Genomic DNA, 144179 nt, shown 5'->3' on the forward strand with positions numbered 1-144179 from the left:
TGTGGCGGAATGGGTCCAACCTGCCTCCCTGAAGGCGTTACAGTGTTTCTTGGGGTTCGCTAATTATTACAGGAGATTTATTGCTAACTTCTCGGTCATCGCTAAGCCTCTTACGGACCTCACTCGCAAAGGTGCTGATCTCCTCCACTGGCCCCCTGAGGCTGTCCAGGCTTTTGAGGTCCTTAAGAAGTGCTTTATTTCGGCCACGGTGCTGGTTCAGCCCAACCAAATGGAGCCATTTATCGTGGAAGTTGACGCATCCGAGGTGGGAGTGGGGGCTGTCTTGTACCAGGTCCCTCACCCATCTCCGTCCCTGTGCCTACTTCTCCAGGAAGTTTTCGCACACTGAGAGTAACTATGATATTGGCAACCGCAAACTCTTAGCCATTAAATGGGCATTTGAAGAGTGGCGCCACTTCCTGGAGGGGGCTAGGCACCAGGTAACGTCCTTACCGACCACAAGAATCTGGTTTTCCTAGAATCTGCCCGGAGGCTAAACCCGAGACAAGCTCGATGGGCACTATTTTTTACCAGATTCAACTTTTTGGTTACCTATAGGGCTGGGTCTAAAAATATTAAGGCCGATGCACTGTCGCGTAGCTTCGTGGCCAGCCCTCCTTCGGAGGAAGATCCTGCTTGAATTTTGCCTCCTGGTATAATCATTTCTTCTATTGATTCTGATTTAGTCTCTGAAATTGCGGCTGATCAAGGTTCAGCTCCCGGGAACCTTCCTGAGGACAAGATGTTTGTTCCCCTGCAATACCGGCTAAGGGTACTTAGGGAAAATCATGACTCCGCACTATCTGGTCATCCAGGCGTCCTGGGTACCAAACACCTCATTGCCAGAAACTATTGGTGGCCTAAAGACGTTAAGGCCTACTTCGCCGCTTGTGAGGTTTGTGCTAGGTCCAAGACTCCCAGGTCTCGACCAGCGGGCTTACTACGTTCTTTGCCCATTCCCCAGAGACCTTGGACCCATATCTCCATGGATTTTATCACCGATTTGCCTCCATCTCAAGGCAAGTCGGTGGTGTGGGTGGTAGTAGACCGCTTCAGTAAGATGTGCCAATTTGTGCCCCTCAAGAAACTACCTAATGCCAAGACGTTAGCTACCTTGTTTGTCAAACACATCCTGCGTCTCCATGGGGTCCCTGTCAATATTGTTTCGGTCAGAGGGGTACAATTTGTTTCATTGTTTTGGAGAGCCTTCTGTAAAAAGTTGGAGATTGATCTGTCCTTCTCCTCTGCCTTCCATCCTGAAACTAATGGTAAAACTGAGAGGACTAATCAATCTCTAGAACAATATTTAAGGTGTTTTATCTCTGACTGTCAATATGATTGGGTCTCATTCATTCCCCTCGCCGAATTTTCCCTTAATAACCGGGTCAGTAACTCGTCAGGGGTCTCCCCCTTTTTCTGTAATTTTGGGTTTAATCCACGGTTCTCCTCCGTCTCACCTGGTAGTTCCAACAATCCCGAGGTAGAGGTCGTTCATCGGGAACTGTGCACAGTCTGGGCCCAGGTTCAGAAGAACCTAGAGGCGTCCCAGAGCGTACAAAAAACTCAGGCTGATAGAAGACGTTCTGCGAACCCCTTGTTTATGGTCGGGGATCTGGTGTGGTTATCGTCTAGGAACTTGCGCCTTAAGGTCCCGTCCAAGAAGTTTGCTCCCCGGTTTATTGGGCCGTATAAGGTCATTGAAGTCCTCAATCCTGTCTCCTTCCGACTGGAGTTGCCCTCATCTTTTCGAATACATGACGTGTTTCATGCCTCCCTCCTTAAACGCTGCTCCCCGTCCTTGGCTCCCTCGAGGAAACCTCCTGTTCCCATTCTCACCCCTGAGGGGGTGGAATTCGAGGTGGCCAAGATTGTGGACAGCAAGATAGTCCAAGGCTCCCTCCAGTACCTGGTCCATTGGAGAGGATACGGGCCTGAGGAGAGGACTTGGGTACCCGCCCGGGATGTTCACGCTGGGGTATTGGTCAGGAGGTTCCACCTTCGTTTCCCCAAAAAACCAGGTCCACTTAGAAAGGGTCCGGTGGCCCCTCATAAAAGGGGGGGTACTGTAAAGGATCTGCCAGGCACAACTTCTGTGTATACGCCCATAGGTAATCAGTCTGCACCTGAGTCTATGTCTCTGAGACTGACTCCAGCTTCCACCACTCAGGATGGCAGGCTTAGGAGTGGGAGAGCCTATCGCAGCCTGGCCAGACGGAGCTAGCTCCCGCCCTCTGTCTATTTATACCTGCCTTTCCTGTTCCTCCTTTGCTTGTGATTCTTCTCGTGTGGTTTCCTGGCCCAGCTACAGCTTCTGACTATTTGATCCTGCTCCATACTGACCCTGGCTTGCTGACTACTCTCCTGCTCTGCGTTTGGTACCTCGTGCACTCCTGGTTTGACTCGGCTCGTTCACCACTCTTTTTGCTCAAGGTGTTGCCGTGGGCAACTGCCCCATTTCCCTTTGCTTTGTGTTCCCTTGTCTGTTTGTCTCTTGCACTTACTGAGCATAGGGACCGCCGCCCAGTTGTACCCCGTCGCCTAGGGCGGGTCGTTGCAAGTAGGCAGGGACAGAGTGGCGGGTAGATTAGGGCTAACTTGTCCGTTTCCCTACCCCCGTCATTACATTTTCCTTACCCAAGACCACCAGGGAACCAAATACTGACCCTCTATGTAATACACGGATGTGCTGGTTCCACCAGAGAGACGCTCTTTATAGATGAGGGCAGTGGCGTAGCTATAGGGGTCGCAAATGCAACCGGGCCCCTAAGCCTGTCTGCGCCGAGTCACTCACAGCACAGTGCAGAGGAGAAGGATCCTCCACCCATCGTGGGAACGGGGATAGGTAAGTAATTATGTTATAAGTTTTCTATTAGGTACATACTTATTGGGGCATTATACTGGGTATTGGAGGGGGGGGCGTTATATGGCAGCTGCTGAGGGGGCATTATACTGAATGAGACAGCTATGGGGGCTTTATGCTGTAGGGGGGCATTATACTTTATGTGGCAGCTATGGGTGGCAATATACTGTGGGGGCAGCTATAGGGGCATTATACTGTTGGCGCAGCTCTGGGGGGCATTATAGTGTGAGGGGCAACAATGGGCGCATTATACTGTAGGGGTTCAACTATGGGGACATTATTCTGTGGTGGTCAGCTATAAGGGGCATTATACTGTGTGGGGGCTGCTATGGGGAGCATTATACTGTGTGGGGGCAGCTATGGGGGGCCACTATACTGTGTGGTGGCATTAAACTGTGGGGGCATTATAGTGTGGGGGCATTCATAGGGTCTGTCGGGCAAGCTAGCTGGGCATTGTATACCCTAGTCTGTCTTGCTAAAGGTCTCCCAGTGTTTTCTAGTTCCCAGTGTTACCCGTTCCTGCTGCCTATACCCTGCATCCCGTACTATCGTTACCTGCTGTGAAAGCCAAGTCGTGTTCTTGCCACTGTCTACTTTGCCTCAGCTACCCGTTCAGAACTATAGACATTGTTTTGTACCTTGTTGGCCAGCTGCTTTCCCGCTACGCGGTACGGCCCAGTGGGTCCACACCCTGTGCCGTGACACCCAACAAGTGAAAATCCACTTCCTGGTTGGTGCTTGTTTGGCCAAGTTTTCTCAACTCATTTACATAGACTTAACAAGTCTTGTGTGAAAAATGCAGTCCGCACGGAAGTGCTTCCGTGTGGCATTGACTTCAATGGGTGCGTGATGCGTGAAAAACGCCCAAAGAACGGACATGTAGTGACTTTTTCGCAACGGACTCACGCAGCGTAAAAATCACGCACATGTCTGCACGGTGGGGTAGGTCTGTGCGTGAAAATCACGCGCGTTGCACGGACGTATATCCCGTTCGTCTGAATAAGCCCTTAGCATAAATAAATGGGGGGTGGCATCACATCATCATGATCTACAGGGATTGGCCAGTGATCACATGGTAGGGGGGCTATAGAGCTCCCTATAAGATAGTAATGCCCTTCGTCCTCTTTGGACCCTGCAGCTTGGCGTCTTTCCCTCCCCCACTCCCTCTCTTGATTTGACTCCTTAATGACACGACCAATGTAGTTTTTTTTATTTTAGTTTATTACTATTTGTGGGGTGAAATTAGCAAAAAAAAAAAAAAAAGCAAATGCGCCATTTCTGGGGGATTTCGTTTTTACGGCGTCTATTGTGCAGTAATAACTACATGTTCACTTTATTCTACGGATTAATACGATTACGGTGATATCGACTTTATATTTTTTCATGTTTTACCACTTTGGAAAACTATTTGTTAAAAAAAATTAGTTTTGCGTCGCAAAAATCTGAGAGCCATAACTTTTTTATGTTTCCATTGATTGAGCGATGTGAGGGCTTATTTTTTGCGAGGCGAGCTTTTGTTGTTACCATTTTGGGGTGCGTCTTTTTGACTAGTTTTTATTCTATTTTTTGGGGAAACTAACGTGACCAAAAAACAGCAAATTGGGTGTTTTAAAACATTTTTTTTTGTTTTTTTTAAGCTGTTCAGCGAGTGGGTTAGATAACATTAGATTGTAAGGGTATGTTCATACGAGGTCATTAGGTCCGTAATTGACGGACGTATTTTGGCCGCAAGTACCGGACCGAACACAGTGCAGGGAGCCGGTCTCCTAGCATTATAGTTATGTATGACGCTAGGAGTCCCTGCCTCGCTGCCGGACAACTGTCTCGTACTGAAAACATGATTGCACTGTGTTCGGTCCGGTACTTGCGGCCGAAATACGTCCGTCAATTACGGACGTAATGACCTAATGACCTCGTGTGAACATACCCTCATAGTTCGGACTTTTGCAAACGCGGCGATATGAGTTGTTCTAACTTATATGTTGTTCAACATTACTTTAGAGAAAAAATGGGAAGAGGGGGAATTTTTGAGAAATTTAAATATTATTTTTTGGGATATTTGCAAAAAACTTTATTTAACTTTTTAAAATTCAGTTTAGAAGTCCCCCTAGTGGACTTGAACCAGCAATCATTGGATTGCTCACACGATCCACTGCAATACTAAAGTATTGCAGTATATCATGATTTTTACAGCCACCTATGAAGCCCTGCCGGAGAACAAAGATGGCAGACCCTTCATTAGGCCCCCGGGCTGCCATGATAACCATCGGCATCCCGCTAGAGCATCGTGGGGGCACAAGGGCACGTCAGAGGGGGTCGCCCCTCTCATTCTAATGCTTTAGATGCTGCGGTCGTGATTGACTGTGGCATCTAAGGGGTTAAACGGGAAGACAAAGTCATTTTTGATTCTGTCCGTTGCAGTGAGGTGTTGGCTATATTACACAGCGAATACCCGCTAAGTATGGAGCGAGCTCAGCCCGTGATCCCGCTCCATACTTTCCCTTAATGACTGTCACGTACATGTATGTGGCATCTTGTTAAGGAGTTAGGGTATGTTCACACGCAGTGGTTTCAGACGTAATTCGGGAGTTTTAAGCCTCGAATTCCGCCTGAAAAATCGCCCCTAATACGCCTACAAACATCTGCCCATTGCTTTCAATGGGAATTACGATGTTCTGTTCCCACGAGCCTTTATTTTACGCGTCGCTGTCAAAATACGGCGCGTAAAATGTCGGCTCGTCAAAAGAAGTGCAGGTCATTTCTTGGGGCGTTTGTGGAGGCGTTTTTCATTGACTCCATTGAAAAACAGCTCCAAAAATGTCCGTAAAGAACGCCGCGAAAAACGCGAGTTGTTAAAAAAAGTCTGAAAATCAGGAGTTATTTTCGCCTGAAAACAGCTCCGTATTTTCATACGTTTTTGAGTTTGCGTGTGAACATAGCCTTAAATGTCATTTTGTTGATAATTGTTTCAGAGTTTTTATGTTCATCCTGTTTTGATCATTTTGTTCTGTTCCAGATGTCACAGCGGCGGTTCTAGGAGGATCTTGTCTCTACCGCTCGTGAAATCACCCGGAAACAACTGGAGCATGTCCATCGCGCCTGCAATGTTCTGGCACCCAGGGTGACCTGTTTATCTTGCAATGTGTTTATCCAACCAGCGGACAACGTCCTCAAATTTATTGTTAATAATAAAAGCTGTGGCCGACCCCCACTTTACCCCACATCTTGGTCTGGGTCTCAGTTATTTCATATAAATGTTAGAGGTTGTGTTATATGGGGGTGATGCCATCATTGGTCCTGTCAGTCTTGTTTTACCAAATGTAATCCCCTGTGAAACAATGCCATCACCCAAAACAACATGGAAAAATCAATGGAGGGGGGTAAATACTTTTTATTAGCACAGTATAACAGATGACCTTACATTGACCTCTGTGAAAAAAGACGCTAAAATGTCACTACATCAATGACTTGTGTTTTGGGGTCTGCGAAGCCCATAGCAGATATAAGTTCATAGCAGATACTAAACCATAGCAGCTCCAGAGCAGAACTGACCTTACTGTGACATCATGATGACATCACGGAGCTATGATGTCTCAGAGAGCTGAGAAGTTGGGAATTCCCCTTGACAGCAGCAGAACTGACCTTACTGTGACATCATGATGACATCACGGAGCTATGATGTCACAGAGAGATAATGAGAGGTTATAAATATTCACGTGACAGCTGCGCGGTCTTACTTTCTGTGAATTGACACAGAGCGCGATTTTCTAATTGATTGGCGACTTTTCATTATTATGGAAATCAATGGACTGGGATTCTTCACCATCTTCTTGGCCTTTTGGTGTGTGGCCTGGCTCTCTGGTAGCTACACCCTGACTGTTATCAACAGCCATGCCCCCCCACTGATGTACATCAGGTAAGATGGAGAATTACACGACTTTTATAGTTTGGGAATGTATAAGGTAATTACTTAAATAAGGAGGAAATATCTAATTAACAAAATGGCTTCCATTACCCAGAGGAGCCGCAAGAGGACAGAGAAACGCATCTCCTCAGTCCTATAGATTATTATCTGACTGCTGATTATTAAGATGAAACAATTCTGACAATTTTTCTATATTATTTAACATTGAACGTTTTTCTTTTTCTTTTACAGTGAAACGGGAAATTTCTTTCCCGAAAATATCCTGTTTAGAATAGGATTCATAGGAATGGCCATTGCCTGTAAGTAAATATCACGGAAGTGATTATAATATGCTCTTACTTCTGGGGGATGGCGGGTTATTATAAAAAGTCTTATATCTGATTATATTACTCTGGGGTCAAACCTACATTTATTTTTTACAAAAATGTGATTACTACGTCAGTGAGAGATGCAGGCTGGTTGCTAGGGACTCATTGCTGTACAAGACTGTGGTTGTTAGGTAGTGTATCCCTAGCAACCAGACTGTCAGACATGACTCAGACTTGGCATCAGTCGCACCCTGGCCCCATCTCAGCCTGCAGCAGTAATCAGAATTTTCTAAAAAATAAAAATAAAGTTTTGTTAATTTCAACTGATAATAATTGTCCGGATTATGCGATGTAGATAAATGTTCCCGTCCATTATTGAAGGTTTCTTGTTGGTTTAGCGTTTGGTCCGTGCTTCATAGATGTTATTAGGTTGTTTTACACGTGGTACAGGATTAATTCGGCACATTTGCTCTTTTTCAGCTCTGGGCCTGACGTTTCTACACTATAAGTACATCATGCTCCATGCTGAAGCCTTTGGGGATCGTCAGGCCTTGGTTCAAAAGATCCTCCTGGCAATTGGATGGTCATCATGCGTCGGGACAGCCATGATGGCTACATTCTCGGTAAGTTAATAAATGTTTTACGTTGATAGGGTTGTCCCATCTTCACTAAATAGGGACCCGCTGGCAATTAGCTAATTACTGTAGGTCCGGCAGCTGAACCCCTGGTGATCATGATCAGCGGTTATCACCGGGTGGCCACACACTAAAGTGGTATTACATGGCTTATTAGAATGAATGGACGGCCATGTAATAGATGTGTGTCCTCAATCCCCCCAGAGCAGAAGCCATTTTTTGTTAGTGGCTTTCTGCTCTTTCTAATAGGGAAGCAGGAGACCCCCCTCTATAGATCCATTATATCTCTGGGGTTATTATATCAGAACACGTTATTTAGGATTTATTGGGAAGTTCTGAGGGTAAATTAGTGATTAGTTCCATAAGATTTGCTCTAACCTCTGTCTGCTTGTTTTCTAGACCTACTATTATCCAATAACTCACCGGATTAATGCTTGCATTGCATTCGGGTTTGGCAGCCTTTACAACCTTTGGCAGTCCATACTCCTCTACAAATTGTCCAAAAGCCGAAACTTCATCAGCCATTTCAGACTGGCGTCCTGCATAATGGCCGTGACCTTAGTGGTTTCATGTATCCTTTCTTAAATAATATTTGAATGGAATCCAACCGTCCTTGTCTTTAGGTTCACATGTAGAAAACTTCAGATCCTGAGGTGATCATTTCCCTTCATTTTCTGATCTCTGCCGTCAGATGGCGACATGCTGGTGTAACACAGCGTCATCTGGTAACATTGTTCAGCTTCTTGCAGGAAGATGCTGAATAGAAAGCAGCGGTACTGTCATTGCTATATATGTATTATGTTAACATTTATCTCACATAAATATGTAGTAAATCCTATAAGACACTTACTAAACATAAGAAACTTTATTTTCCTATATAATAAATTACCAGTCATTGGAAATAAGGTATCTGTATACACCCACCTGTGTGCTGGAGATCAGTGTGTAAAGGTATGTACAGTATATCTCATACATAATATCAAGTTATTGACATGCTGAGCTGCTGGTACAAACCAGTCGATGTAAAATTCCTTTAATCCGGTATTAATGAGATTATTCTGGATTATTGTATAGATTTTATTTGCACCCCTAGAAGCCGTTCTATAGGAAAGCAATTGGACCTATAATCTTTGGGCTCGTTCTCAGCACCATGGTGATCGTGACGTCCGCAATGTAATGGATATGGTGTCATATGACAATGGGTCAGGTCCATTTTGGCATCGCCGTCAGTCACATGACTCCATGTAATAAATATTAATGCGGCAAAACCTCGGCTGGGGCGGAAAGTTCTTGTTTTGCGCAATTTTTTCTATATTAATTTTGATATTTTTTCACAGATCAGTGAAATGACATCAAAGATCATGGAGTGGTCGATGTTGGTCCTCATTCTGGTGAATCTATTGAGCTACTATAAGAATATGCAGGTCAGTAGACGTCACCTCATTATCACCTCGTATACCAGACCTCGTAATAACATTATTATTCATCTCTACAATCATGGGGTTTATAATGTGGATATGTGTTTCTTTTCTTAGAGTTTATCTATAACAATTACCTGGAAAAGCTTCACCATCTCCAAGAGCGAGAAGAACCATTTATAAACAGTGGACACTACAGATGAGGTGGAATGGCACGTCACAGCCGAGCAGGAACTTCTCTGGGAACATCCTAAACTGCTTAACTCCAGAGATGGCGACCAATCCACCAGCTCCAACCTTTCTCCCAAATATCATCTTACAACAAGGAGAAAGAGCTACAAGAACCGTTTATACCAGCGGACTCTACAGCGAGGTGGAATGGCAAGTCACAGCCGAGCAGGAACATCTCAAACTGCAAAGGCTCTGGAAATGCCACGAAATCTACCAGCTCCAAGCTTTCTCCAAAAAACAACTTACATCAGGGAGAAAGATCTACAAGATCCGTTTATGACCAGCGGACTCTACAGCGAGGAGAAATGGCACGTCACAGCCGAGCAGGAATATCTCAAACTGCAGAAGCTCCGGTTATACAACCAAGTGCCGAGACATCCACCACCTCCAAACCTTCTCCCAAATATCATCTTACCACAAGGAGAGAGAAGCAGCGGACTGTTTACTATCCTCATGGTCCTTGTTTGTTGGCTTATAAAACGGTTTAGTAAAGTCATTTTCTACCACCTGAAACCTGTTTTTGTCTTCATTACTGTCAATAATAATAATAATAACACTGAGTCTTCCATAGATCTGTCCTCATGAACCTGGAGGAATAAGAACGTCTCAATGTTTTTGTAGCAAAATTCAGAATTATGAAAAATATTAATATATTTTTTACACTATAAGACGTACATTTTATCAATAAAAAAATCTTGCTACAAAATGTGTACACGTGATAGTCCGGACTCAGGGGAGCCTGGCGGCCCATTATTAAACCTAATGAGAGGCCCCCCCTTTAGAGCGAATAGCGTGGGGGACACATGGGATCACTTCGCACCCCCTTTTACCCTTTTTTCTTCTTTCTTTTCCATTATTCTGTTCCCTTGTTTTTCCTATATTCTGCTTTTCCCCCTATTTTGTCTTTTGGTGTCTTCCCACACCCCTTCTTTGGGGTGTGGCTTTACGGTATTTACCTTGTTCTAGAAGTTTCCTCAGGTTTGACCTTGTGACCAGGCAGATGTTGGCAACTGTCCAGGGATTGGTTTGAGGAGCTGAGCGGCGGGAAATGCTGGAGGATAAAAGGATGTCTGGTCGGATCAGCAGATTGTCTGAAGAAGCTGTTTGAAGTAGCCCGCCCACTCTCCCTTGTTCAAGGACAGAATTCCCGCTCACCCTCCCTTGTTCAAGGACGGAATTCCCGCCCACCCTACCTTGTTCAAGTACAGAATTCCCGCTCACTCTCCCTTGTTCAAGGACAGAATTCCCGCTCACCCTCCCTTGTTCAAGGACAGAATTCCCGCCCACCCTCCCTTGTTCAAGGACAGAATTCCCGCCCACCCTACCTTGTTCAAGTACAGAATTCCCGCTCACTCTCCCTTGTTCAAGGACAGAATTCCCGCTCACCCTCCCTTGTTCAAGGACAGAATTCCCGCCCACCCTCCCTTGTTCAAGGACAGAATTCCCGCCCACCCTACCTTGTTCAAGGACAGAATTCCCGCTCACCCTCCCTTGTTCAAGGACAGAATTCCCCCCCTCACCCTCCCTTGTTCAAGGACAGAATTCCCGCCCGCCCTCCCTTGTTCAAGGACAGAATCCCCGTCGCGGAGTTTGTTAGTGGTTTGTCTCTATGTCGTTATTGGACATTATTTATTTAATTATTTATTTATTAATTCATTCAAGTTGATTATAAAGATTTATTAATATTTTTATGTTACCCATAATAAACACCACAGCCTTTTACTTCCAACTATTTTGTATGCTTGACTTTTATTTAAGGTTTTTGAGGGGTTGCGAATGTTATTCCATGATCTGTATGATCGATGGTGTGTGGGGAGGGAATTCGATCACGATGTGAATATTGCATTCAGCTTCCCGTCAGCGGCCAGACACACCACTAGAGCCTGTGGAGGATGGTAAACTATTAGACCACCAAGGAGACAGCAATTTACCTTTTCCTTACCCAAGACCACCAGGGAACAAAATACTGACCCTCTATGTAATACACGGATGTGCTGGTTCCACCAGAGAGACGCTCTTTATAGATGAGGGCAGTGGTGTAGCTATAGGGGTCGCAAACGGCACCCCGGCCCCTAAGCCTGTCTGCGCCGAGTCACTCACAGCACAGTGCAGAGGAGAAGGATCCTCCACCCATCGTGGGAACGGGGATAGGTAAGTAATTATGTTAGAAGTTTTCTATTAGGTACATACTTATTGGGGCATTATACTGGGTATTGGAGGGGGGGGGGTTATATGGCAGCTGCTGCGGGTGCATTATACTGAATGAGACAGCTATGGGGGCTTTATACTGTAGGGGGGCATTATACTTGATGTGGCAGCTATGGGTGGCAATATACTGTGGGGGCAGCTATAGGGGCATTATACTGTTGACACAGCTCTGGAGGGCATTATAGTGCGAGGGGCAACAATGGGCGCATTATACTGTAGGGGTCCAACTATGGGGACATTATTCTGTGGTGGTCAGCTATAAGGGGCATTATACTGTGTGGGGGCTGCTATGGGGAGCATTATACTGTGTGGGGGCAGCTATGGGGGGCCACTATACTGTGTGGTGGCATTATACTGTGGGGGCATTATAGTGTGGGGGCATTCATAGGGTCTTTCGGGCAAGCTAGCTGGGCATTGGCGTGCACAGGGGTCTGGTGGTGTTGGGGAGGAGTAGGGGGGCCCAAGCTGAATTTTTGCACCAGGGCCCATGAGCCTTTAGCTACGCCCCTGGCTCAGGGTATTAATGGGTGAGGGTCCTGAATGAGGAACTCCCCTCTAATAAATCACAATGCCTTAAATGGGTTTTTTAATGATTGTGTTATATAAACTGGACGTCCCCCATAACTGTATCGTACAACCAGAGCCAGTGAATCACGTACAATCCCATCTATACCTTTCCACTCCACGCTGCTGACCTTTATACATTGCTGCCCCCAGTGGCTTTGGCTGGTTTATGCAGCTTTATCTATATCTCCACATTGTAGGTATAAGGACTTTACACTCTGCACTTTTCTTCGTCACCCAAGGTCAAGTGCGGGACCAACGCAGATTATCCATTCTTATCCTGCTTCCCCTCTTTTTATTTTATATTGGGGGCCAATCGTGAGCTTTTTGCATTGTTTTTATAAAAATGATGATTTACTTCATTCCTCATGTATTGGCCCTTTAACCCTTTCAAGACCGAGCTCATTTTGGCCTTCAGGACCAGCCCCATTTTTTCAAATCTGACATGTGTCACTTTATGTGGTAATAACTCTGGAATGCTTTTGCCTATCCAAGCGATTCTGAGATTGTTTTCTCGTGACATATTGTACTTTATATTAGTGGAAAAATGTGGTCAATAATTTCATTGCTTATTTGTGAAAAACACCAAAATTTTGAGAAAATTGGCAAAAATTATGATTTTTCTAATTTTAAATGTATCTACTTGTAAAAGAGATAGTAATACCACACAAAATAGTTAAAATTTCACATATTCCATATGTCTACTTTATATTTGCATCGTTTTTTGAACATTATTTTATTTTTCTATTACGTTACAAGGCTTAGAACTTTATCAGCAATTTCTCACATTTTCTAGAAAATTTCAAAAGGCGATTCTTACAAGGACCAGTTCAGTTCTAAAGCGGCTTTGAGGGCCTTATGTACTAGATAGACCCCATAAATCACCCCATATTAAAAACTGCACCCCTCAAAGTATTCAAAACAGCATTCAGAAAGTTTCTTAACTCTTTAGGCGTTTCACAAGAATTAAAGCAATGTAGAGGGGAAATTGACAAATTTTTTTTTTTTTTGCTGCAATTCATTGGTAAACCATTTTATTTGTAATACAGAAGGTTTTACTAGAGAAACGCAACACAATATTTATTGCCCAGATTCTGCAGTTTTTAGAAATATCCCACATGTGGCCCTAGTGTGATAATGGACTGAAGCACCGGCCTCAGAAGCAAAGGAGCACATAGTGGATTTTGTGGCCTCCTTTTTTTAGAATATATTTTAGGCACCATGTTGGGTTTGAAGAGGTCTTGTAGTGCCAAAACAGTGGAAATCCCCCAAAAGTGACACGGTTTTGGAAACTGCACCCCTCAAGGAATTTATCTAGGGGTATAGTTAGCATCTTGACCCCACAGGTCTTCTGCTATATTTATTGGAGTTTGCCTGTGAAAGTAAAAATCTACTTTTTTCTGAACAAAATATGAAAAAAAATTATATTTGCAAGGAATAAAGAATAAAAAGCACCCCAAAACTTATAAAGCTACTTCTCCCGATTACAGCAATACCCCATATGTGGTACTAAACTGCTGTTTGGACCCACGGCAGAGCTCAGAAGGGAAGGAGCGCCATTTGGATTTTGAAGCGCAGATTTTGCTGGATTGGTTTTCAGTGCCATGTCGCGTTTGCAACGCCCTGGAGGGAGTAAAACGGTGGAAACCCCCCAAAAGTGACCCCATTTTGTACACTACACCCCTCAAGGAATTTTTCTAGGGGTATAGTTAGCATTTTGACCCCACAGTTTTTTTGCTGAATTTAGTGGAATTAGGCCGTGAAAATGAAAACCTATTTTTTTTATGAAAAAACATAGAAATGTTTAATTTTTACAATGAATAAAGGAGAAAAATCTCCCCAAAATTTGTAAATAAATTTGTCCTGATTACAGCAATACGCCATATGTGGTAATAAACTGCTGTTTGGACCCACAGCAAGATTCAGAAGGGAAGGAACAATATTTGGCTTTTGGAGCTCAAATTTAGCTGGAACGGTTTTCCGGTGTCATGTCGCATTTGCAAAGCCCCTGAGGTACCAAAACAGTGGAAACCTCCCAAAAGTCCCTTTAGGGGACTGGAACGAGCGATCATTAGGTCGCTGGTACAATACACTGCAGTACTAATGTATTGCAGTATAATATCATTTTTACAGGCTCCTGTAACAGCTCGATCTCTGTTCCGGTCCATAGTCCCGGATGTCAGCTGTAATACACAGCGGACACCTGCAGAATATGGAGCGGGCGCAGCGCATGAGCCCGCTCCATATATAACCCCCTGCACGACGACATGCTATTAAGTCGTGGTGCGCAAAGGCGTTAATGCGCAGCGGATGGTTCAAAGTGAAAATTAAAATTTTCCACTGATATGCCATTTTAATGCACAATGTGTTGTGCCCAGTTTGTGCCACTGAAGACAAATACCTCATACAATGTTGAGCGGGTTCTCCCGGATATAAAATATCATATATGTGGACGTAAGCTGGTGTTTGGGCACGCTGTGGGGCTCAGAAGGGAGGGAGCGCCATTTGGCTTTTGGAGCGCAGAGTTTGCTTGGTAACTGTTCTGTTTGGGGTTTTGCTGGTATTTCAGTTTATAATGTGGGGCTACATGTAGGCTGGGCAGAGTACATCAGGACATAATAAGAGGGTATAATAATTTGGTAAATAAATAATAATCCGCAGATATGTGGCCAATGTCGCACTGATAAATGGCGCCCGATCTTATCAGCTTTTGGACACTGCACAATTTCTGTCGCTATATTCTGAGAGACAGAACTTTTTTTATTTTTTCTTCACCGGAGCCGTGCGAGGACTTATTTGTTGCGGGACAATCTGTAGTTTTCATTGGTACCATTTTAGGGTACATGTGATTTTTTTATCACTTTTTATTAGATTTTTTTGGCAAGCAAAGTGACAAAAAAAAAATTCTGACAATGTTTTTTGTCTTTTTTTTTTTACACTTTTCACCGTGCGCTATAAATGACATTTTTGTTTATTCTGCGGGTCGATACGATTATGGCGATACCAGATGTATATCGTTTTTTTTATGTTTTGTGGCATTTGCGCAATAAAATCACTTTTTGATTAAATTATTTCTTTTTTGTGTCACCATATTCTGAGAGCCATAACTTTTTTATTTTTCAGTCAAAAAAGCTTTGTAAGGGCTTGTTTTTTGCGGGACGGGCTGCAGTTTTTATTGGTACTATTTTAGGGTACATGCGGCTTTTTGATCACTTTTTATTCTATATTTTTGGAGGGTTGATGACCAAAAAAATTGTGATTCTGACATAGTTTTTCAATTATTTTTTTTGCGCTGTTCACCGTGCGGAAAAAATAATATTATAGTTTTATAGTTTGGGTCGTTGTGAACGCGGTCATACCAAATATATGTACTTTTTTTTAACATTTTCATTTTTTCCCTATAATAAAAGACTTATTATAGGAAAAAAAGCATTTTTTGTTTTTGTAACTTTTATAACTTGTTTTTACACTTTTATGAAACATTTTTATTACTTTATTTTTTACTTGTTTTACTTGAAGACCTGCGGCACTGATCGCTGCTATAATACATTACACTACCTAGGTAGTGTAACGTATTATAAACTGTCAGTGTGACGATGAGAGTCACACTGACAGGAAGCTTATGAGGACCGGCCTCCGGCTGGTTCTCATAGGCTGTCGGCTCTGCCGTGGGGACCGGAAGTCTAGACACACAGTCTTCCTTTATGACGACACGACTCTTCGTCATGTGACCGGCCCCAATGTACTCCATGCACTCGCTGTAGACAGCCGGGGGCCACATGCAAGAACAGTATATGGGCCCCTTGCTCTGCAATATCTCATCATCGATCACCAGACTTATGTCGCTCTACCAATCCATCAGTAATTGTTAGCCATAAAAGGAATTACCTCAGGCCCTTACATGCGATCTAATACACAGAAGTAAGCGGCTTTAACCCCAGCCTGTTTTGGCCTTAAAAACCAAACCGATATTTTCAAATCTGACATGTGTCCCTTTATGTGGAAATAACTTGGGAATGCTTTTACCTATCCCAGCGATTCTGAGATTGTTTTCTTGGGACATGTTGTACTTTATATTAGTGGAAAAGTTTGGTCGATAAATTCAATATTTATTTGTGAAAAACAAGAAAATTTACAAAAATTGTGATTTTTCTATAAAATGTAAATGTATTTGCTTGTAAGATAATTAGTAATACCACACAAAATAGTTACTAGTTCACATCCCCCATATGTCTAGTTTATGTGTGCCTCGTTTTTCTCGGATGTTACAAGGCTTAGAACTTTAGCAGCAATTTCTCACATTTTCAAGAAAATTTCAAAAGGCTATTTTTTCAGGGACCAGTTCAGTCTGAAGTGGCTATGAGGGGTCCATATATTAGAAACCCCCATAAAACACCTCATTTTCAAAACTGCACCCCTAAAAGTATTCAAAACAGCATTCACAACGTGTTTTAACCCTTTAGGCGTTTCACAGGAATAACAGGTGAAATTTACAATTTATTGTTTTTTTGGTCAAAATTAATTTGTAAAGCATTTGGCCCTAGTGTGCTAATGGGAGAGGCCTCTGGAGCAAAGGAGCACCCAGTGGATTTTGGGGCCTCCTTTTTTTTAAGAATATATTTTAGGCACCATGTCAGGTTTGCAGAGCTTTTGTGGTGCCAAAACAGTGGAAACCACCCCAAAAGTTACACCAATCTGGAAACTACACCCCTCAAGGAATTTTTCTAGAGGTTTTTTAGCTAAATTTATTTGAATTAGTCTGTGAAAATGAAAATCTACTTTTTTTCTAAGAAAAACGTTGAATTTTCTAATTTTTGGAAAGAATAAAGGAGAAAGAGCACCACAACATTTGTAAAGCAATTTCTCCTGATTACGGAAATATCCCATATGTGGTAATAAACTGCTGTTTGGACCCACAGCAGGGCTCAGAAGGGAAGGAGCGCCATTTGGATTTTTGGAGCACAGATTTTGTTGGGATGCTTTAAGGCCGCCATATTGCATTTGCAGAGCCCCTGAAGTATCAATACAGTGGAAACCCCAAAAAATGATGCCATTTTGGAATCTATACCCATAAAAGAAAGGAATTAATCTAGTGGCCTAGAAAACTTGTCCCCACAGTTGTTTGGTCCATGAAAAATGAAAAATCTAAATTTCTCCATTTTTGTTCCTAAGGTGTAATAGGAGAAATAGCACGGCAAAAGTTTGTACACAATTTCTACCAAGTACGGCAACACCCCATATGTGGATGTAAACTGGTGTTTAGGCACACGGTTCGGCTCAGGAAATAAGGAGCACTATGCAATATTTCAGGCCCACTATGGTGGTATTTATCATGTTGTGCCGTGATTACAGACGATTTGAGGTGTCAAAATATTATAAACCCCACAGAAGTAACCCAATTTTTGAAGCTACACCCCTCAAGAAATTTACCTAGGGGTATAGTGAGAATTGTGACTATGTGACGGACACATCTCATGGTATTCATCTAGGGGTATAGTAAGAATTATTAGTTGTGAAGTTGGCAGCCTGAAAATCCCGCACTGGAGGGAGGTGGAATGGCAGGTCCCACTGCTAACCCACCCACCATTCCATAAAATGCAGCCCAGAAAATACATTTATTAAAAAACATATGAAAATATTTTTTTTTGCTAAAGTTACACATCTACTCTGCATTTTATCCTCTCACCCAGCTTTATAACCCGGGTGAGAGGGTCACTCCCTCCATTACTATTACAGCTGCCTACAGGGCATAGTGTATTGGCTATAGGGAAAATATTTAGTTTATTTTGGGTTTTTACTAATATTACAATTAGCTATGACAGGTCTGATGACAGGCAATGACAGGTCTGATGACAGGTGATGATAGGCGATGACACATCTGATGACAGGCGATTGCAGGTCTGATGACAGGCGATGACAGGTCTGATGACAGGCGATGACAGGTCTGATGAGCGTTGGTTTTTTTACATTTCAACTGAACCATAGGAGCGGAGCGTCCACCATTGACCCTGCTGTATTTGAAAGTGTGGAAACCCTACCTACCTACCAAATTCTAAATGAGAAGTGTCGTTGCTACCTAACCAGGACCTCAGGCAGTGGGCAATCTAGGGGTATACAGCTGGGTACAGGTGATAAGAGGACTGAGGACAGGACTGAGGACAGGACTAAGGACTGGTTTGGTGACACTGATCACCAGATGATGGTGGTTGTAGTGTTTTATCAGCTGGTGAGGGGACTGATTGCCGGCTTTATGTTCATTTTCATTCCTATCTACACAGCATCTGGCTCTGTCAGTTTCCAGGACACAGTTGAGCCCTCACAGAGCAGGAGATGCTGGTAAAATAATACTTCTGCGTTGTGATTGGCCAGTCAATACAGACTGCCAAATCACAGCACTTGCCGGCACTGGACCATGATCAGGGGACTGTAGAGTGCGTACACTCCTACCGGGGGGAAGTGGCTTCACCTACTCACCTTCCCCATTAATGGCCATACCTTTTCCCAAACCCCCTGTCCCTCTAATAAGACTCAGACACTTGGGTTGGATAAATTTGGCCACAGCAGCCATTTTATTTACAAACAAACATCAAGAACAACAATTTACAAATAATAGTAACAATGGAAGGGGAGTCCTTGGAGCTACAAAAGTCTGTCACGAAACAGCCCAACTGCATAGTATTTTACTCCCAGCCGTCACCCTACTGGCTCAGGGGCACCGTTATACCTGCAGTTGGCTGACCTCAACCGCAACCACTCCCCGGGACTCCACCCAGCGGGATCCCAAATTGACCACTCCTCGGGACACCACCCAGCAGGAGCCCAAATTGACCAGACTACCAACCATAATAAATTGGGGAGGGACCATACCCCCTATGAATCCCCCCCCCCCACAGTAATTTACCACCAACTCCAAGGACCCCCAATCCGCCATACAACTGCTGCGACATTGCAAAACTGTTCCACAGCATCCTCTGGTACCTGCGGAAAAACAAAAACAACGAGCAACAAAGCGAAATACCAAAATAACCAACACAGACGAACACAACATTTTGGGAGGGAGGGTGGGACAAGCTTCCCTGTGCTGTTAACTAAAGATGGCGGCGTCCTTCCTCTCTCCTACCCTTAAGTAACCTGACCTCGCCCCACTCACATACGCCCCCTCCTAACCACACCCCTAACTCCTTAACTCCTTCCCTTCCTACATCCCTGATCATGGTGGCCTCCCCCTATGGCATTCTGCCGGGTCCAGCCTGTACTTGATCAGGGGACTGTAGAGTGCGTACACTCCTACCGGGGGGAAGTGGCTTCATCTACTCACCTTCCCCATTAATGGCCATACCTTTTCCCAAACCCCCTGTCCCTCTAATAAGACTCAGACACTTGGGTTGGATAAATTTGGCCACAGCAGCCATTTTATTTACAAACAAACATCAAGAACAACAATTTACAAATAATAATAACAATGGAAGGGGAGTCCTTGGAGCTACAAAAGTCTGTCACGAAACAGCCCACCTGCATAGTATTTTACTCCCAGCCATCACCCTACTAGCTCAGGGGCACCGTTATACCTGCAGTTGGCTGACCTCAACCGCAACCACTCCCCGGGACTCCACCCAGCGGGAGCCCAAATTGACCACTCCTCGGGACACCACCCAGCAGGAGCCCAAATTGACCAGACTACCAACCATAATAAATTGGGGAGGGACCATACCCCCTATGAATCCCCCCCCCACAGTAATTTACCACCAACTCCAAGGACCCCCAATCCGCCACACGAACATACTTAGACACCTTTAAGTATGCAAGCCCCCACCCAACAAGAGGGCCTTTTCGATACCTTCCTGCAGGCGCAGAGTCCACAGGTCAATCCCCACGGCCGTCAGGTGCACACCATCACCTAGCTAATAATTACCCTGGCCATCCTCGAAGTCATATGACGCACGAAGACCCCCCCGTTTCTCACCACGAAACCCGAAACTGCCCGATTAACCTTTACCCTGGCTTTATTTAACCGCGGCACCGATCATGCATGCCGCCAAAACTTCCGCGGGACAATCTCTGACCACACCACCTTAATACGCGGGAAAACGGACCATAACCTGAGTAGATCGTATTTTATATCCCTGATCAACTCACGAAAAGGACGACTACCCAAATCGTTACCCCCGACATGTAACACCAAGACATCCGGGGCCCTGTCCATCAGTGCAAACCGATGCACGTCCGGCAACACCCGACTCCACAGCATCCCCCTACTCCCAAGCCACCGCACGACTACATCCTCCCGCCGAAAACCCAACTGCCGCCCGTCCGGACGAACATCCGCCCGCTCCGCCCCCCAATGAACGTAGGAATGCCCGACGATCCACACCAATCGGCCCGCGGGTCCTGAAAAATAAAACCACTGATTAACAAAACGAGTAAGGATGCAAGCGAAACATGGAGGAGGAGAGAAAAAGCGACGAGGGGAGCAGGAGGGAGTGTAGAGAAGGAGGGATTACGACTGGACTATCATATAAACCAGGGGTCTCAAGCACGCGGCCCGCGGGCTGCATGCGGCCCCTGGGGCTGTCATCTGCGGCCCGCGGGACACAGAGCCGCTAGTATAGGCTCTGCTCCGAGACTCTGGAATTCCCTGACATCGCTGTTCACATATGAACAGCGATGTCTGGGGCTTCCCCAGAGCCGGAGTCCCGAGCAGAGCGCTGGTGTCGGCTCTGCTCCGGGACTCTGTGGAATTCCCTGACATCGCTGTCCACATATGAACAGCGATGTCTGGGGCTTCCCCAGAGCCAGAGTCCCGAGCAGAGCGCTGGTGTCGGCTCTGCTCCGGGACTCTGTGGAATTCCCTGACATCGCTGTCCACATATGAACAGCGATGTCTGGGGCTTCCCCAGAGCCGGAGTCCCGAGCAGAGCGCTGGTGTCGGCTCTGCTCCGGGACTCTGTGGTATTCCCTGACATCGCTGCCCATATATGGACAGTGTGTCAGGGTCTTGCCCAGAGCGGAGCAGAGCGCTGGTGTCGGCTCTGCTCCTGGACTCTGTGGAATTCCCTGACATCACTGTCCACATATGAACAGCGATGTCTGGGGCTTCCCCAGAGCCGGAGTCCCGAGCAGAGCGCTGGTGTCGGCTCTGCTCCGGGACTCTGTGGAATTCCCTGACATCGCTGTCCACATATGAACAGCGATGTCTGGGGCTTCCCCAGAGCCGGAGTCCCGAGAAGAGCGCTGGTGTCGGCTCTGCTCCGGGACTATGTGGAATTCCCTGACATCGCTGCCCATATATGGACAGTGTGTCAGGGTCTTGCCCAGAGCGGAGCAGAGCGCTGGTGTCGGCTCTGCTCCTGGACTCTGTGGAATTCCCTGACATTGCTGTCCACATATGAACAGCGATGTCTGGGGCTTCCCCAGAGCCTGAGTCCCGAGCAGAGCGCTGGTGTCGGCTCTGCTCCTGGACTCTGTGGAATTCCCTGACATCGCTGTCCACATATGAACAGCGATGTCTGGGGCTTCCCCAGAGCCGGAGTCCCGAGCAGAGCGCTGGTGTCAGCTCTGCTCCGGGACTCTGTGGAATTCCCTGACATCGCTGTCCACATATGAACAGCAATGTCTGGGGCTTCCCCAGAGCCGGAGTCCCGAGAAGTGCGCTGGTGTCGGCTCTGCTCCGGGACTCTGTGGAATTCCCTGACATCGCTGCCCATATATGGACAGTGTGTCAGGGTCTTGCCCAGAGCGGAGGAGAGCGCTGGTGTCGGCTCTGCTCCTGGACTCTGTGGAATTCCCTGACATCGCTGTCCACATATGAACAGCGATGTCTGGGGCTTCCCCAGAGCCGGAGTCCCGAGCAGAGCGCTGGTGTCGGCTCTGCTCCGGGACTCTGTGGAATTCCCTGACATCGCTGCCCATATATGGACAGTGTGTCAGGGTCTTGCCCAGAGCGGAGCAGAGCGCTGGTGTCGGCTCTGCTCCTGGACTCTGTGGAATTCCCTGACATCGCTGTCCACATATGAACAGCGATGTCTGGGGCTTCCCCAGAGCCTGAGTCCCGAGCAGAGCGCTGGTGTCGGCTCTGCTCCTGGACTCTGTGGAATTCCCTGACATCGCTGTCCACATATGAACAGCGATGTCTGGGGCTTCCCCAGAGCCGGAGTCCCGAGCAGAGCGCTGGTGTCAGCTCTGCTCCGGGACTCTGTGGAATTCCCTGACATCGCTGTCCACATATGAACAGCAATGTCTGGGGCTTCCCCAGAGCCGGAGTCCCGAGCAGAGCGCTGGTGTCGGCTCTGCTCCGGGACTCTGTGGAATTCCCTGACATCGCTGCCCATATATGGACAGTGTGTCAGGGTCTTCCCCAGAGCGGAGTCCCGAGCAGAGCGCTATTATCGGCTCTGCTCCGGGACTCTGGGGAAGCCTCTGGCATCGCTGTCCATACATCGACAATGATGTCAGGGGCTTCCCCAGAGCAGGAGTCCCAGTGATGTCAGGAGCACAGCTGGAGTCCCAGGAAGAGCCTACTAGCGCTTTGCCTGGGACTACAGCTCTGGGCAAGCCCCTGACATCACTGGGGCAGCCTCTACAGAGGGCCCTGGGGCAGCCTCTACAGAGGGCACTGGGGCAGCCTCTACAGAGGGAACTCAGGCAGCCTCTACAGAGGGCACTGGGGCAGCCTCTACAGAGGGCTCTGGGGCAGCCTCTACAGAGGGCTCTGTGGCAGCCTCTACACAGGGCACTGGGGCAGCCTCTACAGAGGGCACTGTGGCAGCCTCTACAGAGGGCACTGTGGCAGCCTCTACAGAGGGCACTGGGGCAGCCTCTACAGAGGGCACTGTGGCAGCCTCTACAGAGGGCACTGTGGCAGCCTCTACAGAGGGCACTGTGGCAGCCTCAACATAGGGCACCCTCTACAGAGGACACTGTGGCAGCCTCTACAGAGGGCACTGTGGCAGCCTCTAGGGAGGGCACTGTGGCGTTATCTACAAGTGGGTGTGTGACAGTATCTGAAGAGGACACTGGCATTATCTAGGGGTGTGTTGCATTATCTACAGAGGGCACTGTGGCCTTATCTACAGAGGGCACAGTGGCCTTATCTACAGAGGGCACTGTGGCCTTATCTACAGAGGGCACTGTGGCCTTATCTACAGAGGGCACTGTGGCCTTATCTACAGAGGGCACTGTGGCCTTATCTACAGAGGGCACTGTGGCTTTATCTACAGAGGGCACTGTGGCCTTATCTACAGAGGGCACTGTGTGTTGCATTATCCACAGAGGGTACTGCGGCAGCATCCACAGAGGGCACTGTGGCAGCATCCACAGAGGGCACTGCGGCACTATCTAAAAAGGGGCTGCCCAATCTTGACATGTGTGCTAACTGAGCCGCCGGACTGCATTTAGCGACACTTAAACTGGAAAGTTGGATTGTTGAAATAAGCACGTGGAGAAATATCTCAAATTTTAAACCTAGCGCTATTATTATAGTAATGTAGTATTATTATTCTAGTAATATAGTGTTATAGTAGTTCAAATAACTAATTGATTAACAATAATTTAGTATTGTATCAAATTTGAAAGTAATGCGGCCCGTCAACTTCCCATTTTTTCTATATGCGGCCCACTTACCCGGCCGAGTTTGAGACCCCTGATATAAACTGAGGGCGCACATACAGCTGGAAACGGCGGGAATCCCATCGACCTATCCGCTTTACCACTTCCTCACCCAATCCCCATGCCACCGCCTCTGTCGCTGCCCCAATCCGAAAAGAATGGGGGGAAAACTGCTAATTTTTCGACTCCACATCTTCCCAGAAGTAACCATAGCAACCAATTCAAAAGATGAGAGTTGGTAGGTAGATTGGAGGGTCTGATAAGTGACAACCATAGCCCACCATGCAGTAACAGCCAGATCCTCTAGAGGTAACAGCTACTGCCACCATTATAGTGACAGCTACTGACCCCAATAATAGTGACAACTACTGACCCCAATAATAGTGACAGCTACTGACTCCAATAATAGTGACAGCTACTGACCCCAATAACAGTGACTGCTACTGACCCCAATAACAGTGACAGCTACTGACCCCAATAATAGTGACAGCTACTGACCCCAATAATAGTGACAACTACTGACCCCAATAATAGTGACAGCTACTGACTCCAATAATAGTGACAGCTACTGACCCCAATAATAGTAACAGCTACTGACCCCAATAACAGTGACAGCTACTGACCCCAATAACAGTGACAGCTACTGACCCCAATAATAGTGACAGCTACTGACACCAATAATAGTGACAGCTACTGACCCCGATAATAGTGACAGCTGCAACCCCCAATAATAGTGACAGCTACTGACCCCAATAATAGTGACAGCTACTGACCCCAATAATAGTGACAGCTACTGACCCCAATAATAGTGACAGCTACTGACCCCAATAATAGTGACAGCTACTGACCCCAATAATAGTGACAGCTACTGACCCCAATAACAGTGACAGCTACTGACCCCAATAATAGTGACAGCTACTGACCCCAATAATAGTGACAGCTTTTGAACCCAATAATAGTGACAGCTACTGATCCCAATAATAGTGACAGCTACTGACCCCAATAATAGTGGCAGCTACTGACTCAATAATAGTGACAGCTACTGACCCCAATAATAGTGACAGCTACTGACCCCAATAATAGTGACAGCTACTGACCCCGATAATAGTGACAGCTACTGACCCCAATAATAGTGACAGCTACTGACCCCAATAATAGTGACAGCTACTGACCCCAATAATAGTGACAGCTACTGACCCCAATAATAGTGACAGCTACTGACCCCAATAATAGTGACAGCTACTGACCCCAATAATAGTGACAGCTACTGACCCCAATAATAGTGACAGCTACTGACCCCAATAATAGTGACAGCTACTGACCCCAATAATAGTGACAGCTACTGACCCCAATAATAGTGACAGCTACTGATCCCAATAATAGTGACAGCTACTGACCCCAATAACAGTGACAGCTACTGACCCCTATAACAGTGACAGCTACTGACCCCAATAATAGTGACAGCTACTGACTCCAATAATAGTGACAACTACTGACCCCAATAATAGTGACAGCTACTGACTCCAATAATAGTGACAGCTACTGACCCCAATAATAGTAACAGCTACTGACCCCAATAACAGTGACAGCTACTGACCCCAATAACAGTGACAGCTACTGACCCCAATAATAGTGACAGCTACTGACACCAATAATAGTGACAGCTACTGACCCCGATAATAGTGACAGCTGCAACCCCCAATAATAGTGACAGCTACTGACCCCAATAATAGTGACAGCTACTGACCCCAATAATAGTGACAGCTACTGACCCCAATAATAGTGACAGCTACTGACCCCAATAATAGTGACAGCTACTGACCCCAATAATAGTGACAGCTACTGACCCCAATAATAGTGACAGCTACTGATCCCAATAATAGTGACAGCTACTGACCCCAATAACAGTGACAGCTACTGACCCCAATAATAGTGACAGCTACTGACCCCTATAACAGTGACAGCTACTGACTCCTATAACAGTTTTCTGACGCGAACAATAACATCTTATTTATGGTGAATGATGAAGGGCTTAAAAAACTTCAAAAAACAATAAAAATAAAGATAAATTATTGGAGCACTCCACTTTATTTTTTTATTGCACCCTCCATTTGTACATTGGTGTTTCAGTGGGGTGCTGTGAGCAAAATACTTACCGATCCCCGCATCTTGTATTTTTCGGGTCCAACGCCGCTCACGTGACCTTCCCCCAGACTTGTCTGAAGTTACTGTGCTTTTGAATAAACCGGAACTCAGGCTCTCAATGCATTCCTATGGGAGCCAGAACGAGGCCACAACGAGGCCAGAACGAGGCTCCATAGGAATGCATTGACTTCCAGGAATTCTGAACAGCAGTGATTCTAGACCAGGTCAGAATGGACCCGGAAAACGACAGGATTCGGGGATCGGTAAGTATTTCTACACACAGCACTCCAGTGAAACACCAATGTACAAATGGAGGGTGCAATAAAACAATAAAGTGGAGTGCTCCTTTAAATGCTAATTTAAATGTACTGCAAAATGGTCACAATGAAGGAAGACAAAAGCGGAAAAAATTATTTGCAGCTTAATCGACAAAATTGGTTGCAACATCAAGGGGTTAATAATTATATTACATGCAGATCACTGTATACAGCTTCTCAGTTCCCCAGGGGCATACGGTTGGGAGCTTTGACTGGCGGGGTCACTTTAAGAATAAATAAATGGGGGGTGGCATCACATCATCCTGATCTACAGGGATTGGCCAGTGATCACATGGTAGGGGGGCTATAGAGCTCCCTATAAGATAGTAATGCCCTTCGTCCTCTTTGGACCCTGCAGCTTGGCGTCTTTCCCTCCCCCACTCCCTCTCTTGATTTGACTCCTTAATGACACGACCAATTTATTTTTTTTTATTTTCGTTTATTACTATTTGTGGGGTGAAATTAGCAAAAAAAAAAAAAAAGCAAATGCGCCATTTTCTGGGGGATTTTGTTTTTACGGCGTCTATTGTGCAGTAATAACTACATGTTCACTTTATTCTACGGATTAATACGATTACGGTGATATCGACTTTATATTTTTTTCATGTTTTACCACTTTGTAAAACTATTTGTTAAAAAAATTTGTTTTGTGTCACCAAATTCTGAGAGCCATAACTTTTTTATGTTTCCGTTGATTGAGCGATGTGAGGGCTTATTTTTTGCGAGGCGAGCTTTTGTTGTTACCATTTTGGGGTGCGACTTTTTGACTAGGTTTTATTCTATTTTTTGGGGAAACTAACGTGACCAAAAAACAGCAATTTGGGTGTTTTAAACATTTTTATTGTTTTTTTTACGGTGTTCAGCGAGTGGGTTAGATAACATCAGATTGTAATAGTTCGGACTTTTGCAAACGCGGCGATATCAGTTATGCTAACTTATATGTTGTTTAACATTACTTTAGGGAAAAAATGGGAAGAGGGAATTTTTTAGAAATGTAAATATTATTTTTGGGATACTTGTAAAAAACTTTATTTTCCTTTTTAAAATTCAGTTTAGAAGTCCCCCTAGTGGACTTGAACCAGCGATTATTGGATTGCTCAAACGATCCACTGCAATACTAACGTACTACAGTATATCATGATTTTTACAGCCACCTATGAAGCCCTGCCGGAGAACAAAGATGGCAGACCCTTCATTACGCCCCCGGGCTGCCATGATAACCATCGGCATCCCGCTATAGCATCGTGGGGGCACAAGGGCACGTCGGTGGGGGTCGCCCCTCTCATACTAATGCTTTAGATGCTGCGGTCGTGATTGACTGTGGCATCTAAGGGGTTAAACGGGAAGACTCAAAGTGATTTTTGATTCTGTCCGTTGCAGTGAGGTGTTGGCTATATTACACAGCGAATACCCGCTAAGTATGGAGCGAGCTCAGCCCGTGATCCCGCTCCATACTTTCCCTTAACGACTGCCAAGTACATGTATGAGGAATCTTGTTAAGGAGTTAGGGTATGTTCACACGCAGTGGTTTCAGACGTAATTCGGGAGTTTTAAGCCTCGAATTACGCATTAAAAAACACCCATAATACGCCTACAAACATCTGCCCATTGCTTTCAATGGGAATTACGATGTTCTGTTCCCACAAGCCTTTATTTTACGCGTCGCTGTCAAAATACGGCGCGTAAAATGACGGCTCGTCAAAAGAAGTGCAGGTCATTTCTTGGGACGTGTGAAGGTGTTTTTCATTGACACCATTGAAAAACAGCTCCAAAAACGTCCGTAAAGAACGCCGCGAAAAACGCGAGTTGTTAAAAAAAGTCTGAAAATCAGGAGTTATTTTCGCCTGAAAACAGCTCCGTATTTTCATACGTTTTTGAGTTTGCGTGTGAACATAGCCTTAAATGTCATTTTGTTGATAATTGTTTCAGAGTTTTTATGTTCATCCTGTTTTGATCATTTTGTTCTGTTCCAGATGTCACAGCGGCGGTTCTAGGAGGATCTTGTCTCTACTGTGCGTGAAATCACCCGGAAACAACTGGAGCATGCCGATGGCGCCTGCAATGTTCTGGCACCCAGGGTGACATGTTTATCTTGCAATGTGTTTATCCAACCAGCGGACAACGTCCTCAAATTTATTATTAATAATAAAAGCTGTGGCCGACCCCACTTTACCCCACATCTTGGTCTGGGTCTCAGTTATTTCATATAAATTTTAGAGGTTGTGTTATATGGGGGTGATGCCATCATTGGTCCTGTCAGTCTTGTTTTACCTAATTTAATCCCCTGTGATACAATGCCATCACCCAAAACAACATGGAAAAATCAATGGAGGGGGTAAATACTTTTTATTAGCACAGTATAACAGATGACCTTACATTGACCTCTGTGAAAAAAGACGCTAAAATGTCACTACATCAATGACTTGTGTTCTGGGGTCTGCGAAGCCCATAGCAGATATAAGTTCATAGCTGATACTAAACCATGGCAGCTCCAGAGCAGAACTGACCTTACTGTGACATCATGATGACATCACGGAGCTATGATGTCACAGAGAGATAATGAGAGGTTATAAATATTCCCCTGACAGCTGCGCGGTCTTACTTTCTGTGAATTGACACAGAGCGCGATTTTCTAATTGATTGGCGACTTTTCATTATTATGGAAATCAATGGACTGGGATTCTTCACCATCTTCTTGGCCTTTTGGTGTGTGGCCTGGCTCTCTGGTAGCTACACACTGACTGTTATCAACAGCCATGCCCCTCCACTGATGTACATCAGGTAAGATGGAGAATTACACGACTTTTATAGTTTGGGAATGTATAAGGTAATTACTTAAATAAGGAGGAAATTATCTAATTAACAAAATGGCTTCCATTACCCAGAGGGGCCGCAAGAGGACAGAGAAACGCATCTCCTCAGTCCTATAGATTATTATCTGACTGCTGATTATTAAGATAAAACATTTCTGACAATTTTTCTATATTATTTAACATTGAGCGTTTTTCTTTTTCTTTTACAGTGAAACGGGAAATTTCTTTCCCGAAAATATCCTGTTTAGAATAGGATTCATAGGAATGGCCATTGCCTGTAAGTAAATATCACGGAAGTGATTATAATATGCTCTTACTTCTGGGGGATGGCGGGTTATTATAAAAAGTCTTATATCTGATTATATTACTCTGGGGTCAAACCTACATTTATTTTTTACAAAAATGTGATTACTACGTCAGTGAGAGATGCAGGCCGGTTGCTAGGGACTCATTGCTGGACAAGACTGTGGTTGTTAGGTAGTGTATCCCTAGCAACCAGACTGTCAGACATGACTCAGACTTGGCATCAGTCGCACCCTGCCCCCATCTCAGCCTGCAGTAGTAATCAAAATTTTCTAAAAAATAAAAATAAAGTTTTGTTAATTTCAACTGATAATAATTGTCCGGATTAGACGATGCAGATAAATGTTCCCGTCCATTATTGAAGGTTTCTTGTTGGTTTAGCGTTTGGTCCGCGTTTCATAGATGTTATTAGGTTGTTTTACACGTGGTACAGGATTAATTCGGCTCATTTGCTCTTTTTCAGCTCTGGGCCTGACGTTTCTACACTATAAGTACATCATGCTCCATGCTGAAGCCTTTGGGGATCGTCAGGCCTTGGTTCAAAAGATCCTCCTGGCAATTGGATGGTCATCATGCGTCGGGACAGCCATGATGGCTACATTCTCGGTTAGTTAATAAATGTTTTACGTTAATAGGGTTGTCCCATCTTCACTAAATAGGGACCCGCTGGCAATTAGCTAATTACTGTAGGTCCGGCAGCTGAAGCCCTGGTGATCATGATCAGCGGTTATCACCGAGTGGCCACACACTAAAGTGGTATTACATGGCTTATTAGAATGAATGGACGGCCATGTAATAGATGTGTGTCCTCAATCCCCCAAGAGCAGAAGCCATTTTTTGTTAGTGGCTTTCTGCTCTGTCTAATAGGGAAGCAGGAGACCCCCCTCTATATCCATTATGTCTCTGGGGTTATTATATCAGAACACGTTAATTAGGATTTATTGGGAAGTTCTGAGGGTAAATTAGTGATTAGTTCCATAAGATTTGCTCTAACCTCTGTCTGCTTGTTTTCTAGACCTACTATTATCCAATAACTCACCGGATTAATGCTTGCATTGCATTCGGGTTTGGCAGCCTTTACAACCTTTGGCAGTCCATACTACTCTACAAATTGTCCGAAAGCCGAAACTTCATCAGCCATTTCAGACTGGCGTCCTGCATAATGGCCGTGACCTTAGTGGTTTCATGTATCCTTTCTTAAATAATATTTGAATGGAATCCAACCGTCCTTGTCTTTAGGTTCACATGTAGAAAACTTCAGATCCTGAGGTGATCATTTCCCTTCATTTTCTGATCTCTGCCGTCAGATGGCGACATGCTGGTGTAACACAGCGTCATCTGGTAACATTGTTCAGCTTCTTGCAGGAAGATGCTGAATAGAAAGCAGCGGTACTGTCATTGCTATATATGTATTATATTAACATTTATCTTACATAAAAGTGTAGTAAATCCTATAAGACACTTACTAAACATAAGAAACTTTATTTTCCTATATAATAAATTACCAGTCATTGGAAATAAGGTATCCGTATACACCCACCTGTGCGCTGGAGATCAGTGTGTAAAGGTATGTACAGTATATCTCATACATAATATCAAGTTATTGACATGCTGAGCTGCTGGTACAAACCAGTCGATGTAAAATTCCTTTAATCCGGTATTAATGAGATTATTCTGGATTATTGTATAGATTTTATTTGTACCCCTAGATGCCGTTCTATAGGAAAACAATTGGACCTATAATCTTTGTGCTCGTTCTCAGCACCATGGTGATCGTGACGTCCGCAATGTAATGGATATGGTGTCATATGACAATGGGTCAGGTCCATTTTGGCATCGCCGTCAGTCACATGACTCCATGTAATAAACATTAATGCGGCAAAACCTCGGCTGGGGCGGAAAGTTCTTGTTTTGCGCAATTTTTTCTATATTAATTTTGATATTTTTTTAACAGATCAGTGAAATGACATCAAAGATCATAGAGTGGTCGATGTTGGTCCTCATTCTGGTGAATGTATTGAGCTATTATCAGAATATGCAGGTCAGTAGACGTCACCTCATTATCACCTCGTATACCTGACCTCGTAATAACATTATTATTCATCTCTACAATCATGGGGTTTATAATGTGGATATTTGTTTCTTTTCTTAGAGTCTATCTATAACAATTACCTGGAAAAGCTTCACCATCTCCAAGAGCGAGAAGAACCATTTATAAACAATGGACAATACAGATGAGGTGGAATGGCACGTCACAGCCGAGCAGGAACTTCTCTGGGAACATCCTAAACTGCTTAACTCCAGAGATGGCGACCAATCCACCAGCTCCAACCTTTCTCCCAAATATCATCTTACATCAGGGAGAAAGAGCTACAAGAACCGTTTATGACCAGCGGACTCTACAGCGAGGTGGAATAACAAGTCACAGCCGAGCAGGAACATCTCAAACTGCAAAGGCTCTGGAAATGCCACGAAATCTACCAGCTCCAACCTTTCTCCAAAAAACAACTTACATCAGGGAGAAAGATCTACAAGATCCGTTTATGACCAGCGGACTCTACAGCGAGGTGGAATGGCACGTCACAGCCGAGCAGGAACATCTCAAACTGCAAAGGCTCTAGAAATGCCACGAAATCTACCAGCTCCAAGCTTTCTCCAAAAAACAACTTACATCAGGGAGAAAGATCTACAAGATCCGTTTATAACCAGCGGATTCTACAGCGAGGATAAATGGCACGTCACAGCCGAGCAGGAATATCTCAAACTGCAGAAGCTCCGGTTATACAACCAAGTGCCGAGACATCCACCACCTCCAACCTTTCTCCCAAATATCATCTTACCACAAGGAGAGAGAAGCAGCGGACTGTTTACTATCCTCATGGTCATTGTTTGTTGGCTTATAAAACGGTTTAGTAAAGTCATTTTCTACCACCTGAAACCTGTTTTTGTCTTTATTACTGTCAATAATAATAATAATAATAATCCTGAGTCTTCCATAGATCTGTCCTCATGAACCTGGAGGAATAAGAACGTCTCAATGTTTTTGTAGCAAAATTCAGATTTATGAAAAATATAATTATATTTTTTACACTATAAGACGTACATTTTATCAATAAAAAAATCTTGCTACAAAATGTGTACACGTGATAGTCCGGACTCAGGGGAGCCTGGCGGCCCCTTATTAAACCTAATGAGAGGCCCCCCTTTAGAGCGAATAGCGTGGGGGACACATGGGATCACTTCGCACCCCCTTTTACCCTTTTTTCTTCTTTCTTTTCCCTTATTCTGTTCCCTTGTTTTTCCTATATTCTGCTTTTCCCCCTATTTTGTCTTTTGGTGTCTTCTCACACCCCTTCTTTGGGGTGTGGCTTTACGGTATTTACCTTGTTCTAGAAGTTTCCTCAGGTTTGACCTTGTGACCAGGCAGATGTTGGCAACAGTCCAGGGATTGGTTTGAGGAGCTGAGCGGCGGGAAATCCTGGAGGATAAAAGGATGTCTGGTCCGATCAGCAGATTGTCTGAAGAAGCTGTTTGAAGCAGCCCCGCCCACCCTCCCTTGTTCAAGGACAGAATTCCCGCCCACCCTCCGTTGTTTAAGGACAGAATTCCCGCCCACCCTCCCTTGTTCAAGGACAGAATTCCCGCCCAACCTCCCTTGTTCAAGGACAGAATTCCCGCCCACCCTCCCTTGTTCAAGGACAGAATTCCCGCTCACCCTCCCTTGTTCAAGGACAGAATTCCCGCCCACCCTCCCTTGTTCAAGGACAGAATTCCCGCTCACCCTCCCTTGTTCAAGGACAGAATTCCCGCTCACCCTCCGTTGTTCAAGGACAGAATTCCCGCCCACCCTCCCTTGTTCAAGGACAGAATTCCCGCTCACCCTCCCTTGTTCAAGGACAGAATTCCCGCCCACCCTCCGTTGTTCAAGGACAGAATTCCCGCCCACCTTCCCTTGTTCAAGGACAGAATCCCCGTCGCGGAGTTTGTTAGTGGGTTGTCTCGCAGCTAATGCTGTGTGGACAAGTGCTTGTTTATTGGACGTTTCATTATTGGACATTATTTATTTAATTATTTATTTATTAATTCATTCAAGTTGATTATAAAGATTTATTAATATTTTTATGTTACCCATAATGAACACCACAGCCTTTTACTTCCAACTATATTGTATGCTTGACTTTTATTTAAAGAGGCTCTGTCACCAGATTTTGCAACCCCTATCTGCTATTGCAGCAGATCGGCGATGCAATGTAGATTACAGTAACGTTTTTATTTTTAAAAAACGAGCATTTTTGGCCAAGTTATGACCATTTTTGTAGTTATGCAAATGAGGCTTGCAAAAGTCCAAGTGGGTGTGTTTAAAAGTACAAGTCCAAGTGGGTGTGTATTATGTGCGTACATCGGGGCGTTTTTAATACTTGTACTAGCTAGGCGCTGTGAAGAGAAGTAACATCCTCTTCTCTTCAGAACGCCCAGCTTCTGACAGTGCAGACCTGTGACGTCACTCACAGGTCCTGCATCGTGACGGCCACATCGGCACCAGAGGCTACAGCTGATTCTGCAGCAGCATCAGCGTTTGCAGGTAAGATCGACTTACCTGCAAACGCTGATGCTGCTGCAGAATCAGCTGTAGCCTCTGGTGCCGATGTGGCCGTCACGTTGCAGGACCTGTGAGTGACGTCACAGATCTGCACTGTCACAAGCTGGGCGTTCTGAAGAGAAGAGGATGTTACTTCTCATCAGAGCGCCCAGCTAGTGAAAGTATTAAAAACGCCCCGATGTACGCACATAATACACGCCCACTTGGACTTGTACTTTTAAACACACCCACTTGGACTTTTGCAAGCCTCATTTGCATAACTACAAAAATGGTCATAACTTGGCCAAAAATGCTCGTTTTTTTAAAATAAAAACGTTACTGTAATCTACATTGCAGCGCCTATCTGCTGCAATAGCAGATAGGGGTTGCAAAATCTGGTGACAGAGCCTCTTTAAGGTTTTTGAGGGGTTGCGAATGTTATTCCATGATCTGTATGATCGATGGTGGGCGGGGAGGGAATTCGATCACGATGTGAATATTGCATTTAGCTTCCCGTCAGCGGCCAGACACACCACTAGAGCCTGTGGAGGATGGTAAACTATTAGACCACCAAGGAGACAGCAATTTACCTTTTCCTTACCCAAGACCACCAGGGAACCAAATACTGACCCTCTATGTAATACACGGATGTGCTGGTTCCACCAGAGAGACGCTCTTTATAGATGAGGGCTGTGGCGTAGCTATAGGGGTCGCAACTGCAACCGGGCCCCTAAGCCTGTCTGCGCCGAGTCACTCACAGCACAGTGCAGAGGAGAAGGATCCTCCACCCATCGTGGGAACGGGGATAGGTAAGTAATTATGTTATAAGTCTTCTATTGGGTACATACTTATTGGGGCATTATACTGGGTATTGGAGGGGGGGTTATATGGCAGCTGCTGAGGGGGCATTATACTGAATGAGACAGCGATGGGGGCATTATACTGTAGGGGGGCATTATACTTTATGTGGCCAGCTATGGGTGGCAATATACTGTGGGGGCAGCTATAGGGGCATTATACTGTTGGCGCAGCTCTAGGGGGCATTATAGTGTGAGGGGCAACAATGGGCGCATTATACTGTAGGGGTCCAACTATGGGAACATTATTCTGTGGTGGTCAGCTATAAGGGGCATTATACGGTGTGGGGGCTGCTATGGGGAGCATTATACTGTGTGGGGGCAGTTATGGGGGGCCACTATACTGTGTGGTGGCATTATACTGTGGGGGCATTATAGTGTGGGGGCATTCATAGGGTCTGTTGGGCAAGCTAGCTGGGCATTGTATACCCTAGTCTGTCTGGCTAAAGGTCTCCCAGTGTTTTCTAGTTCCCAGTGTTACCCGTTCCTGCTGCCTGTGCCCTGCATCCCGTACAATCGTTACCTGCTGTGAAAGCCAAGTCGTGTCTTCCACTGCATCCGCGGCGTCACCTGCTGTGAAAGCCAAGTCGTGTCTTCCGCTGCATCCGCGGCGTCACCTGCTGTGAAAGCCAAGTCGTGTCTTCCACTGCATCCGCGGCATCACCTGCTGTGAAAGCAAAGTCGTGTCTTCCGCTGCATCCGCGGCGTCACCTGCTGTGAAAGCCAAGTCGTGTTCCTGCCACTGTCTACATTGCCTCAGGTACCCGTTCAGAACTATAGACATTGTTTTGTACCTTGTTGGCCAGCTGCTTTCCCGCTACGCGGTACGGCCCAGTGGGTCCACACCCTGTGCCGTGACACCCAACAAGTGAAAATCCACTTCCTGGTTGGTGCTTGTTTGGCCAAGTTTTCTCAACTCATTTACATAGACTTAACAAGTCTTGCGTGAAAAATGCAGTCCGCACGGAAGTGCTTCCGTGTGGCATTTACTTCAATGGGTGCGTGATGCGTGAAAAACGCCCAAAGAACGGACATCTCGTGACTTTTTCGCAACGGACTCACGCAGCGTAAAAATCACGCACATGTCTGCACGGCCCCAATAGGTCTGTGTGATGCGCGTGAAAATCACGCGCGTTGCACGGACGTATATCCCGCTCGTCGGAATAATCCCTTAGCATAAATAAATGGGGGGTGGCATCACATCATCATGATCTACAGGGATTGGCCAGTGATCACATGGTAGGGGGGCTATAGAGCTCCCTATAAGATAGTAATGCCCTTCGTCCTCTTTGGACCCTGCAGCTTGGCGTCTTTCCCTCCCCCACTCCCTCTCTTGATTTGACTCCTTAATGACACGACCAATTTAGTTTTTTTTATTTTAGTTTATTACTATTTGTGGGGTGAAATTAGCAACAAAAAAAAAAACAGCAAATGCACCATTTTCTGGGGGATTTCGTTTTTACGGCGTCTATTGTGCAGTAATAACTACATGTTCACTTTATTCTACGGATTAATACAATTCCTGCCTCGCTGCCGGACAACTGTCTCGCACTGAAAATATGATCGCACTGTGTTCGGTCCGGTACTTGCGCCCGAAATACGTCCGTCAATTACGGACGTAATGACCTAATGACCTCGTGTGAACATACCCTCATAGTTCGGACTTTTGCAAACGCGGCGATATCAGGACTGCAAGGACCCATTGTCCACCTAATTTGCCCAGGACCTTATACCATCCTTCTTTAAATAAAACACCAACACCTTCTTTATGGAAATGTGGAAGTGGCCACAGCTTTATTATTATTTACAACCATCGACATGAAGACATATATATATTTCTTTCTCTCCTTCTCCTGAAATGCCGATGCTCCCTGTACTCCATCAGGCATGTAGGGTGCTAACTCTGTCTTCTTTGCCGTACTTTCCGCCAGCTGTGACATCTACAAAAGAACCAGAAAAACACCAGAACATAACCGTAGAAAATTTTTTAAAACCAAAACCAACACCACAAGGGGAGGGAGGGCGGGTGTTTCTCCCGCTGCAGCTTGAAGGTAAGAGGGCGTTCTGCCCCAAACCCCAGCCTTATATCTCCTTAACCAGGCCCCTCTTACCCCTTGTTCACCAATCCTGGTCCTGGGCATTATTTAAACGTTCCATCCTTCTTTAACCCCTCGCAGTCCCTGACACTCTCCCTAGACGCTTCAGTGTCTGCAAGACTGCAAGGACCCATTGTCCACCTTACCTGCCCAGGACCTTATACCATCCTTCTTTAAATAAAACACCAACACCTTCTTTATGGAAATGTGGAAGTGGCCACAGCTTTATTATTATTTACAACCATCGGCATGAAGACATATATATATATTTTCTTTTCTCTCCTTCTCCTGAAATGCCGATGCTCCCTGTACTCCATCAGGCATGTAGGGTGCTAACTCTGTCTTCTTTGCCGTACTTTCCGCCAAGGAGGGGAACTGAGAAACCTACTCAGTCCCTCGACCACCCCCACCAAGCAACGCCAGTCCTCTCTCGGCACCATCCAACAAATCTAACAGAAAGATATCGAGCCCAATATCATTGAGGTGTACCCCATCCGGCGCCAGCAAATCTGCATTATCCCCTTCCAAGGATTGGTGCCGCAGCCCAACTCCACCTATCAAGCGAACGAACCGCGACACCCGCACATTAAGCAACCTGCGCACTCTCTCCAACGCTGCCAAGTTCCTGGCACCCCGCCACACCGTCCGCGCCACTATCTCAGACCATACCACCACGCAGCGAGCGAACAGATCCTGTAAACGCGCCAAATCTGTCCGAATTAATGATAACAACTCGGCCATTTTAACTTGGCCGATATCATTCCCCCCGGCGTTAATGATCAGGACAACAGGTCCGTCAGTGTGCCTCGGAACTGCCACTACTTCTGGCAGCAACTGCACCCACCGTAGTCCCTGGACACCTCTCCAGTGGACGTCGGCCTGTGAGAGGCCCAAATTCGGACTCAACGGCCTCCGTACTGCTCGGACCGCCGCCCAATACACATATGAGTGCCCCAGGATCCACACCTGGGGGCGCCGCGACCCTAACAAAAAGAGAAGTCGAGCTAAATTCCAGGTCAAATGAGAGAAAGGATACAGACAGGAATAGCATAACACGATACCCGGAAAGAACCGAGGAAGGAGGGGAGGGGGGAAGAGAGGGAGGGGAGGGGGGCAACACAAGGGGGGAAAAAAGAAGAACTAACAGAGGGACCACCATAATTAATCACACTTTAAAACCAAATCCGGTCGCACATACGACTTATAGCTATTCGAACACCATCTACCCAAACGCATGATAGCCACTGAATCCGTGGCAGCGCCAATCCTAAACGAATGCGTACCAAACTCGCCCGGTGGCAGCCCCAGGTATTTCAGCCCAGCCTTAAAAACCACCTCAAATTGAAAGCGCGACAATGCTGAACCATCTTGATGTATCAAGAATTGAGCCCCGGCCGCCCGGACAGACACAAATTCTTGAACCAACCTTACTAGACAATCCTGGCCTCCCATCTTCCCAATCGACAACCAAGCTCCCCTCCCTGCCGTATCTGTTTTTGACCTCCGAACGCAGACCCGGAGGGAATCACCCAACACCACCAAATCAGATCCGAGAAGCCCACCGCGTGTGTTCACGCTGGGTGGAACCAGCTCACTAACCCGCAATGTGGCAAAGAAAGCCAAAGAAAACGCTGCGCCAAACAACGAAACCTCATATTTATCCCGGCACACAAAACGGATAGAAGCCGACCCAGGAGCGCAAAGGATACCGGACGCCACGTGTCCCTGGAAAACGCCTCTTTTCTCCACCCTTTCAAAGACTGCCTAACGACAAATTCTTTTGTAACATCTCTACATCCCCACAATTTTAACATAAAGGCCACCCCTGCTAAATGTTTACCTGCAGTGACCGCACTGCAACCCTCCTGACGTAATTGCACCAAACTCGTAAGGGTGATATCAAGGTGACAACCATCCTGTGATGGAAAATTACCCCCCGCAATCTCCAACCACCGATCCCACGCTCTGCAATGACTCTTCCAAGTCGCTGCCACCACAGAACCTCTCAACAGTCTCATAAGTTGTCCTCGACCAGGGCCCATAAGTGAAGGGGTGGGGACTCCCCTTCTGCCAAAGCTGCCGCGTGCAATTCCCGAAACCAGGACATCTGTGAACGAGACAAAGCATCGGCCATCACATTATGAACTCCCGGAACATGTTTCGCCCGAAACCACACATTCAGCTCCAAACATTTCAAAACCAACCATCGTAATAAAGCTAATACCGGCAATGAACTAGACGACAAACCGTTCACCGCGTGCACAACCGCCATGTTGTCTCTCCAGAATACAATCCGCTTATTCACCATCACGCTACCCCACAAATCTATAGCAACTATAATAGGAAACAACTCTAATAACGTCAAATTACGTACAAAACCTAACTCCCTCCAATTCGAGGGCCAAGGGGACCTACACCAACTTCGGCCTAAAATTGCTCCAAAACCATCACTCCCAGCTGCATCCGTGAACAATTCCAAATCTATATTAGACAACTCAGCGTCCTGACAAACCGACCTCCCATTAAATGAACTCAAAAACGAATGCCAGACAAATAAATCCTTTTTCATCCAAGAAGTTACCCGGATGAAATGATCCGATTTCAATATACCCCTAGTGGCTAATGACAAACGCCGAGAAAAAACACGACCCATAGGAATTATCCGACAGGCAAACACCAGCAATCCCAACAACGACTGTAACTGCTTTAATGTCACTTTTTTAGACCCCATGACCTGGTCAACCTGGGACACCAAACTTGCCAATTTGTCATCAGGCAAGCAAAAAATCATCCGTACGGTATCTATTTCAATACCCAAAAAGGACAAAACAGTTACCGGGCCCTCAGTTTTTTCTTCTGAAATAGGTACACCAAAACGAGACATCACCTGTCGAAACACCCGCAGCAACGTGCTGCACAACCCAGAGTCCCTAGGGCCCACAAAAAGAAAATCATCCAAATAATAAATGACCGAAGCAAACCCAGACTCCAAGCGAACTACCCATTCTAGAAATGAAGCAAACATTTCAAAATAACTGCACGATATGGAACAACCCATGGGAAGGCACATATCAACATAAAATGCACCGTCCAAACAGCAACCCAGCAGGTGAAAACAGTCCGGATGAAGCGGCAGCAACCGAAATGCCGCTTCAATGTCAGACTTAGCTAAAAACGCGCCCTGTCCTGCCGCCTGCACCAACCTCACTGCAACATCGAAAGAAGTATACGAAACCGCCGCATCCGCCCTGGAGATCCCGTCGTTAACCGATCCACCGCGGGGAAAGGAAAGGTGATGAATCAACCTAAACTTCCCCTGCTCCTTCTTTGGAACTAAGCCAAGGGGGGAAACTCGTAAGTTTGGATACGGCGGCTCGCGAAATGGATCTGCCATCCACCCCAACTCAACTTCCTTTGCCAATTTTAGACGCGCAACACCGACATTCTCATTGATCGACTTCAAATTGTCAGCCAATGACAATGTTGCAGAATATTCAAAAGGGATCTCAAAACCATAGGAAAACCCACTAGTGAGCACCTCTGCTTCCCGTCTCCTGTGGTACCGCTCAAACCATGGGCCCATCTCGAGAACGTCCACCGGCGTTCTCCGCTGCGCCGGAAGGAGGTGCCTTGGCCGGCTGCTTACCTCTCCGGAAACACCTGAGCGCCGAATGAGCGCACCCACAGATGGAGCATTCATGTCGGAATTTGCACGTGGCAAAGAACCGACAATGACCCTCGTTGTAGAGCCAGCAGGCTCCCGTGGGCCTAGCGGCCGCAGCTCCAGGGACGGGGCCTGGCGCTTCGGCCGCACTGGGAAAGGGGCGTTGTTGTCTGCTCCCTTGCGCTAAGATGAGCTGCAACCAAACATCCGTTGCCTTTGTCGCCCAACTAATATCCGGCGACACAGCCAAACGACGCCTAAATTCTTCATCGTAACGCCACCAGGCTGCACCTCCGTGCAGCCTGTGGGCGCTGAAAATTGTGTCAAAGTAAACAAACAACTCGGCCCCTTTTACGGAGTAGCGCTGGCAAATAACATGAGCCAGTGTAGCATAACACTGTACCCAGTTGCCAAAAGTTTTCGCGACCTTAACTTTTTTATCTGAACCTCTCTCAAATACCCGCTCCTTATCGACAGTCACCTGCTCCACAGAGACCAAGGACCAAATATCCACAAATTCATTCCTCATAATTTTGTCCTTGATCTCCGCTGACAAATGAGTCCCGAGAGGAGCGACCCCACAAAACAAAGAATCCCGAAACTTTAGACTAGCTAAAGTATTTTCTCTCTCAGAGGGGAGCCTAGCCCCCCCTGGTGGCACAGAGGGAACTGACGTTCCCTCGTTCACATTCAAACCAGCCACCACGGCTTTTAAAACAGAAATCAGATCCGTACCCGATGCCTTAGATTTATTAAGCCATGCGTCACCGCAGGCCGACTCACCGCTCCCAGAGGTCCCACCGACTCCAGAGGGTCCTTCAGCCACTTGCCGCGGCACTGGAACCATGGCCTGAACCTCCTCCACCGACCCGGCGGGAGGAACAACCTGGGACAGCTGCTCACGATCCTCCGACAAGTGCCGCACCTCCCGGCGTCGACTGTGTCCCTGCGGCCGTGATGATCTCCGCGAAGACCTCTTCCGCGACTCCGATGAGGCAGATGCTGATGACGCTGACGAGGAGGAGAATCCTTCGCTGGATGACGAGGAAGACCGCCGACCATGCCTCTTCGCGCCACCCGATCTGCGACGTCTGCGATGGCCGTGGCGGCGATGTCTTCCAGAACGACGTTTCCTCCCTCGCCTGGAACGCTCCCTCACCGAACCTACAGGAGAAAAATTAGATGAGGCAGGAGAAGGGCAAACCGGACCAGACGTTCCCCTGACCCTACACTCACTAGAACAATCCCCACCCGGCCTCGACCCCTGCTGGCAGGGGACCGGAGGAGACCGGGGGTGAGAAGCAGCAATGCCCCAATCCGATCCACTCCTTCTCCCATCCGCCAACAGGGATTCCAGCCAGACAGGCCCCTCCAAAGCCACCCGCTGTGCCACCTGCCGCAAAAGATCCTCCACCATCAGTGCAAGACTGTCCGCCGAAACGACAGGAAAAAAGGCTCTGAATCTCCCAGCTCCACCAGAGGATGTTTCTCCTGCTGCAGCTTGGAGGTAAGAGGGCGTTCTGCCCCAAACCCCAGCCTTATATCTCCTTAACCACTCCCCTCTTACCCCTTGTTCACCAATACTGGTCCTGGGCATTATTTAAACGTTCCATCCTTCTTTAACCCCTCGCAGTCCCTGACACTCTCCCTAGGCGCTTCAGTGTCTGCAATTATACTAACTTATATGTTGTTTAACATTACTTTAGGGAAAAAATGGGAAGAGGGAATTTTTTAGAAATGTAAATATTATTTTTTGGGATATTTGCAAAAAACTTTATTTTACTTTTTAGGCTATGTTCACACGGAGTATTTTGGTGGAGGAATATCTGCCTCAAAATTCCGTTTGGAACTTTGAGGCAGATATTCCTCTCCCTGGACGCCGATTTTCGCGGCGATTATCGCGCCGTTTTTCGCCCGCGGCTATTGAGCGCCGCGGGCATAAAACAGCGAGAAATACGCTTTCTCCTGCCTCCCATTGAAGTCAATGGGAGGTCAGAGGCGGAAGCGCCCGAAGATAGGGCATGTCGCTTCTTTTTCCCGCGAGGCAGTTTTACTGCTCGCGGGAAAAACACGCCGACGCCTCCCATTGAAATCAATGGGAGGCGTTCTCGGGCCGTTTTTGCCGAGTTTTGCGACGCGGTTTCCGCGTCAAAAAACTCGGCAAAATACCCCGTGTGAACATAGCCTTAAAATTCAGTTTAGAAGTCCCCCTAGTGGATGATTTATTTGCTTATATTCTCTGTATGAAATTACATTGTGAATTATCAAGCAGGAGGCCAAATTACTAAGATATGTAATATGTGAAAGTGATGATAATGTTTAAATGATTTAGTTTCGTGCAGCAGCCATCTTGTCTGGAGTTCCCATCTTGTCTGGAGTTCTCATCTTGGTTCTTTTGTAGTGAATAGGAAAGTCATTGTTCCTTTAATACAAGTAATGTTGATTTCGTATGTTTTATCTTTGACCTTGGTTCCCATGTGAAGTTGGATAGGGCGTGAGATGGGGGGATGGCAAGTATGCGTGAGGGAAGGTCTCCCCCATCTCCACGAGGACATTCTGTCCAAAAGAGAGATAAGACACTTGTAAACATAATGTGTGAAGAATTATAATGATGTATCTGGGATGTATTTTATTGTATGCTTTTTACTGAATAACAAATACTGTTACATTGTCTCTGATTGGTTTACCTCAAGCCGACACCCCTTCTGAATTTCAGTTTAACAGTTTGAGTTTGGTAATAAATCCTTCAGAGGAGCATTTTGAACATATAAGCGAGTCTGTGTGTTTTCTTCTCCTCTCTCGATATATATCGGTGAAATATCCTAATTAGGATACTGACTAATGGAGTCTGGCCTTGAGAGTCTGTTGGGACTCGTATAAATTTCAGTCTAATATATTTTGAGCGATGGACTTCCACGACAACTTGAACCAGCGATTATTGGATTGCTCACACGATCCACTGCAATACTAAAGTATTACAGTATATCATGATTTTTACAGCCACCTATGAAGCCCTGCCGGAGAACAAAGATGGCAGACCCTTCATTAGGCCCCCGGGCTGCCATGATAACCATCGGCATCCCGCTATAGCATCGTGGGGGCACAAGGGCACGTCGGTGGGGGTCGCCCCTCTCATTCTAATGCTTTAGATGCTGCGGTCGGGATTGACTGTGGCATCTAAGGGGTTAAACGGGAAGACTCAAAGTGATTTTTGATTCTGTCCGTTGCAGTGAGGTGTTGGCCATATTACACAGCGAATACCCGCTAAGTAAGGAGCGAGCTCAGCCCGTGATCCCGCTCCATACTTTCCCTTAACGACTGCCACGTACATGTATGAGGAATCTTGTTAAGGAGTTAGGGTATGTTCACACGCAGTGGTTTCAGACGTAATTCGGGAGTTTTAAGCCTCGAATTACGCATTAAAAAACACCCATAATACGTCTACAAACATCTGCCCATTGCTTTCAATGGGAATTACGATGTTCTGTTCCCACGAGCCTTTGTCAAAATACGGCGCGTAAAATGACGGCTCGTCAAAAGAAGTGCAGGTCATTTCTTGGGGCGTTTGTGGAGGCGTTTTTCATTGACTCCATTGAAAAACAGCTCCAAAAATGTCCGTAAAGAACGCCGCGAAAAACGCGAGTTGTTAAAAAAAGTCTGAAAATCAGGAGTTATTTTCGCCTGAAAACAGCTCCGTATTTTCAGACGTTTTTGAGTTTGCGTGTGAACATAGCCTTAAATGTCATTTTGTTGATAATTGTTTCAGAGTTTTTATGTTCATCCTGTTTTGATCATTTTGTTCTGTTCCAGATGTCACAGCGGCGGTTCTAGGAGGATCTTGTCTCTACTGTGCGTGAAATCACCCGGAAACAACTGGAGCATGTCCATCGCGCCTGCAATGTTCTGGCACCCAGGGTGACATGTTTATCTTGCAATGTGTTTATCCAACCAGCGGACAACGTCCTCAAATTTATTGTTAATAATAAAAGCTGTGGCCGACCCCACTTTACCCCACATCTTGGTCTGGGTCTCAGTTATTTCATATAAATGTTAGAGGTTGTGTTATGTGGGCGTGATGACATCATTGGTCCTGTCAGTCTTGTTTTACCTAATTTAATCCCCTGTGATACAATGCCATCACCCAAAACAACATGGAAAAATCAATGGAGGGGGGTAAATACTTTTTATTAGCACAGTATAACAGATGACCTTACATTTACCTCTGTGAAAAAAGACGCTAAAATGTCACTACATCAATGACTTGTGTTCTGGGGTCTGCGAAGCCCATAGCAGATATAAGTTCATAGCAGATACTAAACCATGGCAGCTCCAGAGCAGAACTGACCTTACTGTGACATCATGATGACATCACGGAGCTATGATGTCACAGAGAGCTGAGAAGTTGGGAATTCCCCTTGATAGCAGCAGAACTGACCTTACTGTGACATCATGATGACATCACAGAGCTATGATGTCACAGAGAGATAATGAGAGGTTATAAATATTCCCCTGACAGCTGCGCGGTCTTACTTTCTGTGAATTGACACAGAGCGCGATTTTCTAATTGATTGGCGACTTTTCATTATTATGGAAATCAATGGACTGGGATTCTTCACCATCTTCTTGGCCTTTTGGTGTGTGGCCTGGCTCTCTGGTAGCTACACACTGACTGTTATCAACAGCCATGCCCCCCCACTGATGTACATCAGGTAAGATGGAGAATTACACGACTTTTATAGTTTGGGAATGTATAAGGTAATTACTTAAATAAGGAGGAAATATCTAATTAACAAAATGGCTTCCATTACCCAGAGGAGCCGCAAGAGGACAGAGAAACGCATCTCCTCAGTCCTATAGATTATTATCTGACTGCTGATTATTAAGATAAAACATTTCTGACAATTTTTCTATATTATTTAACATTGAGCGTTTTTCTTTTTCTTTTACAGTGAAACGGGAAATTTCTTTCCCGAAAATATCCTGTTTAGAATAGGATTCATAGGAATGGCCATTGCCTGTAAGTAAATATCACGGAAGTGATTATAATATGCTCTTACTTCTGGGGGATGGCGGGTTATTATAAAAAGTCTTATATCTGATTATATTACTCTGGGGTCAAACCTACATTTATTTTTTACAAAAATGTGATTACTACGTCAGTGAGAGATGCAGGCTGGTTGCTAGGGACTCATTGCTGGACAAGACTGTGGTTGTTAGGTAGTGTATCCCTAGCAACCAGACTGTCAGACGTGACTCAGACTTGGCATCAGTCGCACCCTGGCCCCATCTCAGTCTACAGTAGTAATCAGAATTTTCTAAAAAATAAAAATAAAGTTTTGTTAATTTCAACTGATAATAATTGTCCGGATTAGACGATGCAGATAAATGTTCCCGTCCATTATTGAAGGTTTCTTGTTGGGTTTAGCATTTGGTCCGCGTTTCATAGATGTTATTAGGTGGTTTTACACGTGGTACAGGATTAATTCGGCTCATTTGCTCTTTTTCAGCTCTGGGCCTGACGTTTCTACACTATAAGTACATCATGCTCCATGCTGAAGCCTTTGGGGATCGTCAGGCCTTGGTTCAAAAGATCCTCCTGGCAATTGGATGGTCATCATGCGTCGGGACAGCCATGATGGCTACATTCTCGGTAAGTTAATAAATGTTTTACGTTGATAGGGTTGTCCCATCTTCACTAAATAGGGACCCGCTGGCAATTAGCTAATTACTGTAGGTCCGGCAGCTGAACCCCTGGTGATCATGATCAGCGGTTATCACCGAGTGGCCACACACTAAAGTGGTATTACATGGCTTATTAGAATGAATGGACGGCCATGTAATAGATGTGTGTCCTCAATCCCCCAAGAGCAGAAGCCATTTTTTGTTAGTGGCTTTCTGCTCTGTCTAATAGGGAAGCAGGAGACCCCCCTCTATATCCATTATGTCTCTGGGGTTATTATATCAGAACACGTTATTTAGGATTTATTGGGAAGTTCTGAGGGTAAATTAGTGATTAGTTCCATAAGATTTGCTCTAACCTCTGTCTGCTTGTTTTCTAGACCTACTATTATCCAATAACTCACCGGATTAATGCTTGCATTGCATTCGGGTTTGGCAGCCTTTACAACCTTTGGCAGTCCATACTCCTCTACAAATTGTCCGAAAGCCGAAACTTCATCAGCCATTTCAGACTGGCGTCCTGCATAATGGCCGTGACCTTAGTGGTTTCATGTATCCTTTCTTAAATAATATTTGAATGGAATCCAACCGTCCTTGTCTTTAGGTTCACATGTAGAAAACTTCAGATCCTGAGGTGATCATTTCCCTTTATTTTCTGATCTCTGCCGTCAGATGGCGATATGCTGGTGTAACACAGCGTCATCTGGTAACATTGTTCAGCTTCTTGCAGGAAGATGCTGAATAGAAAGCAGCGGTACTGTCATTGCTATATATGTATTATATTAACATTTATCTTACATAAAAGTGTAGTAAATCCTATAAGACACTTACTAAACATAAGAAACTTTATTTTCCTATATAATAAATTACCAGTCATTGGAAATAAGGTATCCGTATACACCCACCTGTGCGCTGGAGATCAGTGTGTAAAGGTATGTACAGTATATCTCATACATAATATCAAGTTATTGACATGCTGAGCTGCTGGTACAAACCAGTCGATGTAAAATTCCTTTAATCCGGTATTAATGAGATTATTCTGGATTATTGTATAGATTTTATTTGTACCCCTAGAAGCCGTTCTATAGGAAAACAATTGGACCTATAATCTTTGTGCTCGTTCTCAGCACCATGGTGATCGTGACGTCCGCAATGTAATGGATATGGTGTCATATGACAATGGGTCAGGTCCATTTTGGCATCGCCGTCAGTCACATGACTCCATGTAATAAACATTAATGCGGCAAAACCTCGGCTGGGGTGGAAAGTTCTTGTTTTGCGCAATTTTTTCTATATTAATTTTGATATTTTTTTAACAGATCAGTGAAATGACATCAAAGATCATAGAGTGGTCGATGTTGGTCCTCATTCTGGTGAATGTATTGAGCTACTATCAGAATATGCAGGTCAGTAGACGTCACCTCATTATCTCCTCGTATACCAGACCTCGTAATAACATTATTATTCATCTCTACAATCATGGGGTTTATAATGTGGATATTTGTTTCTTTTCTTAGAGTTTATCTATAACAATTACCTGGAAAAGCTTCACCATCTCCAAGAGCGAGAAGAACCATTTATAAACAATGGACACTACAGATGAGGTGGAATGGCACGTCACAGCCGAGCAGGAACTTCTCTGGGAACATCCTAAACTGCTTAACTCCAGAGATGGCGACCACTCCACCAGCTCCAACCTTTCTCCCAAATATCATCTTACATCAGGGGGAAAGAGCTACAAGAACCGTTTATAACCAGCGGACTCTACAGCGAGGTGGAATAGCAAGTCACAGCCGAGCAGGAACATCTCAAACTGCAAAGGCTCTAGAAATGCCACGAAATCTACCAGCTCCAAGCTTTCTCCAAAAAACAACTTACATCAGGGAGAAAGATCTACAAGATCCGTTTATAACCAGCGGACTCTACAGCGAGGTGGAATGGCACGTCACAGCCGAGCAGGAACATCTCAAACTGCAGAAGCTCCGGTTATACAACCAAGTGCCGAGACATCCACCACCTCCAACCTTTCTCCCAAATATCATCTTACCACAAGGAGAGAAGCAGCGGACTGTTTACTATTCTCATGGTCCTTGTTTGTTGGCTTATAAAACGGTTTAGTAAAGTCATTTTCTACCACCTGAAACCTGGTTTTGTCTTCATTACTGTCAATAATAATAATAATCCTGAGTCTTCCATAGATCTGTCCTCATGAACCTGGAGGAATAAGAACGTCTCAATGTTTTTGTAGCAAAATTCAGATTTATGAAAAATATAAATATATTTTTTACACTATAAGACGTACATTTTATCAATAAAAAAATCTTGCTACAAAATGTGTACACGTGATAGTCCGGACTCAGGGGAGCCTGGCGGCCCCTTATTAAACCTAATGAGAGGCCCCCCCTTTAGAGCGAATAGCGTGGGGGACACATGGGATCACTTCGCATCCCCTTTTACCCTTTTTTCTTCTTTCTTTTCCCTTATTCTGTTCCCTTGTTTTTCCTATATTCTGCTTTTCCCCCTATTTTGTCTTTTGGTGTCTTCTCACACCCCTTCTTTGGGGTGTGGCTTTACGGTATTTACCTTGTTCTAGAAGTTTCCTCAGGTTTGACCTTGTGACCAGGCAGATGTTGGCAACAGTCCAGGGATTGGTTTGAGGAGCTGAGCGGCGGGAAATCCTGTAGGATAAAAGGATGTCTGGTCCGATCGGCAGATTGTCTGAAGAAGCTGTTTGAAGCAGCCCCGCCCCGCCTTGTTCAAGGACAGAATTCCCGCCCACCCTCCCTTGTTCAAGGACAGAATTCCCGCTCACCCTCCCTTGTTCAAGGACAGAATTCCCGCCCACCCTCCGTTGTTCAAGGACAGAATTCCCGCCCACCCTCCCTTGTTCAAGGACAGAATTCCCGCCCACCCTCCCTTGTTCAAGGACAGAATCCCCGTCACGGAGTTTGTTAGTGGGTTGTCTAGCAGCTAATGCTGTGTGGACAAGTGCTTGTTTATTGGACGTTTCATTATTGGACATTATTTATTTAATTATTTATTTATTAATTCATTCAAGTTGATTATAAAGATTTATTAATATTTTTATGTTACCCATAATAAACACCACAGCCTTTTACTTCCAACTATATTGTACGCTTGACTTTTATTTAAGGTTTTTGAGGGGTTGCGAATGTTATTCCATGATCTGTATGATCGATGGTGGGTGGGGAGGGAATTCGATCACGATGTGAATATTGCATTCAGCTTCCCGTCAGCGGCCAGACACACCACTAGAGCCTGTGGAGGATGGTAAACTATTAGACCACCAAGGAGACAGCAATTTACCTTTTCTGTAAAGGATCTGCCAGGCACAACTTCTGTGTATACGCCCATAGGTAATCAGTCTGCACCCGAGTCTATGTCTCTGAGACTGACTCCAGCTTCCACCACTCAGGATGGCAGGCTTAGGAGTGGGAGAGCCTATCGCAGCCTGGCCAGACGGAGCTATCTCCCGCCCTCTGTCTATTTATACCTGCCTTTCCTGTTCCTCCTTTGCTTGTGATTCTTCTCGTGTGGTTTCCTGGCCCAGCTACAGCTTCTGACTATTTGATCCTGCTCCATACTGACCCTGGCTTTCTGACTACTCTCCTGCTCTGCGTTTGGTACCTCGTGCACTCCTGCTTTGACTCGGCTCGTTCACCAATCTTGTTGCTCACGGTGCTGCCGTGGGCAACTGCCCCATTTCCCTTTGCTTTGTGTTCCCTTGTCTGTTTGTCTCTTGCACTTACTGAGCGTAGGGACCGCCGCCCAGTTGTACCCCGTCGCCTACGGCGGGTCGTTGCAAGTAGGCAGGGACAGAGTGGCGGGTAGATTAGGGCTCACTTCTCCGTTTCCCTACCCCCGTCATTACATAATCACAAGCCCATATACCTAGTCTACCCTGGTCCCTGACACTACTATGGACCCCCTTGAGACCCTGGCCCAGCAAATGCAGGGTCTCTCCCTACAGGTCCAGGCCCTGGCTCAGAGGGTCAACCAGCCTGACGCTACCATGGTAGTGCCCCTCACCTCACCTCTTGAACCCCACCTCAAGTTGCCTGACCGGTTCTCAGGGGACCGGAGGACTTTTCTCTCCTTTCGGGAGAGTTGTAGGCTCTACTTTCGCTTAAAGCCTCACTCCTCAGGTTCTGAGAGCCAGCGGGTGCGTATTATTATGTCCCGGCTCCAGGAAGGGCCCGAAGAGTGGGCCTTCTCCTTGGCTCCTGACGCCCCTGAACTTTCCTCCGTTGATCGTTTCTTTTCTGCTCTCGGACTCATTTATGACGAGACTGACAGGACTGCCTTTGCTGAGAGTCAGCTGGTGAACTTACGTCAGGGTAAGAGACCTGTTGAGGAGTATTGTTCTGACTTTAGGAAGTGGTGCGTAGCTTCTCGGTGGAATGACCCTGCCTTAAGGTGCCAGTTTAGGTTGGGTCTGTCGAACGCCCTGAAAGACCTGCTAGTTAGCTATCCCTCTTCTGACTTCCTTGACCAGGTTATGGCTTTAGCGGTACGACTTGACCGACGTCTCAGGGAACGACAACTTGAACGTTTTTGTGTTTTCCCCTCTGACTCCCCCATGATGCCTCCTGAGGTCCCGTTGCTTCGCTCTTCCACGGCAGACTCGGAGGTACCTATGCAACTCGGGGCCTCCGTGTCCCCCCGACAACATAGAGAGTTCCGCAGGAAGAATGGTCTCTGCTTCTACTGTGGAGATGACAAGCATCAAGTGAACAACTGTCCTAGGCGTAAGAATAAGCAGCCGGAAAACTTCCGCGCCTAAGTTATCATCGGGGAGGTCACTTGGGCGCACAGGTATTTCCCGTAAATATGAAACGTAATAAAATCTTGCTTCCCTTTCAGGTCTCTTTTGGTGGTAGGTCTGCTACCGGCAGTGCCTTCGTGGATTCAGGGTCTTCTACTAATATCATGTCTGTGGAATTTGCCAGATCTCTAGCTATGCCTTTAATTGATTTGCCTAAACCTGTCCCGGTAGTGGGTATCGACTCCACTCCTCTTGCTAATGGTTATTTTACACAGCATACCCCTGTTTTTGAACTCCTTGTTGGCTCCATGCATTTGGAGCAGTGCTCTGTACTGTTGATGCAGGGATTATCGTCCGATTTGGTTTTAGGCCTTCCCTGGTTGCAGTTGCATAATCCCACGTTTGACTGGAATACTGGGGAGCTTACCAAATGGGGTAATGAATGCTTGACGTCATGTTTTTCTGTTAATTCTATTTCTCCCCCTGAGGAGGTGAACACGCTACCTGAGTTTGTTCAGGACTTTGCTAATGTTTTCTCTAAGGAGGCCTGCGAAGTGTTACCTCCTCATAGAGAATACGATTGCGCTATCGAATTGGTACCAGGAGCTAAGCTCCCTAAGGGTAGGATATTTAATCTTTCTTGTCCCGAACGTGAAGCCATGAGAGAGTATATCCAGGGATGCCTGGCCAAGGGTTACATTCGCCCCTCTACTTCTCCGGTAGGTGCTGGCTTCTTCTACGTAGGGAAGAAGGATGGTGGTCTTAGGCCATGCATTGACTACCGTAACTTGAATAAGGTCACTGTAAGGAACCAGTATCCCCTTCCTTTGATTCCTGGTCTCTTTAATCAGGTTCAGGGGGCCCAATGGTTCTCTAAGTTTGATCTACGGTGGGCGTATAACCTTATCCGCATCAAAGAGGGGGATGAGTGGAAGACTGCGTTTAACATGCCCGAAGGTCATTTCGAATACCTCGTCATGCCCTTTGGGTTTTGTAATGCTCCTGCGGTCTTCCAGAATTTCAGAAGTTAGATTTTAAGAGATTACCTGGGGGTATTTCTTGTAGTGTACCTTGATGACATACTGGTGTTTTCCAAGGACTGGTCCTCCCACATTGAGCATGTCAGGAAGGTGCTCCAGGTCCTTCGGGAAAACAAACTGTTTGCGAAAACCAAAATATGTTTGTTTGGGGTACAGGAGATACCATTTTTGGGTCAAATCCTCACTCCTCATGAATTCTGCATGGACCCCGCCAAGGTCCAAGCTGTGGCGGAATGGGTCCAACCTGCCTCCCTGAAGGCGTTACAGTGTTTCTTGGGGTTCGCTAATTATTACAGGAGATTTATTGCTAACTTCTCGGTCATCGCTAAGCCTCTTACGGACCTCACTCGCAAAGGTGCTGATCTCCTCCACTGGCCCCCTGAGGCTGTCCAGGCTTTTGAGGTCCTTAAGAAGTGCTTTATTTCGGCCACGGTGCTGGTTCAGCCCAACCAAATGGAGCCATTTATCGTGGAAGTTGACGCATCCGAGGTGGGAGTGGGGGCTGTCTTGTACCAGGTCCCTCACCCATCTCCGTCCCTGTGCCTACTTCTCCAGGAAGTTTTCGCACACTGAGAGTAACTATGATATTGGCAACCGCAAACTCTTAGCCATTAAATGGGCATTTGAAGAGTGGCGCCACTTCCTGGAGGGGGCTAGGCACCAGGTAACGTCCTTACCGACCACAAGAATCTGGTTTTCCTAGAATCTGCCCGGAGGCTAAACCCGAGACAAGCTCGATGGGCACTATTTTTTACCAGATTCAACTTTTTGGTTACCTATAGGGCTGGGTCTAAAAATATTAAGGCCGATGCACTGTCGCGTAGCTTCGTGGCCAGCCCTCCTTCGGAGGAAGATCCTGCTTGAATTTTGCCTCCTGGTATAATCATTTCTTCTATTGATTCTGATTTAGTCTCTGAAATTGCGGCTGATCAAGGTTCAGCTCCCGGGAACCTTCCTGAGGACAAGCTGTTTGTTCCCCTGCAATACCGGCTAAGGGTACTTAGGGAAAATCATGACTCCGCACTATCTGGTCATCCAGGCGTCCTGGGTACCAAACACCTCATTGCCAGAAACTATTGGTGGCCTAAAGACGTTAAGGCCTACTTCGCCGCTTGTGAGGTTTGTGCTAGGTCCAAGACTCCCAGGTCTCGACCAGCGGGCTTACTACGTTCTTTGCCCATTCCCCAGAGACCTTGGACCCATATCTCCATGGATTTTATCACCGATTTGCCTCCATCTCAAGGCAAGTCGGTGGTGTGGGTGGTAGTAGACCGCTTCAGTAAGATGTGCCAATTTGTGCCCCTCAAGAAACTACCTAATGCCAAGACGTTAGCTACCTTGTTTGTCAAACACATCCTGCGTCTCCATGGGGTCCCTGTCAATATTGTTTCGGTCAGAGGGGTACAATTTGTTTCATTGTTTTGGAGAGCCTTCTGTAAAAAGTTGGAGATTGATCTGTCCTTCTCCTCTGCCTTCCATCCTGAAACTAATGGTAAAACTGAGAGGACTAATCAATCTCTAGAACAATATTTAAGGTGTTTTATCTCTGACTGTCAATATGATTGGGTCTCATTCATTCCCCTCGCCAAATTTTCCCTTAATAACCGGGTCAGTAACTCGTCAGGGGTCTCCCCCTTTTTCTGTAATTTTGGGTTTAATCCACGGTTCTCCTCCGTCTCACCTGGTAGTTCCAACAATCCCGAGGTAGAGGTCGTTCATCGGGAACTGTGCACAGTCTGGGCCCAGGTTCAGAAGAACCTAGAGGCGTCCCAGAGCGTACAAAAAACTCAGGCTGATAGAAGACGTTCTGCGAACCCCTTGTTTATGGTCGGGGATCTGGTGTGGTTATCGTCTAGGAACTTGCGCCTTAAGGTCCCGTCCAAGAAGTTTGCTCCCCGGTTTATTGGGCCGTATAAGGTCATTGAAGTCCTCAATCCTGTCTCCTTCCGACTGGAGTTGCCCTCATCTTTTCGAATACATGACGTGTTTCATGCCTCCCTCCTTAAACGCTGCTCCCCGTCCTTGGCTCCCTCGAGGAAACCTCCTGTTCCCATTCTCACCCCTGAGGGGGTGGAATTCGAGGTGGCCAAGATTGTGGACAGCAAGATAGTCCAAGGCTCCCTCCAGTACCTGGTCCATTGGAGAGGATACGGGCCTGAGGAGAGGACTTGGGTACCCGCCCGGGATGTTCACGCTGGGGTATTGGTCAGGAGGTTCCACCTTCGTTTCCCCAAAAAACCAGGTCCACTTAGAAAGGGTCCGGTGGCCCCTCATAAAAGGGGGGGTACTGTAAAGGATCTGCCAGGCACAACTTCTGTGTATACGCCCATAGGTAATCAGTCTGCACCTGAGTCTATGTCTCTGAGACTGACTCCAGCTTCCACCACTCAGGATGGCAGGCTTAGGAGTGGGAGAGCCTATCGCAGCCTGGCCAGACGGAGCTAGCTCCCGCCCTCTGTCTATTTATACCTGCCTTTCCTGTTCCTCCTTTGCTTGTGATTCTTCTCGTGTGGTTTCCTGGCCCAGCTACAGCTTCTGACTATTTGATCCTGCTCCATACTGACCCTGGCTTGCTGACTACTCTCCTGCTCTGCGTTTGGTACCTCGTGCACTCCTGGTTTGACTCGGCTCGTTCACCACTCTTTTTGCTCAAGGTGTTGCCGTGGGCAACTGCCCCATTTCCCTTTGCTTTGTGTTCCCTTGTCTGTTTGTCTCTTGCACTTACTGAGCATAGGGACCGCCGCCCAGTTGTACCCCGTCGCCTAGGGCGGGTCGTTGCAAGTAGGCAGGGACAGAGTGGCGGGTAGATTAGGGCTAACTTGTCCGTTTCCCTACCCCCGTCATTACATTTTCCTTACCCAAGACCACCAGGGAACCAAATACTGACCCTCTATGTAATACACGGATGTGCTGGTTCCACCAGAGAGACGCTCTTTATAGATGAGGGCAGTGGCGTAGCTATAGGGGTCGCAAATGCAACCAGGCCCCTAAGCCTGTCTGCGCCGAGTCACTCACAGCACAGTGCAGAGGAGAAGGATCCTCCACCCATCGTGGGAACGGGGATAGGTAAGTAATTATGTTATAAGTTTTCTATTAGGTACATACTTATTGGGGCATTATACTGGGTATTGGAGGGGGGGGCGTTATATGGCAGCTGCTGAGGGGGCATTATACTGAATGAGACAGCTATGGGGGCTTTATGCTGTAGGGGGGCATTATACTTTATGTGGCAGCTATGGGTGGCAATATACTGTGGGGGCAGCTATAGGGGCATTATACTGTTGGCGCAGCTCTGGGGGGCATTATAGTGTGAGGGGCAACAATGGGCGCATTATACTGTAGGGGTTCAACTATGGGGACATTATTCTGTGGTGGTCAGCTATAAGGGGCATTATACTGTGTGGGGGCTGCTATGGGGAGCATTATACTGTGTGGGGGCAGCTATGGGGGGCCACTATACTGTGTGGTGGCATTAAACTGTGGGGGCATTATAGTGTGGGGGCATTCATAGGGTCTGTCGGGCAAGCTAGCTGGGCATTGTATACCCTAGTCTGTCTTGCTAAAGGTCTCCCAGTGTTTTCTAGTTCCCAGTGTTACCCATTCCTGCTGCCTGTGCCCTGCATCCCGTACAATCGTTACCTGCTGTGAAAGCCAAGTCGTGTTCTTGCCACTGTCTACTTTGCCTCAGCTACCCGTTCAGAACTATAGACATTGTTTTGTACCTTGTTGGCCAGCTGCTTTCCCGCTACGCGGTACGGCCCAGTGGGTCCACACCCTGTGCCGTGACACCCAACAAGTGAAAATCCACTTCCTGGTTGGTGCTTGTTTGGCCAAGTTTTCTCAACTCATTTACATAGACTTAACAAGTCTTGTGTGAAAAATGCAGTCCGCACGGAAGTGCTTCCGTGTGGCATTGACTTCAATGGGTGCGTGATGCGTGAAAAACGCCCAAAGAACGGACATGTAGTGACTTTTTCGCAACGGACTCACGCAGCGTAAAAATCACGCACATGTCTGCACGGTGGGGAAGGTCTGTGTGTGAAAATCACGCGCGTTGCACGGACGTATATCCCGTTCGTCTGAATAAGCCCTTAGCATAAATAAATGGGGGGTGGCATCACATCATCATGATCTACAGGGATTGGCCAGTGATCACATGGTAGGGGGGCTATAGAGCTCCCTATAAGATAGTAATGCCCTTCGTCCTCTTTGGACCCTGCAGCTTGGCGTCTTTCCCTCCCCCACTCCCTCTCTTGATTTGACTCCTTAATGACACGACCAATGTAGTTTTTTTTATTTTAGTTTATTACTATTTGTTGGGTGAAATTAGCAAAAAAAAAAAAAAAAGCAAATGCGCCATTTCTGGGGGATTTCGTTTTTACGGCGTCTATTGTGCAGTAATAACTACATGTTCACTTTATTCTACGGATTAATACGATTACGGTGATATCGACTTTATATTTTTTCATGTTTTACCACTTTGGAAAACTATTTGTTAAAAAAAATTAGTTTTGCGTCGCAAAAATCTGAGAGCCATAACTTTTTTATGTTTCCATTGATTGAGCGATGTGAGGGCTTATTTTTTGCGAGGCGAGCTTTTGTTGTTACCATTTTGGGGTGCGTCTTTTTGACTAGTTTTTATTCTATTTTTTGGGGAAACTAACGTGACCAAAAAACAGCAAATTGGGTGTTTTAAACATTTTTTTTTGTTTTTTTTAAGCTGTTCAGCGAGTGGGTTAGATAACATTAGATTGTAAGGGTATGTTCATACGAGGTCATTAGGTCCGTAATTGACGGACGTATTTTGGCCGCAAGTACCGGACCGAACACAGTGCAGGGAGCCGGTCTCCTAGCATTATAGTTATGTATGACGCTAGGAGTCCCTGCCTCGCTGCCGGACAACTGTCTCGTACTGAAAACATGATTGCACTGTGTTCGGTCCGGTACTTGCGGCCGAAATACGTCCGTCAATTACGGACGTAATGACCTAATGACCTCGTGTGAACATACCCTCATAGTTCGGACTTTTGCAAACGCGGCGATATGAGTTGTTCTAACTTATATGTTGTTCAACATTACTTTAGAGAAAAAATGGGAAGAGGGGGAATTTTTTAGAAATTTAAATATTATTTTTTGGGATATTTGCAAAAAACTTTATTTAACTTTTTAAAATTCAGTTTAGAAGTCCCCCTAGTGGACTTGAACCAGCAATCATTGGATTGCTCACACGATCCACTGCAATACTAAAGTATTGCAGTATATCATGATTTTTACAGCCACCTATGAAGCCCTGCCGGAGAACAAAGATGGCAGACCCTTCATTAGGCCCCCGGGCTGCCATGATAACCATCGGCATCCCGCTAGAGCATCGTGGGGGCACAAGGGCACGTCAGAGGGGGTCGCCCCTCTCATTCTAATGCTTTAGATGCTGCGGTCGTGATTGACTGTGGCATCTAAGGGGTTAAACGGGAAGACAAAGTGATTTTTGATTCTGTCCGTTGCAGTGAGGTGTTGGCTATATTACACAGCGAATACCCGCTAAGTATGGAGCGAGCTCAGCCCGTGATCCCGCTCCATACTTTCCCTTAATGACTGTCACGTACATGTATGTGGCATCTTGTTAAGGAGTTAGGGTATGTTCACACGCAGTGGTTTCAGACGTAATTCGGGAGTTTTAAGCCTCGAATTCCGCCTGAAAAATCGCCCCTAATACGCCTACAAACATCTGCCCATTGCTTTCAATGGGAATTACGATGTTCTGTTCCCACGAGCCTTTATTTTACGCGTCGCTGTCAAAATACGGCGCGTAAAATGTCGGCTCGTCAAAAGAAGTGCAGGTCATTTCTTGGGGCGTTTGTGGAGGCGTTTTTCATTGACTCTATTGAAAAACAGCTCCAAAAATGTCCGTAAAGAACGCCGCGAAAAACGCGAGTTGTTAAAAAAAGTCTGAAAATCAGGAGTTATTTTCGCCTGAAAACAGCTCCGTATTTTCATACGTTTTTGAGTTTGCGTGTGAACATAGCCTTAAATGTCATTTTGTTGATAATTGTTTCAGAGTTTTTATGTTCATCCTGTTTTGATCATTTTGTTCTGTTCCAGATGTCACAGCGGCGGTTCTAGGAGGATCTTGTCTCTACCGCTCGTGAAATCACCCGGAAACAACTGGAGCATGCCCATCGCGCCTGCAATGTTCTGGCACCCAGGGTGACCTGTTTATCTTGCAATGTGTTTATCCAACCAGCGGACAACGTCCTCAAATTTATTGTTAATAATAAAAGCTGTGGCCGACCCCCACTTTACCCCACATCTTGGTCTGGGTCTCAGTTATTTCATATAAATGTTAGAGGTTGTGTTATGTGGGGGTGATGCCATCATTGGTCCTGTCAGTCTTGTTTTACCAAATGTAATCCCCTGTGAAACAATGCCATCACCCAAAACAACATGGAAAAATCAATGGAGGGGGGTAAATACTTTTTATTAGCACAGTATAACAGATGACCTTACATTGACCTCTGTGAAAAAAGACGCGAAAATGTCACTACATCAATGACTTGTGTTTTGGGGTCTGCGAAGCCCATAGCAGATATAAGTTCATAGCAGATACTAAACCATAGCAGCTCCAGAGCAGAACTGACCTTACTGTGACATCATGATGACATCACGGAGCTATGATGTCACAGAGAGCTGAGAAGTTGGGAATTCCCCTTGACAGCAGCAGAACTGACCTTACTGTGACATCATGATGACATCACGGAGCTATGATGTCACAGAGAGATAATGAGAGGTTATAAATATTCACGTGACAGCTGCGCGGTCTTACTTTCTGTGAATTGACACAGAGCGCGATTTTCTAATTGATTGGCGACTTTTCATTATTATGGAAATCAATGGACTGGGATTCTTCACCATCTTCTTGGCCTTTTGGTGTGTGGCCTGGCTCTCTGGTAGCTACACACTGACTGTTATCAACAGCCATGCCCCTCCACTGATGTACATCAGGTAAGATGGAGAATTACACGACTTTTATAGTTTGGGAATGTATAAGGTAATTACTTAAATAAGGAGGAAATATCTAATTAACAAAATGGCTTCCATTACCCAGAGGAGCCGCAAGAGGACAGAGAAACGCATCTCCTCAGTCCTATAGATTATTATCTGACTGCTGATTATTAAGATGAAACAATTCTGACAATTTTTCTATATTATTTAACATTGAACGTTTTTCTTTTTCTTTTACAGTGAAACGGGAAATTTCTTTCCCGAAAATATCCTGTTTAGAATAGGATTCATAGGAATGGCCATTGCCTGTAAGTAAATATCACGGAAGTGATTATAATATGCTCTTACTTCTGCGGGATGGCGGGTTATTATAAAAAGTCTTATATCTGATTATATTACTCTGGGGTCAAACCTACATTTATTTTTTACAAAAATGTGATTACTACGTCAGTGAGAGATGCAGGCTGGTTGCTAGGGACTCATTGCTGGACAAGACTGTGGTTGTTAGGTAGTGTATCCCTAGCAACCAGACTGTCAGACATGACTCAGACTTGGCATCAGTCGCACCCTGCCCCATCTCAGTCTACAGTAGTAATCAGAATTTTCTAAAAAATAAAAATAAAGTTTTGTTAATTTCAACTGATAATAATTGTCCGGATTAGACGATGTAGATAAATGTTCCCGTCCATTATTGAAGGTTTCTTGTTGGTTTAGCGTTTGGTCCGTGCTTCATAGATGTTATTAGGTTGTTTTACACGTGGTACAGGATTAATTCGGCACATTTGCTCTTTTTCAGCTCTGGGCCTGACGTTTCTACACTATAAGTACATCATGCTCCATGCTGAAGCCTTTGGGGATCGTCAGGCCTTGGTTCAAAAGATCCTCCTGGCAATTGGATGGTCATCATGCGTCGGGACAGCCATGATGGCTACATTCTCGGTAAGTTAATAAATGTTTTACGTTGATAGGGTTGTCCCATCTTCACTAAATAGGGACCCGCTGGCAATTAGCTAATTACTGTAGGTCCGGCAGCTGAACCCCTGGTGATCATGATCAGCGGTTATCACCGGGTGGCCACACACTAAAGTGGTATTACATGGCTTATTAGAATGAATGGACGGCCATGTAATAGATGTGTGTCCTCAATCCCCCCAGAGCAGAAGCCATTTTTTGTTAGTGGCTTTCTGCTCTTTCTAATAGGGAAGCAGGAGACCCCCCTCTATAGATCCATTATATCTCTGGGGTTATTATATCAGAACACGTTATTTAGGATTTATTGGGAAGTTCTGAGGGTAAATTAGTGATTAGTTCCATAAGATTTGCTCTAACCTCTGTCTGCTTGTTTTCTAGACCTACTATTATCCAATAACTCACCGGATTAATGCTTGCATTGCATTCGGGTTTGGCAGCCTTTACAACCTTTGGCAGTCCATACTACTCTACAAATTGTCCAAAAGCCGAAACTTCATCAGCCATTTCAGACTGGCGTCCTGCATAATGGCCGTGACCTTAGTGGTTTCATGTATCCTTTCTTAAATAATATTTGAATGGAATCCAACCGTCCTTGTCTTTAGGTTCACATGTAGAAAACTTCAGATCCTGAGGTGATCATTTCCCTTCATTTTCTGATCTCTGCCGTCAGATGGCGACATGCTGGTGTAACACAGCGTCATCTGGTAACATTGTTCAGCTTCTTGCAGGAAGATGCTGAATAGAAAGCAGCGGTACTGTCATTGCTATATATGTATTATGTTAACATTTATCTCACATAAATATGTAGTAAATCCTATAAGACACTTACTAAACATAAGAAACTTTATTTTCCTATATAATAAATTACCAGTCATTGGAAATAAGGTATCTGTATACACCCACCTGTGTGCTGGAGATCAGTGTGTAAAGGTATGTACAGTATATCTCATACATAATATCAAGTTATTGACATGCTGAGCTGCTGGTACAAACCAGTCGATGTAAAATTCCTTTAATCCGGTATTAATGAGATTATTCTGGATTATTGTATAGATTTTATTTGCACCCCTAGAAGCCGTTCTATAGGAAAAAAATTGGACCTATAATCTTTGGGCTCGTTCTCAGCACCATGGTGATCGTGACGTCCGCAATGTAATGGATATGGTGTCATATGACAATGGGTCAGGTCCATTTTGGCATCGCCGTCAGTCACATGACTCCATGTAATAAATATTAATGCGGCAAAACCTCGGCTGGGGCGGAAAGTTCTTGTTTTGCGCAATTTTTTCTATATTAATTTTGATATTTTTTCACAGATCAGTGAAATGACATCAAAGATCATGGAGTGGTCGATGTTGGTCCTCATTCTGGTGAATCTATTGAGCTACTATAAGAATATGCAGGTCAGTAGACGTCACCTCATTATCACCTCGTATACCAGACCTCGTAATAACATTATTATTCATCACTACAATCATGGGATTTATAATGTGGATATGTGTTTCTTTTCTTAGAGTTTATCTATAACAATTACCTGGAAAAGCTTCACCATCTCCAAGAGCGAGAAGAACCATTTATAAACAGTGGACACTACAGATGAGGTGGAATGGCACGTCACAGCCGAGCAGGAACTTCTCTGGGAACATCCTAAACTGCTTAACTCCAGAGATGGCGACCAATCCACCAGCTCCAACCTTTCTCCCAAATATCATCTTACATCAGGGAGAAAGAGTTACAAGAACCGTTTATACCAGCGGACTCTACAGCGAGGTGGAATGGCAAGTCACAGCCGAGCAGGAACATCTCAAACTGCAAAGGCTCTGGAAATGCCACGAAATCTACCAGCTCCAACCTTTCTCCAAAAAACAACTTACATCAGGGAGAAAGATCTACAAGATCCGTTTATGACCAGCGGACTCTACAGCGAGGTGGAATGGCACGTCACAGCCGAGCAGGAATATCTCAAACTGCAGAAGCTCCGGTTATACAACCAAGTGCCGAGACATCCACCACCTCCAACCTTTCTCCCAAATATCATCTTACCACAAGGAGAGAGAAGCAGCGGACTGATTACTATCCTCATGGTCCTTGTTTGTTGGCTTATAAAACGGTTTAGTAAAGTCATTTTCTACCACCTGAAACCTGTTTTTGTCTTCATTACTGTCAATAATAATAATAATAATAATAATAATAATAACACTGAGTCTTCCATAGATCTGTCCTCATGAACCTGGAGGAATAAGAACGTCTCAATGTTTTTGTAGCAAAATTCAGAATTATGAAAAATATTAATATATTTTTTACACTATAAGACGTACATTTTATCAATAAAAAAATCTTGCTACAAAATGTGTACACGTGATAGTCCGGACTCAGGGGAGCCTGGCGGCCCATTATTAAACCTAATGAGAGGCCCCCTTTAGAGCGAATAGCGTGGGGGACACATGGGATCACTTCGCACCCCCTTTTACCCTTTTTTCTTCTTTCTTTTCCATTATTCTGTTCCCTTGTTTTTCCTATATTCTGCTTTTCCCCCTATTTTGTCTTTTGGTGTCTTCCCACACCCCTTCTTTGGGGTGTGGCTTTACGGTATTTACCTTGTTCTAGAAGTTTCCTCAGGTTTGACCTTGTGACCAGGCAGATGTTGGCAACTGTCCAGGGATTGGTTTGAGGAGCTGAGCGGCGGGAAATGCTGGAGGATAAAAGGATGTCTGGTCGGATCAGCAGATTGTCTGAAGAAGCTGTTTGAAGTAGCCCGCCCACTCTCCCTTGTTCAAGGACAGAATTCCCGCTCACCCTCCCTTGTTCAAGGACGGAATTCCCGCCCACCCTACCTTGTTCAAGTACAGAATTCCCGCTCACTCTCCCTTGTTCAAGGACAGAATTCCCGCTCACCCTCCCTTGTTCAAGGACAGAATTCCCGCCCACCCTCCCTTGTTCAAGGACAGAATTCCCGCCCACCCTACCTTGTTCAAGTACAGAATTCCCGCTCACTCTCCCTTGTTCAAGGACAGAATTCCCGCTCACCCTCCCTTGTTCAAGGACAGAATTCCCGCCCACCCTCCCTTGTTCAAGGACAGAATTCCCGCCCACCCTACCTTGTTCAAGGACAGAATTCCCGCTCACCCTCCCTTGTTCAAGGACAGAATTCCCCCCCTCACCCTCCCTTGTTCAAGGACAGAATTCCCGCCCGCCCTCCCTTGTTCAAGGACAGAATCCCCGTCGCGGAGTTTGTTAGTGGTTTGTCTCTATGTCGTTATTGGACATTATTTATTTAATTATTTATTTATTAATTCATTCAAGTTGATTATAAAGATTTATTAATATTTTTATGTTACCCATAATAAACACCACAGCCTTTTACTTCCAACTATTTTGTATGCTTGACTTTTATTTAAGGTTTTTGAGGGGTTGCGAATGTTATTCCATGATCTGTATGATCGATGGTGTGTGGGGAGGGAATTCGATCACGATGTGAATATTGCATTCAGCTTCCCGTCAGCGGCCAGACACACCACTAGAGCCTGTGGAGGATGGTAAACTATTAGACCACCAAGGAGACAGCAATTTACCTTTTCCTTACCCAAGACCACCAGGGAACAAAATACTGACCCTCTATGTAATACACGGATGTGCTGGTTCCACCAGAGAGACGCTCTTTATAGATGAGGGCAGTGGTGTAGCTATAGGGGTCGCAAACGGCACCCGGCCCCTAAGCCTGTCTGCGCCGAGTCACTCACAGCACAGTGCAGAGGAGAAGGATCCTCCACCCATCGTGGGAACGGGGATAGGTAAGTAATTATGTTAGAAGTTTTCTATTAGGTACATACTTATTGGGGCATTATACTGGGTATTGGAGGGGGGAGGGTTATATGGCAGCTGCTGCGGGTGCATTATACTGAATGAGACAGCTATGGGGGCTTTATACTGTAGGGGGGCATTATACTTGATGTGGCAGCTATGGGTGGCAATATACTGTGGGGGCAGCTATAGGGGCATTATACTGTTGACACAGCTCTGGAGGGCATTATAGTGCGAGGGGCAACAATGGGCGCATTATACTGTAGGGGTCCAACTATGGGGACATTATTCTGTGGTGGTCAGCTATAAGGGGCATTATACTGTGTGGGGGCTGCTATGGGGAGCATTATACTGTGTGGGGGCAGCTATGGGGGGCCACTATACTGTGTGGTGGCATTATACTGTGGGGGCATTATAGTGTGGGGGCATTCATAGGGTCTTTCGGGCAAGCTAGCTGGGCATTGGCGTGCACAGGGGTCTGGTGGTGTTGGGGAGGAGTAGGGGGGCCCAAGCTGAATTTTTGCACCTGGGCCCATGAGCCTTTAGCTACGCCCCTGGCTCGGGGTATTAATGGGTGAGGGTCCTGAATGAGGAACTCCCCTCTAATAAATCACAATGCCTTAAATGGGTTTTTTAATGATTGTGTTATATAAACTGGACGTCCCCCATAACTGTATCGTACAACCAGAGCCAGTGAATCACGTACAATCCCATCTATACCTTTCCACTCCACGCTGCTGACCTTTATACATTGCTGCCCCCAGTGGCTTTGGCTGGTTTATGCAGCTTTATCTATATCTCCACATTGTAGGTATAAGGACTTTACACTCTGCACTTTTCTTCGTCACCCAAGGTCAAGTGCGGGACCAACGCAGATTATCCATTCTTATCCTGCTTCCCCTCTTTTTATTTTATATTGGGGGCCAATCGTGAGCTTTTTGCATTGTTTTTATAAAAATGATGATTTACTTCATTCCTCATGTATTGGCCCTTTAACCCTTTCAAGACCGAGCTCATTTTGGCCTTCAGGACCAGCCCCATTTTTTCAAATCTGACATGTATCACTTTATGTGGTAATAACTCTGGAATGCTTTTGCCTATCCAAGCGATTCTGAGATTGTTTTCTCGTGACATATTGTACTTTATATTAGTGGAAAAATGTGGTCAATAATTTCATTGCTTATTTGTGAAAAACACCAAAATTTTGAGAAAATTGGCAAAAATTATGATTTTTCTAATTTTAAATGTATCTGCTTGTAAAAGAGATAGTAATACCACACAAAATAGTTAAAATTTCACATATTCCATATGTCTACTTTATATTTGCATCGTTTTTTGAACATTATTTTATTTTTCTATTACGTTACAAGGCTTAGAACTTTATCAGCAATTTCTCACATTTTCTAGAAAATTTCAAAAGGCGATTCTTACAAGGACCAGTTCAGTTCTAAAGCGGCTTTGAGGGCCTTATGTACTAGATAGACCCCATAAATCACCCCATATTAAAAACTGCACCCCTCAAAGTATTCAAAACAGCATTCAGAAAGTTTCTTAACTCTTTAGGCGTTTCACAAGAATTAAAGCAATGTAGAGGGGAAATTGACAAATTTTTTTTTTTTTTGCTGCAATTCATTGGTAAACCATTTTATTTGTAATACAGAAGGTTTTACTAGAGAAACGCAACACAATATTTATTGCCCAGATTCTGCAGTTTTTAGAAATATCCCACATGTGGCCCTAGTGTGATAATGGACTGAAGCACCGGCCTCAGAAGCAAAGGAGCACATAGTGGATTTTGTGGCCTCCTTTTTTTAGAATATATTTTAGGCACCATGTTGGGTTTGAAGAGGTCTTGTAGTGCCAAAACAGTGGAAATCCCCCAAAAGTGACACGGTTTTGGAAACTGCACCCCTCAAGGAATTTATCTAGGGGTATAGTTAGCATCTTGACCCCACAGGTCTTCTGCTATATTTATTGGAGTTTGCCTGTGAAAGTAAAAATCTACTTTTTTCTGAACAAAATATGAAAAAAAATAATATTTGCAAGGAATAAAGAATAAAAAGCACCCCAAAACTTATAAAGCTACTTCTCCCGATTACAGCAATACCCCATATGTGGTACTAAACTGCTGTTTGGACCCACGGCAGAGCTCAGAAGGGAAGGAGCGCCATTTGGATTTTGAAGCGCAGATTTTGCTGGATTGGTTTTCAGTGCCATGTCGCGTTTGCAACGCCCTGGAGGGAGTAAAACGGTGGAAACCCCCCAAAAGTGACCCCATTTTGTACACTACACCCCTCAAGGAATTTTTCTAGGGGTATAGTTAGCATTTTGACCCCACAGTTTTTTTGCTGAATTTAGTGGAATTAGGCCGTGAAAATGAAAACCTATTTTTTTTATGAAAAAACATAGAAATGTTTAATTTTTACAATGAATAAAGGAGAAAAATCTCCCCAAAATTTGTAAATAAATTTGTCCTGATTACAGCAATAGGCCATATGTGGTAATAAACTGCTGTTTGGACCCACAGCAAGATTCAGAAGGGAAGGAACAATATTTGGCTTTTGGAGCTCAAATTTAGCTGGAACGGTTTTCCGGTGTCATGTCGCATTTGCAAAGCCCCTGAGGTACCAAAACAGTGGAAACCTCCCAAAAGTCCCTTTAGGGGACTGGAACGAGCGATCATTAGGTCGCTGGTACAATACACTGCAGTACTAATGTATTGCAGTATAATATCATTTTTACAGGCTCCTGTAACAGCTCGATCTCTGTTCCGGTCCATAGTCCCGGATGTCAGCTGTAATACACAGCGGACACCTGCAGAATATGGAGCGGGCGCAGCGCATGAGCCCGCTCCATATATAACCCCCTGCACGACGACATGCTATTAAGTCGTGGTGCGCAAAGGCGTTAATGCGCAGCGGATGGTTCAAAGTGAAAATTAAAATTTTCCACTGATATGCCATTTTAATGCACAATGTGTTGTGCCCAGTTTGTGCCACTGAAGACAAATACCTCATACAATGTTGAGCGGGTTCTCCCGGATATAAAATATCATATATGTGGACGTAAGCTGGTGTTTGGGCACGCTGTGGGGCTCAGAAGGGAGGGAGCGCCATTTGGCTTTTGGAGCGCAGAGTATGCTTGGTAACTGTTCTGTTTGGGGTTTTGCTGGTATTTCAGTTTATAATGTGGGGCTACATGTAGGCTGGGCAGAGTACATCAGGACATAATAAGAGGGTATAATAATTTGGTAAATAAATAATAATCCGCAGATATGTGGCCAATGTCGCACTGATAAATGGCGCCCGATCTTATCAGCTTTTGGACACTGCACAATTTCTGTCGCTATATTCTGAGAGACAGAACTTTTTTTATTTTTTCTTCACCGGAGCCGTGCGAGGACTTATTTGTTGCGGGACAATCTGTAGTTTTCATTGGTACCATTTTAGGGTACATGTGATTTTTTTTATCACTTTTTATTAGATTTTTTTGGCAAGCAAAGTGACAAAAAAATAATTCTGACAATGTTTTTTGTCTTTTTTTTTTTACACTTTTCACCTTGCGCTATAAATTACATTTTAGTTTATTCTGCGGGTCGGTACGATTACGGCGATACCAGATGTATATCGTTTTTTTTATGTTTTGTGGCATTTGCGCAATAAAATCACTTTTTGATAAAATTATTTCTTTTTTGTGTCACCATATTCTGAGAGCCATAACTTTTTTATTTTTCAGTCAAAAAAGCTTTGTAAGGGCTTGTTTTTTGCGGGACGGGCTGCAGTTTTTATTGGTACTATTTTAGGGTACATGCGGCTTTTTGATCACTTTTTATTCTATATTTTTGGAGGGTTGATGACCAAAAAAATTGTGATTCTGACATAGTTTTTCAATTATTTTTTTTGCGCTGTTCACCGTGCGGAAAAAATAATATTATAGTTTTATAGTTTGGGTCGTTGTGAACGCGGTCATACCAAATATATGTACTTTTTTTTAACATTTTCATTTTTTCCCTATAATAAAAGACTTATTATAGGAAAAAAAGCATTTTTTGTTTTTGTAACTTTTATAACTTGTTTTTACACTTTTATGAAACATTTTTATTACTTTATTTTTTACTTGTTTTACTTGAAGACCTGCGGCACTGATCGCTGCTATAATACATTACACTACCTAGGTAGTGTAACGTATTATAAACTGTCAGTGTGACGATGAGAGTCACACTGACAGGAAGCTTATGAGGACCGGCCTCCGGCTGGTTCTCATAGGCTGTCGGCTCTGCCGTGGGGACCGGAAGTCTAGACACACAGTCTTCCTTTATGACGACACGACTCTTCGTCATGTGACCGGCCCCAATGTACTCCATGCACTCGCTGTAGACAGCCGGGGGCCACATGCAAGAACAGTATATGGGCCCCTTGCTCTGCAATATCTCATCATCGATCACCAGACTTATGTCGCTCTACCAATCCATCAGTAATTGTTAGCCATAAAAGGAATTACCTCAGGCCCTTACATGCGATCTAATACACAGAAGTAAGCGGCTTTAACCCCAGCCTGTTTTGGCCTTAAAAACCAAACCGATATTTTCAAATCTGACATGTGTCCCTTTATGTGGAAATAACTTGGGAATGCTTTTACCTATCCCAGCGATTCTGAGATTGTTTTCTTGGGACATGTTGTACTTTATATTAGTGGAAAAGTTTGGTCGATAAATTCAATATTTATTTGTGAAAAACAAGAAAATTTACAAAAATTGTGATTTTTCTATAAAATGTAAATGTATTTGCTTGTAAGATAATTAGTAATACCACACAAAATAGTTACTAGTTCACATCCCCCATATGTCTAGTTTATGTGTGCCTCGTTTTTCTCGGATGTTACAAGGCTTAGAACTTTAGCAGCAATTTCTCACATTTTCAAGAAAATTTCAAAAGGCTATTTTTTCAGGGACCAGTTCAGTCTGAAGTGGCTATGAGGGGTCCATATATTAGAAACCCCCATAAAACACCTCACTTTCAAAACTGCACCCCTAAAAGTATTCAAAACAGCATTCACAACGTGTTTTAACCCTTTAGGCGTTTCACAGGAATAACAGGTGAAATTTACAATTTATTGTTTTTTTGGTCAAAATTAATTTGTAAAGCATTTGGCCCTAGTGTGCTAATGGCAGAGGCCTCTGGAGCAAAGGAGCACCCAGTGGATTTTGGGGCCTCCTTTTTTTTAAGAATATATTTTAGGCACCATGTCAGGTTTGCAGAGCTTTTGTGGTGCCAAAACAGTGGAAACCACCCCAAAAGTTACACCAATCTGGAAACTACACCCCTCAAGGAATTTTTCTAGAGGTTTTTTAGCTAAATTTATTTGAATTAGTCTGTGAAAATGAAAATCTACTTTTTTTCTAAGAAAAACGTTGAATTTTCTAATTTTTGGAAAGAATAAAGGAGAAAGAGCACCACAACATTTGTAAAGCAATTTCTCCTGATTACGGAAATATCCCATATGTGGTAATAAACTGCTGTTTGGACCCACAGCAGGGCTCAGAAGGGAAGGAGCGCCATTTGGATTTTTGGAGCACAGATTTTGTTGGGATGCTTTAAGGCCGCCATATTGCATTTGCAGAGCCCCTGAAGTATCAATACAGTGGAAACCCCAAAAAATGATGCCATTTTGGAATCTATACCCATAAAAGAAAGGAATTAATCTAGTGGCCTAGAAAACTTGTCCCCACAGTTGTTTGGTCCATGAAAAATGAAAAATCTAAATTTCTCCATTTTTGTTCCTAAGGTGTAATAGGAGAAATAGCACGGCAAAAGTTTGTACACAATTTCTACCAAGTACGGCAACACCCCATATGTGGATGTAAACTGGTGTTTAGGCACACGGTTCGGCTCAGGAAATAAGGAGCACTATGCAATATTTCAGGCCCACTATGGTGGTATTTATCATGTTGTGCCGTGATTACAGACGATTTGAGGTGTCAAAATATTATAAACCCCACAGAAGTAACCCAATTTTTGAAGCTACACCCCTCAAGAAATTTACCTAGGGGTATAGTGAGAATTGTGACTATGTGACGGACACATCTCATGGTATTCATCTAGGGGTATAGTAAGAATTATTAGTTGTGAAGTTGGCAGCCTGAAAATCCCGCACTGGAGGGAGGTGGAATGGCAGGTCCCACTGCTAACCCACCCACCATTCCATAAAATGCAGCCCAGAAAATACATTTATTAAAAAACATATGAAAATATTTTTTTTTGCTAAAGTTACACATCTACTCTGCATTTTATCCTCTCACCCAGCTTTATAACCCGGGTGAGAGGGTCACTCCCTCCATTACTATTACAGCTGCCTACAGGGCATAGTGTATTGGCTATAGGGAAAATATTTAGTTTATTTTGGGTTTTTACTAATATTACAATTAGCTATGACAGGTCTGATGACAGGCAATGACAGGTCTGATGACAGGTGATGATAGGCGATGACACATCTGATGACAGGCGATTGCAGGTCTGATGACAGGCGATGACAGGTCTGATGACAGGCGATGACAGGTCTGATGAGCGTTGGTTTTTTTACATTTCAACTGAACCATAGGAGCGGAGCGTCCACCATTGACCCTGCTGTATTTGAAAGTGTGGAAACCCTACCTACCTACCAAATTCTAAATGAGAAGTGTCGTTGCTACCTAACCAGGACCTCAGGCAGTGGGCAATCTAGGGGTATACAGCTGGGTACAGGTGATAAGAGGACTGAGGACAGGACTGAGGACAGGACTAAGGACTGGTTTGGTGACACTGATCACCAGATGATGGTGGTTGTAGTGTTTTATCAGCTGGTGAGGGGACTGATTGCCGGCTTTATGTTCATTTTCATTCCTATCTACACAGCATCTGGCTCTGTCAGTTTCCAGGACACAGTTGAGCCCTCACAGAGCAGGAGATGCTGGTAAAATAATACTTCTGCGTTGTGATTGGCCAGTCAATACAGACTGCCAAATCACAGCACTTGCCGGCACTGGACCATGATCAGGGGACTGTAGAGTGCGTACACTCCTACCGGGGGGAAGTGGCTTCACCTACTCACCTTCCCCATTAATGGCCATACCTTTTCCCAAACCCCCTGTCCCTCTAATAAGACTCAGACACTTGGGTTGGATAAATTTGGCCACAGCAGCCATTTTATTTACAAACAAACATCAAGAACAACAATTTACAAATAATAGTAACAATGGAAGGGGAGTCCTTGGAGCTACAAAAGTCTGTCACGAAACAGCCCAACTGCATAGTATTTTACTCCCAGCCGTCACCCTACTGGCTCAGGGGCACCGTTATACCTGCAGTTGGCTGACCTCAACCGCAACCACTCCCCGGGACTCCACCCAGCGGGATCCCAAATTGACCACTCCTCGGGACACCACCCAGCAGGAGCCCAAATTGACCAGACTACCAACCATAATAAATTGGGGAGGGACCATACCCCCTATGAATCCCCCCCCCCCACAGTAATTTACCACCAACTCCAAGGACCCCCAATCCGCCATACAACTGCTGCGACATTGCAAAACTGTTCCACAGCATCCTCTGGTACCTGCGGAAAAACAAAAACAACGAGCAACAAAGCGAAATACCAAAATAACCAACACAGACGAACACAACATTTTGGGAGGGAGGGTGGGACAAGCTTCCCTGTGCTGTTAACTAAAGATGGCGGCGTCCTTCCTCTCTCCTACCCTTAAGTAACCTGACCTCGCCCCACTCACATACGCCCCCTCCTAACCACACCCCTAACTCCTTAACTCCTTCCCTTCCTACATCCCTGATCATGGTGGCCTCCCCCTATGGCATTCTGCCGGGTCCAGCCTGTACTTGATCAGGGGACTGTAGAGTGCGTACACTCCTACCGGGGGGAAGTGGCTTCATCTACTCACCTTCCCCATTAATGGCCATACCTTTTCCCAAACCCCCTGTCCCTCTAATAAGACTCAGACACTTGGGTTGGATAAATTTGGCCACAGCAGCCATTTTATTTACAAACAAACATCAAGAACAACAATTTACAAATAATAATAACAATGGAAGGGGAGTCCTTGGAGCTACAAAAGTCTGTCACGAAACAGCCCAACTGCATAGTATTTTACTCCCAGCCGTCACCCTACTGGCTCAGGGGCACCGTTATACCTGCAGTTGGCTGACCTCAACCGCAACCACTCCCCGGGACTCCACCCAGCGGGATCCCAAATTGACCACTCCTCGGGACACCACCCAGCAGGAGCCCAAATTGACCAGACTACCAACCATAATAAATTGGGGAGGGACCATACCCCCTATGAATCCCCCCCCCCACAGTAATTTACCACCAACTCCAAGGACCCCCAATCCGCCATACAACTGCTGCGACATTGCAAAACTGTTCCACAGCATCCTCTGGTACCTGCGGAAAAACAAAAACAACGAGCAACAAAGCGAAATACCAAAATAACCAACACAGACGAACACAACATTTTGGGAGGGAGGGTGGGACAAGCTTCCCTGTGCTGTTAACTAAAGATGGCGGCGTCCTTCCTCTCTCCTACCCTTAAGTAACCTGACCTCGCCCCACTCACATACGCCCCCTCCTAACCACACCCCTAACTCCTTAACTCCTTCCCTTCCTACATCCCTGATCATGGTGGCCTCCCCCTATGGCATTCTGCCGGGTCCAGCCTGTACTTGATCAGGGGACTGTAGAGTGCGTACACTCCTACCGGGGGGAAGTGGCTTCATCTACTCACCTTCCCCATTAATGGCCATACCTTTTCCCAAACCCCCTGTCCCTCTAATAAGACTCAGACACTTGGGTTGGATAAATTTGGCCACAGCAGCCATTTTATTTACAAACAAACATCAAGAACAACAATTTACAAATAATAATAACAATGGAAGGGGAGTCCTTGGAGCTACAAAAGTCTGTCACGAAACAGCCCACCTGCATAGTATTTTACTCCCAGCCATCACCCTACTAGCTCAGGGGCACCGGTATACCTGCAGTTGGCTGACCTCAACCGCAACCACTCCCCGGGACTCCACCCAGCGGGAGCCCAAATTGACCACTCCTCGGGACACCACCCAGCAGGAGCCCAAATTGACCAGACTACCAACCATAATAAATTGGGGAGGGACCATACCCCCTATGAATCCCCCCCCCACAGTAATTTACCACCAACTCCAAGGACCCCCAATCCGCCACACGAACATACTTAGACACCTTTAAGTATGCAAGCCCCCACCCAACAAGAGGGCCTTTTCGATACCTTCCTGCAGGCGCAGAGTCCACAGGTCAATCCCCACGGCCGTCAGGTGCACACCATCACCTAGCTAATAATTACCCTGGCCATCCTCGAAGTCATATGACGCACGAAGACCCCCCCGTTTCTCACCACGAAACCCGAAACTGCCCGATTAACCTTTACCCTGGCTTTATTTAACCGCGGCACCGATCATGCATGCCGCCAAAACTTCCGCGGGACAATCTCTGACCACACCACCTTAATACGCGGGAAAACGGACCATAACCTGAGTAGATCGTATTTTATATCCCTGATCAACTCACGAAAAGGACGACTACCCAAATCGTTACCCCCGACATGTAACACCAAGACATCCGGGGCCCTGTCCATCAGTGCAAACCGATGCACGTCCGGCAACACCCGACTCCACAGCATCCCCCTACTCCCAAGCCACCGCACGACTACATCCTCCCGCCGAAAACCCAACTGCCGCCCGTCCGGACGAACATCCGCCCGCTCCGCCCCCCAATGAACGTAGGAATGCCCGACGATCCACACCAATCGGCCCGCGGGTCCTGAAAAATAAAACCACTGATTAACAAAACGAGTAAGGATGCAAGCGAAACATGGAGGAGGAGAGAAAAAGCGACGAGGGGAGCAGGAGGGAGTGTAGAGAAGGAGGGATTACGACTGGACTATCATATAAACCAGGGGTCTCAAGCACGCGGCCCGCGGGCTGCATGCGGCCCCTGGGGCTGTCATCTGCGGCCCGCGGGACACAGAGCCGCTAGTATAGGCTCTGCTCCGAGACTCTGGAATTCCCTGACATCGCTGTTCACATATGAACAGCGATGTCTGGGGCTTCCCCAGAGCCGGAGTCCCGAGCAGAGCGCTGGTGTCGGCTCTGCTCCGGGACTCTGTGGAATTCCCTGACATCGCTGTCCACATATGAACAGCGATGTCTGGGGCTTCCCCAGAGCCAGAGTCCCGAGCAGAGCGCTGGTGTCGGCTCTGCTCCGGGACTCTGTGGAATTCCCTGACATCGCTGTCCACATATGAACAGCGATGTCTGGGGCTTCCCCAGAGCCAGAGTCCCGAGAAGAGCGCTGGTGTCGGCTCTGCTCCGGGACTCTGTGGAATTCCCTGACATCGCTGCCCATATATGGACAGTGTGTCAGGGTCTTGCCCAGAGCGGAGGAGAGCGCTGGTGTCGACTCTGCTCCTGGACTCTGTGGAATTCCCTGACATCGCTGTCCACATATGAACAGCGATGTCTGGGGCTTCCCCAGAGCCGGAGTCCCGAGCAGAGCGCTGGTGTCGGCTCTGCTCCGGGACTCTGTGGTATTCCCTGACATCGCTGCCCATATATGGACAGTGTGTCAGGGTCTTGCCCAGAGCGGAGCAGAGCGCTGGTGTCGGCTCTGCTCCTGGACTCTGTGGAATTCCCTGACATCACTGTCCACATATGAACAGCGATGTCTGGGGCTTCCCCAGAGCCGGAGTCCCGAGCAGAGCGCTGGTGTCGGCTCTGCTCCGGGACTCTGTGGAATTCCCTGACATCGCTGTCCACATATGAACAGCGATGTCTGGGGCTTCCCCAGAGCCGGAGTCCCGAGAAGAGCGCTGGTGTCGGCTCTGCTCCGGGACTATGTGGAATTCCCTGACATCGCTGCCCATATATGGACAGTGTGTCAGGGTCTTGCCCAGAGCGGAGCAGAGCGCTGGTGTCGGCTCTGCTCCTGGACTCTGTGGAATTCCCTGACATCGCTGTCCACATATGAACAGCGATGTCTGGGGCTTCCCCAGAGCCTGAGTCCCGAGCAGAGCGCTGGTGTCGGCTCTGCTCCTGGACTCTGTGGAATTCCCTGACATCGCTGTCCACATATGAACAGCGATGTCTGGGGCTTCCCCAGAGCCGGAGTCCCGAGCAGAGCGCTGGTGTCAGCTCTGCTCCGGGACTCTGTGGAATTCCCTGACATCGCTGTCCACATATGAACAGCAATGTCTGGGGCTTCCCCAGAGCCGGAGTCCCGAGAAGTGCGCTGGTGTCGGCTCTGCTCCGGGACTCTGTGGAATTCCCTGACATCGCTGCCCATATATGGACAGTGTGTCAGGGTCTTGCCCAGAGCGGAGGAGAGCGCTGGTGTCGGCTCTGCTCCTGGACTCTGTGGAATTCCCTGACATCGCTGTCCACATATGAACAGCGATGTCTGGGGCTTCCCCAGAGCCGGAGTCCCGAGCAGAGCGCTGGTGTCGGCTCTGCTCCGGGACTCTGTGGAATTCCCTAACATCGCTGCCCATATATGGACAGTGTGTCAGGGTCTTGCCCAGAGCGGAGCAGAGCGCTGGTGTCGGCTCTGCTCCTGGACTCTGTGGAATTCCCTGACATCGCTGTCCACATATGAACAGCGATGTCTGGGGCTTCCCCAGAGCCTGAGTCCCGAGCAGAGCGCTGGTGTCGGCTCTGCTCCTGGACTCTGTGGAATTCCCTGACATCGCTGTCCACATATGAACAGCGATGTCTGGGGCTTCCCCAGAGCCGGAGTCCCGAGCAGAGCGCTGGTGTCAGCTCTGCTCCGGGACTCTGTGGAATTCCCTGACATCGCTGCCCATATATGGACAGTGTGTCAGGGTCTTGCCCAGAGCGGAGGAGAGCGCTGGTGTCGGCTCTGCTCCTGGACTCTGTGGAATTCCCTGACATCGCTGTCCACATATGAACAGCGATGTCTGGGGCTTCCCCAGAGCCGGAGTCCCGAGCAGAGCGCTGGTGTCGGCTCTGCTCCGGGACTCTGTGGAATTCCCTGACATCGCTGCCCATATATGGACAGTGTGTCAGGGTCTTGCCCAGAGCGGAGCAGAGCGCTGGTGTCGGCTCTGCTCCTGGACTCTGTGGAATTCCCTGACATCGCTGTCCACATATGAACAGCGATGTCTGGGGCTTCCCCAGAGCCTGAGTCCCGAGCAGAGCGCTGGTGTCGGCTCTGCTCCTGGACTCTGTGGAATTCCCTGACATCGCTGTCCACATATGAACAGCGATGTCTGGGGCTTCCCCAGAGCCGGAGTCCCGAGCAGAGCGCTGGTGTCAGCTCTGCTCCGGGACTCTGTGGAATTCCCTGACATCGCTGTCCACATATGAACAGCAATGTCTGGGGCTTCCCCAGAGCCGGAGTCCCGAGCAGAGCGCTGGTGTCGGCTCTGCTCCGGGACTCTGTGGAATTCCCTGACATCGCTGCCCATATATGGACAGTGTGTCAGGGTCTTCCCCAGAGCGGAGTCCCAAGCAGAGCGCTATTATCGGCTCTGCTCCGGGACTCTGGGGAAGCCTCTGACATCGCTGTCCATACATCGACAATGATGTCAGGGGCTTCCCCAGAGCAGGAGTCCCAGTGATGTCAGGAGCACAGCTGGAGTCCCAGGAAGAGCCTACTAGCGCTTTGCCTGGGACTACAGCTCTGGGCAAGCCCCTGACATCACTGGGGCAGCCTCTACAGAGGGCCCTGGGGCAGCCTCTACAGAGGGCACTGGGGCAGCCTCTACAGAGGGAACTCAGGCAGCCTCTACAGAGGGCACTGGGGCAGCCTCTACAGAGGGCTCTGGGGCAGCCTCTACAGAGGGCTCTGTGGCAGCCTCTACACAGGGCACTGGGGCAGCCTCTACAGAGGGCACTGTGGCAGCCTCTACAGAGGGCACTGTGGCAGCCTCTACAGAGGGCACTGGGGCAGCCTCTACAGAGGGCACTGTGGCAGCCTCTACAGAGGGCACTGTGGCAGCCTCTACAGAGGGCACTGTGGCAGCCTCAACATAGGGCACCCTCTACAGAGGACACTGTGGCAGCCTCTACAGAGGGCACTGTGGCAGCCTCTAGGGAGGGCACTGTGGCGTTATCTACAAGTGGGTGTGTGACAGTATCTGAAGAGGACACTGGCATTATCTAGGGGTGTGTTGCATTATCTACAGAGGGCACTGTGGCCTTATCTACAGAGGGCACAGTGGCCTTATCTACAGAGGGCACTGTGGCCTTATCTACAGAGGGCACTGTGGCCTTATCTACAGAGGGCACTGTGGCCTTATCTACAGAGGGCACTGTGGCCTTATCTACAGAGGGCACTGTGGCTTTATCTACAGAGGGCACTGTGGCCTTATCTACAGAGGGCACTGTGTGTTGCATTATCCACAGAGGGTACTGCGGCAGCATCCACAGAGGGCACTGTGGCAGCATCCACAGAGGGCACTGCGGCACTATCTAAAAAGGGGCTGCCCAATCTTGACATGTGTGCTAACTGAGCCGCCGGACTGCATTTAGCGACACTTAAACTGGAAAGTTGGATTGTTGAAATAAGCACGTGGAGAAATATCTCAAATTTTAAACCTAGCGCTATTATTATAGTAATGTAGTATTATTATTCTAGTAATATAGTGTTATAGTAGTTCAAATAACTAATTGATTAACAATAATTTAGTATTGTATCAAATTTGAAAGTAATGCGGCCCGTCAACTTCCCATTTTTTCTATATGCGGCCCACTTACCCGGCCGAGTTTGAGACCCCTGATATAAACTGAGGGCGCACATACAGCTGGAAACGGCGGGAATCCCATCGACCTATCCGCTTTACCACTTCCTCACCCAATCCCCATGCCACCGCCTCTGTCGCTGCCCCAATCCGAAAAGAATGGGGGGAAAACTGCTAATTTTTCGACTCCACATCTTCCCAGAAGTAACCATAGCAACCAATTCAAAAGATGAGAGTTGGTAGGTAGATTGGAGGGTCTGATAAGTGACAACCATAGCCCACCATGCAGTAACAGCCAGATCCTCTAGAGGTAACAGCTACTGCCACCATTATAGTGACAGCTACTGACCCCAATAATAGTGACAACTACTGACCCCAATAATAGTGACAGCTACTGACTCCAATAATAGTGACAGCTACTGACCCCAATAACAGTGACTGCTACTGACCCCAATAACAGTGACAGCTACTGACCCCAATAATAGTGACAGCTACTGACCCCAATAATAGTGACAACTACTGACCCCAATAATAGTGACAGCTACTGACTCCAATAATAGTGACAGCTACTGACCCCAATAATAGTAACAGCTACTGACCCCAATAACAGTGACAGCTACTGACCCCAATAACAGTGACAGCTACTGACCCCAATAATAGTGACAGCTACTGACACCAATAATAGTGACAGCTACTGACCCCGATAATAGTGACAGCTGCAACCCCCAATAATAGTGACAGCTACTGACCCCAATAATAGTGACAGCTACTGACCCCAATAATAGTGACAGCTACTGACCCCAATAATAGTGACAGCTACTGACCCCAATAATAGTGACAGCTACTGACCCCAATAATAGTGACAGCTACTGACCCCAATAACAGTGACAGCTACTGACCCCAATAATAGTGACAGCTACTGACCCCAATAATAGTGACAGCTTTTGAACCCAATAATAGTGACAGCTACTGATCCCAATAATAGTGACAGCTACTGACCCCAATAATAGTGGCAGCTACTGACTCAATAATAGTGACAGCTACTGACCCCAATAATAGTGACAGCTACTGACCCCAATAATAGTGACAGCTACTGACCCCGATAATAGTGACAGCTACTGACCCCAATAATAGTGACAGCTACTGACCCCAATAATAGTGACAGCTACTGACCCCAATAATAGTGACAGCTACTGACCCCAATAATAGTGACAGCTACTGACCCCAATAATAGTGACAGCTACTGACCCCAATAATAGTGACAGCTACTGACCCCAATAATAGTGACAGCTACTGACCCCAATAATAGTGACAGCTACTGACCCCAATAATAGTGACAGCTACTGACCCCAATAATAGTGACAGCTACTGACCCCTATAACAGTGACAGCTACTGACACCAATAATAGTGACAGCTACTGACCCCAATAATAGTGACAGCTACTGATCCCAATAATAGTGACAGCTACTGACCCCAATAACAGTGACAGCTACTGACCCCTATAACAGTGACAGCTACTGACCCCAATAATAGTGACAGCTACTGACTCCAATAATAGTGACAACTACTGACCCCAATAATAGTGACAGCTACTGACTCCAATAATAGTGACAGCTACTGACCCCAATAATAGTAACAGCTACTGACCCCAATAACAGTGACAGCTACTGACCCCAATAACAGTGACAGCTACTGACCCCAATAATAGTGACAGCTACTGACACCAATAATAGTGACAGCTACTGACCCCGATAATAGTGACAGCTGCAACCCCCAATAATAGTGACAGCTACTGACCCCAATAATAGTGACAGCTACTGACCCCAATAATAGTGACAGCTACTGACCCCAATAATAGTGACAGCTACTGACCCCAATAATAGTGACAGCTACTGACCCCAATAATAGTGACAGCTACTGACCCCAATAATAGTGACAGCTACTGATCCCAATAATAGTGACAGCTACTGACCCCAATAACAGTGACAGCTACTGACCCCAATAATAGTGACAGCTACTGACCCCTATAACAGTGACAGCTACTGACTCCTATAACAGTTTTCTGACGCGAACAATAACATCTTATTTATGGTGAATGATGAAGGGCTTAAAAAACTTCAAAAAACAATAAAAATAAAGATAAATTATTGGAGCACTCCACTTTATTTTTTTATTGCACCCTCCATTTGTACATTGGTGTTTCAGTGGGGTGCTGTGAGCAAAATACTTACCGATCCCCGCATCTTGTATTTTTCGGGTCCAACGCCGCTCACGTGACCTTCCCCCAGACTTGTCTGAAGTTACTGTGCTTTTGAATAAACCGGAACTCAGGCTCTCAATGCATTCCTATGGGAGCCAGAACGAGGCCACAACGAGGCCAGAACGAGGCTCCATAGGAATGCATTGACTTCCAGGAATTCTGAACAGCAGTGATTCTAGACCAGGTCAGAATGGACCCGGAAAACGACAGGATTCGGGGATCGGTAAGTATTTCTACACACAGCACTCCAGTGAAACACCAATGTACAAATGGAGGGTGCAATAAAACAATAAAGTGGAGTGCTCCTTTAAATGCTAATTTAAATGTACTGCAAAATGGTCACAATGAAGGAAGACAAAAGCGGAAAAAATTATTTGCAGCTTAATCGACAAAATTGGTTGCAACATCAAGGGGTTAATAATTATATTACATGCAGATCACTGTATACAGCTTCTCAGTTCCCCAGGGGCATACGGTTGGGAGCTTTGACTGGCGGGGTCACTTTAAGAATAAATAAATGGGGGGTGGCATCACATCATCCTGATCTACAGGGATTGGCCAGTGATCACATGGTAGGGGGGCTATAGAGCTCCCTATAAGATAGTAATGCCCTTCGTCCTCTTTGGACCCTGCAGCTTGGCGTCTTTCCCTCCCCCACTCCCTCTCTTGATTTGACTCCTTAATGACACGACCAATTTATTTTTTTTTATTTTAGTTTATTACTATTTGTGGGGTGAAATTAGCAAAAAAAAAAAAAAAAGCAAATGCGCCATTTTCTGGGGGATTTTGTTTTTACGGCGTCTATTGTGCAGTAATAACTACATGTTCACTTTATTCTACGGATTAATACGATTACGGTGATATCGACTTTATATTTTTTTCATGTTTTACCACTTTGTAAAACTATTTGTTAAAAAAATTTGTTTTGTGTCACCAAATTCTGAGAGCCATAACTTTTTTATGTTTCCGTTGATTGAGCGATGTGAGGGCTTATTTTTTGCGAGGCGAGCTTTTGTTGTTACCATTTTGGGGTGCGACTTTTTGACTAGGTTTTATTCTATTTTTTGGGGAAACTAACGTGACCAAAAAACAGCAATTTGGGTGTTTTAAACATTTTTATTGTTTTTTTTACGGTGTTCAGCGAGTGGGTTAGATAACATCAGATTGTAATAGTTCGGACTTTTGCAAACGCGGCGATATCAGTTATGCTAACTTATATGTTGTTTAACATTACTTTAGGGAAAAAATGGGAAGAGGGAATTTTTTAGAAATGTAAATATTATTTTTGGGATACTTGTAAAAAACTTTATTTTCCTTTTTAAAATTCAGTTTAGAAGTCCCCCTAGTGGAATTGAACCAGCGATTATTGGATTGCTCAAACGATCCACTGCAATACTAACGTACTACAGTATATCATGATTTTTACAGCCACCTATGAAGCCCTGCCGGAGAACAAAGATGGCAGACCCTTCATTACGCCCCCGGGCTGCCATGATAACCATCGGCATCCCGCTATAGCATCGTGGGGGCACAAGGGCACGTCGGTGGGGGTCGCCCCTCTCATACTAATGCTTTAGATGCTGCGGTCGTGATTGACTGTGGCATCTAAGGGGTTAAACGGGAAGACTCAAAGTGATTTTTGATTCTGTCCGTTGCAGTGAGGTGTTGGCTATATTACACAGCGAATACCCGCTAAGTATGGAGCGAGCTCAGCCCGTGATCCCGCTCCATACTTTCCCTTAACGACTGCCAAGTACATGTATGAGGAATCTTGTTAAGGAGTTAGGGTATGTTCACACGCAGTGGTTTCAGACGTAATTCGGGAGTTTTAAGCCTCGAATTACGCATTAAAAAACACCCATAATACGCCTACAAACATCTGCCCATTGCTTTCAATGGGAATTACGATGTTCTGTTCCCACGAGCCTTTATTTTACGCGTCGCTGTCAAAATACGGCGCGTAAAATGACGGCTCGTCAAAAGAAGTGCAGGTCATTTCTTGGGACGTGTGAAGGTGTTTTTCATTGACACCATTGAAAAACAGCTCCAAAAACGTCCGTAAAGAACGCCGCGAAAAACGCGAGTTGTTAAAAAAAGTCTGAAAATCAGGAGTTATTTTCGCCTGAAAACAGCTCCGTATTTTCATACGTTTTTGAGTTTGCGTGTGAACATAGCCTTAAATGTCATTTTGTTGATAATTGTTTCAGAGTTTTTATGTTCATCCTGTTTTGATCATTTTGTTCTGTTCCAGATGTCACAGCGGCGGTTCTTGGAGGATCTTGTCTCTACCGTTCGTGAAATCACCCGGAAACAACTGGAGCATGCCCATCACGCCTGCAATGTTCTGGCACCCAGGGTGACATGTTTATCTTGCAATGTGTTTATCCAACCAGCGGACAACGTCCTCAAATTTATTATTAATAATAAAAGCTGTGGCCGACCCCACTTTACCCCACATCTTGGTCTGGGTCTCAGTTATTTCATATAAATTTTAGAGGTTGTGTTATATGGGGGTGATGCCATCATTGGTCCTGTCAGTCTTGTTTTACCAAATTTAATCCCCTGTGATACAATGCCATCACCCAAAACAACATGGAAAAATCAATGGAGGGGGTAAATACTTTTTATTAGCACAGTATAACAGATGACCTTACATTGACCTCTGTGAAAAAAGACGCTAAAATGTCACTACATCAATGACTTGTGTTCTGGGGTCTGCGAAGCCCATAGCAGATATAAGTTCATAGCTGATACTAAACCATGGCAGCTCCAGAGCAGAACTGACCTTACTGTGACATCATGATGACATCACGGAGCTATGATGTCACAGAGAGATAATGAGAGGTTATAAATATTCCCCTGACAGCTGCGCGGTCTTACTTTCTGTGAATTGACACAGAGCGCGATTTTCTAATTGATTGGCGACTTTTCATTATTATGGAAATCAATGGACTGGGATTCTTCACCATCTTCTTGGCCTTTTGGTGTGTGGCCTGGCTCTCTGGTAGCTACACACTGACTGTTATCAACAGCCATGCCCCTCCACTGATGTACATCAGGTAAGATGGAGAATTACACGACTTTTATAGTTTGGGAATGTATAAGGTAATTACTTAAATAAGGAGGAAATTATCTAATTAACAAAATGGCTTCCATTACCCAGAGGGGCCGCAAGAGGACAGAGAAACGCATCTCCTCAGTCCTATAGATTATTATCTGACTGCTGATTATTAAGATAAAACATTTCTGACAATTTTTCTATATTATTTAACATTGAGCGTTTTTCTTTTTCTTTTACAGTGAAACGGGAAATTTCTTTCCCGAAAATATCCTGTTTAGAATAGGATTCATAGGAATGGCCATTGCCTGTAAGTAAATATCACGGAAGTGATTATAATATGCTCTTACTTCTGGGGGATGGCGGGTTATTATAAAAAGTCTTATATCTGATTATATTACTCTGGGGTCAAACCTACATTTATTTTTTACAAAAATGTGATTACTACGTCAGTGAGAGATGCAGGCCGGTTGCTAGGGACTCATTGCTGGACAAGACTGTGGTTGTTAGGTAGTGTATCCCTAGCAACCAGACTGTCAGACATGACTCAGACTTGGCATCAGTCGCACCCTGCCCCCATCTCAGCCTGCAGTAGTAATCAAAATTTTCTAAAAAATAAAAATAAAGTTTTGTTAATTTCAACTGATAATAATTGTCCGGATTAGACGATGCAGATAAATGTTCCCGTCCATTATTGAAGGTTTCTTGTTGGTTTAGCATTTGGTCCGCGTTTCATAGATGTTATTAGGTTGTTTTACACGTGGTACAGGATTAATTCGGCTCATTTGCTCTTTTTCAGCTCTGGGCCTGACGTTTCTACACTATAAGTACATCATGCTCCATGCTGAAGCCTTTGGGGATCGTCAGGCCTTGGTTCAAAAGATCCTCCTGGCAATTGGATGGTCATCATGCGTCGGGACAGCCATGATGGCTACATTCTCGGTTAGTTAATAAATGTTTTACGTTAATAGGGTTGTCCCATCTTCACTAAATAGGGACCCGCTGGCAATTAGCTAATTACTGTAGGTCCGGCAGCTGAAGCCCTGGTGATCATGATCAGCGGTTATCACCGAGTGGCCACACACTAAAGTGGTATTACATGGCTTATTAGAATGAATGGACGGCCATGTAATAGATGTGTGTCCTCAATCCCCCAAGAGCAGAAGCCATTTTTTGTTAGTGGCTTTCTGCTCTGTCTAATAGGGAAGCAGGAGACCCCCCTCTATATCCATTATGTCTCTGGGGTTATTATATCAGAACACGTTAATTAGGATTTATTGGGAAGTTCTGAGGGTAAATTAGTGATTAGTTCCATAAGATTTGCTCTAACCTCTGTCTGCTTGTTTTCTAGACCTACTATTATCCAATAACTCACCGGATTAATGCTTGCATTGCATTCGGGTTTGGCAGCCTTTACAACCTTTGGCAGTCCATACTACTCTACAAATTGTCCGAAAGCCGAAACTTCATCAGCCATTTCAGACTGGCGTCCTGCATAATGGCCGTGACCTTAGTGGTTTCATGTATCCTTTCTTAAATAATATTTGAATGGAATCCAACCGTCCTTGTCTTTAGGTTCACATGTAGAAAACTTCAGATCCTGAGGTGATCATTTCCCTTCATTTTCTGATCTCTGCCGTCAGATGGCGACATGCTGGTGTAACACAGCGTCATCTGGTAACATTGTTCAGCTTCTTGCAGGAAGATGCTGAATAGAAAGCAGCGGTACTGTCATTGCTATATATGTATTATATTAACATTTATCTTACATAAAAGTGTAGTAAATCCTATAAGACACTTACTAAACATAAGAAACTTTATTTTCCTATATAATAAATTACCAGTCATTGGAAATAAGGTATCCGTATACACCCACCTGTGCGCTGGAGATCAGTGTGTAAAGGTATGTACAGTATATCTCATACATAATATCAAGTTATTGACATGCTGAGCTGCTGGTACAAACCAGTCGATGTAAAATTCCTTTAATCCGGTATTAATGAGATTATTCTGGATTATTGTATAGATTTTATTTGTACCCCTAGATGCCGTTCTATAGGAAAACAATTGGACCTATAATCTTTGTGCTCGTTCTCAGCACCATGGTGATCGTGACGTCCGCAATGTAATGGATATGGTGTCATATGACAATGGGTCAGGTCCATTTTGGCATCGCCGTCAGTCACATGACTCCATGTAATAAACATTAATGCGGCAAAACCTCGGCTGGGGCGGAAAGTTCTTGTTTTGCGCAATTTTTTCTATATTAATTTTGATATTTTTTTAACAGATCAGTGAAATGACATCAAAGATCATAGAGTGGTCGATGTTGGTCCTCATTCTGGTGAATGTATTGAGCTATTATCAGAATATGCAGGTCAGTAGACGTCACCTCATTATCACCTCGTATACCTGACCTCGTAATAACATTATTATTCATCTCTACAATCATGGGGTTTATAATGTGGATATTTGTTTCTTTTCTTAGAGTTTATCTATAACAATTACCTGGAAAAGCTTCACCATCTCCAAGAGTGAGAAGAACCATTTATAAACAATGGACACTACAGATGAGGTGGAATGGCACGTCACAGCCGAGCAGGAACTTCTCTGGGAACATCCTAAACTGCTTAACTCCAGAGATGGCGACCAATCCACCAGCTCCAACCTTTCTCCCAAATATCATCTTACATCAGGGAGAAAGAGCTACAAGAACCGTTTATGACCAGCGGACTCTACAGCGAGGTGGAATAACAAGTCACAGCCGAGCAGGAACATCTCAAACTGCAAAGGCTCTGGAAATGCCACGAAATCTACCAGCTCCAACCTTTCTCCAAAAAACAACTTACATCAGGGAGAAAGATCTACAAGATCCGTTTATGACCAGCGGACTCTACAGCGAGGTGGAATGGCACGTCACAGCCGAGCAGGAACATCTCAAACTGCAAAGGCTCTAGAAATGCCAAGAAATCTACCAGCTCCAAGCTTTCTCCAAAAAACAACTTACATCAGGGAGAAAGATCTACAAGATCCGTTTATAACCAGCGGATTCTACAGCGAGGATAAATGGCACGTCACAGCCGAGCAGGAATATCTCAAACTGCAGAAGCTCCGGTTATACAACCAAGTGCCGAGACATCCACCACCTCCAACCTTTCTCCCAAATATCATCTTACCACAAGGAGAGAGAAGCAGCGGACTGTTTACTATCCTCATGGTCATTGTTTGTTGGCTTATAAAACGGTTTAGTAAAGTCATTTTCTACCACCTGAAACCTGTTTTTGTCTTTATTACTGTCAATAATAATAATAATAATAATCCTGAGTCTTCCATAGATCTGTCCTCATGAACCTGGAGGAATAAGAACGTCTCAATGTTTTTGTAGCAAAATTCAGATTTATGAAAAATATAATTATATTTTTTACACTATAAGACGTACATTTTATCAATAAAAAAATCTTGCTACAAAATGTGTACACGTGATAGTCCGGACTCAGGGGAGCCTGGCGGCCCCTTATTAAACCTAATGAGAGGCCCCCCTTTAGAGCGAATAGCGTGGGGGACACATGGGATCACTTCGCACCCCCTTTTACCCTTTTTTCTTCTTTCTTTTCCCTTATTCTGTTCCCTTGTTTTTCCTATATTCTGCTTTTCCCCCTATTTTGTCTTTTGGTGTCTTCTCACACCCCTTCTTTGGGGTGTGGCTTTACGGTATTTACCTTGTTCTAGAAGTTTCCTCAGGTTTGACCTTGTGACCAGGCAGATGTTGGCAACAGTCCAGGGATTGGTTTGAGGAGCTGAGCGGCGGGAAATCCTGGAGGATAAAAGGATGTCTGGTCCGATCAGCAGATTGTCTGAAGAAGCTGTTTGAAGCAGCCCCGCCCACCCTCCCTTGTTCAAGGACAGAATTCCCGCCCACCCTCCGTTGTTTAAGGACAGAATTCCCGCCCACCCTCCCTTGTTCAAGGACAGAATTCCCGCCCAACCTCCCTTGTTCAAGGACAGAATTCCCGCCCACCCTCCCTTGTTCAAGGACAGAATTCCCGCTCACCCTCCCTTGTTCAAGGACAGAATTCCCGCCCACCCTCCCTTGTTCAAGGACAGAATTCCCGCTCACCCTCCCTTGTTCAAGGACAGAATTCCCGCTCACCCTCCGTTGTTCAAGGACAGAATTCCCGCCCACCCTCCCTTGTTCAAGGACAGAATTCCCGCTCACCCTCCCTTGTTCAAGGACAGAATTCCCGCCCACCCTCCGTTGTTCAAGGACAGAATTCCCGCCCACCTTCCCTTGTTCAAGGACAGAATCCCCGTCGCGGAGTTTGTTAGTGGGTTGTCTCGCAGCTAATGCTGTGTGGACAAGTGCTTGTTTATTGGACGTTTCATTATTGGACATTATTTATTTAATTATTTATTTATTAATTCATTCAAGTTGATTATAAAGATTTATTAATATTTTTATGTTACCCATAATGAACACCACAGCCTTTTACTTCCAACTATATTGTATGCTTGACTTTTATTTAAAGAGGCTCTGTCACCAGATTTTGCAACCCCTATCTGCTATTGCAGCAGATCGGCGATGCAATGTAGATTACAGTAACGTTTTTATTTTTAAAAAACGAGCATTTTTGGCCAAGTTATGACCATTTTTGTAGTTATGCAAATGAGGCTTGCAAAAGTCCAAGTGGGTGTGTTTAAAAGTACAAGTCCAAGTGGGTGTGTATTATGTGCGTACATCGGGGCGTTTTTAATACTTGTACTAGCTAGGCGCTGTGAAGAGAAGTAACATCCTCTTCTCTTCAGAACGCCCAGCTTCTGACAGTGCAGACCTGTGACGTCACTCACAGGTCCTGCATCGTGACGGCCACATCGGCACCAGAGGCTACAGCTGATTCTGCAGCAGCATCAGCGTTTGCAGGTAAGATCGACTTACCTGCAAACGCTGATGCTGCTGCAGAATCAGCTGTAGCCTCTGGTGCCGATGTGGCCGTCACGATGCAGGACCTGTGAGTGACGTCACAGATCTGCACTGTCACAAGCTGGGCGTTCTGAAGAGAAGAGGATGTTACTTCTCATCAGAGCGCCCAGCTAGTGAAAGTATTAAAAACGCCCCGATGTACGCACATAATACACGCCCACTTGGACTTGTACTTTTAAACACACCCACTTGGACTTTTGCAAGCCTCATTTGCATAACTACAAAAATGGTCATAACTTGGCCAAAAATGCTCGTTTTTTTAAAATAAAAACGTTACTGTAATCTACATTGCAGCGCCTATCTGCTGCAATAGCAGATAGGGGTTGCAAAATCTGGTGACAGAGCCTCTTTAAGGTTTTTGAGGGGTTGCGAATGTTATTCCATGATCTGTATGATCGATGGTGGGCGGGGAGGGAATTCGATCACGATGTGAATATTGCATTTAGCTTCCCGTCAGCGGCCAGACACACCACTAGAGCCTGTGGAGGATGGTAAACTATTAGACCACCAAGGAGACAGCAATTTACCTTTTCCTTACCCAAGACCACCAGGGAACCAAATACTGACCCTCTATGTAATACACGGATGTGCTGGTTCCACCAGAGAGACGCTCTTTATAGATGAGGGCTGTGGCGTAGCTATAGGGGTCGCAACTGCAACCGGGCCCCTAAGCCTGTCTGCGCCGAGTCACTCACAGCACAGTGCAGAGGAGAAGGATCCTCCACCCATCGTGGGAACGGGGATAGGTAAGTAATTATGTTATAAGTCTTCTATTGGGTACATACTTATTGGGGCATTATACTGGGTATTGGAGGGGGGGTTATATGGCAGCTGCTGAGGGGGCATTATACTGAATGAGACAGCGATGGGGGCATTATACTGTAGGGGGGCATTATACTTTATGTGGCCAGCTATGGGTGGCAATATACTGTGGGGGCAGCTATAGGGGCATTATACTGTTGGCGCAGCTCTAGGGGGCATTATAGTGTGAGGGGCAACAATGGGCGCATTATACTGTAGGGGTCCAACTATGGGAACATTATTCTGTGGTGGTCAGCTATAAGGGGCATTATACGGTGTGGGGGCTGCTATGGGGAGCATTATACTGTGTGGGGGCAGTTATGGGGGGCCACTATACTGTGTGGTGGCATTATACTGTGGGGGCATTATAGTGTGGGGGCATTCATAGGGTCTGTTGGGCAAGCTAGCTGGGCATTGTATACCCTAGTCTGTCTGGCTAAAGGTCTCCCAGTGTTTTCTAGTTCCCAGTGTTACCCGTTCCTGCTGCCTGTGCCCTGCATCCCGTACAATCGTTACCTGCTGTGAAAGCCAAGTCGTGTCTTCCACTGCATCCGCGGCGTCACCTGCTGTGAAAGCCAAGTCGTGTCTTCCGCTGCATCCGCGGCGTCACCTGCTGTGAAAGCCAAGTCGTGTCTTCCACTGCATCCGCGGCATCACCTGCTGTGAAAGCAAAGTCGTGTCTTCCGCTGCATCCGCGGCGTCACCTGCTGTGAAAGCCAAGTCGTGTTCCTGCCACTGTCTACATTGCCTCAGGTACCCGTTCAGAACTATAGACATTGTTTTGTACCTTGTTGGCCAGCTGCTACCCCGCTACGCGGTACGGCCCAGTGGGTCCACACCCTGTGCCGTGACACCCAACAAGTGAAAATCCACTTCCTGGTTGGTGCTTGTTTGGCCAAGTTTTCTCAACTCATTTACATAGACTTAACAAGTCTTGCGTGAAAAATGCAGTCCGCACGGAAGTGCTTCCGTGTGGCATTTACTTCAATGGGTGCGTGATGCGTGAAAAACGCCCAAAGAACGGACATCTCGTGACTTTTTCGCAACGGACTCACGCAGCGTAAAAATCACGCACATGTCTGCACGGCCCCAATAGGTCTGTGTGATGCGCGTGAAAATCACGCGCGTTGCACGGACGTATATCCCGCTCGTCGGAATAATCCCTTAGCATAAATAAATGGGGGGTGGCATCACATCATCATGATCTACAGGGATTGGCCAGTGATCACATGGTAGGGGGGCTATAGAGCTCCCTATAAGATAGTAATGCCCTTCGTCCTCTTTGGACCCTGCAGCTTGGCGTCTTTCCCTCCCCCACTCCCTCTCTTGATTTGACTCCTTAATGACACGACCAATTTAGTTTTTTTTATTTTAGTTTATTACTATTTGTGGGGTGAAATTAGCAACAAAAAAAAAAACAGCAAATGCACCATTTTCTGGGGGATTTCGTTTTTACGGCGTCTATTGTGCAGTAATAACTACATGTTCACTTTATTCTACGGATTAATACAATTCCTGCCTCGCTGCCGGACAACTGTCTCGCACTGAAAATATGATCGCACTGTGTTCGGTCCGGTACTTGCGCCCGAAATACGTCCGTCAATTACGGACGTAATGACCTAATGACCTCGTGTGAACATACCCTCATAGTTCGGACTTTTGCAAACGCGGCGATATCAGGACTGCAAGGACCCATTGTCCACCTAATTTGCCCAGGACCTTATACCATCCTTCTTTAAATAAAACACCAACACCTTCTTTATGGAAATGTGGAAGTGGCCACAGCTTTATTATTATTTACAACCATCGACATGAAGACATATATATATTTCTTTCTCTCCTTCTCCTGAAATGCCGATGCTCCCTGTACTCCATCAGGCATGTAGGGTGCTAACTCTGTCTTCTTTGCCGTACTTTCCGCCAGCTGTGACATCTACAAAAGAACCAGAAAAACACCAGAACATAACCGTAGAAATTTTTTTAAAACCAAAACCAACACCACAAGGGGAGGGAGGGCGGGTGTTTCTCCCGCTGCAGCTTGAAGGTAAGAGGGCGTTCTGCCCCAAACCCCAGCCTTATATCTCCTTAACCAGGCCCCTCTTACCCCTTGTTCACCAATCCTGGTCCTGGGCATTATTTAAACGTTCCATCCTTCTTTAACCCCTCGCAGTCCCTGACACTCTCCCTAGACGCTTCAGTGTCTGCAAGACTGCAAGGACCCATTGTCCACCTTACCTGCCCAGGACCTTATACCATCCTTCTTTAAATAAAACACCAACACCTTCTTTATGGAAATGTGGAAGTGGCCACAGCTTTATTATTATTTACAACCATCGGCATGAAGACATATATATATATTTTCTTTTCTCTCCTTCTCCTGAAATGCCGATGCTCCCTGTACTCCATCAGGCATGTAGGGTGCTAACTCTGTCTTCTTTGCCGTACTTTCCGCCAAGGAGGGGAACTGAGAAACCTACTCAGTCCCTCGACCACCCCCACCAAGCAACGCCAGTCCTCTCTCGGCACCATCCAACAAATCTAACAGAAAGATATCGAGCCCAATATCATTGAGGTGTACCCCATCCGGCGCCAGCAAATCTGCATTATCCCCTTCCAAGGATTGGTGCCGCAGCCCAACTCCACCTATCAAGCGAACGAACCGCGACACCCGCACATTAAGCAACCTGCGCACTCTCTCCAACGCTGCCAAGTTCCTGGCACCCCGCCACACCGTCCGCGCCACTATCTCAGACCATACCACCACGCAGCGAGCGAACAGATCCTGTAAACGCGCCAAATCTGTCCGAATTAATGATAACAACTCGGCCATTTTAACTTGGCCGATATCATTCCCCCCGGCGTTAATGATCAGGACAACAGGTCCGTCAGTGTGCCTCGGAACTGCCACTACTTCTGGCAGCAACTGCACCCACCGTAGTCCCCGGACACCTCTCCAGTGGACGTCGGCCTGTGAGAGGCCCAAATTCGGACTCAACGGCCTCCGTACTGCTCGGACCGCCGCCCAATGCACATATGAGTGCCCCAGGATCCACACCTGGGGGCGCCGCGACCCTAACAAAAAGAGAAGTCGAGCTAAATTCCAGGTCAAATGAGAGAAAGGATACAGACAGGAATAGCATAACACGATACCCGGAAAGAACCGAGGAAGGAGGGGAGGGGGGAAGAGAGGGAGGGGAGGGGGGCAACACAAGGGGGGAAAAAAGAAGAACTAACAGAGGGACCACCATAATTAATCACACTTTAAAACCAAATCCGGTCGCACATACGACTTATAGCTATTCGAACACCATCTACCCAAACGCATGATAGCCACTGAATCCGTGGCAGCGCCAATCCTAAACGAATGCGTACCAAACTCGCCCGGTGGCAGCCCCAGGTATTTCTGCCCAGCCTTAAAAACCGCCTCAAATTGAAAGCGCGACAATGCTGAACCATCTTGATGTATCAAGAATTGAGCCCCGGCCGCCCGGACAGACACAAATTCTTGAACCAACCTTACTAGACAATCCTGGCCTCCCATCTTCCCAATCGACAACCAAGCTCCCCTCCCTGCCGTATCTGTTTTTGACCTCCGAACGCAGACCCGGAGGGAATCACCCAACACCACCACATCAGATCCGAGAAGCCCACCGCGTGTGTTCACGCTGGGTGGAACCAGCAAACTAACCCGCAATGCGGCAAAGAAAGCCAAAGAAAACGCTGCGCCAAACAACGAAACCTCATATTTATCCCGGCACACAAAACACAAAACGGATAGAAGCCGACCCAGGAGCGCAAAGGATACCGGACGCCACGTGTCCCTGGAAAACGCCTCTTTTCTCCACCCTTTCAAAGACTGCCTAACGACAAATTCTTTTGTAACATCTCTACATCCCCACAATTTTAACATAAAGGCCACCCCTGCTAAATGTTTACCTGCAGTGGCCGCACTGCAACCCTCCTGACGTAATTGCACCAAACTCGTAAGGGTGATATCAAGGTGACAACCATCCTGTGATGGAAAATTACCCCCCGCAATCTCCAACCACCGATCCCACGCTCTGCAATGACTCTTCCAAGTCGCTGCAACCACAGAACCCCTCAACAGTCTCATAAGTTGTCCTCGACCAGGGCCCATAAGTGAAGGGGTGGGGACTCCCCTTCTGCCAAAGCTGCCGCGTGCAATTCCCGAAACCAGGACATCTGTGAACGAGACAAAGCATCGGCCATCACATTATGAACTCCCGAACATGTTTCGCCCGAAACCACACATTCAGCTCCAAACATTTCAAAACCAACCATCGTAATAAAGCTAATACCGGCAATGAACTAGACGACAAACCGTTCACCGCGTGCACAACCGCCATGTTGTCTCTCCAGAATACAATCCGCTTATTCACCATCACGCTACCCCACAAATCTATAGCAACTATAATAGGAAACAAGTCTAATAACGTCAAATTACGTACAAAACCTAACTCCCTCCAATTCGAGGGCCAAGGGGACCTACACCAACTTCGGCCTAAAATTGCTCCAAAACCATCACTCCCAGCTGCATCCGTGAACAATTCCAAATCTATATTAGACAACTCAGCGTCCTGACAAACCGACCTCCCATTAAATGAACTCAAAAACGAATGCCAGACAAACAAATCCTTTTTCATCCAAGAAGTTACCCGGATGAAATGATCCGATTTCAATATACCCCTAGTGGCTAATGACAAACGCCGAGAAAAAACACGACCCATAGGAATTATCCGACAGGCAAACACCAGCAATCCCAACAACGACTGTAACTGCTTTAATGTCACTTTTTTAGACTCCATGACCTGGTCAACCTGGGACACCAAACTTGCCAATTTGTCATCAGGCAAGCAAAAAATCATCCGTACGGTATCTATTTCAATACCCAAAAAGGACAAAACAGTTACCGGGCCCTCAGTTTTTTCTTCTGAAATAGGTACACCAAAACGAGACATCACCTGTCGAAACACCCGCAGCAACGTGCTGCACAACGCAGAGCCCCTAGGGCCCACAAAAAGAAAATCATCCAAATAATGAATGACCGAAGCAAACCCAGACTCCAAGCGAACTACCCATTCTAGAAATGAAGCAAACATTTCAAAATAACTGCACGATATGGAACAACCCATGGGAAGGCACATATCAACATAAAATGCACCGTCCAAACAGCAACCCAGCAGGTGAAAACAGTCCGGATGAAGCGGCAGCAACCGAAATGCCGCTTCAATGTCAGACTTAGCTAAAAACGCGCCCTGTCCTGCCGCCTGCACCAACCTCAATGCAACATCGAAAGAAGTATACGAAACCGCCGCATCCGCCCTGGAGATCCCGTCGTTAACCGATCCACCGCAGGGAAAGGAAAGGTGATGAATCAACCTAAACTTCCCCTGCTCCTTCTTTGGAACTAAGCCAAGGGGGGAAACTCGTAAGTTTGGATACGGCGGCTCGCGAAATGGATCTGCCATTCTCCCCAACTCAACTTCCTTTGCCAATTTTAGACGCGCAACACCGACATTCTCATTGATCGACTTCAAATTGTCAGCCAATGACAATGTTGCAGAATATTCAAAAGGGATCTCAAAACCATAGGAAAACCCACTAGTGAGCATCTCTGCTTCCCGTCTCCTGTGGTACCGCTCTAACCATGGGCCCATCTCGAGAACGTCCACCGGCGTTCTCCGCTGCGCCGGAAGGAGGTGCCTTGGCCGGCTGCTTACCTCTCCGGAAACACCTGAGCGCCGAATGAGCGCACCCACAGATGGAGCATTCATGTCGGAATTTGCACGTGGCAAAGAACCGACAATGACCCTCGTTGTAGAGCCAGCAGGCTCCCGTGGGCCTAGCGGCCGCAGCTCCAGGGACGGGGCCTGGCGCTTCGGCCACACTGGGAAAGGGGCGTTGTTGTCTGCTCCCTTGCGCTAAGATGAGCTGCAACCAAACATCCGTTGCCTTTGTCGCCCAACTAATATCCGGCGACAAAGCCAAACGACGCCGAAATTCTTCATCGTAACGCCACCAGGCTGCACCACCGTGCAGCCTGTGGGCGCTGAAAATTGTGTCAAAGTAAACAAACAACTCGGCCCCTTTTACGGGGTAGCGCTGGCAAATAACATGAGCCAGTGTAGCATAACACTGTACCCAGTTGCCAAAAGTTTTCGCGACCTTAACTTTTTTATCTGAACCTCTCTCAAATACCCGCTCCTTATCGACAGTCACCTGCTCCACAGAGACCAAGGACCAAATATCCACAAATTCATTCCTCCAAATTTTGTCCTTGATCTCCGCTGACAAATGAGTCCCGAGAGGAGCGACCCCACAAAACAAAGAATCCCGAAACTTTAGACTAGCTAAAGTATTTTCTCTCTCAGAGGGGAGCCTAGCCCCCCCTGGTGGCACAGAGGGAACTGACGTTCCCTCGTTCACATTCAAACCAGCCACCACGGCTTTTAAAACAGAAATCAGATCCGTACCCGATGCATTAGATTTATTAAGCCATGCGTCACCGCAGGCCGACTCACCGCTCCCAGAGGTCCCACCGACTCCAGAGGGTCCTTCAGCCACTTGCCGCGGCACTGGAACCATGGCCTGAACCTCCTCAAACCGACCCGGCGGGAGGAACAACCTGGGACAGCTGCTCACGATCCTCCGACAAGTGCCGCACCTCCCGGCGTCGACTGTGTCCCTGCGGCCGTGATGATCTCCGCGAAGACCTCTTCCGCGACTCCGATGAGGCAGATGCTGATGACGCTGACGAGGAGGAGAATCCTTCGCTGGATGACGAGGAAGACCGCCGACCATGCCTCTTCGCGCCACCCGATCTGCGACGTCTGCGATGGCCGTGGCGGCGATGTCTTCCAGAACGACGTTTCCTCCCTCGCCTGGAACGCTCCCTCACCGAACCTACAGGAGAAAAATTAGATGAGGCAGGAGAAGGGCAAACCGGACCAGACGTTCCCCTGACCCTACACTCACTAGAACAATCCCCACCCGGCCTCGACCCCTGCTGGCAGGGGACCGGAGGAGACCGGGAGTGAGAAGCAGCAGGCGCAGCAGAAGCCCCCGCCCCAGGGCTGGGCTGAGTACTCACCGCTCGCTTCTTTGTGCCCGCCACCATATTCTTTACATGGGCGCCGCCATCTTGCTTCCTGGCTGACCTGCACCGACCCGGAAGACCCGCCTCTGTTCTCTCTCCAACCATTTCCGGCTGAACAGAGAACAAAACGGGGAGCGATGACGTCGGTGCTGGCTGCTTGCAGGAACCGGAAGTAAGTCCCAGTTCCCGCGAACAAACATGCCTTGTGGTAGGCAACCATGGCGGACCAGCTTTCTGGACCCGCCATACTCACCCCACTGTCCAGGAAGTCGCCTGCCCCATCCGTACCCGCAGCTGCAGCTCGAGGTAGGTTGTACCGTGCCTGTGCCGGTTTAACCGCAGCCCTCTTACCGCTATGGGGAGGGACGCCAGAGCGACGCGTGGACGGGGGAGAGGGCGGCACTATGTCGCCCAACGAAGCGCCGGGTGAAATAGGCCTAGGGGAAATACTGGGACCAGCGCGCAACGGTGCAGCAGTCACCGCGCCTCGAACGGGAACGGGGCTGGAGCTTAAGCGAACAGGGGGGCGGATAACACGCTGCGGCCTACCTAGGGTAGCCGCTCCCGGCTGTTCCATGCCCCGATCCGATCCACTCCTTCTCCCATCCGCCAACAGGGATTCCAGCCAGGCAGGCCCCTCCTAAGCCACCCGCTGTGCCACCTGCCGCAAAAGATCCTCCACCATCAGTGCAAGACTGTCCGCCGAAACGACAGGAAAAAAGGCTCTGAATCTCCCAGCTCCACCAGAGGATGTTTCTCCCGCTGCAGCTTGGAGGTAAGAGGGCGTTCTGCCCCAAACCCCAGCCTTATATCTCCTTAACCACTCCCCTCTTACCCCTTGTTCACCAATCCTGGTCCTGGGCATTATTTAAACGTTCCATCCTTCTTTAACCCCTCGCAGTCCCTGACACTCTCCCTAGGCGCTTCAGTGTCTGCAATTATACTAATTTATATGTTGTTTAACATTACTTTAGGGAAAAAATGGGAAGAGGGAATTTTTTAGAAATGTAAATATTATTTTTTGGGATATTTGCAAAAAACTTTATTTTACTTTTTAGGCTATGTTCACACGGAGTATTTTGGGGGAGGAATATCTGCCTCAAAATTCCATTTGGAACTTTGAGGCAGATATTCCTCTCCCTGCACGCCGATTTTAGCGGCGATTATCGCGCCGTTTTTCGCCCGCGGCCATTGAGCGCCGCGGGCATAAAACAGCGAGAAATACGCTTTCTCCTGCCTCCCATTGAAGTCAATGGGAGGTCAGAGGCGGAAGCGCCCGAAGATAGGGCATGACGCTTCTTTTTCCCGCGAGGCAGTTTTACTGCTCGCGGGAAAAAGACGCCGACGCCTCCCATTGAAATCAATGGGAGGCGTTCTCGGGCCGTTTTTGCCGAGTTTTGCGACGCGGTTTCCGCGTCAAAAAACTCGGCAAAATACCCTGTGTGAACATAGCCTTAAAATTCAGTTTAGAAGTCCCCCTAGTGGACTTTGTGAAGGATGATTTATTTGCTTATATTCTCTGTATGAAATTACATTGTGAATTATCAAGCAGGAGGCCAAATTACTAAGATATGTAATATGTGAAAGTGATGATAATGTTTAAATGATTTAGTTTCGTGCAGCAGCCATCTTGTCTGGAGTTCCCATCTTGTCTGGAGTTCCCATCTTGGTTCTTTTGTAGTGAATAGGAAAGTCATTGTTCCTTTAATACAAGTAATGTTGATTTCGTATGTTTTATCTTTGACCTTGGTTCCCATGTGAAGTTGGATAGGGAGTGAGATGGGGGGATGGCAAGTATGCGTGAGGGAAGGTCTCCCCCATCTCCACGAGGACATTCTGTCCAAAAGAGAGATAAGACACTTGTAAACATTATGTGTGAAGAATTATAATGATGTATCTGGGATGTATTTTATTGTATGTTTTTTACTGAATAACAAATACTGTTACATTGTCTCTGATTGGTTTACCTCAAGCCGACACCCCTTCTGAATTTCAGTTTAACAGTTTGAGTTTGGTAATAAATCCTTCAGAGGAGCATTTTGAACATATAAGCGAGTCTGTGTGTTTTCTTCTCCTCTCTCGATATATATCGGTGAAATATTCTAATTAGGATACTGACTAATGGAGTCTGGCCTTGAGAGTCTGTTGGGACTCGTATAAATTTCAGTCTAATATATTTTGAGCGATGGATTTCCACGACAACTTGAACCAGCGATTATTGTATTGCTCACACGATCCACTGCAATACTAAAGTATTACAGTATATCATGATTTTTACAGCCACCTATGAAGCCCTGCCGGAGAACAAAGATGGCAGACCCTTCATTAGGCCCCCGGGCTGCCATGATAACCATCGGCATCCCGCTATAGCATCGTGGGGGCACAAGGGCACGTCGGTGGGGGTCGCCCCTCTCATTCTAATGCTTTAGATGCTGCGGTCGGGATTGACTGTGGCATCTAAGGGGTTAAACGGGAAGACTCAAAGTGATTTTTGATTCTGTCCGTTGCAGTGAGGTGTTGGCTATATTACACAGCGAATACCCGCTAAGTATGGAGCGAGCTCAGCCCGTGATCCCGCTCCATACTTTCCCTTAACCACTGCCAAGTACATGTATGTGGCATCTTGTTAAGGAGTTAGGGTATGTTCACACGCAGTGGTTTCAGACGTAATTCGGGAGTTTTAAGCCTCGAATTACGCATTAAAAAACACCCATAATATGTCTACAAACATCTGGCCATTGCTTTCAATGGGAATTACGATGTTCTGTTCCCACGAGCCTTTATTTTACGCGTCGCTGTCAAAATACGGCGCGTAAAATGACGGCTCGTCAAAAGAAGTGCAGGTCATTTCTTGGGACGTGTGGAGGCGTTTTTCATTGACTCCATTGAAAAACAGCTCCAAAAATGTCCGTAAAGAACGCCGCGAAAAACACGAGTTGTTAAAAAAAGTCTGAAAATCAGGAGTTATTTTCGCCTGAAAACCGCTCCGTATTTTCAGACGTTTTTGAGTTTGCGTGTGAACATAGCCTTAAATGTCATTTTGTTGATAATTGTTTCAGAGTTTTTATGTTCATCCTGTTTTGATCATTTTGTTCTGTTCCAGATGTCACAGCGGCGGTTCTAGGAGGATCTTGTCTCTACCGCTCGTGAAATCACCCGGAAACAACTGGAGCATGCCCATCGCGCCTGCAATGTTCTGGCACCCAGGGTGACCTGTTTATCTTGCAATGTGTTTATCCAACCAGCGGACAACGTCCTCAAATTTATTGTTAATAATAAAAGCTGTGGCCGACCCCCACTTTACCCCCACATCTTGGTCTGGGTCTCAGTTATTTCATATAAATGTTAGAGGTTGTGTTATATGGGGGTGATGCCATCATTGGTCCTGTCAGTCTTGTTTTACCAAATTTAATCCCCTGTGATACAATGCCGTCACCCAAAACAACATGGAAAAATCAATGGAGAGGGGTAAATACTTTTTATTAGCACAGTATAACAGATAACCTTACAATGACCTCTGTGAAAAAAGATGCTAAAATGTCACTACATCAATGACTTGTGTTCTGGGGTCTGCGAAGCCCATAGCAGATATAAGTTCATAGCAGATACTAAACCATGGCAGCTCCAGAGCAGAACTGACCTTACTGTGACATCATGATGACATCACGGAGCTATGATGTCACAGAGAGATAATGAGAGGTTATAAATATTCCCGTGACAGCTGCGCGGTCTTACTTTCTGTGAATTGACACAGAGCGCGATTTTCTAATTGATTGGCGACTTTTCATTATTATGGAAATCAATGGACTGGGATTCTTCACCATCTTCTTGGCCTTTTGGTGTGTGGCCTGGCTCTCTGGTAGCTACACACTGACTGTTATCAACAGCCATGCCCCTCCACTGATGTACATCAGGTAAGATGGAGAATTACACGACTTTTATAGTTTGGGAATGTATAAGGTAATTACTTAAATAAGGAGGAAATTATCTAATTAACAAAATGGCTTCCATTACCCAGAGGGGCCGCAAGAGGACAGAGAAACGCATCTCCTCAGTCCTATAGATTATTATCTGACTGCTGATTATTAAGATAAAACATTTCTGACAATTTTTCTATATTATTTAACATTGAGCATTTTTCTTTTTCTTTTACAGTGAAACGGGAAATTTCTTTCCCGAAAATATCCTGTTTAGAATAGGATTCATAGGAATGGCCATTGCCTGTAAGTAAATATCACGGAAGTGATTATAATATGCTCTTACTTCTGGGGGATGGCGGGTTATTATAAAAAGTCTTATATCTGATTATATTACTCTGGGGTCAAACCTACATTTATTTTTTACAAAAATGTGATTACTACGTCAGTGAGAGATGCAGGCCGGTTGCTAGGGACTCATTGCTGGACAAGACTGTGGTTGTTAGGTAGTGTATCCCTAGCAACCAGACTGTCAGACATGACTCAGACTTGGCATCAATCGCACCCTGCCCCCATCTCAGCCTGCAGTAGTAATCAAAATTTTCTAAAAAATAAAAATAAAGTTTTGTTAATTTCAACTGATAATAATTGTCCGGATTAGACGATGCAGATAAATGTTCCCGTCCATTATTGAAGGTTTCTTGTTGGTTTAGCGTTTGGTCCGCGTTTCATAGATGTTATTAGGTTGTTTTACACGTGGTACAGGATTAATTCGGCTCATTTGCTCTTTTTCAGCTCTGGGCCTGACGTTTCTACACTATAAGTACATCATGCTCCATGCTGAAGCCTTTGGGGATCGTCAGGCCTTGGTTCAAAAGATCCTCCTGGCAATTGGATGGTCATCATGCGTCGGGACAGCCATGATGGCTACATTCTCGGTTAGTTAATAAATGTTTTACGTTAATAGGGTTGTCCCATCTTCACTAAATAGGGACCCGCTGGCAATTAGCTAATTACTGTAGGTCCGGCAGCTGAAGCCCTGGTGATCATGATCAGCGGTTATCACCGAGTGGCCACACACTAAAGTGGTATTACATGGCTTATTAGAATGAATGGACGGCCATGTAATAGATGTGTGTCCTCAATCCCCCAAGAGCAGAAGCCATTTTTTGTTAGTGGCTTTCTGCTCTGTCTAATAGGGAAGCAGGAGACCCCCCTCTATATCCATTATGTCTCTGGGGTTATTATATCAGAACACGTTAATTAGGATTTATTGGGAAGTTCTGAGGGTAAATTAGTGATTAGTTCCATAAGATTTGCTCTAACCTCTGTCTGCTTGTTTTCTAGACCTACTATTATCCAATAACTCACCGGATTAATGCTTGCATTGCATTCGGGTTTGGCAGCCTTTACAACCTTTGGCAGTCCATACTACTCTACAAATTGTCCGAAAGCCGAAACTTCATCAGCCATTTCAGACTGGCGTCCTGCATAATGGCCGTGACCTTAGTGGTTTCATGTATCCTTTCTTAAATAATATTTGAATGGAATCCAACCGTCCTTGTCTTTAGGTTCACATGTAGAAAACTTCAGATCCTGAGGTGATCATTTCCCTTCATTTTCTGATCTCTGCCGTCAGATGGCGACATGCTGGTGTAACACAGCGTCATCTGGTAACATTGTTCAGCTTCTTGCAGGAAGATGCTGAATAGAAAGCAGCGGTACTGTCATTGCTATATATGTATTATATTAACATTTATCTTACATAAAAGTGTAGTAAATCCTATAAGACACTTACTAAACATAAGAAACTTTATTTTCCTATATAATAAATTACCAGTCATTGGAAATAAGGTATCCGTATACACCCACCTGTGCGCTGGAGATCAGTGTGTAAAGGTATGTACAGTATATCTCATACATAATATCAAGTTATTGACATGCTGAGCTGCTGGTACAAACCAGTCGATGTAAAATTCCTTTAATCCGGTATTAATGAGATTATTCTGGATTATTGTATAGATTTTATTTGCACCCCTAGAAGCCGTTCTATAGGAAAAAAATTGGACCTATAATCTTTGGGCTCGTTCTCAGCACCATGGTGATCGTGACGTCCGCAATGTAATGGATATGGTGTCATATGACAATGGGTCAGGTCCATTTTGGCATCGCCGTCAGTCACATGACTCCATGTAATAAACATTAATGCGGCAAAACCTCGGCTGGGGCGGAAAGTTCTTGTTTTGCGCAATTTTTTCTATATTAATTTTGATATTTTTTTAACAGATCAGTGAAATGACATCAAAGATCATAGAGTGGTCGATGTTGGTCCTCATTCTGGTGAATGTATTGAGCTATTATCAGAATATGCAGGTCAGTAGACGTCACCTCATTATCACCTCGTATACCAGACCTCGTAATAACATTATTATTCATCTCTACAATCATGGGGTTTATAATGTGGATATTTGTTTCTTTTCTTAGAGTTTATCTATAACAATTACCTGGAAAAGCTTCACCATCTCCAAGAGCGAGAAGAACCATTTATAAACAATGGACACTACAGATGAGGTGGAATGGCACGTCACAGCCGAGCAGGAACTTCTCTGGGAACATCCTAAACTGCTTAACTCCAGAGATGGCGACCAATCCACCAGCTCCAACCTTTCTCCCAAATATCATCTTACATCAGGGAGAAAGAGCTACAAGAACCGTTTATGACCAGCGAACTCTACAGCGAGGTGGAATAACAAGTCACAGCCGAGCAGGAACATCTCAAACTGCAAAGGCTCTGGAAATGCCACGAAATCTACCAGCTCCAACCTTTCTCCAAAAAACAACTTACATCAGGGAGAAAGATCTACAAGATCCGTTTATGACCAGCGGACTCTACAGCGAGGTGGAATGGCACGTCACAGCCGAGCAGGAACATCTCAAACTGCAAAGGCTCTAGAAATGCCACGAAATCTACCAGCTCCAAGCTTTCTCCAAAAAACAACTTACATCAGGGAGAAAGATCTACAAGATCCGTTTATAACCAGCGGATTCTACAGCGAGGATAAATGGCACGTCACAGCCGAGCAGGAATATCTCAAACTGCAGAAGCTCCGGTTATACAACCAAGTGCCGAGACATCCACCACCTCCAACCTTTCTCCCAAATATCATCTTACCACAAGGAGAGAGAAGCAGCGGACTGTTTACTATCCTCATGGTCATTGTTTGTTGGCTTATAAAACGGTTTAGTAAAGTCATTTTCTACCACCTGAAACCTGTTTTTGTCTTCATTACTGTCAATAATAATAATAATCCTGAGTCTTCCATAGATCTGTCCTCATGAACCTGGAGGAATAAGAACGTCTCAATGTTTTTGTAGCAAAATTCAGATTTATGAAAAATATAATTATATTTTTTACACTATAAGACGTACATTTTATCAATAAAAAAATCTTGCTACAAAATGTGTACACGTGATAGTCCGGACTCAGGGGAGCCTGGCGGCCCCTTATTAAACCTAATGAGAGGCCCCCCTTTAGAGCGAATAGCGTGGGGGACACATGGGATCACTTCGCACCCCCTTTTACCCTTTTTTCTTCTTTCTTTTCCATTATTCTGTTCCCTTGTTTTTCCTATATTCTGCTTTTCCCCCTATTTTGTCTTTTGGTGTCTTCTCACACCCCTTCTTTGGGGTGTGGCTTTACGGTATTTACCTTGTTCTAGAAGTTTCCTCAGGTTTGACCTTGTGACCAGGCAGATGTTGGCAACAGTCCAGGGATTGGTTTGAGGAGCTGAGCGGCGGGAAATCCTGGAGGATAAAAGGATGTCTGGTCCGATCAGCAGATTGTCTGAAGAAGCTGTTTGAAGCAGCCCCGCCCACCCTCCCTTGTTCAAGGACAGAATTCCCGCCCACCCTCCGTTGTTTAAGGACAGAATTCCCGCCCACCCTCCCTTGTTCAAGGACAGAATTCCCGCCCAACCTCCCTTGTTCAAGGACAGAATTCCCGCCCACCCTCCCTTGTTCAAGGACAGAATTCCCGCTCACCCTCCCTTGTTCAAGGACAGAATTCCCGCCCACCCTCCCTTGTTCAAGGACAGAATTCCCGCTCACCCTCCCTTGTTCAAGGACAGAATTCCCGCTCACCCTCCGTTGTTCAAGGACAGAATTCCCGCCCACCCTCCCTTGTTCAAGGACAGAATTCCCGCTCACCCTCCCTTGTTCAAGGACAGAATTCCCGCCCACCCTCCGTTGTTCAAGGACAGAATTCCCGCCCACCTTCCCTTGTTCAAGGACAGAATCCCCGTCGCGGAGTTTGTTAGTGGGTTGTCTCGCAGCTAATGCTGTGTGGACAAGTGCTTGTTTATTGGACGTTTCATTATTGGACATTATTTATTTAATTATTTATTTATTAATTCATTCAAGTTGATTATAAAGATTTATTAATATTTTTATGTTACCCATAATGAACACCACAGCCTTTTACTTCCAACTATATTGTATGCTTGACTTTTATTTAAGGTTTTTGAGGGGTTGCGAATGTTATTCCATGATCTGTATGATCGATGGTGGGCGGGGAGGGAATTCGATCACGATGTGAATATTGCATTTAGCTTCCCGTCAGCGGCCAGACACACCACTAGAGCCTGTGGAGGATGGTAAACTATTAGACCACCAAGGAGACAGCAATTTACCTTTTCCTTACCCAAGACCACCAGGGAACCAAATACTGACCCTCTATGTAATACACGGATGTGCTGGTTCCACCAGAGAGACGCTCTTTATAGATGAGGGCTGTGGCGTAGCTATAGGGGTCGCAACTGCAACCGGGCCCCTAAGCCTGTCTGCGCCGAGTCACTCACAGCACAGTGCAGAGGAGAAGGATCCTCCACCCATCGTGGGAACGGGGATAGGTAAGTAATTATGTTATAAGTCTTCTATTGGGTACATACTTATTGGGGCATTATACTGGGTATTGGAGGGGGGGTTATATGGCAGCTGCTGAGGGGGCATTATACTGAATGAGACAGCGATGGGGGCATTATACTGTAGGGGGGCATTATACTTTATGTGGCCAGCTATGGGTGGCAATATACTGTGGGGGCAGCTATAGGGGCATTATACTGTTGGCGCAGCTCTAGGGGGCATTATAGTGTGAGGGGCAACAATGGGCGCATTATACTGTAGGGGTCCAACTATGGGAACATTATTCTGTGGTGGTCAGCTATAAGGGGCATTATACGGTGTGGGGGCTGCTATGGGGAGCATTATACTGTGTGGGGGCAGTTATGGGGGGCCACTATACTGTGTGGTGGCATTATACTGTGGGGGCATTATAGTGTGGGGGCATTCATAGGGTCTGTTGGGCAAGCTAGCTGGGCATTGTATACCCTAGTCTGTCTGGCTAAAGGTCTCCCAGTGTTTTCTAGTTCCCAGTGTTACCCGTTCCTGCTGCCTGTGCCCTGCATCCCGTACAATCGTTACCTGCTGTGAAAGCCAAGTCGTGTCTTCCGCTGCATCCGCGGCGTCACCTGCTGTGAAAGCCAAGTCGTGTCTTCCACTGCATCCGCGGCATCACCTGCTGTGAAAGCCAAGTCGTGTTCCTGCCACTGTCTACATTGCCTCAGGTACCCGTTCAGAACTATAGACATTGTTTTGTACCTTGTTGGCCAGCTGCTACCCCGCTACGCGGTACGGCCCAGTGGGTCCACACCCTGTGCCGTGACACCCAACAAGTGAAAATCCACTTCCTGGTTGGTGCTTGTTTGGCCAAGTTTTCTCAACTCATTTACATAGACTTAACAAGTCTTGCGTGAAAAATGCAGTCCGCACGGAAGTGCTTCCGTGTGGCATTTACTTCAATGGGTGCGTGATGCGTGAAAAACGCCCAAAGAACGGACATCTCGTGACTTTTTCGCAACGGACTCACGCAGCGTAAAAATCACGCACATGTCTGCACGGCCCCAATAGGTCTGTGTGATGCGCGTGAAAATCACGCGCGTTGCACGGACGTATATCCCGCTCGTCGGAATAATCCCTTAGCATAAATAAATGGGGGGTGGCATCACATCATCATGATCTACAGGGATTGGCCAGTGATCACATGGTAGGGGGGCTATAGAGCTCCCTATAAGATAGTAATGCCCTTCGTCCTCTTTGGACCCTGCAGCTTGGCGTCTTTCCCTCCCCCACTCCTTCTCTTGATTTGACTCCTTAATGACACGACCAATTTAGTTTTTTTTATTTTAGTTTATTACTATTTGTGGGGTGAAATTAGCAAAAAAAAAAAAACAGCAAATGCACCATTTTCTGGGGGATTTCGTTTTTACGGCGTCTATTGTGCAGTAATAACTACATGTTCACTTTATTCTACGGATTAATACAATTCCTGCCTCGCTGCCGGACAACTGTCTCGCACTGAAAATATGATCGCACTGTGTTCGGTCCGGTACTTGCGCCCGAAATACGTCCGTCAATTACGGACGTAATGACCTAATGACCTCGTGTGAACATACCCTCATAGTTCGGACTTTTGCAAACGCGGCGATATCAGGACTGCAAGGACCCATTGTCCACCTAATTTGCCCAGGACCTTATACCATCCTTCTTTAAATAAAACACCAACACCTTCTTTATGGAAATGTGGAAGTGGCCACAGCTTTATTATTATTTACAACCATCGACATGAAGACATATATATATTTCTTTCTCTCCTTCTCCTGAAATGCCGATGCTCCCTGTACTCCATCAGGCATGTAGGGTGCTAACTCTGTCTTCTTTGCCGTACTTTCCGCCAGCTGTGACATCTACAAAAGAACCAGAAAAACACCAGAACATAACCGTAGAAAATTTTTTAAAACCAAAACCAACACCACAAGGGGAGGGAGGGCGGGTGTTTCTCCCGCTGCAGCTTGAAGGTAAGAGGGCGTTCTGCCCCAAACCCCAGCCTTATATCTCCTTAACCAGGCCCCTCTTACCCCTTGTTCACCAATCCTGGTCCTGGGCATTATTTAAACGTTCCATCCTTCTTTAACCCCTCGCAGTCCCTGACACTCTCCCTAGACGCTTCAGTGTCTGCAAGACTGCAAGGACCCATTGTCCACCTTACCTGCCCAGGACCTTATACCATCCTTCTTTAAATAAAACACCAACACCTTCTTTATGGAAATGTGGAAGTGGCCACAGCTTTATTATTATTTACAACCATCGGCATGAAGACATATATATATATTTTCTTTTCTCTCCTTCTCCTGAAATGCCGATGCTCCCTGTACTCCATCAGGCATGTAGGGTGCTAACTCTGTCTTCTTTGCCGTACTTTCCGCCAAGGAGGGGAACTGAGAAACCTACTCAGTCCCTCGACCACCCCCACCAAGCAACGCCAGTCCTCTCTCGGCACCATCCAACAAATCTAACAGAAAGATATCGAGCCCAATATCATTGAGGTGTACCCCATCCGGCGCCAGCAAATCTGCATTATCCCCTTCCAAGGATTGGTGCCGCAGCCCAACTCCACCTATCAAGCGAACGAACCGCGACACCCGCACATTAAGCAACCTGCGCACTCTCTCCAACGCTGCCAAGTTCCTGGCACCCCGCCACACCGTCCGCGCCACTATCTCAGACCATACCACCACGCAGCGAGCGAACAGATCCTGTAAACGCGCCAAATCTGTCCGAATTAATGATAACAACTCGGCCATTTTAACTTGGCCGATATCATTCCCCCCGGCGTTAATGATCAGGACAACAGGTCCGTCAGTGTGCCTCGGAACTGCCACTACTTCTGGCAGCAACTGCACCCACCGTAGTCCCCGGACACCTCTCCAGTGGACGTCGGCCTGTGAGAGGCCCAAATTCGGACTCAACGGCCTCCGTACTGCTCGGACCGCCGCCCAATGCACATATGAGTGCCCCAGGATCCACACCTGGGGGCGCCGCGACCCTAACAAAAAGAGAAGTCGAGCTAAATTCCAGGTCAAATGAGAGAAAGGATACAGACAGGAATAGCATAACACGATACCCGGAAAGAACCGAGGAAGGAGGGGAGGGGGGAAGAGAGGGAGGGGAGGGGGGCAACACAAGGGGGGAAAAAAGAAGAACTAACAGAGGGACCACCATAATTAATCACACTTTAAAACCAAATCCGGTCGCACATACGACTTATAGCTATTCGAACACCATCTACCCAAACGCATGATAGCCACTGAATCCGTGGCAGCGCCAATCCTAAACGAATGCGTACCAAACTCGCCCGGTGGCAGCCCCAGGTATTTCAGCCCAGCCTTAAAAACCACCTCAAATTGAAAGCGCGACAATGCTGAACCATCTTGATGTATCAAGAATTGAGCCCCGGCCGCCCGGACAGACACAAATTCTTGAACCAACCTTACTAGACAATCCTGGCCTCCCATCTTCCCAATCGACAACCAAGCTCCCCTCCCTGCCGTATCTGTTTTTGATCTCCGAACGCAGACCCGGAGGGAATCACCCAACACCACCAAATCAGATCCGAGAAGCCCACCGCGTGTGTTCACGCTGGGTGGAACCAGCTCACTAACCCGCAATGTGGCAAAGAAAGCCAAAGAAAACGCTGCGCCAAACAACGAAACCTCATATTTATCCCGGCACACAAAACGGATAGAAGCCGACCCAGGAGCGCAAAGGATACCGGACGCCACGTGTCCCTGGAAAACGCCTCTTTTCTCCACCCTTTCAAAGACTGCCTAACGACAAATTCTTTTGTAACATCTCTACATCCCCACAATTTTAACATAAAGGCCACCCCTGCTAAATGTTTACCTGCAGTGACCGCACTGCAACCCTCCTGACGTAATTGCACCAAACTCGTAAGGGTGATATCAAGGTGACAACCATCCTGTGATGGAAAATTACCCCCCGCAATCTCCAACCACCGATCCCACGCTCTGCAATGACTCTTCCAAGTCGCTGCCACCACAGAACCTCTCAACAGTCTCATAAGTTGTCCTCGACCAGGGCCCATAAGTGAAGGGGTGGGGACTCCCCTTCTGCCAAAGCTGCCGCGTGCAATTCCCGAAACCAGGACATCTGTGAACGAGACAAAGCATCGGCCATCACATTATGAACTCCCGGAACATGTTTCGCCCGAAACCACACATTCAGCTCCAAACATTTCAAAACCAACCATCGTAATAAAGCTAATACCGGCAATGAACTAGACGACAAACCGTTCACCGCGTGCACAACCGCCATGTTGTCTCTCCAGAATACAATCCGCTTATTCACCATCACGCTACCCCACAAATCTATAGCAACTATAATAGGAAACAACTCTAATAACGTCAAATTACGTACAAAACCTAACTCCCTCCAATTCGAGGGCCAAGGGGACCTACACCAACTTCGGCCTAAAATTGCTCCAAAACCATCACTCCCAGCTGCATCCGTGAACAATTCCAAATCTATATTAGACAACTCAGCGTCCTGACAAACCGACCTCCCATTAAATGAACTCAAAAACGAATGCCAGACAAATAAATCCTTTTTCATCCAAGAAGTTACCCGGATGAAATGATCCGATTTCAATATACCCCTAGTGGCTAATGACAAACGCCGAGAAAAAACACGACCCATAGGAATTATCCGACAGGCAAACACCAGCAATCCCAACAACGACTGTAACTGCTTTAATGTCACTTTTTTAGACCCCATGACCTGGTCAACCTGGGACACCAAACTTGCCAATTTGTCATCAGGCAAGCAAAAAATCATCCGTACGGTATCTATTTCAATACCCAAAAAGGACAAAACAGTTACCGGGCCCTCAGTTTTTTCTTCTGAAATAGGTACACCAAAACGAGACATCACCTGTCGAAACACCCGCAGCAACGTGCTGCACAACCCAGAGTCCCTAGGGCCCACAAAAAGAAAATCATCCAAATAATAAATGACCGAAGCAAACCCAGACTCCAAGCGAACTACCCATTCTAGAAATGAAGCAAACATTTCAAAATAACTGCACGATATGGAACAACCCATGGGAAGGCACATATCAACATAAAATGCACCGTCCAAACAGCAACCCAGCAGGTGAAAACAGTCCGGATGAAGCGGCAGCAACCGAAATGCCGCTTCAATGTCAGACTTAGCTAAAAACGCGCCCTGTCCTGCCGCCTGCACCAACCTCACTGCAACATCGAAAGAAGTATACGAAACCGCCGCATCCGCCCTGGAGATCCCGTCGTTAACCGATCCACCGCGGGGAAAGGAAAGGTGATGAATCAACCTAAACTTCCCCTGCTCCTTCTTTGGAACTAAGCCAAGGGGGGAAACTCGTAAGTTTGGATACGGCGGCTCGCGAAATGGATCTGCCATCCACCCCAACTCAACTTCCTTTGCCAATTTTAGACGCGCAACACCGACATTCTCATTGATCGACTTCAAATTGTCAGCCAATGACAATGTTGCAGAATATTCAAAAGGGATCTCAAAACCATAGGAAAACCCACTAGTGAGCACCTCTGCTTCCCGTCTCCTGTGGTACCGCTCAAACCATGGGCCCATCTCGAGAACGTCCACCGGCGTTCTCCGCTGCGCCGCAAGGAGGTGCCTTGGCCGGCTGCTTACCTCTCCGGAAACACCTGAGCGCCGAATGAGCGCACCCACAGATGGAGCATTCATGTCGGAATTTGCACGTGGCAAAGAACCGACAATGACCCTCGTTGTAGAGCCAGCAGGCTCCCGTGGGCCTAGCGGCCGCAGCTCCAGGGACGGGGCCTGGCGCTTCGGCCGCACTGGGAAAGGGGCGTTGTTGTCTGCTCCCTTGCGCTAAGATGAGCTGCAACCAAACATCCGTTGCCTTTGTCGCCCAACTAATATCCGGCGACACAGCCAAACGACGCCTAAATTCTTCATCGTAACGCCACCAGGCTGCACCTCCGTGCAGCCTGTGGGCGCTGAAAATTGTGTCAAAGTAAACAAACAACTCGGCCCCTTTTACGGAGTAGCGCTGGCAAATAACATGAGCCAGTGTAGCATAACACTGTACCCAGTTGCCAAAAGTTTTCGCGACCTTAACTTTTTTATCTGAACCTCTCTCAAATACCCGCTCCTTATCGACAGTCACCTGCTCCACAGAGACCAAGGACCAAATATCCACAAATTCATTCCTCATAATTTTGTCCTTGATCTCCGCTGACAAATGAGTCCCGAGAGGAGCGACCCCACAAAACAAAGAATCCCGAAACTTTAGACTAGCTAAAGTATTTTCTCTCTCAGAGGGGAGCCTAGCCCCCCCTGGTGGCACAGAGGGAACTGACGTTCCCTCGTTCACATTCAAACCAGCCACCGCGGCTTTTAAAACAGAAATCAGATCCGTACCCGATGCCTTAGATTTATTAAGCCATGCGTCACCGCAGGCCGACTCACCGCTCCCAGAGGTCCCACCGACTCCAGAGGGTCCTTCAGCCACTTGCCGCGGCACTGGAACCATGGCCTGAACCTCCTCCACCGACCCGGCGGGAGGAACAACCTGGGACAGCTGCTCACGATCCTCCGACAAGTGCCGCACCTCCCGGCGTCGACTGTGTCCCTGCGGCCGTGATGATCTCCGCGAAGACCTCTTCCGCGACTCCGATGAGGCAGATGCTGATGACGCTGACGAGGAGGAGAATCCTTCGCTGGATGACGAGGAAGACCGCCGACCATGCCTCTTCGCGCCACCCGATCTGCGACGTCTGCGATGGCCGTGGCGGCGATGTCTTCCAGAACGACGTTTCCTCCCTCGCCTGGAACGCTCCCTCACCGAACCTACAGGAGAAAAATTAGATGAGGCAGGAGAAGGGCAAACCGGACCAGACGTTCCCCTGACCCTACACTCACTAGAACAATCCCCACCCGGCCTCGACCCCTGCTGGCAGGGGACCGGAGGAGACCGGGGGTGAGAAGCAGCAATGCCCCAATCCGATCCACTCCTTCTCCCATCCGCCAACAGGGATTCCAGCCAGACAGGCCCCTCCAAAGCCACCCGCTGTGCCACCTGCCGCAAAAGATCCTCCACCATCAGTGCAAGACTGTCCGCCGAAACGACAGGAAAAAAGGCTCTGAATCTCCCAGCTCCACCAGAGGATGTTTCTCCTGCTGCAGCTTGGAGGTAAGAGGGCGTTCTGCCCCAAACCCCAGCCTTATATCTCCTTAACCACTCCCCTCTTACCCCTTGTTCACCAATACTGGTCATGGGCATTATTTAAACGTTCCATCCTTCTTTAACCCCTCGCAGTCCCTGACACTCTCCCTAGGCGCTTCAGTGTCTGCAATTATACTAACTTATATGTTGTTTAACATTACTTTAGGGAAAAAATGGGAAGAGGGAATTTTTTAGAAATGTAAATATTATTTTTTGGGATATTTGCAAAAAACTTTATTTTACTTTTTAGGCTATGTTCACACGGAGTATTTTGGTGGAGGAATATCTGCCTCAAAATTCCGTTTGGAACTTTGAGGCAGATATTCCTCTCCCTGGACGCCGATTTTCGCGGCGATTATCGCGCCGTTTTTCGCCCGCGGCTATTGAGCGCCGCGGGCATAAAACAGCGAGAAATACGCTTTCTCCTGCCTCCCATTGAAGTCAATGGGAGGTCAGAGGCGGAAGCGCCCGAAGATAGGGCATGTCGCTTCTTTTTCCCGCGAGGCAGTTTTACTGCTCGCGGGAAAAACACGCCGACGCCTCCCATTGAAATCAATGGGAGGCGTTCTCGGGCCGTTTTTGCCGAGTTTTGCGACGCGGTTTCCGAATCAAAAAACTCGGCAAAATACCCCGTGTGAACATAGCCTTAAAATTCAGTTTAGAAGTCCCCCTAGTGGATGATTTATTTGCTTATATTATCTGTTTGAAATTACATTGTGAATTATCAAGCAGGAGGCCAAATTACTAAGATATGTAATATGTGAAAGTGATGATAATGTTTAAATGATTTAGTTTCGTGCAGCAGCAATCTTGTCTGGAGTTCTCATCTTGGTTCTTTTGTAGTGAATAGGAAAGTCATTGTTCCTTTAATACAAGTAATGTTGATTTCGTATGTTTTATCTTTGACCTTGGTTCCCATGTGAAGTTGGATAGGGCGTGAGATGGGGGGATGGCAAGTATGCGTGAGGGAAGGTCTCCCCCATCTCCACGAGGACATTCTGTCCAAAAGAGAGATAAGACACTTGTAAACATAATGTGTGAAGAATTATAATGATGTATCTGGGATGTATTTTATTGTATGCTTTTTACTGAATAACAAATACTGTTACATTGTCTCTGATTGGTTTACCTCAAGCCGACACCCCTTCTGAATTTCAGTTTAACAGTTTGAGTTTGGTAATAAATCCTTCAGAGGAGCATTTTGAACATATAAGCGAGTCTGTGTGTTTTCTTCTCCTCTCTCGATATATATCGGTGAAATATCCTAATTAGGATACTGACTAATGAAGTCTGGCCTTGAGAGTCTGTTGGGACTCGTATAAATTTCAGTCTAATATATTTTGAGCGATGGACTTCCACGACAACTTGAACCAGCGATTATTGGATTGCTCACACGATCCACTGCAATACTAAAGTATTACAGTATATCATGATTTTTACAGCCACCTATGAAGCCCTGCCGGAGAACAAAGATGGCAGACCCTTCATTAGGGCCCCAGGCTGCCATGATAACCATCGGCATCCCGCTATAGCATCGTGGGGGCACAAGGGCACGTCGGTGGGGGTCGCCCCTCTCATTCTAATGCTTTAGATGCTGCGGTCGGGATTGACTGTGGCATCTAAGGGGTTAAACGGGAAGACTCAAAGTGATTTTTGATTCTGTCCGTTGCAGTGAGGTGTTGGCCATATTACACAGCGAATACCCGCTAAGTATGGAGCGAGCTCAGCCCGTGATCCCGCTCCATACTTTCCCTTAACGACTGCCACGTACATGTATGAGGAATCTTGTTAAGGAGTTAGGGTATGTTCACACGCAGTGGTTTCAGACGTAATTCGGGAGTTTTAAGCCTCGAATTACGCATTAAAAAACACCCATAATACGTCTACAAACATCTGCCCATTGCTTTCAATGGGAATTACGATGTTCTGTTCCCACGAGCCTTTGTCAAAATACGGCGCGTAAAATGACGGCTCGTCAAAAGAAGTGCAGGTCATTTCTTGGGGCGTTTGTGGAGGCGTTTTTCATTGACTCCATTGAAAAACAGCTCCAAAAATGTCCGTAAAGAACGCCGCGAAAAACGCGAGTTGTTAAAAAAAGTCTGAAAATCAGGAGTTATTTTCGCCTGAAAACAGCTCCGTATTTTCAGACGTTTTTGAGTTTGCGTGTGAACATAGCCTTAAATGTCATTTTGTTGATAATTGTTTCAGAGTTTTTATGTTCATCCTGTTTTGATCATTTTGTTCTGTTCCAGATGTCACAGCGGCGGTTCTAGGAGGATCTTGTCTCTACCGTGCGTGAAATCACCCGGAAACAACTGGAGCATGTCCATCGCGCCTGCAATGTTCTGGCACCCAGGGTGACATGTTTATCTTGCAATGTGTTTATCCAACCAGCGGACAACGTCCTCAAATTTATTGTTAATAATAAAAGCTGTGGCCGACCCCACTTTACCCCACATCTTGGTCTGGGTCTCAGTTATTTCATATAAATGTTAGAGGTTGTGTTATGTGGGCGTGATGACATCATTGGTCCTGTCAGTCTTGTTTTACCTAATTTAATCCCCTGTGATACAATGCCATCACCCAAAACAACATGGAAAAATCAATGGAGGGGGGTAAATACTTTTTATTAGCACAGTATAACAGATGACCTTACATTTACCTCTGTGAAAAAAGACGCTAAAATGTCACTACATCAATGACTTGTGTTCTGGGGTCTGCGAAGCCCATAGCAGATATAACATAGCAGATACTAAACCATGGCAGCTCCAGAGCAGAACTGACCTTACTGTGACATCATGATGACATCACGGAGCTATGATGTCACAGAGAGCTGAGAAGTTGGGAATTCCCCTTGATAGCAGCAGAACTGACCTTACTGTGACATCATGATGACATCACAGAGCTATGATGTCACAGAGAGATAATGAGAGGTTATAAATATTCCCCTGACAGCTGCGCGGTCTTACTTTCTGTGAATTGACACAGAGCGCGATTTTCTAATTGATTGGCGACTTTTCATTATTATGGAAATCAATGGACTGGGATTCTTCACCATCTTCTTGGCCTTTTGGTGTGTGGCCTGGCTCTCTGGTAGCTACACACTGACTGTTATCAACAGCCATGCCCCCCCACTGATGTACATCAGGTAAGATGGAGAATTACACGACTTTTATAGTTTGGGAATGTATAAGGTAATTACTTAAATAAGGAGGAAATATCTAATTAACAAAATGGCTTCCATTACCCAGAGGAGCCGCAAGAGGACAGAGAAACGCATCTCCTCAGTCCTATAGATTATTATCTGACTGCTGATTATTAAAATAAAACATTTCTGACAATTTTTCTATATTATTTAACATTGAGCGTTTTTCTTTTTCTTTTACAGTGAAACGGGAAATTTCTTTCCCGAAAATATCCTGTTTAGAATAGGATTCATAGGAATGGCCATTGCCTGTAAGTAAATATCACGGAAGTGATTATAATATGCTCTTACTTCTGGGGGATGGCGGGTTATTATAAAAAGTCTTATATCTGATTATATTACTCTGGGGTCAAACCTACATTTATTTTTTACAAAAATGTGATTACTACGTCAGTGAGAGATGCAGCCTGGTTGCTAGGGACTCATTGCTGGACAAGACTGTGGTTGTTAGGTAGTGTATCCCTAGCAACCAGACTGTCAGACGTGACTCAGACTTGGTATCAGTCGCACCCTGGCCCCATCTCAGTCTACAGTAGTAATCAGAATTTTCTAAAAAATAAAAATAAAGTTTTGTTAATTTCAACTGATAATAATTGTCCGGATTAGACGATGCAGATAAATGTTCCCGTCCATTATTGAAGGTTTCTTGTTGGGTTTAGCATTTGGTCCGCGTTTCATAGATGTTATTAGGTGGTTTTACACGTGGTACAGGATTAATTCGGCTCATTTGCTCTTTTTCAGCTCTGGGCCTGACGTTTCTACACTATAAGTACATCATGCTCCATGCTGAAGCCTTTGGGGATCGTCAGGCCTTGGTTCAAAAGATCCTCCTGGCAATTGGATGGTCATCATGCGTCGGGACAGCCATGATGGCTACATTCTCGGTAAGTTAATAAATGTTTTACGTTGATAGGGTTGTCCCATCTTCACTAAATAGGGACCCGCTGGCAATTAGCTAATTACTGTAGGTCCGGCAGCTGAACCCCTGGTGATCATGATCAGCGGTTATCACCGAGTGGCCACACACTAAAGTGGTATTACATGGCTTATTAGAATGAATGGACGGCCATGTAATAGATGTGTGTCCTCAATCCCCCAAGAGCAGAAGCCATTTTTTGTTAGTGGCTTTCTGCTCTGTCTAATAGGGAAGCAGGAGACCCCCCTCTATATCCATTATGTCTCTGGGGTTATTATATCAGAACACGTTATTTAGGATTTATTGGGAAGTTCTGAGGGTAAATTAGTGATTAGTTCCATAAGATTTGCTCTAACCTCTGTCTGCTTGTTTTCTAGACCTACTATTATCCAATAACTCACCGGATTAATGCTTGCATTGCATTCGGGTTTGGCAGCCTTTACAACCTTTGGCAGTCCATACTCCTCTACAAATTGTCCGAAAGCCGAAACTTCATCAGCCATTTCAGACTGGCGTCCTGCATAATGGCCGTGACCTTAGTGGTTTCATGTATCCTTTCTTAAATAATATTTGAATGGAATCCAACCGTCCTTGTCTTTAGGTTCACATGTAGAAAACTTCAGATCCTGAGGTGATCATTTCCCTTCATTTTCTGATCTCTGCCGTCAGATGGCGATATGCTGGTGTAACACAGCGTCATCTGGTAACATTGTTCAGCTTCTTGCAGGAAGATGCTGAATAGAAAGCAGCGGTACTGTCATTGCTATATATGTATTATATTAACATTTATCTTACATAAAAGTGTAGTAAATCCTATAAGACACTTACTAAACATAAGAAACTTTATTTTCCTATATAATAAATTACCAGTCATTGGAAATAAGGTATCCGTATACACCCACCTGTGCGCTGGAGATCAGTGTGTAAAGGTATGTACAGTATATCTCATACATAATATCAAGTTATTGACATGCTGAGCTGCTGGTACAAACCAGTCGATGTAAAATTCCTTTAATCCGGTATTAATGAGATTATTCTGGATTATTGTATAGATTTTATTTGTACCCCTAGAAGCCGTTCTATAGGAAAACAATTGGACCTATAATCTTTGTGCTCGTTCTCAGCACCATGGTGATCGTGACGTCCGCAATGTAATGGATATGGTGTCATATGACAATGGGTCAGGTCCATTTTGGCATCGCCGTCAGTCACATGACTCCATGTAATAAACATTAATGCGGCAAAACCTCGGCTGGGGTGGAAAGTTCTTGTTTTGCGCAATTTTTTCTATATTAATTTTGATATTTTTTTAACAGATCAGTGAAATGACATCAAAGATCATAGAGTGGTCGATGTTGGTCCTCATTCTGGTGAATGTATTGAGCTACTATCAGAATATGCAGGTCAGTAGACGTCACCTCATTATCTCCTCGTATACCAGACCTCGTAATAACATTATTATTCATCTCTACAATCATGGGGTTTATAATGTGGATATTTGTTTCTTTTCTTAGAGTTTATCTATAACAATTACCTGGAAAAGCTTCACCATCTCCAAGAGCGAGAAGAACCATTTATAAACAATGGACACTACAGATGAGGTGGAATGGCACGTCACAGCCGAGCAGGAACTTCTCTGGGAACATCCTAAACTGCTTAACTCCAGAGATGGCGACCACTCCACCAGCTCCAACCTTTCTCCCAAATATCATCTTACATCAGGGGGAAAGAGCTACAAGAACCGTTTATAACCAGCGGACTCTACAGCGAGGTGGAATAGCAAGTCACAGCCGAGCAGGAACATCTCAAACTGCAAAGGCTCTAGAAATGCCACGAAATCTACCAGCTCCAAGCTTTCTCCAAAAAACAACTTACATCAGGGAGAAAGATCTACAAGATCCGTTTATAACCAGCGGACTCTACAGCGAGGTGGAATGGCACGTCACAGCCGAGCAGGAACATCTCAAACTGCAGAAGCTCCGGTTATACAACCAAGTGCCGAGACATCCACCACCTCCAACCTTTCTCCCAAATATCATCTTACCACAAGGAGAGAAGCAGCGGACTGTTTACTATCCTCATGGTCCTTGTTTGTTGGCTTATAAAACGGTTTAGTAAAGTCATTTTCTACCACCTGAAACCTGGTTTTGTCTTCATTACTGTCAATAATAATAATAATCCTGAGTCTTCCATAGATCTGTCCTCATGAACCTGGAGGAATAAGAACGTCTCAATGTTTTTGTAGCAAAATTCAGATTTATGAAAAATATAAATATATTTTTTACACTATAAGACGTACATTTTATCAATAAAAAAATCTTGCTACAAAATGTGTACACGTGATAGTCCGGACTCAGGGGAGCCTGGCGGCCCCTTATTAAACCTAATGAGAGGCCCCCCCTTTAGAGCGAATAGCGTGGGGGACACATGGGATCACTTCGCATCCCCTTTTACCCTTTTTTCTTCTTTCTTTTCCCTTATTCTGTTCCCTTGTTTTTCCTATATTCTGCTTTTCCCCCTATTTTGTCTTTTGGTGTCTTCTCACACCCCTTCTTTGGGGTGTGGCTTTACGGTATTTACCTTGTTCTAGAAGTTTCCTCAGGTTTGACCTTGTGACCAGGCAGATGTTGGCAACAGTCCAGGGATTGGTTTGAGGAGCTGAGCGGCGGGAAATCCTGTAGGATAAAAGGATGTCTGGTCCGATCAGCAGATTGTCTGAAGAAGCTGTTTGAAGCAGCCCCGCCCCGCCTTGTTCAAGGACAGAATTCCCGCCCACCCTCCCTTGTTCAAGGACAGAATTCCCGCTCACCCTCCCTTGTTCAAGGACAGAATTCCCGCCCACCCTCCGTTGTTCAAGGACAGAATTCCCGCCCACCCTCCCTTGTTCAAGGACAGAATTCCCGCCCACTCTCCCTTGTTCAAGGACAGAATCCCCGTCACGGAGTTTGTTAGTGGGTTGTCTAGCAGCTAATGCTGTGTGGACAAGTGCTTGTTTATTGGACGTTTCATTATTGGACATTATTTATTTAATTATTTATTTATTAATTCATTCAAGTTGATTATAAAGATTTATTAATATTTTTATGTTACCCATAATAAACACCACAGCCTTTTACTTCCAACTATATTGTACGCTTGACTTTTATTTAAGGTTTTTGAGGGGTTGCGAATGTTATTCCATGATCTGTATGATCGATGGTGGGTGGGGAGGGAATTCGATCACGATGTGAATATTGCATTCAGCTTCCCGTCAGCGGCCAGACACACCACTAGAGCCTGTGGAGGATGGTAAACTATTAGACCACCAAGGAGACAGCAATTTACCTTTTCTGTAAAGGATCTGCCAGGCACAACTTCTGTGTATACGCCCATAGGTAATCAGTCTGCACCCGAGTCTATGTCTCTGAGACTGACTCCAGCTTCCACCACTCAGGATGGCAGGCTTAGGAGTGGGAGAGCCTATCGCAGCCTGGCCAGACGGAGCTATCTCCCGCCCTCTGTCTATTTATACCTGCCTTTCCTGTTCCTCCTTTGCTTGTGATTCTTCTCGTGTGGTTTCCTGGCCCAGCTACAGCTTCTGACTATTTGATCCTGCTCCATACTGACCCTGGCTTTCTGACTACTCTCCTGCTCTGCGTTTGGTACCTCGTGCACTCCTGCTTTGACTCGGCTCGTTCACCAATCTTGTTGCTCACGGTGCTGCCGTGGGCAACTGCCCCATTTCCCTTTGCTTTGTGTTCCCTTGTCTGTTTGTCTCTTGCACTTACTGAGCGTAGGGACCGCCGCCCAGTTGTACCCCGTCGCCTACGGCGGGTCGTTGCAAGTAGGCAGGGACAGAGTGGCGGGTAGATTAGGGCTCACTTCTCCGTTTCCCTACCCCCGTCATTACATAATCACAAGCCCATATACCTAGTCTACCCTGGTCCCTGACACTACTATGGACCCCCTTGAGACCCTGGCCCAGCAAATGCAGGGTCTCTCCCTACAGGTCCAGGCCCTGGCTCAGAGGGTCAACCAGCCTGACGCTACCATGGTAGTGCCCCTCACCTCACCTCTTGAACCCCACCTCAAGTTGCCTGACCGGTTCTCAGGGGACCGGAGGACTTTTCTCTCCTTTCGGGAGAGTTGTAGGCTCTACTTTCGCTTAAAGCCTCACTCCTCAGGTTCTGAGAGCCAGCGGGTGCGTATTATTATGTCCCGGCTCCAGGAAGGGCCCGAAGAGTGGGCCTTCTCCTTGGCTCCTGACGCCCCTGAACTTTCCTCCGTTGATCGTTTCTTTTCTGCTCTCGGACTCATTTATGACGAGACTGACAGGACTGCCTTTGCTGAGAGTCAGCTGGTGAACTTACGTCAGGGTAAGAGACCTGTTGAGGAGTATTGTTCTGACTTTAGGAAGTGGTGCGTAGCTTCTCGGTGGAATGACCCTGCCTTAAGGTGCCAGTTTAGGTTGGGTCTGTCGAACGCCCTGAAAGACCTGCTAGTTAGCTATCCCTCTTCTGACTTCCTTGACCAGGTTATGGCTTTAGCGGTACGACTTGACCGACGTCTCAGGGAACGACAACTTGAACGTTTTTGTGTTTTCCCCTCTGACTCCCCCATGATGCCTCCTGAGGTCCCGTTGCTTCGCTCTTCCACGGCAGACTCGGAGGTACCTATGCAACTCGGGGCCTCCGTGTCCCCCCGACAACATAGAGAGTTCCGCAGGAAGAATGGTCTCTGCTTCTACTGTGGAGATGACAAGCATCAAGTGAACAACTGTCCTAGGCGTAAGAATAAGCAGCCGGAAAACTTCCGCGCCTAAGTTATCATCGGGGAGGTCACTTGGGCGCACAGGTATTTCCCGTAAATATGAAACGTAATAAAATCTTGCTTCCCTTTCAGGTCTCTTTTGGTGGTAGGTCTGCTACCGGCAGTGCCTTCGTGGATTCAGGGTCTTCTACTAATATCATGTCTGTGGAATTTGCCAGATCTCTAGCTATGCCTTTAATTGATTTGCCTAAACCTGTCCCGGTAGTGGGTATCGACTCCACTCCTCTTGCTAATGGTTATTTTACACAGCATACCCCTGTTTTTGAACTCCTTGTTGGCTCCATGCATTTGGAGCAGTGCTCTGTACTGTTGATGCAGGGATTATCGTCCGATTTGGTTTTAGGCCTTCCCTGGTTGCAGTTGCATAATCCCACGTTTGACTGGAATACTGGGGAGCTTACCAAATGGGGTAATGAATGCTTGACGTCATGTTTTTCTGTTAATTCTATTTCTCCCCCTGAGGAGGTGAACACGCTACCTGAGTTTGTTCAGGACTTTGCTAATGTTTTCTCTAAGGAGGCCTGCGAAGTGTTACCTCCTCATAGAGAATACGATTGCGCTATCGAATTGGTACCAGGAGCTAAGCTCCCTAAGGGTAGGATATTTAATCTTTCTTGTCCCGAACGTGAAGCCATGAGAGAGTATATCCAGGGATGCCTGGCCAAGGGTTACATTCGCCCCTCTACTTCTCCGGTAGGTGCTGGCTTCTTCTACGTAGGGAAGAAGGATGGTGGTCTTAGGCCATGCATTGACTACCGTAACTTGAATAAGGTCACTGTAAGGAACCAGTATCCCCTTCCTTTGATTCCTGGTCTCTTTAATCAGGTTCAGGGGGCCCAATGGTTCTCTAAGTTTGATCTACGGTGGGCGTATAACCTTATCCGCATCAAAGAGGGGGATGAGTGGAAGACTGCGTTTAACATGCCCGAAGGTCATTTCGAATACCTCGTCATGCCCTTTGGGTTTTGTAATGCTCCTGCGGTCTTCCAGAATTTCATAAGTTAGATTTTAAGAGATTACCTGGGGGTATTTCTTGTAGTGTACCTTGATGACATACTGGTGTTTTCCAAGGACTGGTCCTCCCACATTGAGCATGTCAGGAAGGTGCTCCAGGTCCTTCGGGAAAACAAACTGTTTGCGAAAACCAAAATATGTTTGTTTGGGGTACAGGAGATACCATTTTTGGGTCAAATCCTCACTCCTCATGAATTCTGCATGGACCCCGCCAAGGTCCAAGCTGTGGCGGAATGGGTCCAACCTGCCTCCCTGAAGGCGTTACAGTGTTTCTTGGGGTTCGCTAATTATTACAGGAGATTTATTGCTAACTTCTCGGTCATCGCTAAGCCTCTTACGGACCTCACTCGCAAAGGTGCTGATCTCCTCCACTGGCCCCCTGAGGCTGTCCAGGCTTTTGAGGTCCTTAAGAAGTGCTTTATTTCGGCCACGGTGCTGGTTCAGCCCAACCAAATGGAGCCATTTATCGTGGAAGTTGACGCATCCGAGGTGGGAGTGGGGGCTGTCTTGTACCAGGTCCCTCACCCATCTCCGTCCCTGTGCCTACTTCTCCAGGAAGTTTTCGCACACTGAGAGTAACTATGATATTGGCAACCGCAAACTCTTAGCCATTAAATGGGCATTTGAAGAGTGGCGCCACTTCCTGGAGGGGGCTAGGCACCAGGTAACGTCCTTACCGACCACAAGAATCTGGTTTTCCTAGAATCTGCCCGGAGGCTAAACCCGAGACAAGCTCGATGGGCACTATTTTTTACCAGATTCAACTTTTTGGTTACCTATAGGGCTGGGTCTAAAAATATTAAGGCCGATGCACTGTCGCGTAGCTTCGTGGCCAGCCCTCCTTCGGAGGAAGATCCTGCTTGAATTTTGCCTCCTGGTATAATCATTTCTTCTATTGATTCTGATTTAGTCTCTGAAATTGCGGCTGATCAAGGTTCAGCTCCCGGGAACCTTCCTGAGGACAAGCTGTTTGTTCCCCTGCAATACCGGCTAAGGGTACTTAGGGAAAATCATGACTCCGCACTATCTGGTCATCCAGGCGTCCTGGGTACCAAACACCTCATTGCCAGAAACTATTGGTGGCCTAAAGACGTTAAGGCCTACTTCGCCGCTTGTGAGGTTTGTGCTAGGTCCAAGACTCCCAGGTCTCGACCAGCGGGCTTACTACGTTCTTTGCCCATTCCCCAGAGACCTTGGACCCATATCTCCATGGATTTTATCACCGATTTGCCTCCATCTCAAGGCAAGTCGGTGGTGTGGGTGGTAGTAGACCGCTTCAGTAAGATGTGCCAATTTGTGCCCCTCAAGAAACTACCTAATGCCAAGACGTTAGCTACCTTGTTTGTCAAACACATCCTGCGTCTCCATGGGGTCCCTGTCAATATTGTTTCGGTCAGAGGGGTACAATTTGTTTCATTGTTTTGGAGAGCCTTCTGTAAAAAGTTGGAGATTGATCTGTCCTTCTCCTCTGCCTTCCATCCTGAAACTAATGGTAAAACTGAGAGGACTAATCAATCTCTAGAACAATATTTAAGGTGTTTTATCTCTGACTGTCAATATGATTGGGTCTCATTCATTCCCCTCGCCAAATTTTCCCTTAATAACCGGGTCAGTAACTCGTCAGGGGTCTCCCCCTTTTTCTGTAATTTTGGGTTTAATCCACGGTTCTCCTCCGTCTCACCTGGTAGTTCCAACAATCCCGAGGTAGAGGTCGTTCATCGGGAACTGTGCACAGTCTGGGCCCAGGTTCAGAAGAACCTAGAGGCGTCCCAGAGCGTACAAAAAACTCAGGCTGATAGAAGACGTTCTGCGAACCCCTTGTTTATGGTCGGGGATCTGGTGTGGTTATCGTCTAGGAACTTGCGCCTTAAGGTCCCGTCCAAGAAGTTTGCTCCCCGGTTTATTGGGCCGTATAAGGTCATTGAAGTCCTCAATCCTGTCTCCTTCCGACTGGAGTTGCCCTCATCTTTTCGAATACATGACGTGTTTCATGCCTCCCTCCTTAAACGCTGCTCCCCGTCCTTGGCTCCCTCGAGGAAACCTCCTGTTCCCATTCTCACCCCTGAGGGGGTGGAATTCGAGGTGGCCAAGATTGTGGACAGCAAGATAGTCCAAGGCTCCCTCCAGTACCTGGTCCATTGGAGAGGATACGGGCCTGAGGAGAGGACTTGGGTACCCGCCCGGGATGTTCACGCTGGGGTATTGGTCAGGAGGTTCCACCTTCGTTTCCCCAAAAAACCAGGTCCACTTAGAAAGGGTCCGGTGGCCCCTCATAAAAGGGGGGGTACTGTAAAGGATCTGCCAGGCACAACTTCTGTGTATACGCCCATAGGTAATCAGTCTGCACCTGAGTCTATGTCTCTGAGACTGACTCCAGCTTCCACCACTCAGGATGGCAGGCTTAGGAGTGGGAGAGCCTATCGCAGCCTGGCCAGACGGAGCTAGCTCCCGCCCTCTGTCTATTTATACCTGCCTTTCCTGTTCCTCCTTTGCTTGTGATTCTTCTCGTGTGGTTTCCTGGCCCAGCTACAGCTTCTGACTATTTGATCCTGCTCCATACTGACCCTGGCTTGCTGACTACTCTCCTGCTCTGCGTTTGGTACCTCGTGCACTCCTGGTTTGACTCGGCTCGTTCACCACTCTTTTTGCTCAAGGTGTTGCCGTGGGCAACTGCCCCATTTCCCTTTGCTTTGTGTTCCCTTGTCTGTTTGTCTCTTGCACTTACTGAGCATAGGGACCGCCGCCCAGTTGTACCCCGTCGCCTAGGGCGGGTCGTTGCAAGTAGGCAGGGACAGAGTGGCGGGTAGATTAGGGCTAACTTGTCCGTTTCCCTACCCCCGTCATTACATTTTCCTTACCCAAGACCACCAGGGAACCAAATACTGACCCTCTATGTAATACACGGATGTGCTGGTTCCACCAGAGAGACGCTCTTTATAGATGAGGGCAGTGGCGTAGCTATAGGGGTCGCAAATGCAACCAGGCCCCTAAGCCTGTCTGCGCCGAGTCACTCACAGCACAGTGCAGAGGAGAAGGATCCTCCACCCATCGTGGGAACGGGGATAGGTAAGTAATTATGTTATAAGTTTTCTATTAGGTACATACTTATTGGGGCATTATACTGGGTATTGGAGGGGGGGGCGTTATATGGCAGCTGCTGAGGGGGCATTATACTGAATGAGACAGCTATGGGGGCTTTATGCTGTAGGGGGGCATTATACTTTATGTGGCAGCTATGGGTGGCAATATACTGTGGGGGCAGCTATAGGGGCATTATACTGTTGGCGCAGCTCTGGGGGGCATTATAGTGTGAGGGGCAACAATGGGCGCATTATACTGTAGGGGTTCAACTATGGGGACATTATTCTGTGGTGGTCAGCTATAAGGGGCATTATACTGTGTGGGGGCTGCTATGGGGAGCATTATACTGTGTGGGGGCAGCTATGGGGGGCCACTATACTGTGTGGTGGCATTAAACTGTGGGGGCATTATAGTGTGGGGGCATTCATAGGGTCTGTCGGGCAAGCTAGCTGGGCATTGTATACCCTAGTCTGTCTTGCTAAAGGTCTCCCAGTGTTTTCTAGTTCCCAGTGTTACCCGTTCCTGCTGCCTATACCCTGCATCCCGTACTATCGTTACCTGCTGTGAAAGCCAAGTCGTGTTCTTGCCACTGTCTACTTTGCCTCAGCTACCCGTTCAGAACTATAGACATTGTTTTGTACCTTGTTGGCCAGCTGCTTTCCCGCTACGCGGTACGGCCCAGTGGGTCCACACCCTGTGCCGTGACACCCAACAAGTGAAAATCCACTTCCTGGTTGGTGCTTGTTTGGCCAAGTTTTCTCAACTCATTTACATAGACTTAACAAGTCTTGTGTGAAAAATGCAGTCCGCACGGAAGTGCTTCCGTGTGGCATTGACTTCAATGGGTGCGTGATGCGTGAAAAACGCCCAAAGAACGGACATGTAGTGACTTTTTCGCAACGGACTCACGCAGCGTAAAAATCACGCACATGTCTGCACGGTGGGGAAGGTCTGTGTGTGAAAATCACGCGCGTTGCACGGACGTATATCCCGTTCGTCTGAATAAGCCCTTAGCATAAATAAATGGGGGGTGGCATCACATCATCATGATCTACAGGGATTGGCCAGTGATCACATGGTAGGGGGGCTATAGAGCTCCCTATAAGATAGTAATGCCCTTCGTCCTCTTTGGACCCTGCAGCTTGGCGTCTTTCCCTCCCCCACTCCCTCTCTTGATTTGACTCCTTAATGACACGACCAATGTAGTTTTTTTTATTTTAGTTTATTACTATTTGTGGGGTGAAATTAGCAAAAAAAAAAAAAAAAGCAAATGCGCCATTTCTGGGGGATTTCGTTTTTACGGCGTCTATTGTGCAGTAATAACTACATGTTCACTTTATTCTACGGATTAATACGATTACGGTGATATCGACTTTATATTTTTTCATGTTTTACCACTTTGGAAAACTATTTGTTAAAAAAAATTAGTTTTGCGTCGCAAAAATCTGAGAGCCATAACTTTTTTATGTTTCCGTTGATTGAGCGATGTGAGGGCTTATTTTTTGCGAGGCGAGCTTTTGTTGTTACCATTTTGGGGTGCGTCTTTTTGACTAGTTTTTATTCTATTTTTTGGGGAAACTAACGTGACCAAAAAACAGCAAATTGGGTGTTTTAAACATTTTTTTTTGTTTTTTTTAAGCTGTTCAGCGAGTGGGTTAGATAACATTAGATTGTAAGGGTATGTTCATACGAGGTCATTAGGTCCGTAATTGACGGACGTATTTTGGCCGCAAGTACCGGACCGAACACAGTGCAGGGAGCCGGTCTCCTAGCATTATAGTTATGTATGACGCTAGGAGTCCCTGCCTCGCTGCCGGACAACTGTCTCGTACTGAAAACATGATTGCACTGTGTTCGGTCCGGTACTTGCGGCCGAAATACGTCCGTCAATTACGGACGTAATGACCTAATGACCTCGTGTGAACATACCCTCATAGTTCGGACTTTTGCAAACGCGGCGATATGAGTTGTTCTAACTTATATGTTGTTCAACATTACTTTAGAGAAAAAATGGGAAGAGGGGGAATTTTTTAGAAATTTAAATATTATTTTTTGGGATATTTGCAAAAAACTTTATTTAACTTTTTAAAATTCAGTTTAGAAGTCCCCCTAGTGGACTTGAACCAGCAATCATTGGATTGCTCACACGATCCACTGCAATACTAAAGTATTGCAGTATATCATGATTTTTACAGCCACCTATGAAGCCCTGCCGGAGAACAAAGATGGCAGACCCTTCATTAGGCCCCCGGGCTGCCATGATAACCATCGGCATCCCGCTAGAGCATCGTGGGGGCACAAGGGCACGTCAGAGGGGGTCGCCCCTCTCATTCTAATGCTTTAGATGCTGCGGTCGTGATTGACTGTGGCATCTAAGGGGTTAAACGGGAAGACAAAGTGATTTTTGATTCTGTCCGTTGCAGTGAGGTGTTGGCTATATTACACAGCGAATACCCGCTAAGTATGGAGCGAGCTCAGCCCGTGATCCCGCTCCATACTTTCCCTTAATGACTGTCACGTACATGTATGTGGCATCTTGTTAAGGAGTTAGGGTATGTTCACACGCAGTGGTTTCAGACGTAATTCGGGAGTTTTAAGCCTCGAATTCCGCCTGAAAAATCGCCCCTAATACGCCTACAAACATCTGCCCATTGCTTTCAATGGGAATTACGATGTTCTGTTCCCACGAGCCTTTATTTTACGCGTCGCTGTCAAAATACGGCGCGTAAAATGTCGGCTCGTCAAAAGAAGTGCAGGTCATTTCTTGGGGCGTTTGTGGAGGCGTTTTTCATTGACTCCATTGAAAAACAGCTCCAAAAATGTCCGTAAAGAACGCCGCGAAAAACGCGAGTTGTTAAAAAAAGTCTGAAAATCAGGAGTTATTTTCGCCTGAAAACAGCTCCGTATTTTCATACGTTTTTGAGTTTGCGTGTGAACATAGCCTTAAATGTCATTTTGTTGATAATTGTTTCAGAGTTTTTATGTTCATCCTGTTTTGATCATTTTGTTCTGTTCCAGATGTCACAGCGGCGGTTCTAGGAGGATCTTGTCTCTACCGCTCGTGAAATCACCCGGAAACAACTGGAGCATGTCCATCGCGCCTGCAATGTTCTGGCACCCAGGGTGACCTGTTTATCTTGCAATGTGTTTATCCAACCAGCGGACAACGTCCTCAAATTTATTGTTAATAATAAAAGCTGTGGCCGACCCCCACTTTACCCCACATCTTGGTCTGGGTCTCAGTTATTTCATATAAATGTTAGAGGTTGTGTTATATGGGGGTGATGCCATCATTGGTCCTGTCAGTCTTGTTTTACCAAATGTAATCCCCTGTGAAACAATGCCATCACCCAAAACAACATGGAAAAATCAATGGAGGGGGGTAAATACTTTTTATTAGCACAGTATAACAGATGACCTTACATTGACCTCTGTGAAAAAAGACGCGAAAATGTCACTACATCAATGACTTGTGTTTTGGGGTCTGCGAAGCCCATAGCAGATATAAGTTCATAGCAGATACTAAACCATAGCAGCTCCAGAGCAGAACTGACCTTACTGTGACATCATGATGACATCACGGAGCTATGATGTCACAGAGAGCTGAGAAGTTGGGAATTCCCCTTGACAGCAGCAGAACTGACCTTACTGTGACATCATGATGACATCACGGAGCTATGATGTCACAGAGAGATAATGAGAGGTTATAAATATTCACGTGACAGCTGCGCGGTCTTACTTTCTGTGAATTGACACAGAGCGCGATTTTCTAATTGATTGGCGACTTTTCATTATTATGGAAATCAATGGACTGGGATTCTTCACCATCTTCTTGGCCTTTTGGTGTGTGGCCTGGCTCTCTGGTAGCTACACACTGACTGTTATCAACAGCCATGCCCCTCCACTGATGTACATCAGGTAAGATGGAGAATTACACGACTTTTAAAGTTTGGGAATGTATAAGGTAATTACTTAAATAAGGAGGAAATATCTAATTAACAAAATGGCTTCCATTACCCAGAGGAGCCGCAAGAGGACAGAGAAACGCATCTCCTCAGTCCTATAGATTATTATCTGACTGCTGATTATTAAGATGAAACAATTCTGACAATTTTTCTATATTATTTAACATTGAACGTTTTTCTTTTTCTTTTACAGTGAAACGGGAAATTTCTTTCCCGAAAATATCCTGTTTAGAATAGGATTCATAGGAATGGCCATTGCCTGTAAGTAACAATCACGGAAGTGATTATAATATGCTCTTACTTCTGGGGGATGGCGGGTTATTATAAAAAGTCTTATATCTGATTATATTACTCTGGGGTCAAACCTACATTTATTTTTTACAAAAATGTGATTACTACGTCAGTGAGAGATGCAGGCTGGTTGCTAGGGACTCATTGCTGGACAAGACTGTGGTTGTTAGGTAGTGTATCCCTAGCAACCAGACTGTCAGACATGACTCAGACTTGGCATCAGTCGCACCCTGCCCCATCTCAGTCTACAGTAGTAATCAGAATTTTCTAAAAAATAAAAATAAAGTTTTGTTAATTTCAACTGATAATAATTGTCCGGATTAGACGATGTAGATAAATGTTCCCGTCCATTATTGAAGGTTTCTTGTTGTTTTAGCGTTTGGTCCGTGCTTCATAGATGTTATTAGGTTGTTTTACACGTGGTACAGGATTAATTCGGCACATTTGCTCTTTTTCAGCTCTGGGCCTGACGTTTCTACACTATAAGTACATCATGCTCCATGCTGAAGCCTTTGGGGATCGTCAGGCCTTGGTTCAAAAGATCCTCCTGGCAATTGGATGGTCATCATGCGTCGGGACAGCCATGATGGCTACATTCTCGGTAAGTTAATAAATGTTTTACGTTGATAGGGTTGTCCCATCTTCACTAAATAGGGACCCGCTGGCAATTAGCTAATTACTGTAGGTCCGGCAGCTGAACCCCTGGTGATCATGATCAGCGGTTATCACCGGGTGGCCACACACTAAAGTGGTATTACATGGCTTATTAGAATGAATGGACGGCCATGTAATAGATGTGTGTCCTCAATCCCCCCAGAGCAGAAGCCATTTTTTGTTAGTGGCTTTCTGCTCTTTCTAATAGGGAAGCAGGAGACCCCCCTCTATAGATCCATTATATCTCTGGGGTTATTATATCAGAACACGTTATTTAGGATTTATTGGGAAGTTCTGAGGGTAAATTAGTGATTAGTTCCATAAGATTTGCTCTAACCTCTGTCTGCTTGTTTTCTAGACCTACTATTATCCAATAACTCACCGGATTAATGCTTGCATTGCATTCGGGTTTGGCAGCCTTTACAACCTTTGGCAGTCCATACTCCTCTACAAATTGTCCAAAAGCCGAAACTTCATCAGCCAATTCAGACTGGCGTCCTGCATAATGGCCGTGACCTTAGTGGTTTCATGTATCCTTTCTTAAATAATATTTGAATGGAATCCAACCGTCCTTGTCTTTAGGTTCACATGTAGAAAACTTCAGATCCTGAGGTGATCATTTCCCTTCATTTTCTGATCTCTGCCGTCAGATGGCGACATGCTGGTGTAACACAGCGTCATCTGGTAACATTGTTCAGCTTCTTGCAGGAAGATGCTGAATAGAAAGCAGCGGTACTGTCATTGCTATATATGTATTATGTTAACATTTATCTCACATAAATATGTAGTAAATCCTATAAGACACTTACTAAACATAAGAAACTTTATTTTCCTATATAATAAATTACCAGTCATTGGAAATAAGGTATCTGTATACACCCACCTGTGTGCTGGAGATCAGTGTGTAAAGGTATGTACAGTATATCTCATACATAATATCAAGTTATTGACATGCTGAGCTGCTGGTACAAACCAGTCGATGTAAAATTCCTTTAATCCGGTATTAATGAGATTATTCTGGATTATTGTATAGATTTTATTTGCACCCCTAGAAGCCGTTCTATAGGAAAGCAATTGGACCTATAATCTTTGGGCTCGTTCTCAGCACCATGGTGATCGTGACGTCCGCAATGTAATGGATATGGTGTCATATGACAATGGGTCAGGTCCATTTTGGCATCGCCGTCAGTCACATGACTCCATGTAATAAATATTAATGCGGCAAAACCTCGGCTGGGGCGGAAAGTTCTTGTTTTGCGCAATTTTTTCTATATTAATTTTGATATTTTTTCACAGATCAGTGAAATGACATCAAAGATCATGGAGTGGTCGATGTTGGTCCTCATTCTGGTGAATCTATTGAGCTACTATAAGAATATGCAGGTCAGTAGACGTCACCTCATTATCACCTCGTATACCAGACCTCGTAATAACATTATTATTCATCACTACAATCATGGGATTTATAATGTGGATATGTGTTTCTTTTCTTAGAGTTTATCTATAACAATTACCTGGAAAAGCTTCACCATCTCCAAGAGCGAGAAGAACCATTTATAAACAGTGGACACTACAGATGAGGTGGAATGGCACGTCACAGCCGAGCAGGAACTTCTCTGGGAACATCCTAAACTGCTTAACTCCAGAGATGGCGACCAATCCACCAGCTCCAACCTTTCTCCCAAATATCATCTTACATCAGGGAGAAAGAGTTACAAGAACCGTTTATACCAGCGGACTCTACAGCGAGGTGGAATGGCAAGTCACAGCCGAGCAGGAACATCTCAAACTGCAAAGGCTCTGGAAATGCCACGAAATCTACCAGCTCCAACCTTTCTCCAAAAAACAACTTACATCAGGGAGAAAGATCTACAAGATCCGTTTATGACCAGCGGACTCTACAGCGAGGTGGAATGGCACGTCACAGCCGAGCAGGAATATCTCAAACTGCAGAAGCTCCGGTTATACAACCAAGTGCCGAGACATCCACCACCTCCAACCTTTCTCCCAAATATCATCTTACCACAAGGAGAGAGAAGCAGCAGACTGATTACTATCCTCATGGTCCTTGTTTGTTGGCTTATAAAACGGTTTAGTAAAGTCATTTTCTACCACCTGAAACCTGTTTTTGTCTTCATTACTGTCAATAATAATAATAATAATAATAATAATAATAACACTGAGTCTTCCATAGATCTGTCCTCATGAACCTGGAGGAATAAGAACGTCTCAATGTTTTTGTAGCAAAATTCAGAATTATGAAAAATATTAATATATTTTTTACACTATAAGACGTACATTTTATCAATAAAAAAATCTTGCTACAAAATGTGTACACGTGATAGTCCGGACTCAGGGGAGCCTGGCGGCCCATTATTAAACCTAATGAGAGGCCCCCCCTTTAGAGCGAATAGCGTGGGGGACACATGGGATCACTTCGCACCCCCTTTTACCCTTTTTTCTTCTTTCTTTTCCATTATTCTGTTCCCTTGTTTTTCCTATATTCTGCTTTTCCCCCTATTTTGTCTTTTGGTGTCTTCCCACACCCCTTCTTTGGGGTGTGGCTTTACGGTATTTACCTTGTTCTAGAAGTTTCCTCAGGTTTGACCTTGTGACCAGGCAGATGTTGGCAACTGTCCAGGGATTGGTTTGAGGAGCTGAGCGGCGGGAAATGCTGGAGGATAAAAGGATGTCTGGTCGGATCAGCAGATTGTCTGAAGAAGCTGTTTGAAGTAGCCCGCCCACTCTCCCTTGTTCAAGGACAGAATTCCCGCTCACCCTCCCTTGTTCAAGGACGGAATTCCCGCCCACCCTACCTTGTTCAAGTACAGAATTCCCGCTCACTCTGCCTTGTTCAAGGACAGAATTCCCGCTCACCCTCCCTTGTTCAAGGACAGAATTCCCGCCCACCCTCCCTTGTTCAAGGACAGAATTCCCGCCCACCCTACCTTGTTCAAGTACAGAATTCCCGCTCACTCTCCCTTGTTCAAGGACAGAATTCCCGCTCACCCTCCCTTGTTCAAGGACAGAATTCCCGCCCACCCTCCCTTGTTCAAGGACAGAATTCCCGCCCACCCTACCTTGTTCAAGGACAGAATTCCCGCTCACCCTCCCTTGTTCAAGGACAGAATTCCCCCCCTCACCCTCCCTTGTTCAAGGACAGAATTCCCGCCCGCCCTCCCTTGTTCAAGGACAGAATCCCCGTCGCGGAGTTTGTTAGTGGTTTGTCTCTATGTCGTTATTGGACATTATTTATTTAATTATTTATTTATTAATTCATTCAAGTTGATTATAAAGATTTATTAATATTTTTATGTTACCCATAATAAACACCACAGCCTTTTACTTCCAACTATTTTGTATGCTTGACTTTTATTTAAGGTTTTTGAGGGGTTGCGAATGTTATTCCATGATCTGTATGATCGATGGTGTGTGGGGAGGGAATTCGATCACGATGTGAATATTGCATTCAGCTTCCCGTCAGCGGCCAGACACACCACTAGAGCCTGTGGAGGATGGTAAACTATTAGACCACCAAGGAGACAGCAATTTACCTTTTCCTTACCCAAGACCACCAGGGAACAAAATACTGACCCTCTATGTAATACACGGATGTGCTGGTTCCACCAGAGAGACGCTCTTTATAGATGAGGGCAGTGGTGTAGCTATAGGGGTCGCAAACGGCACCCCGGCCCCTAAGCCTGTCTGCGCCGAGTCACTCACAGCACAGTGCAGAGGAGAAGGATCCTCCACCCATCGTGGGAACGGGGATAGGTAAGTAATTATGTTAGAAGTTTTCTATTAGGTACATACTTATTGGGGCATTATACTGGGTATTGGAGGGGGGAGGGTTATATGGCAGCTGCTGCGGGTGCATTATACTGAATGAGACAGCTATGGGGGCTTTATACTGAAGGGGGGCATTATACTTGATGTGGCAGCTATGGGTGGCAATATACTGTGGGGGCAGCTATAGGGGCATTATACTGTTGACACAGCTCTGGAGGGCATTATAGTGCGAGGGGCAACAATGGGCGCATTATACTGTAGGGGTCCAACTATGGGGACATTATTCTGTGGTGGTCAGCTATAAGGGGCATTATACTGTGTGGGGGCTGCTATGGGGAGCATTATACTGTGTGGGGGCAGCTATGGGGGGCCACTATACTGTGTTGTGGCATTATACTGTGGGGGCATTATAGTGTGGGGGCATTCATAGGGTCTTTCGGGCAAGCTAGCTGGGCATTGGCGTGCACAGGGGTCTGGTGGTGTTGGGGAGGAGTAGGGGGGCCCAAGCTGAATTTTTGCACCAGGGCCCATGAGCCTTTAGCTACGCCCCTGGCTCGGGGTATTAATGGGTGAGGGTCCTGAATGAGGAACTCCCCTCTAATAAATCACAATGCCTTAAATGGGTTTTTTAATGATTGTGTTATATAAACTGGACGTCCCCCATAACTGTATCGTACAACCAGAGCCAGTGAATCACGTACAATCCCATCTATACCTTTCCACTCCACGCTGCTGACCTTTATACATTGCTGCCCCCAGTGGCTTTGGCTGGTTTATGCAGCTTTATCTATATCTCCACATTGTAGGTATAAGGACTTTACACTCTGCACTTTTCTTCGTCACCCAAGGTCAAGTGCGGGACCAACGCAGATTATCCATTCTTATCCTGCTTCCCCTCTTTTTATTTTATATTGGGGGCCAATCGTGAGCTTTTTGCATTGTTTTTATAAAAATGATGATTTACTTCATTCCTCATGTATTGGCCCTTTAACCCTTTCAAGACCGAGCTCATTTTGGCCTTCAGGACCAGCCCCATTTTTTCAAATCTGACATGTATCACTTTATGTGGTAATAACTCTGGAATGCTTTTGCCTATCCAAGCGATTCTGAGATTGTTTTCTCGTGACATATTGTACTTTATATTAGTGGAAAAATGTGGTCAATAATTTCATTGCTTATTTGTGAAAAACACCAAAATTTTGAGAAAATTGGCAAAAATTATGATTTTTCTAATTTTAAATGTATCTGCTTGTAAAAGAGATAGTAATACCACACAAAATAGTTACAATTTCACATATTCCATATGTCTACTTTATATTTGCATCGTTTTTTGAACATTATTTTATTTTTCTATTACGTTACAAGGCTTAGAACTTTATCAGCAATTTCTCACATTTTCTAGAAAATTTCAAAAGGCGATTCTTACAAGGACCAGTTCAGTTCTAAAGCGGCTTTGAGGGCCTTATGTACTAGATAGACCCCATAAATCACCCCATATTAAAAACTGCACCCCTCAAAGTATTCAAAACAGCATTCAGAAAGTTTCTTAACTCTTTAGGCGTTTCACAAGAATTAAAGCAATGTAGAGGGGAAATTGACAAATTTTTTTTTTTTTTGCTGCAATTCATTGGTAAACCATTTTATTTGTAATACAGAAGGTTTTACTAGAGAAACGCAACACAATATTTATTGCCCAGATTCTGCAGTTTTTAGAAATATCCCACATGTGGCCCTAGTGTGATAATGGACTGAAGCACCGGCCTCAGAAGCAAAGGAGCACATAGTGGATTTTGTGGCCTCCTTTTTTTAGAATATATTTTAGGCACCATGTTGGGTTTGAAGAGGTCTTGTAGTGCCAAAACAGTGGAAATCCCCCAAAAGTGACACGGTTTTGGAAACTGCACCCCTCAAGGAATTTATCTAGGGGTATAGTTAGCATCTTGACCCCACAGGTCTTCTGCTATATTTATTGGAGTTTGCCTGTGAAAGTAAAAATCTACTTTTTTCTGAACAAAATATGAAAAAAAATAATATTTGCAAGGAATAAAGAATAAAAAGCACCCCAAAACTTATAAAGCTACTTCTCCCGATTACAGCAATACCCCATATGTGGTACTAAACTGCTGTTTGGACCCACGGCAGAGCTCAGAAGGGAAGGAGCGCCATTTGGATTTTGAAGCGCAGATTTTGCTGGATTGGTTTTCAGTGCCATGTCGCGTTTGCAACGCCCTGGAGGGAGTAAAACGGTGGAAACCCCCCAAAAGTGACCCCATTTTGTACACTACACCCCTCAAGGAATTTTTCTAGGGGTATAGTTAGCATTTTGACCCCACAGTTTTTTTGCTGAATTTAGTGGAATTAGGCCGTGAAAATGAAAACCTATTTTTTTTATGAAAAAACATAGAAATGTTTAATTTTTACAATGAATAAAGGAGAAAAATCTCCCCAAAATTTGTAAATAAATTTGTCCTGATTACAGCAATACGCCATATGTGGTAATAAACTGCTGTTTGGACCCACAGCAAGATTCAGAAGGGAAGGAACAATATTTGGCTTTTGGAGCTCAAATTTAGCTGGAACGGTTTTCCGGTGTCATGTCGCATTTGCAAAGCCCCTGAGGTACCAAAACAGTGGAAACCTCCCAAAAGTCCCTTTAGGGGACTGGAACGAGCGATCATTAGGTCGCTGGTACAATACACTGCAGTACTAATGTATTGCAGTATAATATCATTTTTACAGGCTCCTGTAACAGCTCGATCTCTGTTCCGGTCCATAGTCCCGGATGTCAGCTGTAATACACAGCGGACACCTGCAGAATATGGAGCGGGCGCAGCGCATGAGCCCGCTCCATATATAACCCCCTGCACGACGACATGCTATTAAGTCGTGGTGCGCAAAGGCGTTAATGCGCAGCGGATGGTTCAAAGTGAAAATTAAAATTTTCCACTGATATGCCATTTTAATGCACAATGTGTTGTGCCCAGTTTGTGCCACTGAAGACAAATACCTCATACAATGTTGAGCGGGTTCTCCCGGATATAAAATATCATATATGTGGACGTAAGCTGGTGTTTGGGCACGCTGTGGGGCTCAGAAGGGAGGGAGCGCCATTTGGCTTTTGGAGCGCAGAGTATGCTTGGTAACTGTTCTGTTTGGGGTTTTGCTGGTATTTCAGTTTATAATGTGGGGCTACATGTAGGCTGGGCAGAGTACATCAGGACATAATAAGAGGGTATAATAATTTGGTAAATAAATAATAATCCGCAGATATGTGGCCAATGTCGCACTGATAAATGGCGCCCGATCTTATCAGCTTTTGGACACTGCACAATTTCTGTCGCTATATTCTGAGAGACAGAACTTTTTTTATTTTTTCTTCACCGGAGCCGTGCGAGGACTTATTTGTTGCGGGACAATCTGTAGTTTTCATTGGTACCATTTTAGGGTACATGTGATTTTTTTATCACTTTTTATTAGATTTTTTTGGCAAGCAAAGTGACAAAAAAAAAATTCTGACAATGTTTTTTGTCTTTTTTTTTTTACACTTTTCACCTTGCGCTATAAATTACATTTTAGTTTATTCTGCGGGTCGGTACGATTACGGCGATACCAGATGTATATCGTTTTTTTTATGTTTTGTGGCATTTGCGCAATAAAATCACTTTTTGATAAAATTATTTCTTTTTTGTGTCACCATATTCTGAGAGCCATAACTTTTTTATTTTTCAGTCAAAAAAGCTTTGTAAGGGCTTGTTTTTTGCGGGACGGGCTGCAGTTTTTATTGGTACTATTTTAGGGTACATGCGGCTTTTTGATCACTTTTTATTCTATATTTTTGGAGGGTTGATGACCAAAAAAATTGTGATTCTGACATAGTTTTTCAATTATTTTTTTTGCGCTGTTCACCGTGCGGAAAAAATAATATTATAGTTTTATAGTTTGGGTCGTTGTGAACGCGGTCATACCAAATATATGTACTTTTTTTTAACATTTTCATTTTTTCCCTATAATAAAAGACTTATTATAGGAAAAAAAGCATTTTTTGTTTTTGTAACTTTTATAACTTGTTTTTACACTTTTATGAAACATTTTTATTACTTTATTTTTTACTTGTTTTACTTGAAGACCTGCGGCACTGATCGCTGCTATAATACATTACACTACCTAGGTAGTGTAACGTATTATAAACTGTCAGTGTGACGATGAGAGTCACACTGACAGGAAGCTTATGAGGACCGGCCTCCGGCTGGTTCTCATAGGCTGTCGGCTCTGCCGTGGGGACCGGAAGTCTAGACACACAGTCTTCCTTTATGACGACACGACTCTTCGTCATGTGACCGGCCCCAATGTACTCCATGCACTCGCTGTAGACAGCCGGGGGCCACATGCAAGAACAGTATATGGGCCCCTTGCTCTGCAATATCTCATCATCGATCACCAGACTTATGTCGCTCTACCAATCCATCAGTAATTGTTAGCCATAAAAGGAATTACCTCAGGCCCTTACATGCGATCTAATACACAGAAGTAAGCGGCTTTAACCCCAGCCTGTTTTGGCCTTAAAAACCAAACCGATATTTTCAAATCTGACATGTGTCCCTTTATGTGGAAATAACTTGGGAATGCTTTTACCTATCCCAGCGATTCTGAGATTGTTTTCTTGGGACATGTTGTACTTTATATTAGTGGAAAAGTTTGGTCGATAAATTCAATATTTATTTGTGAAAAACAAGAAAATTTACAAAAATTGTGATTTTTCTATAAAATGTAAATGTATTTGCTTGTAAGATAATTAGTAATACCACACAAAATAGTTACTAGTTCACATCCCCCATATGTCTAGTTTATGTGTGCCTCGTTTTTCTCGGATGTTACAAGGCTTAGAACTTTAGCAGCAATTTCTCACATTTTCAAGAAAATTTCAAAAGGCTATTTTTTCAGGGACCAGTTCAGTCTGAAGTGGCTATGAGGGGTCCATATATTAGAAACCCCCATAAAACACCTCATTTTCAAAACTGCACCCCTAAAAGTATTCAAAACAGCATTCACAACGTGTTTTAACCCTTTAGGCGTTTCACAGGAATAACAGGTGAAATTTACAATTTATTGTTTTTTTGGTCAAAATTAATTTGTAAAGCATTTGGCCCTAGTGTGCTAATGGCAGAGGCCTCTGGAGCAAAGGAGCACCCAGTGGATTTTGGGGCCTCCTTTTTTTTAAGAATATATTTTAGGCACCATGTCAGGTTTGCAGAGCTTTTGTGGTGCCAAAACAGTGGAAACCACCCCAAAAGTTACACCAATCTGGAAACTACACCCCTCAAGGAATTTTTCTAGAGGTTTTTTAGCTAAATTTATTTGAATTAGTCTGTGAAAATGAAAATCTACTTTTTTTCTAAGAAAAACGTTGAATTTTCTAATTTTTGGAAAGAATAAAGGAGAAAGAGCACCACAACATTTGTAAAGCAATTTCTCCTGATTACGGAAATATCCCATATGTGGTAATAAACTGCTGTTTGGACCCACAGCAGGGCTCAGAAGGGAAGGAGCGCCATTTGGATTTTTGGAGCACAGATTTTGTTGGGATGCTTTAAGGCCGCCATATTGCATTTGCAGAGCCCCTGAAGTATCAATACAGTGGAAACCCCAAAAAATGATGCCATTTTGGAATCTATACCCATAAAAGAAAGGAATTAATCTAGTGGCCTAGAAAACTTGTCCCCACAGTTGTTTGGTCCATGAAAAATGAAAAATCTAAATTTCTCCATTTTTGTTCCTAAGGTGTAATAGGAGAAATAGCACGGCAAAAGTTTGTACACAATTTCTACCAAGTACGGCAACACCCCATATGTGGATGTAAACTGGTGTTTAGGCACACGGTTCGGCTCAGGAAATAAGGAGCACTATGCAATATTTCAGGCCCACTATGGTGGTATTTATCATGTTGTGCCGTGATTACAGACGATTTGAGGTGTCAAAATATTATAAACCCCACAGAAGTAACCCAATTTTTGAAGCTACACCCCTCAAGAAATTTACCTAGGGGTATAGTGAGAATTGTGACTATGTGACGGACACATCTCATGGTATTCATCTAGGGGTATAGTAAGAATTATTAGTTGTGAAGTTGGCAGCCTGAAAATCCCGCACTGGAGGGAGGTGGAATGGCAGGTCCCACTGCTAACCCACCCACCATTCCATAAAATGCAGCCCAGAAAATACATTTATTAAAAAACATATGAAAATATTTTTTTTTGCTAAAGTTACACATCTACTCTGCATTTTATCCTCTCACCCAGCTTTATAACCCGGGTGAGAGGGTCACTCCCTCCATTACTATTACAGCTGCCTACAGGGCATAGTGTATTGGCTATAGGGAAAATATTTAGTTTATTTTGGGTTTTTACTAATATTACAATTAGCTATGACAGGTCTGATGACAGGCAATGACAGGTCTGATGACAGGTGATGATAGGCGATGACACATCTGATGACAGGCGATTGCAGGTCTGATGACAGGCGATGACAGGTCTGATGACAGACGATGACAGGTCTGATGAGCGTTGGTTTTTTTACATTTCAACTGAACCATAGGAGCGGAGCGTCCACCATTGACCCTGCTGTATTTGAAAGTGTGGAAACCCTACCTACCTACCAAATTCTAAATGAGAAGTGTCGTTGCTACCTAACCAGGACCTCAGGCAGTGGGCAATCTAGGGGTATACAGCTGGGTACAGGTGATAAGAGGACTGAGGACAGGACTGAGGACAGGACTAAGGACTGGTTTGGTGACACTGATCACCAGATGATGGTGGTTGTAGTGTTTTATCAGCTGGTGAGGGGACTGATTGCCGGCTTTATGTTCATTTTCATTCCTATCTACACAGCATCTGGCTCTGTCAGTTTCCAGGACACAGTTGAGCCCTCACAGAGCAGGAGATGCTGGTAAAATAATACTTCTGCGTTGTGATTGGCCAGTCAATACAGACTGCCAAATCACAGCACTTGCCGGCACTGGACCATGATCAGGGGACTGTAGAGTGCGTACACTCCTACCGGGGGGAAGTGGCTTCACCTACTCACCTTCCCCATTAATGGCCATACCTTTTCCCAAACCCCCTGTCCCTCTAATAAGACTCAGACACTTGGGTTGGATAAATTTGGCCACAGCAGCCATTTTATTTACAAACAAACATCAAGAACAACAATTTACAAATAATAGTAACAATGGAAGGGGAGTCCTTGGAGCTACAAAAGTCTGTCACGAAACAGCCCAACTGCATAGTATTTTACTCCCAGCCGTCACCCTACTGGCTCAGGGGCACCGTTATACCTGCAGTTGGCTGACCTCAACCGCAACCACTCCCCGGGACTCCACCCAGCGGGATCCCAAATTGACCACTCCTCGGGACACCACCCAGCAGGAGCCCAAATTGACCAGACTACCAACCATAATAAATTGGGGAGGGACCATACCCCCTATGAATCCCCCCCCCCACAGTAATTTACCACCAACTCCAAGGACCCCCAATCCGCCATACAACTGCTGCGACATTGCAAAACTGTTCCACAGCATCCTCTGGTACCTGCGGAAAAACAAAAACAACGAGCAACAAAGCGAAATACCAAAATAACCAACACAGACGAACACAACATTTTGGGAGGGAGGGTGGGACAAGCTTCCCTGTGCTGTTAACTAAAGATGGCGGCGTCCTTCCTCTCTCCTACCCTTAAGTAACCTGACCTCGCCCCACTCACATACGCCCCCTCCTAACCACACCCCTAACTCCTTAACTCCTTCCCTTCCTACATCCCTGATCATGGTGGCCTCCCCCTATGGCATTCTGCCGGGTCCAGCCTGTACTTGATCAGGGGACTGTAGAGTGCGTACACTCCTACCGGGGGGAAGTGGCTTCATCTACTCACCTTCCCCATTAATGGCCATACCTTTTCCCAAACCCCCTGTCCCTCTAATAAGACTCAGACACTTGGGTTGGATAAATTTGGCCACAGCAGCCATTTTATTTACAAACAAACATCAAGAACAACAATTTACAAATAATAATAACAATGGAAGGGGAGTCCTTGGAGCTACAAAAGTCTGTCACGAAACAGCCCACCTGCATAGTATTTTACTCCCAGCCATCACCCTACTAGCTCAGGGGCACCGTTATACCTGCAGTTGGCTGACCTCAACCGCAACCACTCCCCGGGACTCCACCCAGCGGGAGCCCAAATTGACCACTCCTCGGGACACCACCCAGCAGGAGCCCAAATTGACCAGACTACCAACCATAATAAATTGGGGAGGGACCATACCCCCTATGAATCCCCCCCCCACAGTAATTTACCACCAACTCCAAGGACCCCCAATCCGCCACACGAACATACTTAGACACCTTTAAGTATGCAAGCCCCCACCCAACAAGAGGGCCTTTTCGATACCTTCCTGCAGGCGCAGAGTCCACAGGTCAATCCCCACGGCCGTCAGGTGCACACCATCACCTAGCTAATAATTACCCTGGCCATCCTCGAAGTCATATGACGCACGAAGACCCCCCCGTTTCTCACCACGAAACCCGAAACTGCCCGATTAACCTTTACCCTGGCTTTATTTAACCGCGGCACCGATCATGCATGCCGCCAAAACTTCCGCGGGACAATCTCTGACCACACCACCTTAATACGCGGGAAAACGGACCATAACCTGAGTAGATCGTATTTTATATCCCTGATCAACTCACGAAAAGGACGACTACCCAAATCGTTACCCCCGACATGTAACACCAAGACATCCGGGGCCCTGTCCATCAGTGCAAACCGATGCACGTCCGGCAACACCCGACTCCACAGCATCCCCCTACTCCCAAGCCACCGCACGACTACATCCTCCCGCCGAAAACCCAACTGCCGCCCGTCCGGACGAACATCCGCCCGCTCCGCCCCCCAATGAACGTAGGAATGCCCGACGATCCACACCAATCGGCCCGCGGGTCCTGAAAAATAAAACCACTGATTAACAAAACGAGTAAGGATGCAAGCGAAACATGGAGGAGGAGAGAAAAAGCGACGAGGGGAGCAGGAGGGAGTGTAGAGAAGGAGGGATTACGACTGGACTATCATATAAACCAGGGGTCTCAAGCACGCGGCCCGCGGGCTGCATGCGGCCCCTGGGGCTGTCATCTGCGGCCCGCGGGACACAGAGCCGCTAGTATAGGCTCTGCTCCGAGACTCTGGAATTCCCTGACATCGCTGTTCACATATGAACAGCGATGTCTGGGGCTTCCCCAGAGCCGGAGTCCCGAGCAGAGCGCTGGTGTCGGCTCTGCTCCGGGACTCTGTGGAATTCCCTGACATCGCTGTCCACATATGAACAGCGATGTCTGGGGCTTCCCCAGAGCCAGAGTCCCGAGCAGAGCGCTGGTGTCGGCTCTGCTCCGGGACTCTGTGGAATTCCCTGACATCGCTGTCCACATATGAACAGCGATGTCTGGGGCTTCCCCAGAGCCGGAGTCCCGAGCAGAGCGCTGGTGTCGGCTCTGCTCCGGGACTCTGTGGTATTCCCTGACATCGCTGCCCATATATGGACAGTGTGTCAGGGTCTTGCCCAGAGCGGAGCAGAGCGCTGGTGTCGGCTCTGCTCCTGGACTCTGTGGAATTCCCTGACATCACTGTCCACATATGAACAGCGATGTCTGGGGCTTCCCCAGAGCCGGAGTCCCGAGCAGAGCGCTGGTGTCGGCTCTGCTCCGGGACTCTGTGGAATTCCCTGACATCGCTGTCCACATATGAACAGCGATGTCTGGGGCTTCCCCAGAGCCGGAGTCCCGAGAAGAGCGCTGGTGTCGGCTCTGCTCCGGGACTATGTGGAATTCCCTGACATCGCTGCCCATATATGGACAGTGTGTCAGGGTCTTGCCCAGAGCGGAGCAGAGCGCTGGTGTCGGCTCTGCTCCTGGACTCTGTGGAATTCCCTGACATCGCTGTCCACATATGAACAGCGATGTCTGGGGCTTCCCCAGAGCCTGAGTCCCGAGCAGAGCGCTGGTGTCGGCTCTGCTCCTGGACTCTGTGGAATTCCCTGACATCGCTGTCCACATATGAACAGCGATGTCTGGGGCTTCCCCAGAGCCGGAGTCCCGAGCAGAGCGCTGGTGTCAGCTCTGCTCCGGGACTCTGTGGAATTCCCTGACATCGCTGTCCACATATGAACAGCAATGTCTGGGGCTTCCCCAGAGCCGGAGTCCCGAGAAGTGCGCTGGTGTCGGCTCTGCTCCGGGACTCTGTGGAATTCCCTGACATCGCTGCCCATATATGGACAGTGTGTCAGGGTCTTGCCCAGAGCGGAGGAGAGCGCTGGTGTCGGCTCTGCTCCTGGACTCTGTGGAATTCCCTGACATCGCTGTCCACATATGAACAGCGATGTCTGGGGCTTCCCCAGAGCCGGAGTCCCGAGCAGAGCGCTGGTGTCGGCTCTGCTCCGGGACTCTGTGGAATTCCCTGACATCGCTGCCCATATATGGACAGTGTGTCAGGGTCTTGCCCAGAGCGGAGCAGAGCGCTGGTGTCGGCTCTGCTCCTG

Source organism: Rhinoderma darwinii, chromosome 10 (genome assembly GCF_050947455.1).
Source record: "Rhinoderma darwinii isolate aRhiDar2 chromosome 10, aRhiDar2.hap1, whole genome shotgun sequence".
Taxonomy (NCBI): Eukaryota; Metazoa; Chordata; class Amphibia; order Anura; family Rhinodermatidae; genus Rhinoderma; species Rhinoderma darwinii.